Here is a 144,179-nt window from a genome sequence, read left to right as displayed (position 1 = left end):
ATTTCCAGAATTCATGCTTCCCATTCATTAATGTTACCTTTTTTTATGAATACTTACCACCACCATAAAATTCTAAGTATTCATTATGACTGAAAAAATTGCACTTTTCTTACATGAAAAGGGGGATCTTCTCCATGGTCCGCCATTTTTAATTTCCAAAAATAGCCATTTTTAGCTGCAAAAATGACTCTACTTGGATCATACTAGGAAATATTTGTTTATTACTTAGTAAACTTTCCTGTAAAGATCAAATTTGGCAATAGGAAGCCAAGGTTCAATGAGCAGCATAGTTGCAGTACCTTTTTTGACCATTTCCTGCAGAGTGTCCATTTAAAGACCTAGTGAGAACCCTACACATGCACCTTATAAGATTGGATAAGAGGCGGACAAAAGTAAAAGCATGCATCTCTTCATGTGGTCCCAAGCTGATGTGCTTGGGGATCAACTTGGTGTTAATTTGCTGGAAAGAAAATGCGTGACTGCTGATTTTGCCCATCTCTGCTTAGCCCCTTATTGCAGAGCCTATAACCTTATTGTTGTCACCAAAATGGTAATGGCCAAGTCTTAATCAGTTACTTAAGACCAGGGCTTTGAACCGGTTCAAGGACGTAAACGAAAACCGGGAACTTTTTGTATTTTACAGGGAACAGAAATGAAACCGGAAACGTTATTATTTTTTATGTTCTGGAACGGAAACAATTATTTTAAAATAATGGTAACCGGTTAATGCCGGTTAATACCGTTCCTCAAAAAAAAAAAAAAAAAGTAATTATTTTCCTGAGCACGTAACCATGACGGCTGAGGTTCACGTCCTGTGTGACATCTGACATTCTCTGACTGAATGGAGAGAGACTACAAAGTCTCCACTCCACATTTTAAATAAGAGAAACCACTGTCATACAAAAGGGCAAAGTTTCCATTGCATCATTGTAAGACATTGCAGAGAAGCGTGTGTAAAGTGCACCGAGAATGTTTGACGTTATTGGGCATCCATTTAAATATGCACAAACTCACAATGTCCATTATAGCGCTCACCGTGACCCAAGTCAGCGCGGAGCGTGCATTTTCATCATTGAGGTTTATTCTCAGGTTCTCCGCTTAGGTCGTCCCTGAATGACAACATTCTGGAGGATATTCTTTTCATCTGCTTGAATAAACAGTTTGGAATGTAGGCTGACTCATTTGCACTTCCGTCTTCCTTGGTTAATTAACTTCAGTTAGGCCTATGGGAGTAATCAGCTGACAGGAACGAAATTAACCGTTCCGGGAACAGTATTTTTTTGTTCTAACCGGTTCGGGAACTCATAACCGGAAACGTTATAATTCTGTTTCTGTTCGGAACGGAACGTTTGGAAAAAAATAACGGTTGAAAGCCCTGCTTAAGACACTCTGCATTGTAATAGCAAAGTTGTTATGATCTAGATCAGTGGTTCCCAAACTTTTTCCCTTGCGCACCCCCATGTACAGTACATTTCAATGTGGTTCCCGACCCCCAAAGCGAATGTTTTGGTGTGCTGATGGCCACTCAAATATGGGTTCACTGCACAAATCATCGCACATTATGCAGAGTCATTTGGGGAATCCTCATTTCCAATAGACTTGATGTTTCTTCAAGCATATACAATTCACCATGCAATTAAAAACTATTTAATTTTCATTAATGCTGTTATAAAAATACACATATCCACCATTGCTCAATTCAGCTCGCGCACCCCCTTGTGGCAGGCCATGCACCCCCAGGGGTGCACACACCCCAGTTTGGGAAACACTGATCTAGATGATTGTGTTTTCAGCAAAGAGTGACTAGAGCTGTCGATGGGCCTATCTCCAGTAATAGAATTGTATAATCCATGCATCAACAGTAGAGATGTCTACCTCTAGTTTATATCAGAGGATAGCCTTGGCCTAATGGTTAATGGACTTTAGAACAGAGGGTTGCAGGTTCAAATCCCCCTTTCCCACTCCCTGCCACAGCCGTGAGGTGCCATTGAGCAAGGCACGTAACCCCATTCTGCTCCTGGGACTGTAACCAATACAGAGGTCACCTCTGGTCTTCTTATTGTTTCTTACAAGGTGCATGACTTACAGACATTTTGATGTTAATAAGGAACCTCTTCTTCTGAGTCAGGGTTTGAGTGTTACATCTATACTCTAAGACAGGGGTGGGGAACCCTTTTTCATTTGAGGGGCCACTTCAAATTCATCCGGGGGCCGTAAAAGTCCTCCGAGGGCCGTACTAACACAAACCAGGATTTCCCCCTGCACTTTAGGCCTACATTGAAGGCAGACACCTTTAAAACAGACCCCATCTTCTCTAGGTCCCCTGAATGTAACTTAATTGTATTGCAAATGTATTCCATTACAAAATATGTCATATTTCGTGTGAAGCTGCATAACATTAAAATTACATCGGGGGCCGGATAAAACGGCATCAAGGGCCAAAAACCGCCCTCGAGACCTGGGTTCCCCACCCCCTGCTCTAAGAGAAGGGGAAAAAAGAAAACTTAATCTACCTGTAAATCAGTGACTCAGCATCCTTTCACCACATCAATGAACCTCGTGACATCCTGTGAGTGTGAGCAGGCACGGAGGCTTCTGTACCCCAAGATTAAGAAACAACCTCTCTTCGCCCATTAGTGCCTTTGCCCAGTGTGCCTCTCGTAAATTTCACACCGGCACACTGACATGTTTTTTTACGAGCAGTGCCTGCATTTGAGAGCCCAACGGTCAGCGCTCAATAAATGTCTTTTTTTTCCCGCCTCATGCATATAGTACAAGCAAAGCGTTGTGGGATTTGTAAGAATTTATGATACCGGGCTACCCTGCTTAAAGCGATCATCAGTAATGAAGCCTGTTTCGGGGGTTCATATATGACTGGAGCAGGTCTAGCTACTGCTCGTTCAGTCATGATACCATGTACTTCACTTGTTTATTTATTTATTTTGCATAGTCATCATTTGGAAAGTAGAGCAAACTGGGATTTAGATATGGGATATGTAAGTTATTGAAATGTGAGCTATGATTAAAATGTAATTTTCTTCTTCTTCTTCTTCTGGTTATTGTTATTATTTATATTATTATTTTTATTATTTAGGGGGTCAGAAAAGAAAACAACATTAGACTGCAGTGGTCTTAAAATAGTGCCCGTCTGCTCCAGTGCCCTTTCTCTAAGATGGTTTCCGAGGTAACTAGGCCTAGACCAGATTGAAATTAAATTTGTGTCCTCGTAAATGAAACGCATCGCTCATGTCGTGGTGGCCTACATACAGCCTTAGAGCCAGCCAGCCTGCACAGGAAGGGCAAACTATGTGCCTACAATTATCTGAAACCACCACCTCTCAATCATTTTACCATAAAGGCAAACATATTTGGAAGCATTAGCAAGAGAGTGTTTTAAAGTAATGTGAAATGATGTCAACATTAATTGCTAAGTAATGTAGTTACTGAGCAACCAAGTGTGGTTCATTTGAAAGACAGCACTCTGGTCCATGGTCGTAACTGCCCTAGAGGACAAAGGGATCATGTCCTCTGTATTTTTGTCAGAAATGTAAAATTTATCTATGATGGAAATCGATCTATGATCAACAATGGTAAATTCCGTCTGTATGGTACCCCATATTCCCATTTATTTACCCTCAAACACAGCCCATATTTTTGAAATCATTAGTTGAAATATTCCAATTGTAGACTATTATCAGAATATTAGGAAGCCTCACAAGAGTCAGTGCACGAATCATGGATACACATGGCAAGGCAGGGAAAGTGTTCTCGTCAAATACTCTGGAGAGCATCCTCAAGGCAGTGAGTAATGAAGACGAACTTAACCCTCTGGTTGTGTTAGAAACATGGTACGTTCATAGTGTTAACGGTCATTATTATATGGTTGTGACGTCATCGGTCGAATGCTCCATTCATTTCAACGGGGCTCCCCAACGTTCGCACGTCTGTTATTTTTCGATAACGGACGGGTTGGTCTATAACAGACCGCTGTCAATGGCAACAAGACTTTTCACTGCTAAAGCGACTTTTCAACAAGACTCTAATCAGCTGCTGTGATAGACAACACCTGTTGTCCTGGCTAGCTGTTGCCTATAGCGGTGTTCCACAACGGCACTGTTTTGTTTTGCGCAGCAACAATCTTAACATTAAATAGGCCTAAAGAAATGTCCCCGCCATGTGTGAGTCATTTAAGTATATCCATATAATAAGCGGGTTAACTTTCGGCGAGTCGGTCGCTTTGTGGAATAGCAGCACTTCAGAGAGAACAAGACCCCTCCGCTCCGCGTCGGGGTCTAAAGATTCTCTCTGTCGTGCTGCTATTCCACGGTAGCGACCTTCTCGCCGAACGTTAACCCTTACATATTGACCGCCAACACAAAAAAGGTAATAATACATTGATTAACAAACTGATTTGCATATTTTGTGATTAATACATTTTAGACACATTTCCAATGTGATTTTTTTTTTTTATTAACCCTCTGGAGTCTAGGGCCTCTCAGAGGCTTTCAGGCCGTTTGGAACACCTTTACTTTTTTCAAGTATTTCAACTAACTGTAAACATCTATACTAATGTGGCACCTATGGTTGTATTCTGAAAAGCCTAACAAAAAAGAATATGGGAGTAAAGTGAATGTAATAAAGCTGTATATGACTTTGGCAGATGTAATTAATGGTCCGGTCATTTTTGACCGAAACACCATGAATGTGACAAGTTGGTGTATCTTCCACAATTTTTTAGGAATTTCATTATATTTCATTTTGACCATTTGAATAGGTAAGCTGGGGGATATTATGAAGTGTCATTTGTGTATGATGAAAAATAGAGAAGTTATTTAAGACTGAAGTTTCAAAACGGTCATTTTTGACTGTAACACAACCAAAGGGTTAAGAGTTTGACTGAAGAAATTAACAGTATGCTGTACAAAGCGCAGTATTTGACCTCGGTATTTGAAAATGTCTTGTTACGGCCCTGCTCTGGTCTGTTTTTAGAAATGTAAAAGCATGGCCATGCTGTCAGACAAATTGCGGTGCACCTCAGGTGCGGCACATTTTGCACGGCATGCAAGACGTAGTTCCAAGTCGATACCATAAAAGATTTCTGCAATTATGTTACTGCTGTTTCAATGCCATTCTGGGTGCTTAGTTTTTCTTTCAGGGCACATCCCAGTTTTCACTATAGACATTGCTGTCTGAATTATCCTGAATATGTCCTGAAAAGAGTAATGCTCGATTGCCCTAGAAGCTTAGATGAACATCTGTTTGACATCTGCAAATGGTACCAGTTATGGTTATTTTGGATGTGACCCAGTTGCCATCTTCTACGGGCAGCCTTACCCAGGTGAAAAACCCATATACTTAAAGTGTACTTTTTTTGACCGTACTTAGTACAAAGTGTACTATTTTCGGCGATTTAAAGTGCGCTTCATTGCACTATTAGTGCGCTGAAGCACTACTAAAGCAGTACTTCAGCACACTTGCAGCACACTGAGGATGCTAAATTGGCACCGCTTTTGGACAACTTTAAGTGCACTACAAGCATACTTTTGAAAGTATGCTCCAAACACGCTTTTCATGCATTCGTATGGCATTAATAGTGTGCTTGAGTACACTTCTATAACATTTTACTGTTACTAGAAGTACAATAAAAGTATATTAACTTCATGCTTCTTTGGACTACATTGGAACATTTTAAGTCTGTAAAAAGTATATCATATTAAGTATTGTAAATATATAACAGGTATGCTTGAAGTATATTTACAGTACACTCCCAAGTACATGAAATAATATAAATGTAATAGTACAATCCATGCTGGACCTCAGAGCTTGTACATTACACACAGCCACATGTCACAGTAGTGATACAGTATGCATGCCAAGCACGATTGACATTTACAATCATTGCATTGTTACAGAGATTTCAGATACACATTTCACTTTATTTCATTCTTGTTCCACGCAATTGATCATTTGAATTGATCACTAATGGTGACCCTTGATTCTTTGTTTGAACAACTAGTTCCAACTTACCTCTCACCATGATGTCATGGGAAGTGTGAGCCTATATATACCAGAACATATACGTGACCATCATAATGACGGTGGGAACATGGTCATTTTTTGTGTACCACTTTAAAATTTTAAAACTCCTACAATAAACGCAGAATATAACAATGAGTAATATTTTCATGCAAACCAAAGATATTCCTTAGAGGTCAATGGCTTTCTGTTTGAGAAATTGAGCTCCAAGAAGTGCATTACATGATGGTACATGCATGATGATGCATGATGGGTAAATGCACTTTGTGTAAGCACACTTTGAATATATTTGGATGAAGCACAATCATGGTGCACTTAGAAAAAGTATACTTCCAATATGTTAAAGTGATTTACTTTAAAGCGCACTATAGAAAATCACACTTCGAAGTCACTTGGGTGAAGTATAATCAAAGTGCACTTAAAAAAAGTGCAATTGCAATGTGTTATTAAAAAATACACTTTTTAATTAATTATTAAAAGTTCACTATTAGAACACTATTAGTATATTCCTCTAAATACACTTTAGCCAAACATCTTCTAAGTGCACTTTATGTATGGTTCGCAAAGTGTACTTTCTTTGAGAGCAACTTAATTACATCTAATTTTAAGTACACTTTAAATAAGCATATTGTAAACATACTTTTTCTTAGCACAAAAAGTGTGAGTGCGCTTTTAACATGCTAAGTACACTTCAGTTGTGCTTTTATTGTACTAAATTGAACCACTTTTTCACCTGGGTAGTGAGGAGAAATGGAGTGGACCAAACGAGTGTACGTGTGCAAAAAGCTTCCTCTAGATCAGTATTTCTCAACCAAATTTTCAGATTTCTCAGCAGTCAGACCAAAGTAGACCGCCATCTTGACTCCCGTAACTACAAACTTTTACGTAATGACGTCATCAGTCCATAAGCAAAGTTCTTCCTGTATGTGAAATGAACTTCTAAAAGTATCAAAAATAATGTGATGCTTCGTTTGCCGTATGTGTTGTGTATCTATAATAATATACAACATCATATAATGCAACACAATACAAGACAGCATAATGTTGTACAATGCCATTACATGCGGCTAAGACGAGGGTCTGAATATCTTTTTGTCTGGGATCGTGATTACTCGCTAGGTTACCATCAGCGTCTTCTGGGAAGCTTGCACAGTCAGCTTTACTGAACGTACGGGTTATATACACACCTATGTACATAGTTGTCAATAACTCAGAGTAAATTATACCAAATAAGTTGCATACACACAAGCATGACCGATTCAGTATCACAAAATATCCTCAAACCGTAACCTGCATTGCTGCAACGAATAGAGTCTCGGCAGGGTTGCCAGATGAGATGATGATCGTGTGCCCTTTTCTACCCGAAGACTGCCTTCCTAAACGGCCCGATTTGGCGAGAAACCGTCCGATCTGGCAAGACCGCTCAACTTCTGGGTCTATTATAAAACGTTTGGTGGTAGTGAGGGTGATTCCTTTCCTGGAGTGACAATATAGATGTTACGATGTGTCAAAATCTTACAGAAAATTATTGAAACCCACTTTGAAAACGTTGTAGTCACAGTTTAAAATCGTATGCATTCCTATGGCTCACAGCTCTGATAGTCTTCACTAGGAGGAGCTATGTCTGTGGGAGGAGCCGATGGGGCGCGAAAATCGCAAAGATGTCTGCGCCCGGTCAATCCAAAATTCTGCTAGTGCCTTGAACCACCGATTGCCAGTCTAGGTTAATCTAGGTCTATGGGCTGTAATGCCTCCGTCAACAAACACTACTCTAGATTCTATATCAAGGCCTGTTGCCACAACTGCCAATGCAATCAAATGAACACAATGTTGCAGAGCATTGTGAAGACTTCATGCCACTTGTATTGGTCGCATTGCTTTTTGTGAGGGCTGTCATCTTTTAGATTTTACATTTATTGGATGAATATGTTGCCATCCCCTTACAAGCCCCATCCTCCAAACCCTGTTTCTTTAATTGCATGCAGTGACTCTACAGTATACACCCTTACCATATGTAGGCCTACCTCATATGTGGGTCAATCGGAAACCAGTTTGGGAGGGTTTGCACGCGACTTACTCTAGGTCTGTGGACCTCATCACACTCACATCCTTAGTTACCACCCATGCCCTGTAACTTGAACTATGGTTTGCACATAACGAACCCAAAAAGAAAGACACTAGCATACTGCATGGTATGTTTCAGACCTAGACATCACAGGAGACTTGCTCCACCCAGAACCGTTGGCAGCTTTGGCTGGGCCCAGGACAAATTTATCTGAATGGTCTCCCAACTCAGTACGTAAAATGTAATTGGGACCCAATTCCCAATTGGTTGGTTTCCCTGGCTCCATCCATATCATGTGTTGACTGTATCCACACCGTACCCATTAGCCCATTCGCTCAGCTGCTCAGTGTTCCAGTATGACACTGCATAAGCCCCCCGAGGAAATGGATTGCACGGTGGCATAAAGCCCTTGGGGGGCACCTTTTCTGTGTTAAAGTTCATTTTAAACAGTCCCGCCTGCTGGGACTGTGAACCAGGGGCGAATCTAGCCATTTTGGGGCCCTAGGCGAAATATGAACATGGGGCCCTAAAAAGTCATTCTCTAAACACGTCACCAATTGGCATGAAAGGAGCGAGGGTATACATATTTTATATTTTCGATTAGTTTACATCAAATTTAGATCAGGCCTACTTTTTTGTGCATTTATCGTGACTGGTGTGACAGTTGGGGGCCCCTATGCAGGGCAGATATGGTTGAGGCCCTAGGCACTTGCCTAGGTTTGCCTTATGTTAAGTCTGCCTCTGCTGTGAACCAACACAGACATTAAAGCGGGGCAGATTGACAGTAATGTGCTGGGCTAAGATAAAACAACATGGCGTGTTGTGTTGTCCCAGAGAGACCAGCCTGCATTTTGGCACACAACACGCGCCTCATTGATGCCTTATGCGTCGGGGGCATATTTGCAATTCCTTTCCAATGAAATGTGTCTGAAGAGATCAGAGGTAATTACACAGGCTTTTGCCCTCTCACTCCCACCCACGCATCTACACACGCCCAAAACATTCATATGCATACAGATGCGCACAAGCACACACACACGCACACGAACACGCACACGCACACGCACACGCACACACACACACACACACACACACAAATCAAGATTGGAACAAAACTTTTGATTGCTGATTGTGTGTCTGGTTGTGGCAACAGAGGCAAAGTTTTGAAACTGCTGACACTACTGTAGCATCTCTATGAAGATATGGATATGACTATGGGTATGGATATGACAATCACCGTTAATGCACTGCTGGGCAGTGGATGCATGGCTAAAAAGGAGGGCACATAAATCAAGGGAAATTGGAAACAGGTGGGGGCACGTGGGGTCAAGGCGGGTGGGGGTAGACGCAGGGGTGGGCAATTGTTTTGGCCCGAGTGCCGCATTGGCTTTAGAATATTGACCAAAGGCCCGGATGCCACAGACAACTTGTCCATGTCAATAATAAAACATGATGTACGTTGACATAACTTGCAGCAATGATATTTCTGCACATTTTACTGTAATTAAATGTACTTAGATGAATCTTAAATTCGCAATACTCTTGTTTTAGGTAGAATTTTAAGAATGTTGAGTAACCGTTTGAATTTGGATTTAAAAGTTGTCTTTCTTGTAAAGGCTCTGGGGGCCACATGAAATGGCTCAGTGGGCCGCATGTGGCCTCCGAGCCTGAGTTTGCCCACGTCTGGGGTAGAGGGATGTCATGGGGCGGGCAGTGGGTCGCTGTCAACTTTGGCTGGGCCCAGGACAGAGTCTTCTGAAAGGCCCCCTCATGTTACACATACAATCGCCATTTTACACTGAAGAAGGGTGTAAGCCCGAAGCGTCTGTGATGTAAAGCGATTAAAAAAGAAAAAAGAAATCTGATGAGTGCTTCTTTATTCATTTTTTTTTAGATTTGAGTTCACACATACAATGTAGTAATTCTGGGCCCCCTTTCTCCCTGGGCCTGGTACAACTGACCTCTTTGTTACCCAAGCCCCTTTCCCTCCCAGCCCTTCCTGCTGTCCTGGGCGGGCAGAAGAGCCGTGTCATTACTTAGGCTATCTCATCTACTCAGCTGTGAATAATCCCCCGTGCAATTGGTTTCTGTTACACTGAAGAACAGATGGTGTGACTGATACTGTACGCATCTCGGGGGTGATATGGCCCAAAGTTGTGAAGGTGAAGACTCCCTACTGTGTATTAAAAGTCCTCAGGAAGATGTATTTCCTATTAATAAAAGAGATACGCTGTCTGCTATGAGTATGAATCAGAGATAGGCTGCATGCCCTATATGCAATAACTAGAGCTTATCTGCTAAGCAGCAAAAAAATATTTTTTTATGCCAGTCATTCATCATATGTTCATGGCAAGGGCATCTACATCGTACATCATATTCACACACATTTGGAAGAAACTGGGCTGCAGCCGTTGCAGAACTGTGTTTGCTTGCCTTACTCATGAAAGAGGAATGAAGCCAGCGAGACTTAATGGAGCATAGCAAGCCAAACTTTGCTACCTAACATGTGGTTTACTCTGCAATTAATTTCATTGTTTCTTTTTGTGTGCGCCTTGTGGCCTTGTGTGTTAGTGAGCTCATGTTCTTATGCAAGCATGCTTCCTCGAGTTATTTGGCCCCCGAGTCCCCTTTTGTTCTTGTTTGATTCCCGCTCTTGTTTGGAAACCCCATTTTTTTCTGTGTTTGTTCATAACTGCTCTTCTCTTCACTCTCTTTAAACAAACAAATGAACGTCTCCGCTCAACTGCTAGGTGCAGGATTACTAGGTAGGACAGTGTATACACAAAAGGAAAGAAATCTGGAGCATTTTGCATTGTGAATTTTGTATGTGCCAGACTTTTGGTCTATAGGCCTACCTTCTTCAGGCAAAATATTAATCATATAGGCCTATATAACTACCGGAACTGCATACCCTGTTCCTTTCCCGGAACAAATATGTTTTTATTTATTGTTAATTTATTAATTTATTTTATTTTATTTTTATTCCCAGAAATACAAAATCTTTTTTCCCTCTGTAGACCCTCAAAGTAGACAAGAGTAGACCATTTAACCGTCTGAACTCTGTATCCTGCTCCTGGCAAAGGTCCTTACCCCCTGTTGGTTACACAACTGATTTTTGACAGGTCTCCTCCAGCCTCCACTTATCCAGTTGGTTATATTTAGTGGCGTCTGAGGGAACACACTGTATCAAAAACACTGGGATACTGCCACTCTAAACATGTCTAACACGGGGGTGCGTTTGCAGAAAGGTGACCATCCATCAGACTTGGCCTACATCAGTGATTCTCAAACTGTGGACTGGGACCCACTGCTGGTATCCGGGCTGCTGACAGCTTTGGCTGGGCCCAGGACAAAGTAATTTGAAAGACCCCCCCACTTAATACATACAATGTATTGAGAACCCAATTATGGGCCCCCTTTCTCCCTGCACCTGGGATAACAGACCCCTTTGTCCCCTCCTGTCAGCTCCCCTGGGTGGTATCGGGAGGTATTCCGCGGAGGTATTCCAAGTGGGCCCCGGAACCGCTTTCTAAAAATTGAAGTAGTATTTCTGTATCTACAGCTGTTGACTAATTGTTTGGGTTGTATTGTTTATTGTGTCAGAGGTGGGCCACGCGCAAACATTTGTGAACATTTCTTTTTTTGTGGTCTTTTGTGTCGACTTTGTTTGACAGGACAGTGTGAGAGGTGGACAGGAACCGACTTGGGAGAGAGGCGGGGAGGGGTCGGCAAAGGACCCAAGCCGGGAATCGAACCCGGGTCAGCCACATGGCAGGCTAGTGCCCTACCGGTTGGCCACGGCAGGGCCCATTTGTGAACATTTCAAGTGGGCCCCAATTTGGAAAAGGTTGGGAGCCCCTGGTATACATCAATTCCCTGCGGCGGCTCCATCCATCTTCTGGGTGCTCAGTAGAAAATCAGCCGTAATCTAAGGAATGTCTTAGTGCCACAGTGCAGAAGCAACATTATAAAACCAACTTTCCCAGGAGCGAAACATACTAGAAATACTTGGGGACAACCAGAAGAGCGTTATGGTTGTGCTAGAATATGAAATGTCAGCACACAATTTGTCGCTGTCATGTCTATTTAGTTTGTCAATTATTTTTTGTTGTGGGTCAGTGTGACCAGCAAACCTATCTGAACATTCAGTTCATTCCTCATTCATGTTTTATGCAGAAAGTTTGAATTCTTGCTCTGGTATTTAGTGGCATAAATGAATCTCAGACCACCGTTGAAGAGTGTATAATTTTAGTTGATATTTTAGAGATATACATTGCCCATTCATAAATGTCATCCTTTCATTAAAGTAATCAACTACACTGACCAAAGTACGGCAAGTTTTGGCAGTGTGAAGAAAGAAAACATTTGTGAATATGCAGCATTAAGTCTGGAAATAAATGGCTAAAAGTTACATACTGCACCTTTAAAGCAATCCAAACTGTATTTCATGAAGGCTTCATGAAGATTCCTCTGTTGTGTAGATGTGTAGATTTGTTTTCTTGTCTTGATTTACTTTGCACACCAGTTTGCACATTTCTGCTATTTGTCTTTCGTTGTGTGACAAAAAGATACAATGTGAAATTTGCTTCACTACAATAGCACAACCAATAATAAATAGGAATAAATAAATATTCACACCACAAGTACAAGAAATCATGGCCAACTTCTAGGTGCTGGTATAAAACCCCAGAAACAATTGCTTGTGCACTGTAAACCATTTTTTTCTTTGAAATTGATAAATTTGCATCGCATTCTGAAAAAAAAGAGATGTTTATGACATCTGTGTCTGGACTGTGTCTGTGCGTGCATTTCACCTGCTAACGTAAACACTCCCGCTGAAGAGCTCCCCAGCCCAGTGACCTTTTCACCAGGGCCAACCGTGAAGCGTGTCCCTCTCTGCTGAGCCTCTCACACACACGCACGCAGAGAGACCACCATCAAGCAGAATAGAGAAGATCAAATGTGTGTGTGTGTGTGTGTGTGTGTGTGTGTGTGTGTGTGTGTGTGTGTGTGTGTGTGTGTGTGTGTGTGTGCGTGCGTGCGTGCGTGCGTGTGTGTGTGTGTGCATGCGTGGCCCACTTTTAGGCTCATATCTATCCGCCACTCCACTACTTCCAGCCAGCACAGCCCACACACAACAAACCCCATCAGACCCCAGACAAGAGCATGATCCCTCTCTATGTGACTGATGAAAAGTGGAAATCATAGAAAGATTGGGGTCATGTATTGTGAATGAACAATTTTTTGTCTTGCGTCATGCTGGTTAAAGTTATAAACTGGATTATGTTATGTTGGAATAACAAATTAGGCGACGTGAATTTTATCCCCTTACACACTATTACATGCACTGCTGTATACAATATATTTGCTGTAAAAAAAATTGCATCTTTGATTTACTCACACTGGTTTACTAATTTACTCACATGGAAAGTTGTCAAGGACAAAATATATATATAAAAAAAGATTTTCAGTGGCTGCATTGCAGCAATGAAAGATTTGAAAGTGAAAGATTTTTTCCCTTTACACACACTAATTAATGCAATCTTCAAATTTCATTTAGTGTAAAATAAGTAACATGTTTTACTTCACTTCTCAGTGTGGCATTTATTCTTTTACATGGAAAGTTGACTTGACCTTCACAGGAAGGGCGATATTAAAGTTACTGTATAATATTATGAAAAAGTAAGTTAATAAAAAAGCATAATAAAAATGATTTTCAGTGTCCTGAGGGCATTCAAAGGGCTTTAATAGTCTGAAAGGCAGAGCCTGAGAATCGTGCATGGAAACAGAGCACGAGACAGACAGAGATGGAGAGAGAGAGAGAGAGAGAGAGAGAGAGAGAGAGAGAGAGAGAGAGAGAAAGAGAAAGAGAAAGGGAAGCATGCATTGCATGCATGTGTGAGAAATATATTGTGCTATTAAGAGTGTGGGCATCAGTGCTCTAGATGGATAATGGAGAAGGGAGTATGGGACAGTTTGGGAGTCTTGTTTGGACTTGCCTTGATAAATCTTTTTAAAAGTAGGTCTCACTGGCAGACACTAGACAGTTTTAATTCTTTTTTCTTTCTTTTTTATTTAAAAAAGGGATCACTGGGTTGCAGAGTCAGTTGGGGTTAAGATGACGGACTTCAGTCTTCTATTCTCCTTCACTTTCTTTTTATTTGTTTTTCTCTTCTCTTCTCTTCTCTTCTCTTCTCTTCTCTTCTCTTCTCTTCTCTTCTCTTCTCTTCTCTTCTCTTCTCTTCTGCAGTCTTTCCCCTTCTTATTCCCCGCCCCCTCTCTTGTCTTCTCCTCTTTCCATATTCCCATCCCTTCGTTCCACTCTGCTCTGTTTTTCAGCCATTGGATTGCGGTTTAGGCCCACTAACCCCTGGCTCTGTTGGTATAACCTTTGTCGGGGATTCACATGAAAAGCAGACCGTGTAAGTGGGCCAACCTCCCCATTCTGTGGCAATAGAAAAACAACAGAGGGGGCAAGACGAGGGGACACATAGCCTACATAAATAGGCTACATTGGCTGTATTATGGGTTTACAGTAATAAGATGAGGGGAGGATGGCTGCTGCATGGCATGCACCTGGAACTGATGGATCAGACAGTGTTTGTGGAGCACTGTGGCTGAAAAGTTGTTTTTTTTTTAATTAAAAAGAATAACAACATTTTATAAATGTAGGTCAGCTGGGTAAAAGCTGTAAAAACCCACATGGTTCATTGGGGTTAGTGTAGGCCTGCGTATACTTGATGATGATAATGACGATGATGATGACGATGATGATGATGATGATGATGATGATGATGATGATGATGATGATTACAATGGTGACAATGTTGTTGTTGTTGTTGTTGTCGTCGTCGTCGTCGTCCTTCTTCTTCTTCTTCTTCTTCTTCTTCTTCTTCTTCTTCTTCTTCTTCTTCTTCTTCTTCTTCTTCTTCTTCTTCTTCTTCTTCTTCTTCTTCTTCTTCTTCTTCTTCTTCTTCTCCTCCCATCTTCCAGAACCGCCTTGCAGTTCGTCTTAAGTAGAGAGTAAATTGCATTTAACACAGGCTGCCAGACAACCATCCATAATTCCATAATAAAGTATTTGGGCTTTACGTAGCTTGAGAAATTTCACGTCTGCAGAAGTTGCTTGCTCTCGTCTTGTAGATAAAAAGCAGAAAGAATACATATCAAGGGTGTCTGGGCGAAACAATTCATCTTGTCAGCCATGTCTAGCCCAAACACTTACAGATGGTGCCTGGATAAATCCCCCTCTGTTGCTAAATCCCTGCCGTTCTGTATCAGCGTGTCAGTTTTAAGTGCTGAGTCTTAAGGACAGAGAGAGTGCGGCAACCTCAGATAACCGCAAACACTCACCCCAAAACAAATTACAGACTACATGCGATGATGTCAAACAGAGTTCAGTGGGCTAGACAAAGAGCTATTTTTGAGATAAGGTGCAACTGTTCTTTAGGTGAAAAACAAGCTGTGCAATACAAGTGTTTAATTTTAACCTTACCACCAGTAAACACGGTGGAGACAAAATAGGTCATCAAGGTTATCGAGGTCTGCGTCGAACATTTGTGGTTTCCAAGTGACCAATGTCTTGCAACAACCAAATACAAAAACAACATTGTGTATATAATTATGGATTGGGAAATCCATTTGCAGTTTGTTTTTCTGCCAAACATCCTTTCACAGAGAATTTCACGAAACTTGAATTGAGAATTGAATTAGGCTACCATCATACTTGCAAATTCATATCATCGGGTTCTGCATACAGTATACTCCAAAGATAATGGCAAAGATGTTCTTAGTTCTAACAATAGACCGTCTCTGATATTGGCAGTGCTACCAGTGGTTGTTTTCATTTCACAAACCAGACTCCACACAACGTCCATCTCCCTCTCAACCACAAGGCCATAGACTGTGATTATCTGGCTCATAAATAGTTCTAAATCATTAATAAATCATTCTCCTCTCCACAGATGGGTATCAAGCGGACGGAGCACCCTTGAATATGAATGAGTCCTGCACTAATGGAGGTGGAGGTCCAAAAATCAAAGGCTGACATTGACATTTCAGCTAGATGGGCTTGGAGTGTTGTTAAGTGTGAGCCCCAATAGCAAAGCAACAGAATCATGTCTGTGAGAAACAGACCTGATGGTGTAAAGTGCAAATTCTCTGCTCAGCTTTGCTCTTCTCTTTCTCTCTCTCTCTCTGTATCTGTATCTGTGTCTGTCTGTCTGTCTGTCTGTCTGTTACGGATAGGCCTGCATACACACATGCACATACAGGTATGCACAATCTCTCTCTCTCTCTCTCTCTCTCTCTCTCTCTCTCTCTCTCTCTCTCTCTCTCTCTCTCTCTCTCTCTCTCTCTATCCCCATGGATCACTCTGGAACATGTTACAGCAGCTTGAGGGCTTTATTCGTAAGCCCCAGCAAATATTGTAATGATTAGCCAGAAATGTCACCCTGCTGGAGAGTTGTTTGTTGTCACTCCCATTGTGAGGTGCAATCATAAGCGCCAACATGGGGAAACATGTACACAAAAAATACACACACACTCACACGCTCTGTCTTTCTCTCTATCACTTGTCCGTCTGTTTATCTGCCTGTCTGTCTGTCTGTCTGTCTCTCTCTCCCTCACACATGCACGCACGCGTGCACGCACGCACGCACACACACACACACACACACACACACACACACACACACACACACACACACACACACACACACACACACACACGCGCGCAAACATGGCCATCACCCCACCTCCCATCACACAAACATGTGCATGCGGTACATTACCTAACCTGACCAAACTATCACGTAATCATCACATCGCTGGGTTTGCAGGCCCATGTATACACACACACCCAGACAAACATGTGCATAGCTCACCTAAACTCACACCAGCGAAAAACCCTATTGGTCAAAACTACAGCATGACGTAAGACACACACCATGCTGAGATGAAAACTGCCCCCCAATCACACTGCCATTGTCAGGGTGCTTTGTGCGAACTGTGTTCACTTTGGGATTTTGTCCTTTTCTTTGTCAATCCATCACTACTTTACTAACCTTGTGTGGCCTATATAGAAATACTTTCATAATATCTGAGATGTAATCTTTAAAGGCAGAGTATGCCATTTTCAGTTGTTTATGTTTAATGTTACTTTAGTCTTGTCATACTACTATGGATTTCTCAGTATTCACTGTGACTTGGAAATGTACACTTCTCATGCTTTTGGTCAGACCAATAAATGTTTGTTTATTAGTGAATAACTATTCATGAAAAGATCTCATTTCTTAATGGATTGCATACATTTTGATCATAAAATAAATACATGAATAATATCATGCAAATTACTTATTCTACCTTTACAAAAAACATTTGAAGAACCATGTGACAATATGATGAATGTAAAAAAATAATTTCAGAAGAATAGGAATGTTTAGACTAGAGGAGCATATAGCTACATACACCACCACATACAGTATATGGAGTGCGTTTATATGCAGGTCAGTATCCCAAATATGATCGGGATATTAAGAATCTCGAGTTTGTTTTTGAACATGTAAACACCTTTTCCCAACTTCAGTATCCGGAATAAGCTAGGTGTATGCTTGGTGGACAGACACAGGGAAGCTACTGAGACATGGAAACTCCGTATCCCAAATAGAACACTGTTGCTGGTATCCAGGCTACATTTGAAGAGAATTCCATTACGGCTAAGAATGTACACTGGAATATAACCAGGGTGCGATTTGTAGGGGGGGATGGGGGGGGGGTCCCCTCTTCTGGTTTTAATATTGTCACTTTTTCTACATGATTTTATTCATAGTTTAATGTAAGTCCATTGATATTGCTTGAAATCTGAAACATATCCCCCCTTCTGGTTTTCTGACAAATCGCACCCTGGATATAACACTCTGTAGGCCTACTCACATAAACACCGTATCCCGAATTTGATCATAACTAAACCGGGATAAGCCTAATTTTCGAGATATTGAACTGCATATAAACACACTCCTTGAGTCATGAGCACTTAGTTTTGACCATTAAATAAATGAACATTAGGACAGAGAGTTCTCATTCCTATTCGAACAGACCTAGAGATTGACGTGAATGCAGTTTGAAAGCATTCTCAGCAAAGGTTTTCAGCTCTTCCTTTTGTTGAATGTCAAAATGATGCCATGGTCACAAAGATAGATTTATTGAATCCACTTTGTCTCTCACTGCAATGCATGAAACTATAATCATGGCCTTGCTCTTTCAGGTATCTCAACATCATTGTGTGACAGTAAACAATGTTCAAATAAGGGAAACAGATTTTAAAATAAGCGTATTAAAATATCTCTGTGTATAAATTGTCTGCCCAGGATGTGCCTTCTCAGGTTTTGTTGACTTTCTATCATAAATATTTATGAAACTAACATGAGCCAAAAATTATATGATGTGAGTTTGTATGGGCCAGAGCTTTTTCTGTCACTTTTCCACACAGTTATCAAAGGACGGTGTTTAATTTGTTCATACAGTTTCAGTGATAATACAAATGTGACCTAATGGAGGAAGTCAATGGATCAGAGGGGGTGCAGATTTAAATCCCACACAGGGATGGATTATGACTCCATGGGCCCCTGAGCCAGACATCAAGAAAGGCCCCCCTCCATGGGTGTTGCTAGTTTTAGGCCAGCTGTTAGAGACCCTATGCTGTTGAGGGGTTCAGGGATTTGTCCCCTGGGAAAGTTTGAAAATACAGTTCTTAGAAGTGCAATATTAAAGGGACACTGTGTGAGATTTTTAGTTGTTTATTTCCAGAATTCATACTATCCATTCACTAATGTTACCTTTTTCATGAATACTTACCACCACCATAAAATTCTAAGTATTCATTATGACTGAAAAAAAAACACTTTTCTTACATGAAAAGGGGGATCTTCCCCATGGTCCGCCATTTTGAATTTCCAGAAATAGCCATTTTTAGCTACAAAAATGACTGTACTTGGGCCATACTAGAAAATATTACTTTAATTAGTAAACTTTCATGCAAAGATCAAATGTGGCAATAGGCAGCCCAATTTCAATGAGCAGCATAGTTGCAGTACCTTTTTTGACCATTTCCTGCACAGTGTCCCTTTAACAAAATATGAGAATTGGAATATGGAGGCTTGGGCTTCAGGCCCCTTTGGCTCTTGGGCCCCTGGGCCTGGGCCCACTAGGCCCACGCAGTAGTCCTTCCTTGATCCTACCCTTGCCTACCCTTTACTGCCATAAAAGGTTGAAGAGAAGATATTTACTTTAACTGAAGTTGCTTGAGATGAAATGGTCAGTTAAATGTAATAGGTCTAATATATAATACACGGTTTAAACAGTCTTGCATGGTTGCTATGGACAAAGCAGCCCAAACATTTGCTAAGGGACTCGAGGACAGAGCTGCGTACTTAATTGATTTTAACAACCAAAACGTTATTCTTTAATTTGTCATGACGATGTGGTCATTGGTGTGTATCTTTTTCTGGCTGCACCCTTGGGTGTGTGTGTGTGTGTGTGTGTGTGTAAGTGTGGGGTGGGGGGTGGCTGGGTGTTTGTGTGTGTGTGTGTGTCTGTGTGTGGGTGTGTGTGTGTGGGGGGGTCAGGCAGGCAGACTGACCTACCGACTGATGAACAGACAGAACACACGACTTACAGGTCTTGGCTGTCCGGAAGTGAAGGTAATTAGTAGTTCACATGTCTGTCACTGAGGAATGTCTTCCCCCAATGGGACCGTCTCCTTCGTCTCAGGCCCAATAGCCACAGCAGCCTTTAGCAGACTTGGTAGGTCAGGCTGTCCTCCAAACATGGTCATGAGCTGAATGATTTTCTGCACGCAGAGAAATTAAATGACAGGTCAAGATGACAGGCCTGTTCATTACAGCCTTTTCATGGGCCGGGGAATAAAGACATACATATATTTGTCCAGCTTTGCAATTACAGCGACGTCAGAGAACAATATTAGAGATCATGTGCTATTATCCTTTCATACCGACAATGTTGTGTATATAATGTCCAAATCCACCCCAAACATACGGCATGAATCACAGTCCCAACAAACAAATTAAATCAAACAAGGTTGTTCAATAGGCATGCAGCGTATGCTAAGTGCAGAGGTAAACATCTTGACATGTTCACTGAAGGAGGGAGACAATAACATGACTATTTTTTGGACATGTTGCGTAAATAAATAAATAAATTAATTAATCGTCAAGGTTTTGTGTCAACCGCGTGTTGATGTGTTGGCAATAGATGAAGTGGGCGAAGTTTCTTCAAATAGATGAGATAAGATGATAAGCCTTTATTGTCTCTCCAAGAGAGAAATTTTGTTTGGACATGAGAGTGTGCTGTAACATCAAAAAACAGCACAGCAGACAGACAAATGACACTCCTTTATGCACAAGAAGGAAACATGTAACATGTAAGCAGACAGCTGCTGTTAGTTCTTCCTCTAGGCCCTAACAACCATCAAACATTTGCCCAAAATAAAAAAAAACATATCGCACACACCCCTATCAAGGAAAAAAATATGTATTACGTACATGAATGAATATTAGGCCTTGCACATGAGGTGAATCGTGACCAGAAAGATGGACCGTGCTGTTCCAGAAGGGAGTGATGTCATGGCTTGTCCTGCTAATGGACTCCATGATTTGGAATAACTAAGTAGTACTATTTGGCCAACTTTGAACATTTCCTGGACATGGCATGTAAAATGCCAGCACTCGGCTATGTTGCATGTTGCGTTCCACTTTGTTTTAGAATTTCAATATTGCTGAATGCCAAGGATTTATTCATCATTGTCATCATTGTCGTCGTCGTCATCATCATCGTCATCGTCGTCGTCGTCATCATCATCATCATCATCATCATCATCTACATAGTAGGCCTATGAATTGTTGTTTAGTATTTTATGGTTTTATGGTATTCTAATGCATTACATTACATTACCCTTAGGCCTTAGCTGATGCTTTCATCCAAAGCGCCTTACATATGTTGCAGGATATTGGTTGCAGTCCCTTGAGCAATGTGGGGTTAGGTGCTCATGGGCACTTTAGCCAAGGAGGGAGGAAATAGGAAAAGTTTGGTAAGGGTGGGAATTGAACCTGCAACCTTGTGATCTACAGTCCGACTCCCTGACAATTACACAACGGCTTCCCTGTTACATTTCAGCAGCCTTGCACAGATGGTTTTAATACATGGCTTTGTTGTCCGTGCTTCATTATGTGTGTAGATGTCATGTAGGTATCTCATCAGGCCTGATATCCCGGTGATTCATTCATTCATATATTTTTTTTGTTTCTTTTCTCAACACACTTTTTTCACATCTCTGTTTGTTTATTTGTCCAAATAAAGGCTGCCTCTTTTGATAACACCTCGTTCTGTAAGAAATCCCATCCAAACACAGAAAAGATTCCTGTTGGGAATATTCAGTGTGTATCCACTGTTTGATGTTTTGCACGAATGGCAGACTAATAGCCGTACTCGCATGCGGAGCACCCAGAGGGTCTGTCACAGTGGCTTAGCCCACTCTGCTCATCACCAGTCCAGTTTTAGTCGTTATCGCTGCCTGTAACGCTGACATATATAGATCGGGGCACATTGATTGCTAACCATGGGGCTAATCTGATGCCCTCCTCTAACCCACATAATAGCAGGGATTGAATTCTATTTTTTTCGAAAAACAAACAGAAACTGCCCTCCTGTGTGTGCAAAGTGAGTGATTGGCGTATTCAGGACAATAGAATCCTAACTCTGCCTGCACAGTACAGTGTTCTAGCATTTACTTAGCTTGTTTTTTCACGTGACACAGAGCACTTAAAACCCTCAATAAAGACGGCAATAAATCGCACAAACATGGACAGGCTTCTGGAATAACAGGTGCAGTCCAAGAAATACTCGGTCCACTTTAGTTCTCAGCATGCCTCACATCTCAGCCAACTGATTGTGTAGTTGGATTTTGTGTGTTGTGAAGTCTGTCAGGCTCACATATTCAGGTGCAGCCGCTGGGATATAAACTGTACCACATGTGCCTTTCAACTTGTTGATTAAAACTGCAAGCTGAGGGGAATGAAAGCAATGCATTCAGGCAGGCAGGCAGGCACGCACACAAGTACGCATGCACGCACGCAAACACACACACACACACACACACACACACACACACACACACACACACACACACACACACACACACACACACACACACACACACACACACACACACACACACACACACACACACACACACACACACACACACTGTGTAGCAGTCCATTTGTGGGTCCAGATGCAATGAAAAGATTGAGTACTATTTGGGGTGGGAGGTGATAGCTGGGGTGGGGACTAGAGTAGTTTTGGATCAGTGATGTGATTGATATCATCTGCTGCGAGAGGAAGAGGGGCCTCCGTCATCAGTAACCCCCATCTGATGAAGGGCAAGAACAGAAGGCTTTAAGATCCTTCTCTTTTGACCCCTAAGCAATATATCTGAGTGCGCCGCCACCAACCTACGCCCTTGTTGTCTGCAATGAAGATCAATCTAATATTACTTGCACATAAGTGAGGTGAAGAGAGGGATCCACCCAGGGTTGCCAGATGTGACTGACAATTTCCACCCCCCCAAAAACAAAACAAACCAAAAGAAAACAAAACCCTGCACTAAGTCCCATCCATTTAATCGGCGGGAAACTACCCAACAGGGCAACCCTGGCACCACCACCAGCGAGTCCCACCTGAAGAAGGGCAAAAGTAGGCTTCCTCTCTTCTGACCCCTGTGTACTCATGTATAGTAATGTAATACATCTATACTGTAGGTAAGCTACATCTCCTAGGACAGTGATTCCCAACCTATGGGTCGGGACCCAACCTATGGGTTGCCAAAGATCCACAGGGGGTCGCGGAGCCCTCTTGATTTTAAGGGGTTTAACTTTAATACCATATAGTCCATGTTGAATAAATGACAAATCATTTAAACTAATACATGCATAGAAGCAACAAAATGTAAGTGCTACATTTAACATTTATACTATATTTCACCGAAGACAAATTGAGGAATAAAATGATAACTAAAATGAGTTTTAGCAGGAAACAGAGTATCATGTGACTCCCTCTCGTGCAGGCACTCGCGCAGTTGGGTCACCTAAGCTTGCAATGGTAAAAGTATGGGTCCCTGAAAAAAAAGGTTGGGAACCACTGTCCTAGCATGCTCCCCATACCCACCTGCCCATGCCCCGTGCATGTCCCCTCCAATGAAGAACATAACAGTCTCAGGAAACCAGGGGTGCGTTTCCCAAAAACACATAATTTTTAGCCAGTTAGCATCTTGGGTAGTTGCCAGTGGGAAATTGCATTGCAAACAACAAAGTAGCGACTATGGTTTCAAGAAATGCACCGCTGGTCTACTGGAACTATTACTTACTGTTAGTTTCTATTTTTAGCTGAGTAAATGGTTTACCTGTGGCGGTTATGTAATAGACAGAGGACATGGGGGAAAATATATGTTTACAGCCTCCAGCCAAACAGATGGGGTTGGTATCCCCCCGATGTGCTCCATGGATCGTCCAGAGAAGAGGGCACTACTACTGTATGTCAGAGTGGCAATTGCTGAATAAATCATTGCATTATGCACAATATACAACAACTTGGGGTGCCTTGTTTTTTCGTAAAACACACACACAAGCACGCACGCACGCACGCACGCAAACACACACACAAGCACGCACGCACGCACGCACGCACGCACGCACGCACGCACGCACGCAAACACACACACACACACACACACACACACACACACACACACACACACACACACACACACACACACACACACACACACACATACACACACACACACACACACAAATACACGGGAGTACAATAACAAGCCTCTAATTTTGCACTGTCCTGTATCCGGTCAGAATTTTTAACATCGGCCTCTGGCTTATCTTATCTGATATCTGAAAAACGGCATGGGAACGACTTCATTAAGGGAGCCTTCATCCTTAAAGGGCGAGGAGAAACACATGCTCACTGAATACACAGTTTACCATCTGGTTACGTAAGAAAACACTAAACACGAAAAATGAAACCTGCTTCCCATCATAATTACACAGCGCTCCAGAAATAGATGACTATAACGGGAAACAGGAGATCAGAATCATATTTTTTTGTATAATGGCCTTGTTGGTTATTATGAAAAGGAAGTTGCAATCTGACTATCTTAATAACCTGGTGAAATCAATTCATTGCATCGGGCTGTATGATGAGTATGAATGAGTTGATTGGTAAATGGTGGCTAACGACTTGTTTACGAGTAATAAGTTGGAGTGAGTATAGACAATTATAGTTAGTCAAGTGTGCAGAATTGTGTTAATATTCTGTATGTCTGACCATATTAACTGCATCTTGGCTGTTGGCTTAGCTTGAAAAAGAGTGATCTCAATTGTATTCCCAACAATTAGAATGACGGTTTCCATTCCATTACTGTAATGAGTGATATGGTGGAGTCATGTACAATATTATGTGCTGCTGCAGGACACCTTGTTTCCCTCTGGGGATAATAACGTTTCCCTGCTCTACTGAACACTAGCTATTGGATTTGTGCAATGTGTATTGTAGGCCTACTGTTTGTATGCAACTCTGTATGTGTGTGTGTGTGTGTGTGTGTGTGTGTGTGTGTGTGTGTGTGTGTGTGTGTGTGTGTGTGTGTGTGTGTGTGTGTGTGTGTGTGTGTGTGTGTGTGTGTGAGATATTTTGTTGCATCGGTGAATTGGGTCCTGCCGGACACCTGAATTTCCCTCTTGGGTTAACCAAGTTCATCTACTGTACTCTCTACTCAACAAAAGCTGACAGACTGCAGGCCCCAGGGTAGAGCATGACAGCTATAAAATACAGCATGGCGGTAGCACTATTAGTCCAGTGGAACATCAAGATAGTCAATGAGGTATGGCCAGGGAAGCCGACAAGGCCAGACAAAGGGGTCACCTGTTCCGGGCCCAGGGAAATGGGGGGGCCCATAATTGGATCCTCATTACTTGAAATGTCTTGGGTGGGTGGGCCTTTCAGATGACTTTGTCGTGGGCCCAGCAAAAGCTGTCAACGGCCCTGAGTGTGGCACTAGTGCAATGTTTCGAAAAATATTGATGGTTTATGGGGAGGTGCTCGGGCACCCTCCAGCCAAATTTGTACAAATTACATCATAAACCACGCCATGGGAAATCAGCTAAACTGCACTTGACGCTGTCCTTATCTGAATCCTCATCTGTTTACCCCGAAGCTAAACTTTTGTACTTTTGGATTGACAGTTGTGCACTGCCGGCTACTTTCAACTAGTGTTGGGTGGTGCACAGGGCCCTGACGAACATCTGCATAAATACTTCTGGAAGAATGTATAGGCACTGACTGACTTTAAAATGATGTAGGTGCACACTTATTTGTATTGCCATAAACTAGCACTCAGATATTAAATCATTTGTTGTTCAAACAGGAATACTTTGAAATGGGTGGGTGGGACACTAGTAGTTGAGAAGAGCTCTTTTGAAAATGTACGTCTGATGTGCTCTGCTTTTTACTCCCCTCTATGTAATGTTGATTGGCTATTTGGTTTGTTTATCTTTCTCTCTTTGAAATTCCATTTCACCAGGGTTGGATTATGACTCCATGGGCACCTGGGTCAGACAACAAGAAATGCCCCCTTTCCTTGGAATCACAGGGTTCCAAAACTCATGGGTGTTTTAGCAGAGATGTTAGATCTTTTTGTGAGTTCGGGGATGTCTCCCCTAAGAAATTTTGAAAATATGGTAGTTAAAACTGCAATTTTAACACCATATGAGAACATTAATACTAATAATTATTAGGTGTTTTTAGGGGCTTCAGGGCCCCCTTGGCTGTTGGGCCACAGGACTGGGTCTGATAGGCATGTGCATTAATCCGTCCTTGCTTTTTGACATAGACTACAGTATATTTCTGTGGTTGTGTTTTCCATTTTGGAACTACAAGCCTAATAATACACAACTTTCTGTCAAGAAATCCATAAAAGCAAAGTGTTCGACGTCCATGCTAAAATCAGCAGACGCATTGCACCATGACCTGCGAGCTGTTGTCTGGATGCAACAGTGTGTCACAGCCATATGGCAAAAAGAAAGCATGAGCAATCAATTTGATGATGAACTTTGAGTTCTATTTGACGACAACTATACAGTAGGCCTACCTAACTGTGAGAACAGCAATCAATATGGCAATTTTCAATATATCAATTTTCCTGTCCATTCTCTTGTATGGGCAGATGGTTAGATGCCTCGGTGTCCTGCAGTGCAAGCACGTCATCGAGATGAGATGTTACCGATAAAACGGTCTTCCAAGAATTTATGCAGCAGATTCCATCAAACATGCATCTCAAGTTCTCTTTTTTGAGCAGAGCTGTAGGCCAATGAGTTGCCCTTCCAATCAATCCCTGTTTAATTGGTGAATACAGGATACTATCGAAAATTCCTGGAGAGGAAAAAAAACTTAATTTGATTCAAACAGAATTACAAAAAAGAACATTTATGTCCTTTTTTGAACAGTTATAGAGTCCTACTGGACATAAAGATTCTCAGGCTTAAAGGTGAATTGAAATTCAAAGGTGAATTTAGTAGGAGAGGGGGTTAGATCATTTAGTGGCATGTGGCATGTGCCACAGTGGCATGTCCATTGATTTTATATTAATCACAGACCTATACTAATTATTATTAATAAATGTAATCATATTTATTGATAATAAGTATTATTTTTAATTATTTATGTATTCTAGGTCTGTAACTACAACAGTTAACGGGCATGTCAAGCGCCGTCACGGTTGAACTTGGCATGCCACGGTTGGTTACTATGGTTACAGTGGCTACTACGATGTCAAACTGTGCCTAACCCTAAACTTTTCCTAAACCTAACCTGTCAGTGAAAAAATGTGTGTAATCCAACCGAACTGTGCCTAAACCAAAACTCATTCCTAAACCTAACCTGTCAGTGGAAAAATGTGTTTTATAAGCATGCCAGATGCCACTTCCGCATGTCGATGTCGAACTGTTATTAGACAGGTCATCAGCTGGGAAAATTAGGCCTTTCGTCCTACCGCACTTTTCTCTGTGGATTATTGACCAGAAGGCCTATTGGAAGAAATTAAAACATGGGGCCACGCCAATTTTTGCTCAGAATTCAATATGGCCGCCATTTTCCAAAATGACTTGTTTTCATGCATTATTACATTGTACTATAAGGTGATATTCATGAAAGATGAACTACTTTCAGCACTATTCTGTCCTATTTCCTTACATACATGTTTACAAAGGTTGACTAAACTAAAACAAATGAAAATAAAGTTGGACACCTTGCAATATCCAAAGGAAAGTGCTGAAAATAATGATTGAAATGCACATATGACTCTATGGCTGGGAAAATTAGGCCTAATGTCCTGTCAGGGTTTTGACAGAGGATTACAGACCAGAAGGCCTATTGAAAAAGATTCACCAGCTGGTNGCCATTAGCCTGATAAACCAGACTAAATGTGGATGTCTAATTTAGTCTGGCCTCGATGCATAATACATCCGAAGATTGTTGATGAGAACAACCTTCCCTCAAAACCCTGCCCGCTTTGATTCAAAACACATCTTTGCGTTGTAATTGGTTTGCCAGATTCATGGCATTCTGGCTTCATTGAATCATTATGCGAGGCCAGACCCACCCGTAGACAAAACATTTTGCCGTCCAGCGGGTGGCGCTGGTTCACCAGGCTAGGTTGCCATCTCAAATGTGCTCCAAAATTCAAAATATTCTCTGTTTTTCAGAATGGCAGACTTTCATCTCCTATCTACAGACGTGAGTACAAAGGTTGGCAACAGAAATATGTAAATATATATCCTGCCCCTTTGAAATATCCAGTGGTGTAGTCTACGTAGAACGCGGGTATACAGAGCATACCCACTTCTAAATTTCAGGGATTTCAGTATACCCACTTAAAATTGATTGATCAATTGTTTTGAATAGCACAAATATATACAGTATACCCACTTAAAAAAATGCTCAAATATACAGTATACCCACCATAAAAAAGTAGACTACACCACTGGAAATATGGGTTGTTGTCAGAAAATGATTGAATTACACATACACAGTTGACTGCTGAAAAAAGGCTATTGACCTGCCAGACTTTTCACATTAGATTACTGACCAAAAGTTTTTCATGCCACATGTTTTTGTATAAAGCAAGGGTGAGTGTGCGTGCATGTGTGCGCGTGTATCCCCTGCTCATCTTTCCCCTGCTCTACAGTCTCTTTCCCTCACACACACTATTCTGCCTCCCCCACCCCCTCACTCATCTCCCCCCCACACACTATTCTGCCTCCCCCACCCCCTCACTCATCCCCCCCCACACACACTATTCTGCCTCCCCCACCCCCTCACTCATCTCCCCCCACACACTATTCTGTCCCCCAACCCCCTCACTCATCCCCCATGCTACTCTGCACCCCCCCCCACCCCTCACTCACTTCCAACACTATTCTGCCCCCCACTCTCGCCCTCCCTGACTCATTCTCCCCCCACCCCCCCACAAAATTCTCCCCCACCCCCCACCCAATGTGAAAAAGTTTGGCAGGTCAACAACCCCCCCCAACCCCCCCCCCCCGACTGAACTTACCCAACACACACACAGACACACACTATTCTGCCCCCTGAACCCCACACACTATTCTGTCCCGCCCAACCCCTAATTCAACCCCGACTCATTCCCCCCACCCCCACTCTGGCCCCCTACCCCCGCTCACCCCCTCATTCATCCCCCCTGCTCCTCCACATTATTCGGTCCCCCCTACCCCCCCACCTTAACCTCCCCCCCCCCCCAGCCCCCCACACTGGAAACATCAACCTGCAGCCACTACCCCCCCCCCCCCTTCCCGATTCTTTTCTCTACTGAACAGTTACATTTCATCCCACCCCCACCCCCCGGAGCAAGAACAATAACCCACTACACCCCACCTCAGCTACCTCACCCCCTGGAATAGCTGCCGTGAACTACTCAGAATTTGCATGGACAATAATTAGAACTTCTTTGGCTCTTGTATGTGTACTTAACATGGTTATTTTGTTTTTCTGTGAGTGTGAATGTATGCAACATGACACCCTATCAGACCTTGTGTCTGTGCAGGGATGTGTGTGTGTGTGTGTGTGTGTGTGTGTGTGTGTGTGTGGGGGGGGTGGGGGTTGTGGGTGGGTTTGTGTGTGTGTGTGTGTGGGTGGGAAAATGTGTGTGTGAGTGTGTGTGTGTGAGAGACAGAACATGTGTGTATGTGAGATAATGTGTGGTGGTAGTACTCAAGATATATATTTTTCCTGTAATGTTCAATTATGTGTATAATGTCTTGTGTATGTTTTGTATTTGTGTATTTATGTAAGCTGACAGACACCTTAATTTCCTTCGGGATTAATAAAAGTACTCTACTCTACTCTACTCTACACCCGGTCTGTGTCTATGTCAGTGTATGTAAAGACGCACACTGGCCACACAAACTTGAGAAAAGCGCACTCAGTCACACACACACATACAAAAATTGGCGTGGCCCCATGTTTTAATTGCTTCCAATAGGCCTTCTGGTCAATAATCCACAGAGAAAAGTGCGGTAGGACGAAAGGCCTAATTTTCCCAGCTGATGACCTGTCTATGTGCCTATAAGCCAAAACTCATTCCGAACCTAACCTGTCAGTGAAAAATGTGTGTACACCAACCTATAAACATGCCGAACTGTGCCTAAACCAAAACCTATTCCTAAACCTAACCTGTCAGTGGAAAAATGTGTTTTATAATAGCATGCCAATGATACCACTTCCGCATGTCACTGGCACATGCCACATGCCACTAAAGGATCTAACTCATACTGTTTAGTAGCCTAAAGGTGAATTCAAAACCATTGCTACATTACTACTTGATTACTGAAGTGCTGCTTTGATATGTAAATAGCCTATGTAGTCCGTCTTCAAACAGGGTAGGCCTAATTATAGTCCTACTGGACATAAAGATTCTCAATGGAAGTGGATTTTTAGGCTCTAGTAGGCCTATGTGTGTAGATGGGGCCTCTGTGAATGGTTGTTACCCACAAAAAATAACACCTCATCACTTTACTCTGTATCCATGAGGTTTGTTTTGACAAGCACAATTACAGGGTGCTTATATCAAATGACATACAAAGCCCTTGGTAGTGGTAGTCCTTTATGTCAGGCACCACGCAATGACTTTAATTTGGGTTCATTTTAAGCCTGAGAGAGGAGAGAGAGAGAGAGAGAGAGAGAGAGAGAGAGAGAGAGAGAGAGAGAGAGAGAGAGATGGTTAGAAAATATCTTTTTACACGAGAGGAGAAGGCTCAATTGTTTTGTATGAGGCACTTTGAAATTACATCTCATTCAACATCCCTGTTGTTGTCACAACAAATGACTAGGCTGACAAAGTGAAGAAGGAACACAGATTTGCGCGCGCTCAGTCATTTAGGAGGAAATGGTACGCATTTTTCAACTGGAGAGGTTGCCAATCCAAAAATAGAACCATGGTATTCATGAGCTTGGCAAAACGACACATTCACCTACTTGTGTTATGTCACATGAAATGGAACAGCTGACTTTAATAAGAAAGATAATTAGCCTACATAGCCTTCTGGACATGCACACTTGATTGAATCCATAATGCTGCCGTCGAAAATGAATGTTAGCTATTAAAAACATCTGCGACAGAAAAAAACGACCACTAAAAACATTGCCAACCCGTCATGGTGACGACATTGGTCAGCTTCTCTCAGTTCAAAAGCCCACCCTCTGTGCATGTAGCCTATTCTTGCCTCGCGCAGTCAGAGCAGATAAAGCGCAGCAGAAGCATCGCTCTCAGACATAGTTTGTTTGTTCTCAAGTTGGCTTGAGGGAAAATGATGTCTTACTGATCTCCGGTAAACACGTTTCATATTTGTATTGCGTGATTACTAAGAGGGTTGTGAGGATGAATGACATTAAAGTTGCTGTTCTTGGAAGCGAGGGGGTCGGGAAATCAGGTAGGCTATGCGCTGTCATCTTTGCACCGTATGTCTTGGATTTATATTTATAAATAGGCTATGCTTATGCTGGATTTATGCTTATTGTGACAAAAGTGATTTTGTGGGCTAATCCAAAATATAACATATTCCTTCAACAGCCCTTATTGTCAGATTTCTGACGAAGCGATTTATTGGTGAATATGCATCAACCTCAGGTGAGTGAATCCTAATGCGTCCGATAGCTGATTCTGCATGAACTTGTTTTGCTGGGCAGTGTTGTGTCTGTTTGCCCGCGCCGCATAGGCTACTCCCCGGAGGTCTGTTTGATTACTGTTTGATTCTCCCTTCTTATAATGCTGAATTATGTAACCAATGAAACTGCCGTTGCTGTACTTCAGTCATAACTTTATCTTTTAAAAAAATATTTCTAGCTGAATGCGTTATGAATATGCATGGCGTCGAAGATGTCGAAACTGGCAAAAAAATAAATACAGAATGTCTTGTCATAATTTGAAGCGGATCTAGGCTACTTCACAATTTCCTCAGCACTTTTCCCCAGCTCTGGCTTTGGCTGAAACCCACACCTGTATTTTAAAGTAGCCTGAAGTAGCCTGTGTTTGGCTCCCTGCCAGTAAGCACTTCAGATGTGACAGCCACCAAATGTCAGAAGGACAACAGAGCCCCTCGTTGATCAAATTTGCACAGTGCCAACTGGGCTTTGTTTATATTAACACACATACTCACCCTCTCTTTTGCAGAGTGCATATACAGGAAGCGCTTATCTATTGATGGAAGGCAGCAGAATCTGGAACTGCATGATCCTTGTTCTCAGGTATGTGGAGGGAACTGACAAACACTGCCTTACAGCAAGAGAATGATGTTTCAGTGGCATAGGCTACTATGTTGGCTACTGTGAAGGTTACATATGTTTCCACCTAGCTACACCATGAAGACTGGCCACAGCATCTACTGTATACTGTATAAAAATATCAACCGAATAACTTTTAAGGCTATTACACATGTGTAATAATAACCTTAACAACATTCTGTTGATTTTTTTAGACCCATAAGGATCAGGTCTTGATTGGCTAGTTCTTGCAGGTCTTATGTAGCCTGGGAACTCCCATACTGCCTTTAGTTCTTCACAATCTTTTCGATCTGACATCTCACTTGTGATTAGGTCTGGTGGTAACCAGGCAAGGTCTTATGCACTGTGTGCAATAAGTGTGCAAAATAGCGTACTTTCTCTGTCAGGAGGACGTTTCAGTTGCATGCGTGTAGATATTCTAACTTCACCCAGTTCCTGCAGGTCTCAGAGCCAGTGACTTACATCAAATACACTAACAAAGTCCACTACTTTAGGCCACACATCCTGTTTATACAAAGTGGTCAAATGGCCAAAACCTGAGGTAGGCCTATGAGTACTGAGCAATCTGTCTCACTTAGTGTACTTAGCCTGCCTCAACTGTCTCCTTCCGTGCCATTATATAGCCGGAAGTGTAGGTCAGAGACTGCCTTCCCTCAACTGCTTCCTTCTCTTATGTGTGTTAGTGTCTCATAGACCTCCAGAAACAAGACATTCATTCTGTGAAATCAAACTTCAAAGATCATAATTTCCTGTAGAGACTAAGGCATAGGCCTCAGCCTTAAATGTTTACAGCGTTATCAGTAGGCCTGTGTTTGAGAAATAGCATAGACAGGCATAACATGCATACAAAAACGTGAAGGGACAAAAAAGATAAAAGGAAAATAAACACAAAAAAACATCATTATTCTTCTCTGCCTCCCCAAACAAACAAAAGACGTTATCAGTATTTGGGCCTCACTAATGCCCATCATCTGCCTTCAATTGTCGTTGTGCTTGCTTTCTCGCCTGGCAGCCCTGCGAGGGGAAATCCTCCCTGAGCGAGCAGATTCACTGGGCGGACGGCTTCGTTGTGGTCTATGACATCAGCGACAGATCGTCTTTCCTCACAGCCAAAGCCATCCTGCACCTTATCAGGGAGCTGAACTTCGGAGCCACCAAAAGGTACACAACCAAGACAGACAGACAGACAGACTTTACTGTGTCCTAGGGGGATTTTTTTTCCTCACCATCATAATGTGTCACAGCCAACATGACTCAAACAACAGCCAACCGAATGACATACCCAAAAACACACACACACACACACACACACACACACACACACACACACACACACACACACACACACACACACACACACACACACACACACACACACACACACACACACACACACACACACACTTGGCCAGGGTGGTAGCCCTGCCAACCCTGCCCTGGTTGCAGAGGGGATCGCCCAGTAATCCAACTCAGTTTTTGCTGATTATACTACAGCATAACAACTTTGCTATGACGTTACAGAGAGTCTGACAACAATACATTGCCATTACAATTTTGTTAACAGCAAGTTGAGATGAAGGGCTTAATTACTCCATTATTTTGGGTCTGCCATCTTTTACATGGTTGGGTGCTTATCTCATTATGTGTTATATTTATTGTTATTTTTTCATACACCACAGCCCTGATATTTTTGTGGTTTTGGGTGGTACTGGGGGTTTTCCACCCAACACCATAATGCAGGGGATTACTGCCTTTTCTATGGAATAATACCTTGTTTTAAATTCATTATGTTGTATTTTTGGATCCCTCTTGCCCTGCTATATGAGTCTTTTTTGGGCAGGGTAAAGAACTGGGTGTACAGGTAGATCAGGAAAAATAAAGCCCCTCGGCCCCACTCCCTGTAGTGTAAACTAGTATGTAGCGGGGCCCCAGTATGACTAACCCACCCACACACCCACAGTGGAGATCAGGACGGCAGAGCTTCTATTTCTGATTGCAACTCATTCACCTTAACCCTCTGAGGTCCGAGTGCCCTTCAGAGGGCAATTGGTCTCCAAAAACAAATCTGCAACTCTGTGAGTTTTTGTCATTGGAACATATAAGTCACACCATTAGAAACCTCAGACCTTCCAGGTTCCAAATATATATGTATGAAATTAAAATACTTGAAAATGTCAGGGTGGTGCAAGCAGCCTAAAAGCCTCTGAAAAGCCTTAGACCTCAGAGGGTTAACACCCCCTCTCAGTCTTGTTTGTCCCTCAACCGATGTGTTGACGTGTGGTAGGTCTTCTTCCTGATTCTCTTGCCCAGCGTGATTCAGTGCCAGCATTTTGTTTACCCGATCACCAGAATAAAAAATATGTGCGCTGTGGGTGGTGGCGTTGGTGGGTGCCAATTTTCGTCACAGACTGTCAGTGAATGATGACAACTGCCCACTCATATATTCACAGTCAGTGCTGTCATCTGGACCGGATATATTGCAGCAAATGGATATACATCAATTATTATCATCGTAGCCCCCAGTACCTTTATTGGATTGTATAAATTAGGAGATAAAATAAGGATATAAAAATGAAAAACTGCCAATGTCTGAAGGGGCCCGTAATAATGGTTAAATTTATGGAATTTACATTTATTATCTCATTTGAGTTGATACGGTTCATGATCATGGCACACTTCTTTTTTTATTACATTATACATTGCACTTACAAAGGCCAATTATCCAAAGTAACTTACTATCATGTAGAGAGTGTTGGTTGTAGTCCCTTGAGCAATGTGGGGTAAGGTGCCTTGTTCAAGGGCACTTCAGCCATGGATGGAGGTATGGGGAGAGGTAAGATGGGATTCAAACCTGCAACCCTCCTAACCATTAGGCCATGGGTCCCCCTTATTCATTTGATCCTGACATTAAGAAATATGACTGATGGACAGCCTGGCCTTGGAAATACCATACACTACCGGATAGTTGGTCGACCTAATTAATAAATGCGGCCACTCTAATCAGCAAAGCTCTTGTTGTCTGGTGAAAGATTTATTTAGTGTCATTATGAGACAGTTTGCCCGGTCTGCCCACCCCTAGGACCGTCCCTGGATATGAAGCAAAGGAAAGGAAGCTAATATTTTTGTGTTGTGTCTGTTCCCTCGTAGGGAGTTGGAGTCGGTGGTGTTCCTGGTTGGCAACAAACAGGACCTGTGCCACGTGCGGGAGGTGGGCCGCGAGGAGGGCCAGCAGCTAGCCGCCGAGACCACGCCGCGTTGCCAGTTCTACGAGCTGTCCGCCGCCGAGCACTGCCAGGAGGTGGCGCTCATGTTCACCAAGATGGTGCGCAACGCCGGGGCCCACGCGCACGGCAAGGCCAAGGAACGGCGGCGGCGGCCCAGCGGCTCTAAGTCCATGGCCAAACTCATCAACAACGTCTTTGGAAAGCGCCGGAAATCCGTGTGAGAGAAAAGAAAGGAAGACAGACAGAGAGAGAAAGAGAGAGGGACACAGGTGAATGTACGTACAAGGGCAAGTGGGTCGGATGGACAGGGACGCACAAGGGACAAATGCAGCCACACAACCAACCAAGCAACCAATTACCTTGTTGTGAGCAGCGTTGTCTGTTATCAGTGTATATGGTGATGTTGGATTGTGGGTTGTAGAATGTGGACATTAGTCAGTATACAGTAGGGACACAGGGGAGAGCTGCAACCAATCAACCATCAATCAACCAGAAAAAAATCCTAACAAACAACCAACACATAGACTGTACATCTACGTATACACTTGTGTACAATGTTATTGGATTGAGTTGTTTATTACATATTGGATGGATTGTGCCAGGTGGACATACTACACTACAACAGAAGGGACAAAGGAGATGCATATAACCAATCAAACGATACGTACCCTATTGTACTGTACACAATAATGTTGTTGTCATTGTATGAATAAGTCTACTGGATTGGTTGTACTGTAACAGGTTAACGTGTTCCGTCACAGGACTGTTTTTTTGTCTCAACTCTTGAAGCCTGACACTACAGTACAGACTCTATTACCGTAACACATTTAATCTACTCTATATATGGAGGCCATACCAAGGACCTTTTCATAGACCTCCTAAGCAAGAAAAGCATGTCTGTAGCAAAAACATTCCATATTTGTTATTGTAGTAAAAAAATGGCAGGAAGAATGTGAGTTACCTTAGCAGCTGTGGGAGGAAACACGAGATATTTTACACAGCATAAAAGGCATTCCTTCTCGAGTGGAGATTAAGAAGTTACATAATCTTGGGTAAACAACTCATTGATTGCACTTAAAGGGACTGTAAGTGTACTGTGTGTTAACGGGACAAAATAGCAGTACGTTCTCTATAGTAAAGAGGTGTGGTGTGCAGTCACACAGTATATGGTTACAGCGACGGGCCTTGTGGTGGCAAGTGTCTGTGGGCTTTAGTTTCCGAGCATGCTACCCAGCATGCTCTGCCCTCTTTGTGCGTCTGTAAACGTTGCGTAAGAACGGCCAAGCAATTAAGATGTATTCCCCTCCTGTCATTTTCCACATTTTTCCCAAGCGTTCAAGTGTGAAATTGACCAGAATTGCTGAGATTGTCAAACACACTCAGAATCTCTCTCACTTTAAAATCAAATAAAGTGTTATCAGTTCAACGCATGTGGGGGGTGATGAGGGGGGGTGATGTAATGTCTGGAATGTGAATGGTGTATGGAAGTGTGAAAGTAAAAGTCATGTTGTATCAGACATGGTTGAAAGAATGAATTAATTGATGATGACAATGGTGATGGTTCATGGTAAGTAATGATTTGTGAGCAGTGTATGTGTATAACACAATGCTCAATGTATAGGCTTACTGCTTAGAGTTGTCTTTGAACGTACAGTATGTAATATTTTTCGTGGTATATTTCCAGAATTCATGCTGCTCGTTCACAACTGTTACCTTTTTCATGAATACTCGCCACCACCATCAAATTTTAAGTCTGACTGGGAAAATTGCACTTTTCATACATGAAAAGGTGGATCTTCTCCATGTCTGTCATTTTGAATATGTCCAGAAATGGTCAATTTCAGCCTCAAAACTTACTGTATTTACTGCACTGGTCATACTAGTGAATATTAGTTAATTACAAGTAAATATTCATGAAGCAATCAAATTTTGGAATAGGCAGCCCAGTTGCAACGAGCAGCATAGCTACTCTGGCCACAATCCTACATACTGTACTTTTAAGTGTAGTGGGGAATAGAAATCCACCTGTCTGTGTGATGTAACAGCTTTTCTGCCCTCATATAATCGATTGCATTATCTGTCAGGTCATGAAATGTCAGTGCGAGCCTTAGGCCATGAATGTAATGACTGATGTTTAAAATGTGGGGGAAAGGGCTTGTGGTGGAAACAAACTGGTGCTTTATATGTGCTTTATCTAGTGACTCGTTGCCATTTTTTGTATCAGTGTTGAAGCATGTACTTTCAAGGACGCCAATGTATACTTTCTGAGGCTGGTGCAAGACCAATAAAGAGCACTTAAGTGATACAATGTACAGTATGCGTGATTCGTGACTGACAACAACATTCATTTCAGTGATAAGTCTTGCTGGTATGCTTTTAAAACTGATCTGTGTTTTTTTTCTGACTGGGTGGCCTTGTGTTAAAGTTTGTTCAGCTGCTTAGGCCTACACACCTTTTTCACAATCAATCTGTTTTTCTTTTTTTTCTTTCTCTCAAAAATCTGCGTGCCTACTGCTCAGACTACTGCTCATACAAAATGTAAAACATGTTACCACCAAAATGAAACAAAGTTTTGAAAACCTTAAGCAATTTGGAAAGAGATTCGGAAAGACAAATAGAACATTTGGACAGGCAAACAGTTGCAAGAAACTGTTATGGCATGTCCATAGCTTAAAACCTTCACAAACTGTATATTCAAAAGACATTATTGATACTAAAACCACGTCTTGGTTGAAAGTAATACTTTTATTCCAATTTTAGTTCTTACAAAGGCCAACAAAGAGAAGCTAGTGTGTGTGTGTGTGTGTGTGTGTGTGTGTGTGTGTGTGTGTGTGTGTGTGTCTGTGTGTGTGTGTGTGTGTGTGTGTGTGTGTGTGTGTGTGTGTGTGTGTGTGTGCGCGCGCGTGCGCACATGGGTGTTGCTCCCCTTCGAGATGCTCGAGGAGATCTCTCTCTCTCCCTCTCTCTCCCTCTCTCTCTCTCTCTCTCTCTCTCTCTCTCTCTCTCTCTCTCTCTCTCTCTCTCTCTCTCTCCCCTCATAGGGGTTTTCTGTCAACATTCCTCACATGAGCGATAACACCGCTGGTAAACAGCCTGTTCAAACGTTTTTGGAACAGGTACACACAGCGGCTTTGGGCTTTCCATAATCACCTGGTTTTCCACAAAAGATCCCCCCTACCCACCACACCCCACCTTTCCACCTTTTGGGGTGTTTCATGTTTTCATTGAGTCTGGAACTCAAGAAGAGATTCTGCTTTTGTCCTCCATGTCTCCCCACGCCCACGATCTCTTGACTGTAAGCATGTACTGTATGCGTTATTGTTGTTGTTGGAGTTGATAATGCCTGATTGTGCTTCTGGGTTAAGTGTGTCATGTGGGAACTACGGGAACTTAAGGAAGAAAAATCCGCACTCACAAACTGCGTCTCATTATTTATTTATATTACCACCATGTCCAAAAACGTTTTGGACATGGTGGTAATATAAATAAGTAATGAGACGCAGTTTGTGAGTGCGGATTTCTTCTTCCTTAAGTTGACGCTTTTTATCTCGCACCCAAAAGCTTTTCGGTTTTCCTAGAAGTTGAGCGCGTCCTCTGCCAATACTTGAAAACTACGGGAACTGACACCTGATGACCAAGACCTTGCAGGTCAAAACAATGTGCCATTGCTTTTGTGGTGTGCGGATATTTCTTGCTTTTTACCTCCGCCAAGGAGGTTATGTTTTCGGTTGTGTTGGTTTATCTGTCTGCCTGTTTGTCTGTCTGTCACCAGGATAACTCAAAAAGTTATGGACGGATTTTGATGAAACTTTGTGGAGCTGTTGGAAATGACAAAAGGAAAGAGTGATTGAATTTTGGGGGTGATACGGATTTTCTCCATTGCGGGATAGGGTGAATTTTGACATTCCAGTTTCTAACTCCACAAAAACAAGGCAGAAAGACTGGAAAAAAAATGAGGGTGTAACATAGTCGAATGTTCTATCAAACAGATTCCTTGGCGGAGGTCTGCACTCTCTGAGTGCTTTTCTAGTTTCTGGTGTATTCCTTTATATCCTGCACCCACGGCAATTGATATTGGTAACACTTTACAATAAGGTTACATGAGTAATGACGGAATAATGTTTGCTTTTTTTGGGATGTGCGTGCACCACACACTTTTAGGCTAACTATGGGAACTCCATGTTCTGACAAAGCACTGTGTTTCACACGTCGTCCACCCCTGTCTGTGTGGAGGAGTGCACCAGGCTGTCAACTGCAGAATTTACAGGTTAACTGATTTATTTTTTTTGCTCTCATGAGCAGACTGATAGTATATAGAGTTTTTAAATCATCATCATAGTCTATTGAATAACAAGTCCTCAGATAAATAATAAAGAAAAGGTCTATTTTGTTGGGTTGGATCTTTTGGTTGCCACATGCAGGATGGGATGTCTATAGCAAAAAAGGCTGACATTAAAAAAAAATGGAACGTAAATTGGGATTTGTTTTATTGGATGTGTTGTGTCTTTCACACCATCTTGTTGTTTTTTGTTCGTTTGTCGTAGCCATGTTTCCTCAAAAGGCTTAACAAAACTTTAAAAACCAAACCAAAGGTTTTCAGAAGGCACCAGGCAGTCTTTTATGACCCAGGGGCTCAGTCAGCCATCACATGCCCAGGAAGGCCTCACTAATCCAGGCATCCGATGCCCACGGACTCTCTCCCTAATCCAAGGCTATAGCCTGAATGATATTGTTTACCACCACCTCAGCGGTGTCATTTGGAAACGTTACAGGGGATTGGAAAAAAAGACATTAGACAAAGGAGAGGAGGGAGACAGATTAGTGAGTGTGATTATAGAAGCAGGGGAAGAAGGGAGAGAGAGAAAGAGGGAAGGGGGGGCAAGACAAGAGAGATTCAGAGAGAAAAAAGTGAGAGGGACAGAAGGAGGGAGGGAGTGAGGGAGAGATTGTGGAAGAGAATAGAGAGACACCTAGAGAGAGAGAGAAAGAGAGAGAGATAGAGAGAGATAGACACAGAGAGAGAGAGAGAGAGAGAGAGAGAGAGAGAGAGAGAGAGAGAGAGAGAGAGAGAGAGAGAGAGATGGGCAAGACGAGGGCAAGATAGGAAGAGACAAACACAGAAAGTGCAGAAATATAAAATGAAAACAGAAGGTATGACTCAGACAGTCCGGCGGGGGCAAGAAAACAATAAGCCAGCCGAGATTCAGAAAAGCAATATAGCAAAATTGAGAGAGAGGAAAGGAAATCAATACATAGCCTGGAATCAAGATGGAAAAGCAAAGCAACACATGATGAATAACAACGGAGGGAAAGTGGGAGAATGAAAGAGACGGGTAACATTGCTGTGTGTGTGTGTGTGTGTGTGTGTGTGTGTGTGTGTGTGTGTGTGTGTGTGTGTGTGTGTGTGTGTGTGTGTGTGTGTGTGTGTGTGTGTGTGTGTGTGTGTGTGTTTGCTTCCAATGTTTGTTTCCTTAGAAAGGCAGAAAGAGAGAGAGAGAGAGAGAGAGAGAGAGAGAGAGAGAGAGAGAGAGAGAGAGAGAGAGAGAGAGAGAGAGAGAGAGAGAGAGAATACAGCATACTGTATGTGTGTTTGAATGCATGTGTAGGTGCACGTGTCTATGACGTGTGGATGCATTGTTTTCTTAGCATTAAGGGTGTCAGTGGGAGTGTGTGTGTGTGTGTGTGTGTGTGTGTGTGTGTGTGTGTGTGTGTGTGTGTGTGTGTGTGTGTGTGTGTGTGTGTGTGTGTGTGTGTGTGTGTGTCCTGCACTGCATGTGGTGTTGGGTGATGGATGGTGATGGTGCTGTAGTGTGATGCAGACACGTTGTACTTGAGGCTTGGGCACAATCTGTTGTGTTCACACACACACACACACAGACACACAGACACAGACACAGACACAGACACACACACACACACACACACACACACACACACAGTACGGCTAAAGTGACATGCAGAGCATGACGTGTTTATAGAGAGCTTCAGAGGGCTGTCTTTTATCATGAGCACACTGAGCTGGCAGATACTGGTAGACCAGGTGCGATCAACATGCACATGCAGTGTTGAAAAGTCGGCCCTTTTGATATGCCGTCTGTGATGGACAGGGGCGGAGTGGCCCACCTTTTCCCACCGGGAGAATTTTCCCCTTGGCGGCCCTCTTTAAAAAAAATAAAATAATAAAATAAAAAACAAAAACAAAAACAAAGCTTCGGTTTCCTAACCAAAAAGACAAAAGCCACGAAATCTGCAGTCGTACTACATGTGAACATTAGTGTAGTCAAAATATCAACCTGAATTGGAGAATTTAGCCTACACCTTGATGAAATGCACAGCCAGTGGTGTAGTCTAGGCCTATGTAAAACGCAGGTATACGCACTCATTTCAAAATTTCAGGGATTGCAGTATAGCCTACCCACTTAAAATGGATTGATCCATTATTTACAATAGCACAAATATATACAGTACACATAAAAAAATGCTCAAATATACAGTATACCCACTTCAAAAAGTAGACTACACCACTGGAGCCATCATCACAGTCCAAAGCATTCATAGGCCTACTAGGTTAGGCTACATCACGCTACTGTTCCATGCAAATGTGCACTCCACTGTCATTTTGACAGTTTGAAATTGAAATATCGTTTAAGGAAGACGGATGAGCATGGGCACAAAGTTTTGAGTGTGGGGATTTTTAGAAGAGTAGGCTCACAAAATATAGTATAGTAGCCTATAGCTTACAAAAAGTCTGTCTACATTGTGCAATAAACCCACCATGCAGCAAATAAGCCAAACCTAGCTACTTCAAAGCACAACTATAAGTCAACAAAATGTATAACCAAACGGTGTAGGCCTACCTTAAAACGCTGTCTTCGTCGCAGCAAATGTCTTTGTTTCTTGCAATTACATTTTAATCCACAGTTTAGGCTACACACCCAACAGTGCCAACACTGCTCACATCAGAATCTTGTGTGGTAATTATTTTGTTCCATTTCTTCAGACATTACATAGGCTACATCCTAAATGTGCCATATATAAATATATGTATGATATAACATTATTTCGACTGTAAGGAGATATACCTCTAGTTCTAACAAACCAATGCCATCAAAACATGTACAACGTGTTTTCCTGCTTAGCTGCAGTTCACTTCCTTACCACTTGGTGGAGTATGTTCGTAACCCAAGTCAATAACCACAGAACAAGTGAATCTGCAGTGGCAGACTGTAAACTGTAACAGTCATGTGGAAATCGGAAAATAAATCACAACTGACTAATATTTCCGTTCCTTGGTAACCAATCTAAATATCACAGGTTCTTGAAATACTGAAAACGAAACTATGTTACTAAGATCTAGTAAACTTCCGCGATCTACGGTGTATGAACATTATCAGTAGAGAAGGGGTGTGGCCAATTTAGTGTTTGACACCGTCACTGAGGTATTGCGGTCGGGTAAACGGTATATAAACTCTTGAGTCAACCTCCAGTCTAGTAAGACTTGATTTGTAGCAAGTTCACAGTAGCTTTGACACTGGAATACTTTGGGGTTAGTTGAGAATGTAATGCGGCCAGAGGCTTTGGGGCCGGCAGAGAACATAACACGGCCTTTACAATATATTTCGCGGCCGCGGCCCACCGGGACAAGTCCCCGATTTCCAGATGGCCACTCCGCGCCTGGTGATGGACGTAGATTTACCGTCTGCGATAACGAGACGTTGTTATTGCCATGAGGTGTGAAGTGACTGCCGAATGTACCTGTCATTCATTTCACACACATTTACACGGTCTGACTGAAAATTTGGCACAGAACTCGTGCTTTTAAAAAAGATATGTTTTCTGGGCTTTTAGTGCCTTTATCCTGACAGGATTATGAAGATGTGACAGGAAAGAGAGAAATAGGGAAGAGTAGGGAAGTGACCCAGGCCGGATTCAAACTTGGGTCTCCATGACTATGGTACGGGTGCTCTGACTATGCCAATGGTTCTTAACCTGGGGTGCGGGCACCCACTGAGGGTGCGCCAATGATTTCAGGGGGTGCCCAGAATTTTGTTTGTGTCGAGGTTTTGACCAAAATTCTGCTTGGGAACATTATAATTAGGCCAAATCAAAACCAAATTAAAACATGTTTTGGTCCCCATTTGTAGTCATAGATATTGATTGATGTCTCATTTAGTCCTGGACCAGCCCTGTAGACCCGTTCGCAATTTTGAGTTGAGGGCGTTTCTCACTGGAATTGACTTAGTGGGTTCCTAGACATTAAAAATCACGGAGGTGCTCGTCCCCCATAGTGCCAGATTTTTCAAAATATGGCCGCCAAATATGGCCGCCATTGCCTATGTCTTTTTTACTTTTAAACTGTTTATACACATGTCATACATCAATTCTGACCAATATTTTGAGAGGAATTCATTTCTGACAAATACATGAGGAGAATGTGTGATTGTGACCTTAAAAGGTCATTGCCAAGGTCAAATTTGCTATTCTGAAGAATGTTCATAGACTTCCATTGTAAAAATGAGAAACAAATTCTCAATTATGGCATGGAGTTATTTGCTGATATTGCTATGATTATTTTGTGTCAGTATAGTGTCAGTATAGTCCTTAAAAGGTCAAGGTCAATGTCATGTTCAAGGTCTTTTTCCTAATCTGAAGAACTCGGCCATGTGCTTGCCCATTAGGTCATTATTGAGAATAAGGAACAGCCACTATAAATGTAAATCTAACATTTCATATTTTTCAACACTTTAGGGACCATCATACTGTAGCATAAACAATGAATGAATACATGTGATGAGAAAGGCCTAGGCTTAAATTAAGCTCAAATCACAATGAATTAACCAAGGTGGAACATTACACATAGTACACACAGTATTTTCAGTTTTTTCACTGAATTTGTGTATGCATGCAATTTAGTGGGATGTGGTTTTATAATGACAATTATCATTTTTTAATCAAAATCATTTTTCCATGGCAAAATATAGTGCGTGAAACTCCAGCAGCATGACTGTCACATTTGCGATTTTCACACCGTCCTGTACATTTACATAATTGAAGCACACCATGTGATAACGGCTTCAGGCATTTTAATGGAAGGAGTATGCCAGGTGTGTGCACCATGGCTGCATCTTTAGTCCCAACCTCATGCAAACCCCCTACTCATGCAATCGTCTCTTGACAGGATATGTTCTTTGATCACAGTTTTCGTCAGTGACGCTTCAAGATGAGACTAATTGATGGAGGGGAAGCATTCTCCGCATCTCATCTGTGCCATACTGCAAGCAAATCTCCTTCATACCGAGTTCTTGGAAATATGGGCTGTAGTTAAGAATCAATGCAAATGTGTCTGTATCATTTGAAACAATGTCAACTTTTCTGCACTGCTTCACACGAACAGCCCACTCAACATGCACCAACAACCTGGCATCAGGCTCCTCAATGCAGTTCAAGAGCTCTCTTCACCATCAACTGACTTTGCTGGTAGCACTTCATCACCACCAAAAACAGGGCTGACAATGATAGTAGTATTGCTATTGCTCCTATGGTTTGATAACAAATCATGTCTAGAACTGCATGCATCCTCCTTCCTTCAATGACATCTCAATGTAGGAGTCACAAGAAAGATGAGATCTGGATGTCGGCAGAAGGATGCTGCAGAGTTGATGATGGTATTGATGACAGCGCCTAAATTAGGAAATTCTGCCAGAGGAATGTGATGGATTTTTGACATGAAGTCTACCAGAACATAAATGCAATAAGTAGACTCAGAGCTCCATTGGGTGAGATCAAGGTGAGGCTCAATTTCACTGACAAGCTTTGACATGTTAACAACCAATGGAAGGTAACCATCAAACAGGGGTGATGCTGAAAGGACATCATGAGAAAGTATCTGCTGAATTCTCATGCCCTGTTCCTTAGCAATGTCCATGCTCTTCTGCTCCTTCAGCAACTTCTGCTCCTTTATGATGATTGCTGGTGTCTTCTTTGGTTGATCTTTTAACTGTGGAAGATTCCTTTCTGAACCAGTCCCACTAATGTTTTGTTCTTGTTAACTAACCTATCCTGCCTGAATGAGCTGTAGACAAGCTTGCCATTTTGGAGACAGTTGCATAGGCGACGTGCGACACTCCTGTTAACAACTGAAGCAGATTATTCTGTCCGCTTCAAAGTGGCGTTGTTGATGAGAACTTTGAGGACATCACTGATCAAAGAAAGAGCTCAAAACTCTGCTACAACATTAACATTGTGTGTGGCTCCTAATGCACAGTGTCCTCCAGGATCCTTGCATACTCTCTGAATGGTCTGCTCAACCTTTATGTCACCTCCCACAGCACAGAACTAGCAATGGCGATCCTGCACAACCCACTGACCTACAGAAAAGCAACGGTACAGCTCAGAATGTGTAAACACTAGAACCTTGATTTGTTCAAGATACCATGATCCATAGCTTAATGCAGTCATATTCTGCGAAGACTGGCATGGAATCGTCTATGGTAGCAACATATAGTTTTCTTTTCAACAACAGCATTATTAATGATGGCCGCCAAATCCAGCCAAACTCCAAAGAATTGGCAGAGCTCTGACTTCACTTCACATTCTTTCACAAAATCCAGAAAGTCTTGATTCAGGCTCTCCACTTGCTCAATCAAGGCCTCCGACTCTTTTGGGCAATGTGATTTGAAGCCAGTGAAGTGTGCCATGCCTGCACCTGTGCAAGCACTGGATAGTCTGCTTTGTCCTTGTGAGGCCAGAATACCTCCCAATGGAGAGTCCTGATCACATCCTCCACAATCAGCATACCAGTGAGAGCTCAGACATAATGACTGCCATTTAACAACAACTCTAACATGGCAGGTTCAAAGACTTCACACTCTATCAATGCATCATCCAGGCCAGAACCTCAAAGCAATTTCTCCTGATAAATGAGGATAACACGGGTCCAATGGAAAGGGCCAATACAGTGGAAGAGATCCTTGAAGTGCTCGGTCTCATACAGGTTTCGTCACACCAAATGGCCATTGATGCCTGGTTCATCTGTCTGCAAACACTGGATGTTGGATAGGCAGTGTCTGACAGTGAAATACTCAGTAATGGGTCTTGGTATTATAGGAAGGAAGCCAACACATGTCATTGGCACCACAGCAGATGAGACAAGTATGTGTACAGCAGCCCGTATCAAAGGGTCTCCTCCTGTCGCACCACAGCGAATCAGGCTGATCAAGAATTTCCTGATAAACCTTTTGCAGTTGCAACATGCAGTAATGTTGCTTACTTGTTTTCAGGATGCAGCAGCATGTCTGGTGGTAGGACAGGTTGAACCACTGGCTTTGCATGATCAGGTACCTCTTGGTATGGCAACTTCTTCTGCAATATATCATCAGCCTGGCTCAATTCTGTGTCCGACACCGGAGACTTTTGAAGGTGTCTGTTCACTGAGGCATCTTGAAACAGTAATAAGGCTGCATAGTGTGAACCCTTGGTATCAGAAAGTGATGATTTGTCAGCATAATCAGAGTTGTCCATACCCATTGTATAATTTTCCCTTGTAAAAGTGCTAGGTATGGGTTTCTGTCCATTTTTCGAGCATTCCACGGCATAGCTAGCAGGTAGACTATGGTCAGATCTGATTGTCTGGTAGGTTGAACATGAACCGATCCTGTGGAAAGTTGTGAGAAGGTTCTTGATGTGAAGGCTCTTGCTGTGGGAAGCATCATATGCAATGGTGTTTGCTTTATTCCACTCTGAATGTTATGCAAAAGCATTTGACAGAGGCAATGAAGTTATGTACTCTTGTGATCTCTGACCCACTTCTCCTCTTCTACTTTATGTGTTGACTGTTGCTGTGCATGTGATGTGCTGTCCTCTGGCTATGTGGAAATGTTAGATTTACATTTATAGTGGCTGTTCCCTATTCTTCATAATGACCTAATAGGTAAGCACATGGCTAAGTTCCTCAGAATAGGAAAAAGACCTTGAACATGACCTTGACCTTGACATTGACCTTGACCTTTTATGGACTATACTGACACTATACTGTCACAAAATAATCATAGCAATATTAGCAAATAACTCGTCATGCCATATTTGAGAATTTGTTTCTCATTTTTACAATGAAAGTCTATTGACATTCTTCAGAATAGCAAATTTGACCTTGGCAATGACCTTTTAAGGTCACAATCACACATTCTCCTCATGTATTTGTCAAAAATGAATTCCTCTCAAAAAATGGGTCAGAATTGATGTATGACATGTGTATAAACAGTTTAAAAGTAAAAAAAGACATAGGCAATGGCGGCCATATTTGGCGGCCATATTGTGAAAAATCTGGCACTATGGTGGACGAGCACCTCCGTGATTTTTAATGTCTAGGAACCCACTAACTCAATTCCAGTGAGAAACGCCCTCAACTCCAAATTGCGAACGGGTCTACAGGGCTGGTCCTGGACTAATTGCAATTAAGAATGAATCACTTGAATTCACTTGAATCATTTTTAGTGCCTTTACACATGTAGAAGTTTGGGTTGGGGGGTGTGTGTGGCTTGTCTTGGACACAGGTAAGGGAAAAAGAAATTAAGAACCACTGCTCTATGCCAGTGTTTCCCAACCAGGGGTACGTGTACCACTGGGGGTACGCGAGCACACCTCAGGGGGTACTTGGAAAAAATTAATAATAACAAATATATGGAGTGTAGTCACATGGGGATATAGGAACAGATATAGAGCATGAGTGAGGAGGGGTACTCATCATGTGACAAAATTGCTCAGGGGGTACGCAGGACAAAAAAGGTTGGGAAACACTGCTCTATGCAATGCAGCACAGCATCCTTAGGAGTTCTTTTTAAAAAATCTGCCATACTTTTGGCATTTCACTTTGTTCTCATTGTTTTATTTCCATTGGAGTGGGATCGCAGAAAAGCTGCTCTCTGGGTATGAGCTCGTCATGTTGATTATACAGAGTGACTGCACAGAATGCAGAGAACGTCCAAAACATGTTCCCGAGAGGTGAAACAATGTTCTATTCTCTCTCCTTTTGTCAAGGCTAAAGCAATTAATCGCAACCGCCGTTACGCAATCCCATCATGCGCAGAGATGCAGATGAGGCCTTGGACCATCAGTGTTGCCAGATTGGGCTGTTTCCCGCCCAATTGGGCTGCTTAGGATGGCCGTGTGCGGGTAAAAATGGCATTTAGCAAAAAAAAGCCCAATTTTTGCCACAGAAATCAATAGAATTGTGCGGGATTTTGTGCTTCTAGGCGGGTTTTGAGCATTTTTTGGGCTGGAAATCATCAGCCTCATCTGGCAACCCCTTGGACGACACGGAGGAGAAGGTGCGATGAAACACAATGGGCGCTTAACAACAAATGAGTCATCTGTATGCTGTTAGGCGCCGCTAATTTGTTCCTTAATTGAGTTTTTCTCTTTTTTGTTTTGCTTTATCCAGATGTAAATGAGGTCCTATTACAAATTCTTGGTCTTCTTTGGCCTAGTTGAAATTCACAAACTCTAATGATACCACCGTCATTCATTTTAATAGGAAGAACACATTGGATGGCATACATATTATAATTGACAACAGGGCAGCCTGTTCAGATGACTGCAACAGCACAGATTTAGAGAAGTGCTTATACAGTAAACAAACACTTTCTTTTTTGTTCATACGTATCATGTCGGTTGACTTTCCTAGTTACACGCATGTCAGAGATGACTCTCTATGCTGCCCTACAAAGGCAAAGTGTAGTAACTATGCCAACATTAAAACTGAGTAATATGCCTTCAAAGGTTGGAGTTGAATATTGTAGTTACTGCAAATTTGACATAGCAACTCTGGAACGGGAAACACTTGGACCATGAGGATTTGTCACAAGAGAAAGGAGGTGAACTGAAGACCATTTTCAGTCTAATCTCAATTTTCTCTAAATATGTTGTTGCTACACTTTACCTTTGTAAGGCAGTATGGGACAGCACCAAACTCAAAAAAATGCAATTGTGCTCTAGCAACATCATTAAACTATAGCCTATATAACTATAGTCAAGTGTTTCCAGAGTATGAAGCTTGCATAGAGGACACGAATGATGTGACAACATAGTACAGTATACAGTATATCTTATATATTTTCTTTCTCAAACACACTCCCCTCCACACACACACAGATACCCACACTCATACGAACACATGCATGCACGCATGCACGAATGCATGCACGCACACACACACACACACACACACACACACACACACACACACACACACACACACACACACACACACACACACACACACACACACACACACACACACACACACACACACACACACACACACCCCACACACACACACACACACACACACACACACACACACACACACACACAGCACTGACCTTACAACAGGTCTGATCTTTTGACCAACTTTGGTAGAGATGTAGAGATTGTGGAGATGTAGATTACCCTGCTGGAGCCATGACACTTAACGCTTAAGAGAGGCCGTATTATACTTGGTGGTGGCGTACTGTATAGTTGCTGTTGTGGGGGACCATAACCCCCCCCAGCTTCGTCCATAATAGGGTCAAGGTGCTAGTTAGCCTGCAGCCAGTGGCTGGAATCCCTTTGAAGTCACCCACCACATCAGTGTCCCCCTGCATCTGGTCCTGATTAGCAGCGGAGAGAGGGCTAGACACACACACACATGCACGCATGCACGCCCGCACACACACACACACACACTCTCTCTCTCTCTCTCTCACACACACACACACACACACACACACATATGCGCACACACAGGCACATGCACGCGCGCCGCCGCGCACACACACACATATGCACACACACATGCCCATGCACATGCATGCACAACGCACACACACACACATGCACCTTTTGTTATGACAGTGATGTTATCATTCATCTTCACGGTAGGTTAGTCTTAAATCCATCTCATCTATTACGAATCCCATCTTTGTCTTTTATCGTCTCCTGCTAAAGTATTTTTTTTTATTTTTTATTTTTTATTTTTTTATTTTTTTTTTATCCCAAACCACCACCCCCCCTTATGGGGGACCTATATTGTCTTCCTTTTTTTTTCTTTTTTTTTAAATTTCTCTTCATTTTTCTTTTAAAAAGCAAAATGTAATATACAATTAAGGATAATAAAAGGATACAGAAAAAAGGATAAAGACAGGAGAAAAAAAATATATACAAAACCAATCTGAGTGTCCCCCAACACGTCAAACTATATATTAATTAAACAACACTACTACCCCCCCCCCCCCCCCAAAACCCCCGCCCCCATCCCAGGAAGGAATTATAATTCACTTTTGCGCTGATATGCTTAGAAATTATACCTTAGACATTTATGAACTAAACAGAAAGGGAAAAAAGAAGGTACCTAAAGCCATCCTTCTCCATGTTTTATCTTAGACCACCTATCTGCATATATTGTTTTACCTGTTTCACAAGCCATTATACACTCTATTTTACAATAATATCTGACATAATTTTTAAAGACTCTTAATTTCAACTTTTTTAAATCCATCGTTTTATGTATAAATACTTTACCCAACAAAATAATTATATTTTGTATTGCTTGGCTTTTCATTTGCTACATCGCCCAGGAGCACTGTAGGGAGATCCAAGCATAGACTGATGTTGTATTTTAACAGCCAACGTTCTATTTCAAACCAAAGTGTAACAGTTAAAGGACAATACCAAAATAAGTGTTCTGGAGTTTCCTCTTCTTCTAAACAGAAGCGACACAATGGATTTGTTTTTTCTATACCCCAAATGTGAAGCATTTTCTTGTGTTTAAGTATTTAAAAATTAATTTGGTATTGAAAAAAAACTTATTTTTATATCTAATGATGATTCATACAAATTATTGAAGATTTCCTTCCATAAGAGAGGAGAATCAATCATTTTTTCCCAGCTATCAAACATATTACATGGGATCTCAACCAATTTATCTGTATGTAAATAAAACTTATATATTTTCCCTTGTTTATTTTGTTTGATTTAGCCATTTGTTCTACTTTTATATTTAGTCTACACACTAAATTACTGTCACTGCTCATTTTAATTTTTTGCTTCCACCTTGATGATAGAGAAGAGGTCAACTGATTGTATTGTTGAGTTGTACATACCTCCCCATACCTGTCTCTAACTGTTTATATGAGAGGATTTGATGTTTCTCGTTTACAATGTCATTCACAAAAGTAATTCCTTTAATGAACATTTGTTTAAAGAAAATAACTTTGCCTCCACTCAAAATGTTAGAGTTAAGCCACAAGATTTGTTGCAATATATCTTCAGCTTTTTCTGGCGGATAATACTGAAAGTGAAGCCAACTTTGCAGTGCCTCCATCAAGAAGCTAGAAGCTTTCTGTATAATGCTTTCCATCTTATTAAAGTGTGTTGGACTAATCTGTAAAAATGGGTACATTTTTTTCTCAAACAACGGATGGATGTTTCTGAGCAATTTGCTTGAAAACCAGTCTGGATTAAAATAAAATTTTTGTATGAGAGATGCTTTTAATGATTTATTCATTGCTCTCAGGTTTAACAGTTGCGTACCACCTACCTCATAATCATTATATAGATATGCTCGTCTAACTTTATCTTTTTTTGCCATTCCAGATAAACTTAAATATTTGTTGTTCATATTCTTTAAAAAAGATTTCAGGAGGTGAAGGGAGTGCTAACATTAAATACGTAAATTGAGACACAACTAAGGAATTTATAAGTGTTACTTTACAGTCAGATGATTACCTTGCCATGGCTGTAAAATGGAATTTAATTTACTCAACTTGCATTTATAATTAATTAAGGATATTTCTTCAATATTGTGGGGTATATGGATGCCAAGAATGTTGACGGCTCCATCTACCCATTCCACCGGAAGATCACATGGAAGACAGAAATCACTATTCTTCAAATAACCAAGTCGCAATATCCTACATTTCTCATAATTGGGTTTAAGCCCTGATATTTTTGAAAAGTTATTCAGGTCACTAATCAGATTATAAAGCGATTCATTGTCTGGTTTTATCATGAAACTGGAGTCATCTGCATACATACATACTTTATTATTAATACCATTTAATTCTAAACCTTTTATTCCTCTGTTAGATCTTACTTTCATTGCCAAGATCTCAATTGCAATGATAAAAAGATAGGGAGACAAAGGACAGCCTTGCTTGACTCCCCTTCGTATTGCTATTGACTTGGATAAATGCCCATTATTTAGAACTTTGCAGATAGCGCCTTCATACATCACTTTGACCCACTCTATTAAAGAGTCTCCAAAGTTAAAGTGTTTTAAACATTTGTTAATGAAGCCCCAACTGATTTTATCGAAGGCCTTCTCAAAATCAGCAATAAATATTAATCCAGCTTTGTTTTTGTTATCATAGTGTTCAATTATTTCAATTATTTGTCTGATACTATTTGATATGTTCCGTCCTTGTATGAAACCTGTTTGGTCATTATGTATTATTGATGGTAGTACTTTTTTAATTCTTGTTGCAATACATTTTGCCAGTATTTTGGAGTCATACCCCTGTAAGGTGAGAGGTCTCCAGTTTTTAAGTTGAGTGGGGTCTTTATATTTTCCATTAGGGTCTTGTTTGAGGAGCAAAGAGATTACGCTTTGCTTTTGTGTATCTGAAAGTGTACCTTTTTCATAAGAGAAATTAAAACACTCCAGTAAAGGGTTTTTAATCAAGTCATAAAAAGTCTGGTAAACTTCAATGGGGATCCCATCTAGTCCTGGTGTTTTTCCTTTTTTAAATGAAAAAATTGCTTCTTTGAGTTCCTCCTCTGTGATGGGACCTTCACATGATTGTTTTGATTCTTCATCAATTTGAACTTTCTTTTGAAAAAAGGTGTCATCATGTTCATCTATATGATCTGGTGTAAATATGTCAGTAAAATAATTCTCAATGTCTTCCATGATTTCTTCTGTTGTGGTTTTTATAATATTTTTACTATCTATTAGTCGATGGATATTTTTCTTGGATACATTATTTCGTTGTAAGCTCAAGAATAATTTATTACATTTTTCTCCTTTTTCCATCCATTCAGCTTTTTTTGAATAATATGTATTATTTATTTTCTCTTGCATTAATTGTTCGTATTCTTGTTGTTTCTGTTCCAGTCTATCAAACATACTTTGTGTAGCATTGACTTTGTCCGCAAGTGCGGTTAACGTGTCAATCTCATTTTTTATGTTCAATTCTTTTAATTCATTTTGTTTTTTTGTAAATGATGCCATTTTTATTGTGTGTCCTCTGAAAACACACTTAAATGTATCCCATACAATTTGAGGGTCTGCTGAGCCTACATTATCTAAGAAAAAGTTCTTGATGAAAATGTTAGTTTTGTCTATGAAGACAGAATCCTCCAGCAGTTTCTGGTTAAATTTCCAATAGGATTTACCTCTAGGATGATCTGCTATATCTAAGTGCAAAGAAATTAATTGATGGTCTGATCTTATTTTATCTTCATTGCTTTTTTAACCTTTGAAACCAGAGAAAAGGAAATTAAAAAATAGTCAATACGGCTTGCTTGATTTTGTCTTCTCCATGTATAGTTCCGTAATTTAGGATTCTTTAATCTCCAAATATCCACCATGTCTTTACCATTCATTATTGCTTTAATTTCTTTCTGACTTTGGGGATGGTACTCGGTTCTAATACCCCCTTTACGGTCAATTTCCCCATTTTGGACCACATTGTGATCTCCGACCATGATATAATAATCACACTTATAAGAATCTTCATTCATTTCATCATGTATGCTTCCAAAAAAAGTTGGATCATCAGAATTTGGCCCATATACATTAACTAAGCAGATACATTTTTCCTCTACAGCCATTCTTAGGATTAACCATCTCCCTTGAGGGTCAGAGTCATATCCATGTATTTTAATTGTTAAGTGTTTTCCAAGTAATACCATCACCCCCCGTTTGTTTTTGGAACCATGTGAAAATATTACTGGCCCTCCCCATTCCTCTCTCCAGAGATGTTCATCAGCTGATTCTGAGTGAGTCTCTTGTAAGCAAATTAAACTAAAGTGTTTTTCTTTGAGCCAAGTAAAAACTTGATTACGCTTTTTCTTGTCAGCTAGCCCATTTGTATTATAGCTTGCTATTCTATATTCTCCACTTGACATTTTGTTTTACTTTTCTTATTCTATAGCCTAAAAGGTGGTTCAATATCATTATCCATAGGCTTAAACCTAGGAAAAAAGTAAAAATATATCCAACTAAAGCTATCAGTCCATTCCTTTCTCAAATATTTCCTGTCGGGTATTTCCCTCCTCCCCTCCCCCCAATCCTTCCCTCCCCCATTTAGAAACAAAAATCCCCACCCAAAAACAAAACAAATCAACATAAAACACAAAAGTGAGTCTCCAATCCCTATTGCTACCCCTTACGTATTCTTTTTTTGGAGTGCATGAGGAAAAAAAAAGAAAAAAAAACAAACGAAAAATAATTAATTAATTAATCATCATCATCATCATCATCATCATCATCATCATCATCATCATCAATCATCATCATCATCATCATCATCTCCTGCTAAAGTATTAAGTGTCATGGCTCCAGGACAATTCTTTTAAAAAGATGGTCAAAAATATGAAGTGGTGTGCGTGCGTTTGTGTGTGCATGTGTGCACCCTCATGTATGTGCATGTGTGCATTTGTTTGTGTGTCTGTGTAACCAACCTTTAAAGTCAATGAAAAAATGTGGACAATGGTTTGTCACCCTCACCTAGCCACATATCACAGATGTGAACGGCAGATGAAGAATGAGAGAAGTTTCTTGTGTGTGAAATATGTCATTACACCAGAACGACCATGCAGAAAGGTGACAAGGTTGATTACAACAGAATGAGGTTATGTGGAAGCCAATTACCCCTTTACACACACACACGCGCACACACACACACATGCACGCACACACAAACATGCACGCACGCACGCAGGCACGCGCACACACACACACACACACACACACACACACACACACACACACACACACACACACACACACACACACACACACACACACACACACACACACACACACACACACACACACACACACACACACAGTAGAGGCCTCAGGGAAGTGGTGACCATGTTGTGACATCATCCGACCTGGTTCAGAAGTGACCTTTTTTGCCATTTACGCACTGTGAGGCGAGATTTATGGATTGACTCCTTTGTTTTGTTCAAAGAGCATGGAGAACGGCTTTGGGTTTTTGCTCTGGCACATAACCTTCTCTCTAGTCACGATAAAAGCAAAGTGGAAAATTGATTCTTATCAATATGATTTCTGTTTTTGTTAGAAAAAAAGACTGAACTGCTAAAAACGTTCACAGGGAATAAAAAAAAAGCAGAGCGGGAGTAAGTGTATGGACCTTCCATTTTATTTTTAGCTTTTCAAGTCGTTTAACTTTCTTGTCCTGCCCACCACTCTTCACTTCAATTCGTGATCATAATTTAAGTCCCTATGTGTTCCTTTGTCACATATAATTGATAAATACACAAAACATGGCCAGAAGCCAGACATGTTGCCATGTCATCCGTAAATGTGCAAGAGAAAACTTCATGTTATTCCTCCTGCAATCATTTTGTTGTGCTGAAAGTTTTTCAAACTCCGCCCGCAAAGGATGAAAACACAGGAAATATCAAAATCCCCATCTTTGGCCTCCTCATAAGCCACAACAAGTCTTCATACCTCTATTTACAGTCCTAACTATCTGCTCAACCGACCCCATCCACCCCTGCTCCTGCACCGATCATCTAACTCTTATACCCTTCATCTCCTCCTCCGCCCCATCACTTCTCTTCCCCACCGCTCCACTTTGCCAGGGCTGGGGTACAGGGCAATTTCCAGGTGGCCTGACAGCCGACAGTTTCTTAGTTTGTTTTCTCTGCAATTGGCCTACAGTTTAGAGGGGGTTGGCCCATGGTGGGTCCATCTTCAATGAAAGGAAGAAGAAATCCGCACTCACAAACTGCGTCTCATTATTTATTTATATTACCACCATGTCCAAAAAGCAAACGCGTTTCGGCTAACAAGCCTTCATCAGTGCGTGGTACCATCTTCAATGAAGACAGTATACGGAGTCAAGCATAGTACGAAAAAATGGGTTGTATGTGATGGAGGCTAAATTAAGACAAAAAAGCCCGGGTGTTTTTCTTTTCCGTCCCCGCCCAGCCCAGCCCGGCACGTTGCTATCCCAACCTCATCACCCTCATCAACCCCTCTACCCATCCCTCGCCCTCTCGGGAGCGCACCACCTGTGTGATTCCTTTGCCCTTGGCATGCATGCCAACGAACGCTGTCCCACTGAGGAGAACCCAGCTATGCGATGGGAGTCGGAGATAACAGCCGTGCCATTCATTCGGCTGGGGCTTGCTTGCTGAACTGAGCTGAGCAAGAGCTGAGAGCAGGGCTGGACTGGCCATCTGGCATAGCGGGCATGTCCCGGTGGGCCCCACTACCCTGGTGGGCCCCTATTTTCAGAAATGTAAAAAAAATATTTAAAAAAATGTGCAGGGCCCACCCGTGAGTCAGTTCTGCACCGGTAATTATGAGGGGCCCTTTAAGGCAAAAGTGCCCGGGCCCTATTTCTTGCCCAGTCCAGCCCTGGCTGAGAGGAGCGCCCAGACCCGGGGCCGGCAGTCCAGATGGGCTTCAGGTATTTTGTAGAGAGAGGCGATAGATAAGGAACCCTCCGTTGGTTGTGACACGCTTCGTTTGTCCTCCTCCCTCTGCGTTGCAACCGTGGCTAGAACTTGGCCCAGGTATGCCTGGAATGTATTATTTGGGGTCACCTGCGAAATTAAAAGTGAAGCGCAGCACGGCATGGAAATGAGGAAGGAGAATGGCCTCAAAAAAAAAAAAACAAGGAACACCCACAAATCAACAGCTGTTCAGTTTTAAAAACTTAACGGGGCAAAGCAACAGGCCACCGGCATCCTCAGTGAAAGCTCTGGCAGGTGAGTGAGGCGTGGAGAGAGATGGGTGTTTTATCAGGACAGATTATGCTGCTGCTGCTGCTGCTGCTGCTGCTGCTACTGCGGCTGAAGCTGCATTGTTGTTGGAAACATGTAGGCATATCAGTTAAGAGAGGCGACCTAAACTAGAGCACCATGCACATGCACGTGAATCTCTTTAGCAGTCAAATCTCTTTTTTCTTTTTCATAAAAAAATCTGTGTAATCTGTGTAATCACCAGGCCCAGAGTGAACCCCCTTGTCAGGTCAGGAGTTTCATGCCCAAATCCAGGCCACTTTTCAGATGAGGTAGCCTGGCTATCGCAACCTTATCTCAGATGAGACATACCCGTGATTTGAAAAAGTGGAAAAGCAGCCTGGTAGGCAGCACCTACAATGTTTTTTTTTTTTGGTTCGCTTACAGTAGGTTGGAAACTTGTATCATTTAAAAAATGCAATCAGCATTTTTCTGTTCATTTTATGCCATCTACTGTAGCTGACATATGGCCTGGCCTAACATGTGTTCACCAAACAGCAGCATCACACTGGCTAAATGTCATTAGCCTACATGTCTTTGTTGCTTAAGAACATATTATGATTGATCTATTATTACAATTTAACTAATTGAGTGAAACACTGATGTTGGGCGTTTTAATTTATGTAGAATTTGCAATCTGAATGCCTGATTTGAACAATTTAACATGTAGAATTTGCAATCTGAATGCCTGATTTGAACAATTTAGCATGGGTCTATACCCTAACATGTATTTTTATTTTGGGTATATTTTACACCGCTCCTCATGGGCAATGCCTGTGATATGGCCTGTTAGCACACTGCACCCCATTACATACTAGTCTATGGGGGCTTAGACTCAAAAAGGTGCTGAAAGCATGGTGCCTCATGTCAAATTCATTCGCCTGTAGGGCTGATCCATCAAGGTTAAAGAGGTTTCCCCCTAGCTACTCTGTGTCTTGGTAAGCACGATCCATAGGGCTGAGATATACAGCGTCTAGGCATGTCACAATGGCTTGGCCTATAATCTCCATTGCCTCTGGAAAGGTAAAAAAAAAATTTGGCCAGTGGTTGGACGATTGTAAAAAATGTTTTGGCCATGTACTCCTTCAGGCTGTGCCCTTTGCAAATGCGACTTTTCTTTTCTTTTCTTTTCTTTTTCTTCTTCTTCTTCTTCTTCTTCTTCTTCTTCTTCTTCTTCTTCTTCTTCTTCTTCTTCTTCTTCTTCTTCTTCTTCTTCTTCTTCTTCTTCTATCTCTACCTGGATCAATACTCAATCTAATTAGAATATCCTGTTTCCATGAACTTATTGGAATTTGTTAAAAGAGTCTGGTTGAAGGCAATTAACAAGTCAAGTCAAGTCAAGTAGGTTTTATTGTCAATTTCTTTACATGCACTGGTCATACAAAGAATTTGAAATTACATTTCTTGCTTTCCCATACAGACATAGACTAATCTAGGTAAGGACATAGACAGTATAGACATAGACAGTACTTATACATGGACTTAAGAGAGTATGGACATAGACAGTGCTCATACAGACATTTAAAGTGGACAACAGATGACTTGTAGAGGACATACATTAAGAGGTAATTGTTGTGCTTTTGTGCTTTTCCTAAAAAGTCCTTTATAGCGTTCTGACATAGTAATAGTAGCATTTTGAAGAAAAATAAATATTAACCCCTTAAGTCACGGCTTTATAACTTAGCCGTTACCAGAATGGCAATGACCAAGTCGTAATGTATTACTAAAGGCCCTGTGGGCTGTCATAGTAGTGTAGTACTATAGTAGTTAACTTTCAATGTCTATTACAGCGTGCCTCAGGAAGTACGGCACGCATTAAGGGGCTATACTTCTTATAGGTTGAAGTACAAGCTACGAGCCTTGTTCCCTCCAATTTATCTCTTCTGATTGAGATTAGTATAGTTTAGTTTATTGAGTTTATTTCAATAGGGACCATGTGCAAAGTAGCCTACATGAGTTACAAAAGTAAAAAGATGACCTGCACTAGATCATAGTTTACAAATTTTACTTCTGGCCTTGTCAGAGGGCTTACTGGAGAGTTAAGGCATTATATGACAGCAACATACGCATGTCACAATCACCCAAATGCCCGAGACGCAGCCAGAGCAAGACATGGATCTATCTACTGAAATCCTGTCATCCAATGCTTTTTCTTTTTTTTGTCATCAGTCTTTGCTGTGTGCTCTCCAACAGCATTAAAGTCGGGTGTAATAATGCCTTTTTGGGGCCCACAGTGTACCTTAGTTTGTGGAAGGGTAATTGTGACCATCTGGATGTTATCCTTCCTCCAATGGAAGCCCTACATTATTACCTTTAACTACATAACCACCACAGACAAAATCATTTGTCTCTGACTGTCTCAGTTGCTTCAGCTCTCTCTCTCTCCCTCTCTCTCTCTGCCTCTGTCTCGAGTACACATCTATTTGATTTCAAGATGAAAGATTCGGACCCTGTCAACAAGAAATCCATCTCACCTAATAAAATTGGACCATGCAGCCCGTGTAGAGTCAAGTTGACCTCTCTCCATCCTAGCTGTTATTATTGAAAAGCTATAGTAACTTATTTTCTCTTTCTTGTGTGCGAGTGGGGGCCCCCATTTACAAACCATCTCTTGGGGCTTTTTGAAACCACCAGAGGATCAGGTATCATGGAGTGGAGAGTGGGATAGGGAGTACTGCAATCAAGGCCAGGTTATGTAAGGTGTGAGGGGACAATCTTTTAGCTGTGGAAGCGAGAAGCCGTATCCATTTCTGCCTCCGCCGCCACTGCCAAGACTCCCTTAACAGACAAAGTTTACTTTTTGGGCTGTGGGAGAGATGGGGAGAGCTAAACTCCAATCTTCCTCCATCCAGGTTCAGATTAGGGCTCCCTTTCAAGGGAGAAACTATGCAGCAGTCCTCATTTTCTTTTTCGCCTTTGGAGCAACTAAATGCAGAGGTTTGGAACTGCGAGGCAGGACACAGAACAGATGTATAAAATATATTGAATATCATTTCTACTGAAATATTCAGCTCTCACATAGAAAAGGCATGCCATTAGATCACATTACTGGCTGGCTTTTACCCTAGAGGGTTTACAGTGGGATATCTCCTGAGGGATTTTTGCACAGCAGTCAATGGTAGCTCCATAAATCACCATGGTTACAGGGAGCCAACTCTTGTGGGATGCTGAGAGAATGGGCTCCCGTCCCCCCTTGTCACGCAAGCAAGTGGCACCTTCTTGTCTGGAACTGTTGCTGTTCCTCAGGACCTCGCCTGACTCTCTCTCTCTCTCTCTCTCTCTCTCTCTCTCTCTCTCTCTCTCTCTCTCTCTCTCCCTCTCGCAATGTGACAGCGGTTATGTAACTTTACAGTGGTTGGGGAGGGAAGAATGCTTTTTGTTGGGTCTTTGTTCGTTCCCAGCCTGTTCATCAGCCATTATCTGGCATCCGCCTTGCCCTGCCCTCCCCACGGTCTGTTTCACCTCCCTCAGATTAAACAACGTAGAAAATAACGGGGCCTTCTCAAAAACAGTGGCCATTGCCAGAGTAATCAAACAGTGACCTTTCGTTTTCTTTTCTTTCTTGGGAGCCTGGTGGTGGGGGTGGACCAAAGCTCAATTACTGTACACTGAAATATGTTGGGCAGAGGCATTACTGTAAGATCAATTTCCATCGTGTATGAGCTGCATTTTCACCTTTTGTTTCAGGGCAGGATATGTGATTTTGTTCTGTAATGAAATGCATTGTCTGGTATGTTAACCTTTTGAGGGTGGGTGGGAGCTGTTTGAGATTGTATGAAAAGAATGCATCATACAACATTGTAAACAGCCTGTAGATTAGAACTTCACATTATGTTCTCAAGAACTAAACATTCCTTTCAACATTCACCCCACCAGATAGATATCAGCCACACACTCATTACGAATAAAAAAAAATGAAAATAAAAATAACGTTTAATCAAAAATATATAATTAAATATAGTATATACATAGTACATTTACATATAGACTAGATACAAGGTGGGAGTACACTAACCCACTTTCCCAGTTTACATCACTCTCCTAAAATTACTGTAATCCAAGCTAGGCCTACTTTGCAAGATGAAAGTAGGCCTTGATGGCGCAATACAGTGGGAATAGTGTGTATATTAGTGTGTGTGTGTGTGTGTGTGTGTGTGTGTGTGTGTGTGTGTGTGTGTGTGTGTGTGTGTGTGTGTGTGTGTGTGTGTGTGTGTGTGTTTGTGTGTGTGTGTGTGTGCGTGCGTGCGCGCTTAGCCATAAGTCACTACCCAGTGATTTTGCACGGCAGTCTAAGTGTTCTCTTGGCACAGTTTGAAGTGGTCTAAATGTGTCTTTGCATAACAAATGCTTTCCCACTTCACCCTTTATTTAAATATCAAGCTTCCATCCATTTACAGAATGATTCATATGAATCTGAAGTGAATATTTCAGGTAAAATTGTATGGAAATTACTCATGAAATGGCATCACTCTGGACTTATTTGTGAGTTCAGTTGCATTTCATTTTATGTAGCCTAGATACACAAAAGTGAATGTCCTCAGATGTTTCAACACATTTTGTTTTACTGTACTCAACACTTCAAATCTCCACAGTAATTAAAAATTATGCACATTATGGGCTTTGGTCCCTCTTTCTATTTGTTTGGTAGATCTTCAAAAGCGAGTCACATGAAGCTAAAATAATTTAAAGAATATGTCAGGTTCCATTTAATTTAATAAACAAAGCAAACAATTCTGAATGCAATTTTTATATTGAAAAGTTATGAATTGGATTTGGTGGTATTGCTCTTCTCAGAGGAGTCTCCTGGTTTTCCATGAGCACCATGAAAAGCAAAAATAGCAGGGCATAGCAGTAGCATAGGGAATGCTCACCTAATTTAAGTGTAGGAGAAAAAATAATTCCCCCATGAGCAGGCAACATGAAAAAGAGTAGCCTAAGCCAGGGGTTCCCAAACATAACCAATGCAAGGCCCTCCATATACTGGTAAACCTCAGCTAAGGCCCCCCTAATATGGAAAGTGGGTTACACCCCGCCATTCCGACGCACCCCAATCCTGACATTGACGTTTTATTGCAAGGAACCGTTTTTCCTACCCAGGCTCCGCCCTCGCAGTGACGCAACACATTCGGCTCATCTACACTATCAGGCCAGAAGCTTGTTTATGAAGATTCCCTTCCCTCCACAGCGGGAAACTCCACCCACTTTGCCGGGAACTAGTCAACTTTGAGCATTTACAACCGTCCTGGGTAGAGGCGTGTTCAAGGCGGTGACGTTGTTCAAGCAGAGACGTTTTATTGGGACTAAAAAATGTTTGGTTTAAACTTAGGCTCAGCCTGTTCTGCCCTCGACCAATAGCAAATGAAGGGAGGTGGGTCAACCATGCAGTTATTAATGCCATTAACAATGTTCGCTGTTATGCTCCTGCAAATGTCAATAGAGTTAGGACGTTGTTCACGCGCCTCTAAGCACTTGCAACAATGTTTAAATGACTCGGAATGGCTCGGAATGACAATCAAATACTGTCGGAATGGCGGTGTGTCGGAATGGCGATTGCCCCCTGGAAAGGGTATAAACACCCTGCCAATAAAAAAATTCTGCACACCATTTACATCATGTAAATCTATCGAAGTAGAACAGGCAACATACTGTAGCCTATAGCAGTGGCCATGCAAAGCAAGAATGTATACAAATCCAGGGCATTCGAATGTGTCTTGAAGTAAACAAATTTGCATATTTTAAGTAACAGACCCTTAAAGTGGTAGTTCGCTATTTTAGACATTAAGCCCTGTTTCTGTGACTTCTGGGGTGAAGTAGAGATGTTCTCATCACAATTTTGACATTTGGTGCTGAACGGAGCATTTGGGTATCCAAGACTTCAGCCCCCCCACCTTTACATTGACTCCAATAGAGCACTCAAGCAATCGATTATAAAATGGCATTAAACTTTTGTTTGAGAAGACATGGAACTCACCGTGTGGTCAGTGGTAGACAGCGATAAATTGACCCGAAAATTGCAGCGAAATATGCCTTCTAACTGTTGTTTAGCATTTGGCGGACCTATTTTTCCCCAGACGCCGTTGAATAGCAGTAGACATCCAGCCAGTAGGTAGCGATAGTGTGTTGTTTATGTAGACATCAAGGAGCGAGGTAGAACGGCTATCTTTGAGTGGGACTGGCTACAAAAACTACAGCTTGCATACAAACCATAGATAGTAACGTAAACAAACGCACCCCCATTTCCGGTCGCGCGGAGTAATACTAGTCAAACCAATACAATCAATGAAGACGGACAATAATGAATATATCTTCTCTGGAAGCGTATTTCGCGGTGATTTTCGAGCCAACGTATCGCTGCCCACCTCTGACCACTCGGTGAGTTTCATGTCTCTGCAAACGAAAGTTTAATGCCATTTTATGATCGATTGCTTGAGTGCTTCATTGGAGTCAATGTAAAGGTGGGGGGGGCTGCAGTCTTGAATACCCAAATGCTCCGTTCAGCACCAAATGTCAAAATTGTGATGAGAACATCTCTACTTCACCCCAGAAGTCACACAAACAAGGCTTAATGTCTAAAATAGCGAACTACCACTTTAAGCATCTCCTTGCAGGTCCCCAGGGCTCCCTGACCCCCACTTTGAAAACCACTGGCCCATGTCATACACAACATGGTGGAGCTGTGGGTGGGTGTGAGCTGGGTGGGGAAGAATGAAGCAGGAAAGAGTTTGGAACAAAACGCGGAACTTTTAAAAGGCGCCAAATTTGAAACTGACAAATGAGGAGTGAGGAGAGTTGATTCGCTGATCCAGAGCCCCTGAGACGAATTAGAAGCGGCAAAGTCTTGACTATCACTTGCTAGAAATAATGCTGACAAGATTTTTGATACCAGTGATAGAAAAGATACATGATTTTTTTTTCAAAAAAATGTGTTTGTTCTTTTTATTAGTTTATTAACGACAGGACAGTGAGAGAGCAGGGAGCGATGGGGAAGGTACGGCAAAGGACCTGGTCCGGAATCGAACATGGGTCGCCGGTGTAACTGCCTATGCTCTACTGTTAGAGCCATGGTAGGGCCAGAAAGATGAATTTTCAAAATGTCTTGCTTACTTGCAAAGATGAACCATTTCAAATATGAAATATCCGAACATGTCAGTCTATATCACATTTATATTTAACAATTGTACATTTCAAACACAACATTCATACATAACAGAGGGTTTTCATTTAACTTCTAGTATACCCACGCAGGCAACCCCTGACAGGGTCATCCTACATGTGCGTTCCCCGGGTCCTATGTTCCCCGCAACCAGAGAACTTAGGAACCTTTTTTTCAAAAAAGACTTCCAAGTAGACTGCTGCCGCATGGCAAAGTGCAGGTTGTTGTTGAACCTGTGACAGGTTAGGTTTAGGGATAGTTTTGGTCAGGGCACACATTTACAACTCAGAAACATTGCCTTACTGACAGGTTAGGTTTAGGGATGATTTTGGGAAGGGTTAGATACAATGCGGGGAACATAGAACCCTTTAAAAAAAAAAGGGCCCTAAGGTCCTCAGTCTCATTTAAAGACCGGGGAACATATAGGACCCGGGGAACATGTCAATGTATGATAACTCACTGCATGATATCTTTTCTTTAGCTTGGTTTAAATTATATTTTAAAATGAAGATGTCTTATTTATTCCTTCAAGACATTGGTTGCTTTTAGCAGTGATGTTAACGCAATGTTCATTCGACTCCTCTCCACCCCAAAACTGTCAAGGACAATCAGCTCCTTTTGTGGTTTCCATGCCGACTTTCCCAATGCAGTTACTGTTCCTTTGCTTTCCACATCTCCTCCCAAAGTAAACATTTAAAGTCATCACTGACAAACACAACTTAAATACAGGGCCGTTTCATGGCATTTGGGAGCCCTTGGAAGAGAGCAACCTCCCCTCACATCACGTGAATAGTCAACAGCAACACTGGGGCCCCAGGGCCCAGCCAAAGCTGTCAGCTGCCCTGTCCCAGGTGTGCATGTATTCATGATTGTGCACACTCTCACTTAGCCATGTCCTGTGTGTCTCTGCACTCCAAACTGTTGAGGATCGGAGCCCCCCTTTGAGAGAGATTTTGATAGCAGTGCCATTGCACTTTTTTTCTATCATTGAATTTAGGGAGATGCTGCCACACTAACTAAGTTGTCATTACCCACCATTTGAATACAAGTACATAACCAGTCATTACCTACAAGGGCCCCCCTTTCATCTGGGGGGCCCCTAGGCAATTACCTAGTTTGTGTGACTGGTTGTGACGGGCTGGCTTACAAAACAAGTCCAGGAAGTCTAAGGAGTGCTAGCATTTGACACTAGAGATGTTGTAATCAGGACTTCACGTAAGGGCCGCCACCTAAGATAGTGTAAATACTCAAGGCTTTAGTTTCCAGGGATGTGAAAGAGGATCCTAAATTACAAATGACTTTCGAAAGTAGTCGTCGCTCGGAATGACCGTCAAATACGAGCCTTTGCCAAGACTTCAAAGTGCACTCAGCTGCAGCCCCCAAAACAGACACTCTGAATAAGTTTCAATTCCGGATAAGTATAATGCTTTGAATGTATCTGGAGTGCTCTTGTTTTATTTCTTTGACCGCAAGATAACTTCATCAACAGACCACCACCAGAGAAGATGATGGATGAGACAAGGGGACCCCCTCTTGTGTGTGTGTGTGTGTGTGTGTGTGTGTGTGTGTGTGTGTGTGTGTGTGTGTGTGTGTGTGTGTGTGTGTGTGTGTGTGTGTGTGTGTGCAGGGCCGCTGACAGCTTAGATCATCTGAAAGCCCCCCCCCCCCCCCCCCCCCCCCCCCCCCCCCCCCCCCCCCCCCACCCCCCCCCCCCACCCCCCCCCCCCCCCCAATACATAAAATGCAATGAGGACCCAATTCTGGGCCCTCCATCTCTTTGGGCCATCTCCTTGGGAACCCCCCGTCAGCTACCCTGTGTGTTTGCGGGTACACTGAAAAAAGAGGGAATGGCGGGTCTTTGAATTAACCTATATAAAGTAAATAGATGCAAAACAATTCATTAACATTCCTTGAGTAAACATGATTTCATCAAATAAGGATAATGTGTTCTTGGAGACTGCTGAATTGGCATGTTTCTAATGCTTTGAATGAACATGATTAAGTTGTGTCTGGGGTGGCCTCCAGTCCTGAGGTGGCGCTAGTGCACCACTTTCTAAGACAAGAAGAAGCCGGAAAGTTCCAAAGCCAGAGAGCCGTTCGCCTCTCAGTCAGCTCGGTCCTACTCTTCAGTCTCATCTCGCTGGAATAGTGTTGTCATGTGTGAAGATATACACGAAATTGAGTAAGTAACTGAAGTACTTTCATTTATGGTGGGCGATGTAGTACTGCTCTTGTGTCTTTTGTGTGTGGAAGCTGAGCTTAGACTCTACTACATTTACCCGCGCAGTGCTCTTTGCTTAGTAACAGGTGCTCTGCAAACACATGCAGTTGGCTATGCATCATGTCATTTTCGAAAAGAATGGAAGATATGTAGGCTACATTTAGGATATTCAAAGGATGTAGTAAAATTTGCTACTGTACAACAATCTAGCTGGTCATCTTCAGTTAATAGCTATATTTGCGCGGGAGGGTCTGATCCGTTAATGGGGGAGGGGTGGTGTGGTGGGGGTTATGCACAAGGAACTAGAACTTGATCGAACACGTTGCATGCTCACGAGAACAGAGGGCTGGCGTCGTTTCGGTGTGTTCATTTTAAGCCAAGTAGAACTATTCTATTTTTAAAGTTTTCTTTTTTGACCCAACCCAGGTGTTTAATGCACACATGCACTTGTGGTCTTAACCGAAGGTTAATCAAATGTAAGCTTTCCTGCACACGAAGTCAAAGAACAACCGACCTAGATAGAGTGCATATAACCTGAATTTAAACTTTGCACAGGGAATTGGATGAAACATGTGGGAATAGTATCCTATTTATTGAAGTGCATAGCACTTTTTTTTTTACTTGCACTTATGGTGCAATGCAAAGCATGCACTGCCTTGTTATCTCGTTTTACTTAGCCTGTATCTTCCTCTTTTAAGTGGAGCATTGTTTACAAGTAGCCTAGTTTACAGAATGCATGCTCCTCATTCACGAATCCTGTGCTGTTTATTAATGCTTCACCTCACCAATTCCTCCTTTCTTTCTTTCTTTCTTTCTTTCTTTCTTTCTTTCTTTCTTTCTTTCTTTCTTTCTTTAAGGACTTCTGGCACAGCGGCCTGCACTGTTCGAAGTCTGTAAGGTAAGACATTCAATGCTGATTGTCTTTAAGGTTTTTAGTGTGTGTGTGTGTGTGTGTGTGTGTGTGTGTGGTGTGTATGTGTGTGTGTGTGTGTGTGTGTGTGTGTGTGTGTGTGTGTGTGTGTGTTTTCCCTAATGTTTATGATTTGTCAATCCTTTGGGCTGTTTATGTCTTTTCAGATCAGTGCTGAATTCAAAAGAATCACCACAGTTCCCCTGCAATCCAACTGTTGCTGAATTGGCTGATGTAAGTTTCTGTATTTTTTGCCTGTCTACTTGATGGTTCCTGAGCAGAAAGCCTTTTTTTTACTATTAAGTTACACCCCTGCATGTTAAAACCCCATAGAGAGGATCATGATCTGCCTTAGTAGTCATGGTACCAGTACATTCATATGCCATGTTTCTTTTGGTGGCAGTCAGCTTCCCAATGTTGATGCCATTCATAGAATCTCAAAAAAAACAAATCAGTCCCACCACCATTTTTGACCGTAAACATGGGACTATTTTCTTTATACTTCTCCCTTGGCTACTACCACACATGCTTGAAACCATCAAAAAGCAAATGTGTTCATCGTGGTTTCATCAGAGACAACCAGACTTCAGATATGGATTGCTGGAACCATGTCCTCTGGTCTGATGACGCCAACATGAACACATTTTTTAGGATGGTGTCAAGCATGTGTGATCTTAACCAAGTGAGTAGTACAAAGTAAACTGTCCCATGCTCATGGTCAAGAAGTGGTAGTGAGGACAGACATGGTTTTAGGCTGGATGCATGGCGTCAATATTGGACATCTGAATTTCACCAACATGTACCATGACAATTGAAGCAGATCATGATGCAGTCTGCGATTTTAAAGGTGCAGAGTAAGTAGTGTATTTCCAGAACTCATGGTGCACAGGTTACAAATGTTCTCCTTTTTTATTCTTTCTTTCTTTCTTTCTTTCTTTCTTTCTTTCTTTCTTTCTTTCTTTCTTCATTTCATTAAGTTGTACAAGATGCACCATTTCTGAGGACTTCTGGCACAGTGGCCTGCACTGTTTAAAGTTCGCAAGGTAAGACATTCAATTTGGATTGTCTTTAATGTTTTTTTGTGAATTACAGCGTTTTATCTCCTTTCTTGAATGTGTGTGTGGCTTTCTCCTAATGTTAATGATTTGATTGTTAAATCCTTTGGGCTCTTTATGTCTTTTCAGATCAGTGCTGAATTGAAAAGAATCACCACAGTCCCACTGCAATGGCCTGCACTGTTCCAAGTCCACAAGGTAAAGCATTCACTTTGGCCACAACCCTACCCAGTGCACCTTAACAACTTGACTCCTGCTTTAAATTAGCTGTTACCTGAAAGGGGGTGACTAAATATTCCAGTGGTATAAGGAGCTGCTTCTCGAATTTTTATATTTAAATTTTGTTGTACTCTGACCAGTGAATATTAGATTATTGCTTAGTACTAGAATTGGAGTTATCTGAGACGAGATGATCTGATCTGAGAAGTGTTGATGACTACCTGATGACTAGTTGATGACACTAGTTAGTTTGTATGCATTGTGCTATGCTCAACATGACATTGAGAGGCTTCAGTTGAAAGTGAGCAAGCTATCCCACGCTTTCCTTATTCCAATACACTTACTACACAATGCATGTGCAGCTAAACAAAAATAAATATTAATATCTTCTATGTAGAAACAAAATGAGCACTACAATGAAGGGTATAATATCTGAGAGCACTTTGTTGACACATGCTTTTCACTCTGATGGGGGGAGGGGGTAGAAATCAAAGTCGACAGAGTGCACCAGCTGTGTTACGCTTTTCATTATATTGTCCATTGTATGTCTGCCTAGAATATTGCACGTTTATATTGCACGTTTTATTTTTAATCATCTTAAGTTATCAGGGAAACTTATTGAGATGGGGAAAACTGTAAGAACTTCTTATTTCAGCCCCTTGACAGACAAGCCCTGCATGCCATATTACTGCACGCATGCACAAACGCCAGAGAGGTTCTCAATTCATCTCAGATCAGAGAGCAGAGAAATGCAGTAGACTTTTCCTTCAAAGTCTCCTCGCAAGGAACAGTATATACCGTACCTGTATATGCATAATGAAACTTGTTCTCTTAATTGAGACGAACTGATCCTTACATCTCTGTGCTCTGAAACACCTTAAACAGAGGATTGGCATCACTGGTTGTCTACTACAAGCTCCTTGTAGATCCCAGCGAAGGACACAGTAGACCTGGGGTGTTGTTCCATATGAGAGTGAACTTTTTCATTGGCCTGGGCCCACTGGTATTCCTGTGACACACCAAGTTTCATGTCAAAGTCTTGTCATGCTATGCAATGATCTTGCAGGCCACATAAAATTACTTCATGTGTCACAATTGGCCCTGGGTTTGAGTTTGACATCCCTGCAGAATGAAGGCAACTACACAGCTTTGGCTCAGGTATTTGACGACCTCAGGCCAATTCACACCAGCGTTAAATCATCATCCAGGTCCCACATCAGAATTAGAACTGAGAATCTTGACAGTGAAACAGAGGACATGCTTTGGACTTTGCAGTAACCTACTGCCCAGCTTAATGTTGATTTATTTGTTAATTCAAATGGCTTGGTTAATTTGTGTTCATTTACTTTTGTCTGTTGAATAGGTCATGGATGAAGTTGCCGTAGACGAAGCAAATGAAGACATCACTATTGGATTCTGCTCCGACAGAAGATTGGGCATACCACCCTTAGGACATTGTCAGTTTTAGTGTATGTCTGTCACACATGTGACACCCAATCGGAAAGGACTCTTTTTTTTCAGAAACTAAAAAACAGCAGTTATTTTTGTTTCTTTAAGTGAAATGTACCTTTTTTCTAGAGCTCTATTTGCTTGTATGCACTTCCAGCTCCTTGCTGGTTTAAGAGTAGCACTTGAGTGTGCATATGTTTTGTACATACTGAGTTGATTTTGACCCAAACTAAAGACAAACAAAATACCAAGACTAGACTTAAATAAGACTGGGTAATAACACAAATGTGGTCACCAAAGAGGACAACCAAATGAATGGTGGACTGCCAGATGCACGCGCACATGCATACATTATACGTGCACATGCATACAGTATACGCGCATGAACGCACACACGCACACCTACTAGTGTGGACTAATGCACTTAGTCAATGAGCTAAAAGAACTGTATGTAGAGTGAATTTGATGTGTGTCCGATGTGTTCACATGAATGCTAATCCAGCCAGAGAGCACTTTTTCACAGCAACCAAACAAATCATTTTCTTAAAGGTGCACTGTGTAGGATGGTGACCAGAGTAGGCAACTATGCTGCACATTGAAACGGTGCTGCCTTTTACCAACTTTGTCCTTTTCATGAATATTTACTTAGTAATAAACGAAAATGTATTAGTATGACCAAAGTTCAGTAAGTTTACTAAAAATCTTCATTTCTAGAAATTCAAAATGACAGCCAGTGGAGAAGATTCCTCTCTTTCCTCCTCCCCCTTTCATGTATGGAAAGAGCAATTTCCCCAGTCATAACGACAACTTAAAGTTTGGTGGTGGTGGTAAATATTCATGAAAAATGCAACATTTGTGCATGGGCAGCATGAAATCTCAAAATAAACTACTGAAAATAATACACAGTGCACCTTTAAAGCGAATTGGACTTTCTTTTTGTTCACAGACTCTGCTTGTTGTATTTCCTGCTCGTTGATTGGTCTAAGAGTAGCAGTTATTTGTGACTGTCCTTATGTTTTGTATATCTGTGCAATTTACATGCGTACAGTGAAAGTCAATACATTTAATCACAGAATTCTGACTCCTTTTTTTGTTTTTGTTTGCACATGCCTGTACATCAAATTGTGATCTGCAATGCATTTGTATAGCCTAGACCTAATATGTTTACCATACCATATTTTTTTTTTGTTTGGGGGGGGGGGTGGATTGAGACTAAAGAATCATGTTACTGAAATGTAGCTGTATGCATGATTCCATCACCTTCAATAAACATGAAAAAAATACTTTCAAACTATGTCAAAGTTTTGTGTTTTTCCAACATATTTTCTGGTTAATGGAATACCAATTAATTGTTTAGGATTAAAGTGATTTCATCACCTCTGATTTAGGTGAAAAAAACATTTTGTGACTATTTAAAAAAATCACATTGTTCCAACACATTTTTATGATGCTGGAACATCAATAAGTTGTGTTAGGTTGAGGTGATCCAATCACCTCCGTTTAAGGTGATAAAATCACTTAAACCTTACACAATAAAAATAGGGGAAGAAATCATGTTGACCTTACACAATTGGATTGTGTGGGACCGATGTACACATTAAAATCATGTAGATCCAACGAATATTTTCTTTCAGTGTACGACCCCACGCGCGCGCGCGCGTGTGTGTGTGTGTGTGTGTGTGTGTGTGTGTGTGTGTGTGTGTGTGTGTGCATCTGCATGGCATGTGTATGTGCCCATGTGTGTTTTAAAAATAATGGCATAAGACAGTGTTTCTCAACCTTTTTTTAGGCGAGGCACCCTTTCAATTCATGAAAAATCTCAAGGCACCCCAAACCAACAAGCCGTAATATGGCGTCACATCCAATTCCACACAAGCTTAGAAAAGTAACACATATGGAGACGTCATATAATCTACGTTTGAAGTTGCAGATTTATCTCTGCCAGGCTATGTGTCGGCGATACTGGGGCAACCTAAATTTACTTTATTGCGGGTAAATGGTAGATGAAAGACTCCACTGACTAAGCATTAATTTAGACAATATTACATAGGCCTATTTCATTCATTTATTTAGATAAATTTCACATACCGTCAGCCACGTTTCCGTGGCTGCCGCAGCACCATACAGTATATAAAGCTTTGCTCTCTGGAAGAGACAAGGGTGATGCTGCTATGGTTTCATGGCATCCTCTGTGCAGCTGTCAAGTCAAAAGGGATTTCACCAGACGGAACACCTGCAGATGGTGTGGGTAGCCCCCATAATCACTGTCAGCCTAACATTCGATTTTCGTTGTGTACCGAATGACCTGCCTTCTTTAAATGACGCAATGCATACCTTTTCTCTTCCAAGCTGACCTTTTTGCCGTATTGACAAGTTTCCTTTGAATTTCATTTGAAGCATTTTATTTCAACTTGTAAGCTATATAGTGAAGGGGGACCACTGAATGCTGTAGAATCATTCAACTCTCTTGCAATGTTGCACCAGTGGTTAATAGGGGAGGGTCTGAGAATATTGATAACTGCTATGTGACACCTTTGATATGCCTGGTGTCTTTCTGCTTACGTTGCTGACGTCTTAGCAAAGCAATCAGACAAGTCTCAATGTCTGACTGTGGCTGCATTTGTTTCTTTTGTGTATCTTTATTCTCTCAGTAAAACAACACATCATTCGACTGCACTGTTGTAAATTCAACACAGACTAAGGTACATTTCAATGGACTATGAATACATAATAACATAACATGATGGGATGCTTAATACCAACATGATCTCCAAAAATTCCGTGCTCCTGGACACGGATGTTAAGGACACAAAATCCGTGTCCAGGAGCACGGATTTTGCCAAAATTCCGTGCTCCTGGACACAGAATTATTTTCCGTGATGGACACACAGAAGTGCTCTCTCTATACTCCCACAGCTCTGTTTCCACAGTCTTGTGTTTTCTCAGGATTTTTCTAATTTCAAATATTTTTTCTCAAAAAAACATTTCTTACTGACAGGTTAGGGTTAGGGATTGTTTTGGGCTGGGCACAGCTATTTTTCTTTCATTTATTATATGAATTTGATAGCCTAGCAACCAACTGGAAAAGGTATTTCTCAAAAATATGTCTTTAATTACAGGTTAAGCTTAGGGAATGTTTTGGTCAGGGCACAACTTAAATAATTATAGCATTATTTTGTTTAGGATTAGCATTTGGTATGTATTTTCTAATGATAGAGTTAACACAGTGTTGTGGTAATAGCCTTTAGAAAGCACTTCCGTGTGCCCATCACGGAAATAAAATCTGTGTCCTGGAGCACGGAAAACAATTCCGTGTCCAGGAGCACGGAATTTTGGCAAAATCCGTGCTCCTGGACACGGATTTCGTGTCCTTAACATCCGTGTCCAGGAGCACGGAATTTTTGGAGATCAGGCTGCTGAATACAGTATATTCTCCATGTATGTGATTTTTTTGTTGGCAATTGTGAATTAGCATAAAACAAATTAAGATTCACACACACACACACACACACACACACACACACACACACACACACACACACACACACACACACACACACACACACACACACACACACACACACACACACACACGCTGACGAAAATACTAAATACATGTGAAGGTATGCATTGTAACTTACAGCAACTAATGGCATATTAAATGTATGCATGTTTAAGTAAAACGGTTTCTCATTCTTTCAGTGAACTATAAAGCATGTATTGTACAGCATGAACAACTACAGTGATCCTTACATGCATCAAATAAAGTCAGGATCTTACATTTTTCAATTAACTATGGACACCTCCTAAAAACTCAGTAGTTTTTCCCTGCCACCAGTTTGTCCCACAGCAAGTCCCAGAAAGCCTGTTGCTGTGCCGGGTCCTGTGGCCATTCCATGTAAGTTCTGGTCTTGACCAGTCGGGCCAACCTGTGGTGAGCGGAGAGCAGGTTAGAGGGGATCTTCTCCAGAAACACCAGGATGAGCACGTCTCTGTGTTCAGCCTGCAGTCGATAAGTGCCCAGCCGCATCTCAAGGGAACACCAGTTGCTGCGCAGGAAGTGGCGACTGACAAGGCAGAGGGTGCGGCGGCTTCGGTAAAGACCATCCGTGATGTTCTCCACGATGTCCTTCCCCAGCTGAAAGTCCCTCCTGGGCAGGCAGAGTCGCAAAAACGGAGGCCCTTGCTGTGTCATGAATGGAAGTAGGCTGTTCATGACCCAGCTCTCGTCCCGGTCACTGTGAGACACGTACACATCATAGCGGTAGTGCCATCTGGTGTTCATGTTTAGGTGGTACATGAGCGCAGGCAAGAGGAGGAGCAGGACTAGAGCTGCAGTGCTGAGAAACAGCTCCAGTTCCAACTGTACACTGCAGCTGGCGAGGCCATACATGTCCAAGTCCTGCCAGTGTCCATTCTCTATACACTGCAGTGTCTTGTGCTGTTTGGAAGCAAATGACACTCCTGCCTGTGTCTCCCACTTTGCCCATCTACTGAACCTGAAGTTGTCACAGTTGCAATACAGTTGTGGTTGAATTACAAGGGCCGACCTTAAACACTTTAAAAGTTCAAGGTCAAGCTTGGTGAGGGTGGTCGACGGTGGGATCCAGAGATACAAAAACTTCAGAGATTTCATGTTGACAGTGACAGAGCTCTCAAAAGAACTAATTAAGCAGTTGTAGAGGCTTAGATTCTCAAGGTTGGCTAGGCCATGGAACATGACTGGGAGACCAGGTTGGTTGTACAAATCAACATTTGAGAGTTCAAGTCTATTTAAGTGTGCAAGTCTGTTCAAACCTGACAGATCTTGAAAAGTGTTAGTATACCACTGCAAAAACTCCAAATGTACCACAGATGTGAAGTACTGAAGCGGGACCCTGAGGTCAGGTGAACACAGAACAGTTTGACTGGCAATGTATAATTTTGTGACTGACCTCAGGAAAGGCCTTTCACAGCCCCACAGCACAATATTCTCGCCCGTGAGAGAAAGACTAAGGCCCATCTCTGGGGTGCTGTCATCAGCGATGACCAGAGTCATGGGGAGGAGGCCAGATGTGAGCTTGAAATCAGACAAATGACGAGGGAATCCTACGAAAATTGAAGTGAGATTGAGGAGTTGCATGCCAGAGTGCCAAGGTTGCTCAAGGCTGGACAACATGAGATGTCCGAGATGGAGAGTCTTGAGGGAACGCAGATGAGAAAAGGAAAATTGTTCAAGATGCTTCAAAGGATTGTCTGTAATTATCAAGGTGTCCAAATGTTTCAGTCCTTTGAAAGTGTTTGTACTGATTACTGATATTCTGTTGAATGAAAGGTCCAGTTCTTTTAACTGTACAAGATTTGCAAAGGTAGAGTCGTCAATCACATGAATCGAACACATCTGCAGTTTTAATATGAATAGCTCCTCAAGGCCTGAAAAAAACGAAGCCTTCAATTGAAAAATAGGTGTCTTAAAATATAAATCACGAAGCTTAGAGAGTTCTTTAAAAGCAAACTGCTCTACTGTTGCATTATAAACACCACCTGTGGTTTGCATCTCAAGGACATGCAAGCTGTTCAGTCCTTCAAATGCAGAGGTCTCTATCTTTGTAATATTTCCCTCAAGTCTCAGATTTTCTAGGTCGCTTAGACAGACCAAGTGTTTGGACTTGAGTGACAGGTACTGCAAAGTCTCGAACTGAAAACGCTTTAACCATGGCAAAGAAATATGTCTTGAACAAAGAGTGGCCAGAGATCTGTCTTGGACAGATCTTTCCAACGCCGTTGCAACGCTGAATTCAGATAAATGTTTTAAAGTGGAAACAAACCCTAGATCGATGTTGGTAAAATTCCCAGTCAGCGTGATGCTTCTCAGCTTGTAGCATTTCCCCCATGATAGCAGTGAGCTCTCCTGTAGTTTATCGAAGTTCAAAACAATGTCGGTGATGGAGAGGGAAAACACGACTTCACAGAGGTGTGGGAGGTTTAGCGCATCATCGAAACGGAAGCTCACCTTATCAATTCGTTCGATCCCAGAGTGCATTAGCTGAGTCAGGAGCATGTCATTCATTGGCATGTACAAAAATGATACCTTCTTAAAATTTCTCAAAGCATTTTGACTAATTGTCTCAATATGTGGAAAGGAAAACACAACATTGTCCAGAGCAGGGAAATGAATCATGTCACATGTGCAATTTGCTGTTGATATGTTCTGAATGCCTTCAATATAGATGATCAAGTTTTCAATAGGGCCTGGCAAATATTGCAGTTTACACAGGGACTCAGAGAAGGCCTCACTGTTGCGAACACTAAGCATCTTCATGCTTCTTAGTCCGTGAAACACATCTGGAGCCATCTCTGACAGAGAATACTTTGTAAGTTTCAGATCCTCTAAAGCTTGCAGGTCACTGAATACCTCAGATGTGACAGATGTATTACAGAGATTTGAAGAATGCATTGAAAGCACCTGCAGATTGGTTAGTCCCTTGAAACCCTTTGGTAGGATTGCAGATAGGCAGCCATAGATTTCCAAAGACTTGAGGCTTTGAAATTTGTTGAATGTCGCCGGCTGAATCATTGTGCCTTGCTTTACCGAAATGCAGAGGACTTGAATGTCACCTGGGATCACGGATAGTTCTTTCTTTACGTCACTGACCTCCTCACAGCTGACAGTGGCGTTGGTTAGTGGACAAGGAAGTGTCCAAGTGTGTTTGGAGTCTGCACCTTCAAACAACAGCAGGCATTTTTGCGATGTCCATGCCATGGTGCCAAACACATGCATGTGGTATATCACCAAAAAAATGCAGCGCAAATCCATCCTCACCATCATTCATCCACTCTAGACAGAGAAAAACATGAAAACATGCGTATCTCCAGAGAACTGACTGTGGCTGCTTGTGGTGTACCAGCTAAATAGGACCATTTTTTTAATCATATACCTCATCAGCAAACAGAAGTTACTGTAGTGCATTGTGTGAAATGCACTCATGTACATCTTTCACTTCCTCAATTACATCTTGCCTGTCCTTCGCAAAAAAATGACTGATTATAATTACTGTACAGTTGAATGCACTCTCAACCAGTAGAACTGTCTTGTACAGTACACCCGTATGCTCTTTGTTGCAAACAGCACTAAAGTAGAAGGCCTGAAAACAGGAAAATACTTTTATGATTTTATGTAGCCTTGTTTTGATTGAAATAACTCAATCCTAAATTACATTTTATGCAAATCCAGTGCTGGAAGGGATACAACCAGGCATACCGTGATTGATAAAAGAAGACCTACTGTATCTGCCACAGCATAAATAAACTCTGCTTATTGTTAGTGAATGTATTTTTTACTTTAAATGTTTAAAATGGAGTGGTTTGGTTGAGGTGAAAGCGGGTTAAGATGTCTAAACCCATATCGGAGCATGCATAAACTTCAGTATTCAAGGTTAACTCCATCAGAGTAGCAAATATCTAATATCTGTATCGAATGTCCAGAAGACTGATGGAATGTTTTAGCTTCAGCAGCAAAAACAACATCTTCATGCTTCATCACCACTCAACAAACAGAAATATCTTTCACAGGTTTCACTTCCTCAATTGCATCTTCCCCGGTCTATAGAAATATAGACATTTTTAATTACTTCAAACGGAACGATAGAGAAAATAAATGTCTTTTTAATAGGCATTTGTTGCACCAAACACCAGAGGTGTCAAATGTAAAAGTTAAAGTAAAAAAAGAAACACAGTTTTCTTCCAGCACAAGTAACATATCTGAGTAACCAATAGACCTGTGTACTTGTTTTACTATCAGCTAACTCTGCAGTGGTTGGATCACGTTTGGAGGTTCCTTGTTAGGTTTTCAGTGTTTTTCAGTAACAACAAAGTCTATCTATCTCATTAGGTACAGTGGGATAAATGGTGTAACAGCTATGTAATGCCATGTGCTAGTGTTGTAATTACAATACAAAAGTACTTTTACTTTTACTTTTGACACCTCTGCCTAACACTATGTCTGAGGTGTGGAGTGATATTCCTTTTATTATTTAATCCTTTTTATTTTTCAGCACCTTATTTCAAAATTGTATAAAGGAAAAGTCTACTTTTTACTTTGTATTTATTAATATTTTAGACAGAATCATCACAGAGCACAAACTTCAAAAAAACTATTTCTCCATGATCATGATCACACTTTTGTTTTCTACAAAGAGCTTGATGAAATTCAACTCATTGCACCCTGCCTTCCAACAGTTTTTTCCATAGTCTGTCCCAGAAAGCCTGTTGTTGAGCAGGGTCCTGTGGCCATTCCATGTAGGTTCTGGTCTTGACCAGTCGTGCCAACCTGTGGTGAGCGGACAGCAGGTTAGAGGGGATCTTCTCCAGAAACACCAGGATGAGCACGTCTCTGTGTTCAGCCTGCAGTCGATAAGTGCCCAGCCGCATCTCCAGGGAGCACCAGTTGCTGCGCAGGAAGTGGCGACTGACCAGGCAGAGGGTGCGGCGGCTTTGGTAAAGACCATCCGTGATGTTCTCCACGATGTCCTTCCCCAGCTGAAAGTCCCTGGTGTGCAGGCAGAGTCGCAGGAACGGGGGCCCCCTTTGTTCCAGGTTGGGTAGGAGACTCTCCACCACCCAGCGCTCATCTCTGCCACTGTACGACACGAAGGCATCGTACTGGTAGCGTGGTCCTGCGTTTCTGCCACGCAATGCCTCATTCATCCAGCCGTGGGCAATGTGGTAGAAGGCCAGCAGGTACTCTCTGGCCATCTGATGCAACACTACAGTTGTCATGAAGAGCAGTATAAGGCATGACGTGCTGGTGAACATCAGGAAGCCCACGTCTAGACTGCAGTGGGCCTGGCCATACTGGTGAATGTCTTGTGGGCCACCTCCTGAAAGGCACTGCAAGGGTTTGTCCAGGATAGACCAGAAGTACACCTCCGCTTGCTGCTGCTGCTCTGCCCACCAAACAAATCTGGTGTTGTCACATGTGCAGCGAAGTTGAATATTTAAGATTAGTGCAAACCTCAGGCTGGTTAGATACTCAAAGAAATCTGGAGATATGTTGACCTCTGTTGATATTATGTCCAGATACAAGTATTTCAGAGAGGTCATGTCCTGAATAAGTTCTACCTCCAAAGCATCTGCCTGACACTCAAAAAGACTTAATTGCTCAAGTTTGGTCAAGTTTTTGAACATTAGACCAATGTCGGACAGATTAATGAAGTTGATGTTTTTGAGGTCTAGATGCTTTAAATGCACTAGTCTGTTTAGAGCAGCAAGTTTGTGGACTGTACTTGCATACCACTGAGTTAAACGTAACTGTACCACAGATGTCAAGTAATAGAAAGGTTAAGTATCATTGGGTGCGCAAACAAAAACGTCTGTAGAAATGTCGAGTTTTGTGACTGAGTTTAAGAAAGGCTTGTCACAACCCCACAACACAATCTTCTGTCCTTGAAGAGAGAGACTCAGGCCCACCTCTGGGCTGCTGTCATCAGCAATGACCAGAGTCATGGGGCGAGATCCGGATGCGAGGGTGAGATCAGACAAATGGCGAGGGAACCCACCAAAGAGTGAGGTCAGATTCAGGGGCTCCATACCTGAGTGCTCAGGGCTGGAGAACCTCAGGAACTCAATATGAAGAACCCTGAGGGAAAGCAGATGGGTAAAGCAGGATGCCTCAAGACGTGTTATGTTTTGGGATGATATAGTCAAGTTTTCCAGGTTCTGTAGACCAAAAAAGGTGTTGGTCTTAATTTCTGAAATACAATTCGCACTGAGCCATAGATATTTTAACTGTGGAATGTTTGAAAAAGAAAAAGATTGTATGGTGTGTGTTGAGGATAGTGAGAGGTATAAGAGTTCCAGATTTTCTAGACCAAAAAACAAACCAGGCTTTAAGCTATGTATTTTTCCAAAAGCTCTGAAAGTAAGTAATCCAGCTAGCCCTTTAAAAGCTGTGCTTTCAATTGTCATATAGCCTGAAGTTTCAAAAGAAAGGTCTTTCAGATTAATAAGCCCTTCAAATGCAGACTCCTCTACTTCCATATTTTGCCCCACAAGACTCAGGTGCTCTAAGTTACTTGAACAGAAAAACTGTTTGGCACTAACGGTCAAATTCTCTGGAGAGTTATAACTGAAATCCTTCAGTGATGGAAGGGAAATGTTTGTTTTGCAGAGAGAGTCTAAGGATTTTCCTTTGTCAATAGTTGTGCCCATCCCAGATTCACTGAAAGTAACTCTAAATGCTTTTAGCTTTTTAAGAGAGGACATGAAACTGAGGTCGGTTGCCAATAGGTTGCTTTGAAGAGAGATTTCCTCCAGTGTGGCACAGTTTTCCCAAGATGAATCAGAATATTCTTGAAATGACTGAACATTTAAATAGAGTTTTTTGACAGACAGAAGAGGTACAATTTCACAGATATACTTCATATGTATCTCTGTTATATGTAATTCCACCTGATCAATTTGTTGAATCCCGGAGTTTAAAATTTGACTCTGCAATACATAATCCATTGGCATACTTAAGAAGGTTATGTTCTTAAAACATTTAAAAGCATTGTTTTCTATTGTGTCAATGTTCCTAAATAAAATCCTTACACCCTTCAAAGAAGGAAACTTGTATTGTTCATGTGTGCAAATTGGAGGTTTCAAAACTCCAGCATCCTCCATTTCGATATTCAGATATTCTAAGGTGGTTGAAAAACAAGACACTTTACAGAACAGGTCAGTGAAGTTGACACTGCCCTTTATATCAAGTCTTTTCATTCGACTTAGGCCAGTCAAATCACACATCTCCATCTGTGGTAGTTCATAGTTGTTAAGTTTCACATCCTCCAAATTGTTCAAGTCACTAAATACCTGAGATGGTAGTGATGCATTACACTGTTTTGAGGAGTCAATGAAGAGCATTTGTAGATGTGCTAGTCCCCTGAAGGCCTCTGGGTCAATTGCAGACAGACATCCATAAATATACAGACTCTGGAGATGGCTGAATTTGCGAAGTCCATTGTGGGGAATTTTCATCCCAGAGCTATCCCACAAACATAGAACTTGAATGGTAGTGGGGATTGTGGAAAGTTCCAATGCTAAGTTTGAAACTTCCATACAGTTGCATGTAGCTGTAAGCTGACTACGAGGGCAGGTCATTTTGTTAAAGGCAAAATTTGGGTACGGGTTGTCTTCATCCAGCACCAGGCATTTCCTTGATATCCAAGCGGAGACACACAGCCCTTCCACAATCAAAAAGAAGAAGAATAGATCCATTCTGCACTGTTCCAAATGCTAAATCATATCGTAACGTAAAAAAAAAATGCAGTCCATTGCCAAGCTTGTAATTACTATGTGGATATTTCCATCTGTCTGACAGTGGTGGTTCAGACATTGACGTATCACTGAAGTCAATGGTGATTGTACCGGTAAGTGTCTATGTTTGTGGACTGGCCAACCCTGTATGACCAATGAATGTCACAGGAGGAAGCTCTGTCCGAAGTGGTTAGTCTCACGCATTGATGCACATGTTTGAGCATGTGTAAATTCAAACAGTGGAAAGCTTTCAGTTCCAAGTGTTCAAATTCAGGACTTGCTTTTATGTAGTTTGTCAACCTGTAATTGTTGAATATGGTGAAACATGTCTGTGAGATACCATGTTAACAATAGAGGTAATGGAAGTAAATATGAAGACATTGTAATGTGAAGTCAGGCAGCGATGACCATTGCCACGCTGATTGTCATTTTCAGTACTAGGCCTCAGATTTAACACATGATATTATCTCTTTTAGCCATTCTAACTTTAGGCGTCAGTGTTCTCAGAACTGTGTAAAAAGGTAGATGTTTACTGTATGTGCTATTTTGTTTGAGGATGTGATAAGTTCGAAAATAGCTGTATCTACCGACGAGTGACATGGCCCTTTAGGAGCCCTTAAGTGAAAGAATGAAAGCCCACCTAGGACACCCCATTCCAAAGCACACAGTGCTAACTGCATACACAATGAAGTTATATTTCATGTTTAATAAGGGGAACTGAAAAACGGCGAAACGCGTCTGTGTAATAAAGAAACCTATGCATGGTGCGACCTTTTTTCATTTTTCATTTTTACAATATTTTGGTCAGCACCCTTAAAAGGAAGAGAAAAACTGTTGGGTGACGCCTGCTCCAACCTTTATGATGTTTACGTAATAAGGAGACAATGTGTCAGGATGGATCATGCTCAGGGTAAGGGCCTCCGCACATCGGTTCCGACAGCATTGCGGAGCACTTTCGCTTCCAACACAATTCCGACCCCCAAACCCAATTTCACACAAACATAGCATGGATAGTCAATGGGCGCCTCAGACAAAATAGAACTTGTCTCTAATCATTCCACGGAGATCGGAGCCAGTGTGCGGGGTTCTATTGAAAACAATGGAATCAAACTTTTGCTGAGCAGTGCTCTTCGCTTTGTCGGAGCTGGTGTGCGGAGGCCCTAACTCAGTCAAAGTGGAGGATAGGGCAGAGCATTGCTCAACGACCTCCACCCCCACTCTCACTAAGAAAGCTGTATTTTTAGACGGAGATATTTAATATTCGGTAGCTGACAAGAGCATATTGTTTTTCCGGTTGTATCTTTTTAATACATGCCATTAAAACAAGCCTTGATGAACGATTGATCACTGCCCTGATCAGGCCCAGGGCAAAACCATGTCAAAGGCCCCCCTTTCTAATGCATACACTGTAATGGGGTCCCAACTGTGCCCCCACCTCCCCTGCATCAACTACAGTATTCCAGGTGAACTTCAACACAGTGAGCACATTTCCAATGATTAGAAGACTGACGGAATGTTTAAGTTTCAGACATAGCAGCAAACATGCAGATCAAAACATGGAGAGTCAAGATAGTATTGGATTGGTATCTTAACTCTCCGTGTTTTGATCTGATCTTTTATGTGTCTTGTTCTTACATCCTCTTATTTCATATGTGTTTTTGTTTTTATTCTGTGTATTGATCTTAGCCTATGTGAAATTTCATTGTGCTGTGTTGACCTGTGTCCCTGTCTTTATGTTATATTTATTATTTGGTGTCTGCCCTGTGCGTTTTAAAACCTGCTACTACCTAATTTTCCCCTTGGGGACAAATAAACTTGGACTTGAACTTGAACTTGAAGCAGGCCAACTTCATGCTCCATCAACACTCAACAAACAGAAATATCCTGCACAAGTTTCACTTCCTCAATTGCATCTTCCGTGATGGCGGTAGAAAAATAAAGGTGCTTTTAATGACCTCAAACAGAATGATAAAAAAGAAAATAAATTGTATTTTTCCATAGAGACGTGTTGAACCTGACACTATGTCCGAGGTGTGGTATAATTTTTCATTCCAAGACTCTGACAATCCTTTTTATTTTTCAATACCTTATTTGAAAATCATGTGAAGGAGAGGCCTATCTTCACTTTTAATTAATTCCAATTTTAGACAGAATCATCACAGAGCAGGAGCTAGATACCAGTTCAAAAATGTCCAGAGTTTTAGCGACAACCTTATTTATTTTTCTATCACACTGCAGTACATTCACCAAGGGTATTATTCAACTAAAGGTTAGCTGCACATAAAAAAGTTAGCAAAGAAAAAAATTAAATATGCAATATGAGTCAACAAGCTGATTTATTTTTCTGTCACACTCCATTACATTCACAAAGGGTATTATTCATCTTAAGGTTAGCTGCATATATGTAACCAGTGGTCCTATTTGGACGGAGGCAACAGGTGCAGAGGTTTCCATTCATTTGGCATGATGCCTGTGGGTTGACAGGGCAGGCACTAGGACCCAGTGGAAACCTGAGTGATGAAGGCACATCCCTTTCTGGTGTATAAATGTCATTAAGCAATTGCACCTGCGAGACGCCAGGCCCTGACTCACCTGGGCTTGCTGGAGCCTTCTGGCTGGTATTTTGTGTGGCTGCTGTGGGTTTGCGTGTGGACCCCTTGGTCGTTGCTGGTGCTGGGCACCTGATAAGTGAAGCTTCCTCCTGTGTCTGACTTCAACGTGGGGATGTGCCTTACTCCTGACCAGCTTTGCCATGCCCTTGGAGGTCTAAGGCACGTTTAGCAGCGTGCTGGGCATGTCATTGAGGGCGGGGGGATGCCACAGTCTTTCCTGGGTTTTTGTTTTGTTTGTGTTTGGTTTCTTGTTTACGAGCTCTGTTAAGGTTGAGGGTTGTAGTGAGTGACCGAGGCATTGGCCTATCGTGAGATACTGTGATCTGGAGTTGCGGGCCCACCTGGCATGGTTCAATTGTCTGAGACGGCATAGTGATTTGTACAGCATAATTGAGGCACCTCTGCATTGTGAACACCCTTTACTAACCATGGTGTGCAGTGATCTTCCTTATTGATTTGCTTTGATTTATTTTAGTTGCCTTTCCACATTTTGTTATTTTGTTTGCTGTGTCAAACCTTGCTTTCACAAAGTAGAGTGTGTTTCTCCAATAATATAACTAGCTCATCGGCCACCCAGTACCATTGTTCCTCAGCTGTACCTGGCTTGCACCTTGCTTCTCAGCTTGATTAACGAACGTTGTCTGTATGCCAATGGAACTGTGAGGTGTATCCACACCTGTCTGTCCTAACACAAGTTTTATATATTGAAGTATCAGATATCAAAAGAGAAGAATAAAATAAATGAATGTATTGCAACAACTGTGTCCTCAAGCTCATTCCGAACCTGTCGGGGAAAGAGTGTGATTTTATAATTCCTAGGTTGTCTCGCCTTATAATGAGACTGGCGTAGTCACTTTTCAATATATCTAATCAAATGGCTTGATCAGTGTACCTCCACTAGGTTACATATAAAAAAACATTAACAAAGAACATTGTTAAAAATACAGTATAAATGACATGGAACCAACATCAAAGGCTTGACTTACATTGTAATAGATTAAAGGGACACTGTGTGAGATTTTTAGTTAGAATTCATGCTTCCCATTCATTAATGTTACCTTTTTTATGAATACTTACCACCACCATAAAATTCTGAGCATTCATTATGACTGAACAAATTGCACTTGAAAAGGGGGATCTTCTCCATGGTCCGCCATTTTTAATTTCAAGAAATAGCAATTTTTTGCAGCAAAAATGACTTTTTTTGGACCATACTAGAAAATATTAGTTTATTACTTTGGAAACTTTCATGAAAAGTTCAAATTTGGCAATAGGCAGCCCATTTTCAATTCGCAGCATAGTTGCAGTACCCTTTTTGACCATTTCCTGCACAGTGTCCCTTTAAGCTCTTATTGTACACTGTACACATGTTTAAATTCAGCAAGCATTATCACACTCTTATGAAGTTTAAAGCAATTAAATGTTTACATCTACATCTAAGGCACTTGTCCACTTCAATACCGTTGCTCTTTTTAAAATTCACCATTTGAAACTGTCTGCTTTCACTGATGTGCTAGCACATGTCATATCCTAAAAAAATTCTCCATGATCATGATCACACTTTTGTTTTCTACAGAGAGCTTGATGAAATTCAACTCATTGCACCCTGCCTTCCAACAGTTTTTTCCATAGTCTGTCCCAGAAAGCCTGTTGTTGTGCAGGGTCCTGTGGCCATTCCATGTAAGTTCTGGTCTTGACCAGTCGGGCCAACCTGTGGTGAGCGGAGAGCAGGTTAGAGGGGATCTTCTCCAGAAACACCAGGATGAGCACGTCTCTGTGTTCAGCCTGCAGTCGATAAGTGCCCAGCCGCATCTCAAGGGAGCACCAGTTGCTGCGCAGGAAGTGGCGACTGACCAGGCAGAGGGTGCGGCGGCTTCGGTAAAGACCGTCCGTGATGTTCTCCACAATGTCCTTCCCCAGCTGAAAGTATGGTGTGCAGGCAGAGTCGCAGGAACGGGGGCCCCCTTTGTTCCAGGTTGGGAAGGAATCTCTCCACCACCCAGCGCTCGTCTCTGCCACTGTACGACACGAAGGCATCGTACTGGTAGCGTGGTCCTGTGTTTCTCCCGCGCAAAGCCTCATTCATCCAGCCGTGAGCAATGTGGTAGAAGGCCAGCAGGTACTCTCTGGCCATCTGATGCAACACTACAGTTGTCATGAAGAGCAGTATAAGGCATGACGTGCTGGTGAACATCAGGAAGCCCACGTCTAGACTGCAGTGGGCCTGGCCATACTGGTGAATGTCTTGTGGGCCACCTCCTGAAAGGCACTGCAAGGGTTTGTCCAGGATAGACCAGAAGTACACCTCCGCTTGCTGCTGCTGCTCTGCCCACCAAACAAATCTGGTGTTGTCACATGTGCAGCGAAGTTGAATATTTAAGATTAGTGCAAACCTCAGGCTGGTTAGATACTCAAAGAAATCTGGAGATATGTTGACCTCTGTTGATATTATGTCCAGATACAAGTATTTCAGAGAGGTCATGTCCTGAATAAGTTCTACCTCCAAAGCATCTGCCTGACACTCAAAAAGACTTAATTGCTCAAGTTTGGTCAAGTTTTTGAACATTAGACCAATGTCGGACAGATTAATGAAGTTGATGTTTTTGAGGTCTAGATGCTTTAAATGCACTAGTCTGTTTAGAGCAGCAAGTTTGTGGACTGTACTTGCATACCACTGAGTTAAACGTAACTGTACCACAGATGTCAAGTAATAGAAAGGAGAAGTATCATTGGGTGCGCAAACAAAAACGTCTGTAGAAATGTCGAGTTTTGTGACTGAGTTTAAGAAAGGCTTGTCACAACCCCACAACACAATCTTCTGTCCTTGAAGAGAGAGACTCAGGCCCACCTCTGGGCTGCTGTCATCAGCAATGACCAGAGTCATGGGGCGAGATCCGGATGCGAGGGTGAGATCAGACAAATGGCGAGGGAACCCACCAAAGAGTGAGGTCAGATTCAGGGGCTCCATACCTGAGTGCTCAGGGCTGGAGAACCTCAGGAACTCAATATGAAGAACCCTGAGGGAAAGCAGATGGGTAAAGCAGGATGCCTCAAGACGTGTTATGTTTTGGGATGATATAGTCAAGTTTTCCAGGTTCTGTAGACCAAAAAAGGTGTTGGTCTTAATTTCTGAAATACAATTCGCACTGAGCCATAGATATTTTAACTGTGGAATGTTTGAAAAAGAAAAAGATTGTATGGTGTGTGTTGAGGATAGTGAGAGGTATAAGAGTTCCAGATTTTCTAGACCAAAAAACAAACCAGGCTTTAAGCTATGTATTTTTCCAAAAGCTCTGAAAGTACGTAATCCAGCTAGCCCTTTAAAAGCTGTGCTTTCAATTGTCATATAGCCTGAAGTTTCAAAAGAAAGGTCTTTCAGATTAATAAGCCCTTCAAATGCAGACTCCTCTACTTCCATATTTTGCCCCACAAGACTCAGGTGCTCTAAGTTACTTGAACAGAAAAACTGTTTGGCACTAACGGTCAAATTCTCTGGAGAGTTATAACTGAAATCCTTCAGTGATGGAAGGGAAATGTTTGTTTTGCAGAGAGAGTCTAAGGATTTTCCTTTGTCAATAGTTGTGCCCTTCCCAGATTCACTGAAAGTAACTCTAAATGCTTTTAGCTTTTTAAGAGAGGACATGAAACTGAGGTCGGTTGCCAGTAGGTTGCTTTGAAGAGAGATTTCCTCCAGTGTGGCACAGTTTTCCCAAGATGAATCAGAATATTCTTGAAATGACTGAACATTTAAATAGAGTTTTTTGACAGACAGAAGAGGTACAATTTCACAGATATACTTCATATGTATCTCTGTTATATGTAATTCCACCTGATCAATTTGTTGAATCCCGGAGTTTAAAATTTGACTCTGCAATACATAATCCATTGGCATACTTAAGAAGGTTATGTTCTTAAAACATTTAAAAGCATTGTTTTCTATTGTGTCAATGTTCCTAAATAAAATCCTTACACCCTTCAAAGAAGGAAACTTGTATTGTTCATGTGTGCAAATTGGAGGTTTCAAAACTCCAGCATCCTCCATTTCGATATTCAGATATTCTAAGGTGGTTGAAAAACAAGACACTTTACAGAAAAGGTCAGTGAAGTTGACACTGCCCTTTATATCAAGTCTTTTCATTCGACTTAGGCCAGTCAAATCACACATCTCCATCTGTGGTAGTTCATAGTTGTTAAGTTTCACATCCTCCAAATTGTTCAAGTCACTAAATACCTGAGATGGTAGTGATGCATTACACTGTTTTGAGGAGTCAATGAAGAGCATTTGTAGATGTGCTAGTCCCCTGAAGGCCTCTGGGTCAATTGCAGACAGACATCCATAAATATACAGACTCTGGAGATGGCTGAATTTGCGAAGTCCATTGTGGGGAATTTTCATCCCAGAGCTATCCCACAAACATAGAACTTGAATGGTAGTGGGGATTGTGGAAAGTTCCAATGCTAAGTTTGAAACTTCCATACAGTTGCATGTAGCTGTAAGCTGACTACGAGGGCAGGTCATTTTGTTAAAGGCAAAATTTGGGTACGGGTTGTCTTCATCCAGCACCAGGCATTTCCTTGATATCCAAGCGGAGACACACAGCCCTTCCACAATCAAAAAGAAGAAGAATAGATCCATTCTGCACTGTTCCAAATGCTAAATCATATCGTAACGTAAAAAAAAATGCAGTCCATTGCCAAGCTTGTAATTACTATGTGGATATTTCCATCTGTCTGACAGTGGTGGTTCAGACATTGACGTATCACTGAAGTCAATGGTGATTGTACCGGTAAGTGTCTATGTTTGTGGACTGGCCAACCCTGTATGACCAATGATGGTCACAGGAGGAAGCTCTGTCCGAAGTGGTTAGTCTCACGCATTGATGCACATGTTTGAGCATGTGTAAATTCAAACAGTGGAAAGCTTTCAGTTCCAAGTGTTCAAATTCAGGGCTTGCTTTTATGTAGTTTGTCAACCTGTAATTGTTGAATATGGTGAAACATGTCTGTGAGATACCATGTTAACAATAGAGGTAATGGAAGTAAATATGAAGACATTGTAATGTGAAGTCAGGCAGCGATGACCATTGCCACGCTGATTGTCATTTTCAGTACTAGGCCTCAGATTTAACACATGATATTATCTCTTTTAGCCATTCTAACTTTAGGCGTCAGTGTTCTCAGAACTGTGTAAAAAGGTAGATGTTTACTGTATGTGCTATTTTGTTTGAGGATGTGATAAGTTCGAAAATAGCTGTATCTACCGACGAGTGACATGGCCCTTTAGGAGCCCTTAAGTGAAAGAATGAAAGCCCACCTAGGACACCCCATTCCAAAGCACACAGTGCTAACTGCATACACAATGAAGTTATATTTCATGTTTAATAAGGGGAACTGAAAAACGGCGAAACGCGTCTGTGTAATAAAGAAACCTATGCATGGTGCGACCTTTTTTCATTTTTCATTTTTACAATATTTTGGTCAGCACCCTTAAAAGGAAGAGAAAAACTGTTGGGTGACGCCTGCGCCAACCTTTATGATGTTTACGTAATAAGGAGACAATGTGTCAGGATGGATCATGCTCAGGGTAAGGGCCTCCGCACTTCGGTTCCGACAGCATTGCGGAGCACTTTCGCTTCCGACACAATTCCGACCCCCAAACACAATTTCACGCAAACATAGCATGGATGGTCAGTGTGCGGCTCCGACAAAATAGAACTTGTCTCTAATCGCTAGCCGATGTCCGCGGGGTTCTATTGAAAACAATGGAATCAAACTTTTGCGGAGCAGTGCTCTGCACTTTGTAGGAGCTGGTGTGCGGTGGCCCTAACTCAGTCAAAGTGGAGGATAGGGCAGAGCATTGCTCAACGACCTCCACCCCCACTCTCACTAAGAAAGCTGTATTTTTAGACGGAAATATTTAATATTCGGTAGCTGACAAGAGCATATGGTTTTTCCGGTTTTATCTTTTTAATACATGCCATTAAAACAAGCCTTGATGAACGATTGATCACTGCCCTGATCAGGCCCAGGGCAAAACCATGTCAAAGGCCCCCCTTTCTAATGCATACACTGTAATGGGGTCCCAACTGTGCCCCCACCTCCCCTGCATCAACTACAGTATTCCAGGTGAACTTCAACACAGTGAGCACATTTCCAATGATTAGAAGACTGACGGAATGTTTAAGTTTCAGACATAGCAGCAAACATGCAGATCAAAACATGGAGAGTCAAGATAGTATAGGATTGGTATCTTAACTCTCCGTGTTTTGATCTGATCTTTTATGTGTCTTGTTCTTACATCCTCTTATTTCATATGTGTTTTTGTTTTTATTCTGTGTATTGATCTTAGCCTATGTGAAATTTCATTGTGCTGTGTTGACCTGTGTCCCTGTCTTTATGTTATATTTATTATTTGGTGTCTGCCCTGTGCGTTTTAAAAACTGCTACTACCTAATTTTCCCCTTGGGGACAAATAAACTTGGACTTGAACTTGAACTTGAAGCAGGCCAACTTCATGCTCCATCAACACTCAACAAACAGAAATATCCTGCACAAGTTTCACTTCCTCAATTGCATCTTCCGTGATGGCGGTAGAAAAATAAAGGTGCTTTTAATGACCTCAAACAGAATGATAAAAAAGAAAATAAATTGTATTTTTCCATAGAGACATGTGTTGAACCTGACACTATGTCCGAGGTGTGGTATAATTTTTCATTCCAAGACTCTGACAATCCTTTTTATTTTTCAATACCTTATTTGAAAATCATGTGAAGGAGAGGCCTATCTTCACTTTTAATTAATTACAATTTTAGACAGAATCATCACAGAGCAGGAGCTAGATACCAGTTCAAAAATGTCCAGAGTTTTAGCGACAACCTTATTTATTTTTCTATCACACTGCATTACATTCACAAAGGGTATTATTCATCTTAAAGTTAGCTGCATATAAAAAACATTAATAAAGAACATTGTTAAAAATACAGTATAAATGACATGGAACCAACATCAAAGGCTTGACTTACATTGTAATAGAATAAGCTCTTACTGTACACTGTACACATGTTTAAATTCAGCAAGCATTATCACACTCTTATGAAGTTTAAAGCAATTAAATGTTTACATCTACATCTAAGGCACTTGTCCACTTCAATACCGTTGCTCTTTTTAAAATTCACCATTTGAAACTGTCTGCTTTCACTGATGTGCTAACACATGTCATATCCTAAAAAAACTATTTCTCCATGATCATGATCACACTTTTGTTTTCTACAGAGAGCTTGATGAAATTCAACTCATTGCACCCTGCCTTCCAACAGTTTTTTCCATAGTCTGTCCCAGAAAGCCTGTTGTTGTGCAGGGTCCTGTGGCCATTCCATGTAAGTTCTGGTCTTGACCAGTCGGGCCAACCTGTGGTGAGCGGAGAGCAGGTTAGAGGGGATCTTCTCCAGAAACACCAGGATGAGCACGTCTCTGTGTTCAGCCTGCAGTCGATAAGTGCCCAGCCGCATCTCAAGGGAGCACCAGTTGCTGCGCAGGAAGTGGCGACTGACCAGGCAGAGGGTGCGGCGGCTTCGGTAAAGACCGTCCGTGATGTTCTCAACAATGTCCCTACCCAGCTGAAAGTCCCTGGTGTGCAGGCAGAGTCGCAGGAACGGGGGGCCCCTTTGTTCCAGGTTGGGAAGGAATCTCTCCACCACCCAGCGCTCGTCTCTGCCACTGTACGACACGAAGGCATTGTACTGGTAGCGTGGTCCTGTGTTTCTCCCGCGCAAAGCCTCATTCATCCAGCCGTGAGCAATGTGGTAGAAGGCCAGCAGGTACTCTCTGGCCATCTGATGCAACACTACAGTTGTCATGAAGAGCAGGACGAGGCATGACGTGCTGGCGAACATCAGGAAGCCCACGTCTAGACTGCAGTGGGCCTGGCCATACTGGTGAATGTCTTGTGGGCCACCTCCTGAAAGGCACTGCAAGGGTTTGTCCAGGATAGGCCAGAAGTACACCTCCGCTTGCTGCTGCTGCTCTGCCCACCAAACAAATCTGGTGTTGTCACATGTGCAGCGGAGTTGAATCTTGATTAGTGTAAACCTTAGGTTGGTTAGATGCCCAAAGAAATCTGGAGATATGTTGACTTCTGTTGATACTATGTGCAGGTACAAGTACTTCAGAGAGGTCATGTCCTGAATAAGGTCTACCTCCAAAGCATCTGCCTGACACTCAAAAAGACTTAATTGCTCCAGTTTGGTCAAGTTTTTGAACATTAGACCCATGTCTGGCAGATTAATGAAGTTAACCTTTCTGAGGAGAAGATGCTTTAAATCAACTAGTCTGTTTAGAACAGCAAGTTTGTGAACTGTACTTGCAAACCACTGACATAAACTTAACTCTACCACAGATGTCAAGAAATAGAAAGGAGCAGTATCATTGGGTGCGCAAACAAAGACCTCAGTTGAAATGTCCAGTTTTGTGACTGACTTTAGGAAAGGCTTGTCACAACCCCATAACACAATCTTCTGGCCTTGAAGAGAGAGGCTCAGGTCCACCTCTGGGCTGCTGTCATCAGCAATGACCAGAGTCATGGGGCGAGATCTGGATGCAAGGGTGAGTTCAGACAAATGGCGAGGGAACCCACCAAAGATTGAGGTCAGATTCAGGAGCTCCATACCAGAGTGCCCGGGGCTGGAGAACATCAGGTATTGAAGATTGAGAACCCTGAGGGAAGGCAGATGGGCAAAGCAGGATGCCTCAAGACGTGTCAGGTTTTGGGATGATATAGTCAAGTTTTCCAGGTTCTGTAGTCCAGAAAAGGCGTTGGTCCTTATTTCTGAAATACAATCCCCACTGAGGTACAAATATTTCAACTGTGGAAGGTTTGAAAAAACAAAAGGTTGTAGGGTGTATATTGAGCATGGGCTTAGTCTGAGGCTTAAGTATTCCACATTTTCTACACCAAAAAACAAATCTGGCTTTAATCTATCAAGACATCCAAAAGCACTGAAAGTATGTAATCCAGTTAGTCCTTTAAAAGCTGTGCTTTCAATTGTTAAATGGCCTGAAATTCTTGATCTGTAAACAGAAAGGTCCTTCAAATGAATAAGCCCTTCAAATGCAGACTCTTGTACTTCCACGCTTTGCCCCGCAACATTCAGGCGCTCTAAGTTACTTGAACAAAGAAACTGTTTGGTACTAACAGTCAAATTCTCTGGAGAGTTATAACTGAAATCCTTCAGTAATGGAAGGGAAATATTTGTTTTGCAGAGAGAGTCTAAGGATTTTCCATTTTTGAAAGTTGTGCCCGTCCCAGATTCACTGAAAGTAACTCTAAATGTTTTTAGCTTTTTAAGAGTGGGCATGAAACTGAGATCAGCTGCCAATAGCTCGCTGTGAAGAGAAATTTCTTCCAGTGTGGCACAGTTTTCCCATGATGAATCAGAATATTCTTGAAATGACTGAACATCTAAATAGAGTTTTTTGACAGACAGAAGACGTACAATTTCACAAATATACTTCATATGTATCTCTGTTATATGCAAGTCCATCTGATTAATTTGTTGAATCCCAGAGTTTAAAATTTGACTCTGCAATACATAATCCATTGGCATACTTAGGAATGTTATGTTCTTTAAACATATAAAAGCATTGTTTTCAATTTGCTCAATGTGCCTAAATAAAACCCTTACGTCCTTCAAAGCAGGAAACTTGTATTGGTCATGTGAGCAATTTGAAGCTTTCAAAACTCCAGCATCCTCTATTTCAACATTCAGATATTCTAGGGTAGTTGAAAAACAAGACACTTTGCAGAAAAGATCAGTGAAGTTGACACTGCCCTTGATATCAAGTCTTTTCATTCGACTTAGGCCATTCAAATCACACATTGCCATCTGTGGTAGTTCATAGTTTTTAAGTTGCAGATCCTCCAAATTGTACAAGTCACTAAATACCTGAGATGGTAGTGATGCATTACACTGCTGTGAGGAATAAATGGAGAGCACTTGTAGATGTGTTAGTCCCCCGAAGGCCTCTGGGTCAATTGCAGACAGACATCCATAAATATACAGACTGTGGAGATGGCGGAATTTCTGAAGTCCATTGTGGGGAATTTTTATGCCAGAGCTATCCCACAAACATAGAACTTGAATGGTAGTGGGGATTGTGGAAAGTTCCAATGCCAAGTTCGAAACTTCCATACAGTTGCATGTAGCTGTAAGCTGACTTCGAGGGCAGGTCATTTTGTTAATGGCAAAATCTGGATACGGGTTGTCTTCATCCAACACCAGGCATTTCCTTGACAGCCAAGCGGAGACACACAGTCCTTCCACAACCAAAAAGAAGAAGAATATATCCATTCTGCGCTGTTCCAAAGGCTAAATCATATTATCATGTAAAACATGCAGTCCATTGCCAAGCTTGTAATTACAAGGTGGATAGATCTGTCTATCTGTCTGTCTGGTGGTTCAAAGATTGACGAATCACATAAGTCAATGGTGACTGTACCGGTAAGTGGTTGCGTTTGTGGACCTGGAAACACATCACTGTTGTAAACACTTAGCCTCTTCATGCTTCTTAGTCAGTGTAACACATCCGGAGCCATCTCTTACAGATAATACTTGGAAGTTTCAGATCCTTTAAAGAAGACGCTTTCAAAGTGGGGGCCAGGGACCTCTTAGGGGTCGCAAGGGAGTGCTAGGGGGGTCGTGGCAGCTTTGCAGGAAAAGTAGAGAACAAAATAATTACGTGAATAAATTGATTAATTGATGTAAACCAACATATACTAAAATAAGCTTCAGAAACAATGTTGTTATGAATTAAGAACTGTGTTATTGCAAGTCCTAACCTTACTACTGTTATTGTTATTATTGTAGATATTCCAGTGGGGCACTGACTCACAGAGGGGGTACACAGAAGAGAAGAGAAAATAGTTTAGCAAGACTCATGCAGGGGGGGCACTTGGCTGGAATCTACATGTATATGGGGGGGCTTGTCATGGTTTGGGAACGTTGGGAACTCCTGCTCTAAAGCATTCAGATAACTAAATACCTCAGATGTGACAGATGTATTACAGAAATTTGGAGAATGTATTGAGAGCACCTGCACTGCAGATTGGTTAGTCCCTGGAAGGAAGTGTCCAGATGTGTTTGGAGTCTGCATCTTCAAACAACAGCAGGCATTTTTGCGATGTCCATGCCATGGTGCCAAACACATGCATGTGGTATATCAGAAAAAAAATGCAGCGCAAATCCATCCTCACCAACATTCGTCCACTCTAGACAAAGAAAAACATGAAAAACAAGCGTATCTCCAGAGAACTGACTGTGGCTGCTTGGGGCGTGCCAGCTATTTTTTTTCATACCTCCTGAGCAGAAATTACTGTAGTGCAATGTGTGAAATGCACTCATGTACATCTTTCGCTTCCTCAATTACATCTTGCCTGTCCTTCGCAAAAAAAATGCTCGATTATAATTACTGTACAGTTGAATGCACTCTTAACCAGCAGAACTATCTTGTACAGTACAGCCGTATGCTCTTTGCTGCAAATAGCACTAAAGTAGAAGGCCTGAAAACAGGAAAATACTTTTTATGATTTCATGTAGCTTTGGTTTTGATTAAAATAATTTAATCCTAAAGGACATTTTATGCAAAATATATACTGGAAGAGATACAACCATGCATACTGTTATTGATAAAAGAAGATTTTTCTGCCACAGCTAAAATAATCTCTGCTTATTGTTAGTGAATGTATTTTTAATTAATTTTTTTTATTTAAATTTAAATGTTCAAAATGGAGTAGTTTGGTGGAGGTGAAGTGGGTCAATATGTCGAAACCCATATCAGAGCATGCATAAACTTCCCTATTCAAGGTGAACTCCATCGCAGTAGCACATATCAAGCATATCATTTCGGGGCGTCGCTAGACCTATTTTATAGGGGCACGTGCCTGGGTATTGATTTGCTGTGCTCCGTTATGAGTTTCACAAAAAACAACCTTGCTACCTTGGAATTTAGCTAAAGTTTAGTATACGGAGTAATCTACAGAATGTGCACAAAATAGTGCACATGCACTACTTGCAATAATATAATTAATGTACAAGCTTTTAAAATTGCAAATACAAAATATCTGATTTTTTTTTTCACACGCTCGCATTATCTTTCAGTGCCCTTTTTTTGCCCCTATATGGCATTGGGCCAGCTGACACCCCTGTATCATATACACAATCACGCAATTCACCTAACATTAGTGTATCAACACTAGATGGCACTGAAATGGAAGGAGTATCATCTTACAAGATTTTAGGGATCTGGTTGGATGATAAGAATGATGTCTCTTGGTGTTCATATTGAGAGCCTCTGTAAGAAACTTAGACCAAAGCTGGATTTTTCTTTAGAATGAGGAAGTGCTTTTCTTATCTGGCAAGGAGAGGGTTAGTTCAGAGCATGTTCCTGTCAGTGCTTGACTGTGGGGAATGATGCACTGTATGCACTCCAGTATATTCTTACTTCAAAAACTGGATGTGTTGTACCATTCAGCCTTATGTTTCATCACAGGTGCATCAGCCAGGACTCACCACTGCACACTTTATGAAACTCTACAATGGTCTTCTCTCCATACGAAGAAAAATCCATGCACTGCTTTTTATTGCTAATCCCCTAATGGGTAAACTACCTTTACACATTTTTAATTTGCTTTTGTTTCAAAATAGTGTTTACAGGACTAGGTCATCAGAAAAAAAACAGCCCTCTCATCATATGGACCAAAAGCTTAAACCACTCTTGAAGTTCTTCTATCCATACATTATTTTAAAGACCTCTTTTAAAATTGCATTCCTTGTTTGCTGTCTGCTTCTTAGTTATCTGTGTATACTCTGTTTTATTGTGTTTATTTCTGCTGAGATGTCATGTAGCTGTGGTTTGTCTTGTCTCTTCTGTTTTTTATTCTGACATAACTTTTTAACCCATTGTGTCCTGGAGCGACATATACACTGCATTCAAGTTCTTGAGATTTGAGCTGTTTTATTAAAATGTGAGAGATGTGTGAATGAACACTTGTGAGAGCTGAATGAACACTTTCCTAGTGCAAAATGAAGGTTCTAGATTTTAAATGCAACCTATTTCATGTCTGTATGTGTTTCAGAGGCTGAGCTAGGATTTAATAGGCAGAGGGCGCCCTTTACCAAAAAGGGCTTAGGACAAAATGGGTTAAGCTACCTTCTTGGCCGGGACTCCACCTGCCAGAAGAGTTGTTGTAACTCAATGGGACTTTCCTGGTTAAATAGAAAGGTTAAATAAAAACTAAAATTAAAAAAATGTCTAATGTCCAGAAGACAAATGGAATGTTTTAGCTTCAGCAGCAAAAACGGCAACTTCATGCTTCATCACCCCTCAACAAACACAGGTTCACAGGTTTCACTTCCTCAATTGCATCTTCCCTGATATATAAAGATGTTTTAACCCTAAAGCGACCGAGCGGGGTCATTTATGATCCTGGGCACATATTTTTGTGCACCATTTCTGTAATTTTCATCTGAAAAACTTTTCCTTTTAGGAGTTTGTCAATATATAGTANAGAGAGGATGCACGAGATACTCAGCATTATAATTTCCATTTCTGCTCTAGTTTTAATATTTTGTGTCTTGGGGCCGGCCATAGTCAGCAGAACTAAAATATCTATAATGTAAATATTGATAATATTAAAATATAATTGATGGTATAAATAATTAGGGCACCCCCGCGATAGCCAATGAAGCACATTGTGAGGATACCTTTTCACAGCTACAATGTCTAGAAAAAGGTTCAGAGAATTTTTGAGTATACACTATAAATACACTCATTCTGTATGTTTGAGACATAGTTTCGTCTATGTAAATCACCAAATTCAGTTATGTGTATGTACAGTAAGCTTGACTACTTTTGGCAAAACAATAAAATGTACAATGGTGAAAGGAAAAGGACAACATGCGCTCAAAGTCTTTTCTCCAGATAGAATCGTTGCATCTGGTTAATCCTGTTGAGGCTTCATAGAAAGATGACTGAATCCAAAGCACTCCTTCGAGTCGAGGTTGAAGTTATAATAAAAACCCTTTATTCTATATTGGGGTAAACAAACTTAAAAACGCCACCGGTTTCAGCCGTCTGGCCTTCGTCAGGGCGTGGTCCTGATGACCACCTCATACTCAAGTACTGTAGGCTTAAGTACTACTTAAGAGTTTTCGAGAAACGCAGCCCTGATTAGTCACAAAAACAGCCCGGTCACTTGAGGGTTATGTCTTCAAATGATAGAGAATGATAGAGAAAACGCGTGGTCTTTTTTATAGGCATTTGTTGCACCTAACATTATGTCCAAGGTGTGGAATGATTGCCTTTTATTATCTCCTTTTCCCCCTCACCTTATTTTAAAATTGTGTAAAGGAAGAGTCTACTTTTACTATGAATTGATAAATATTTTAGACAGAATCATCACAGAGCACAAACTAGATCAGTACAAAAATGTCCAGTGGCTGAAGAGTTTTAGCAACAAGCTGATTTATTTTTCTATCACACTGGCATTACATTCACCAAGGGTGTAATTCATCTAAAGGTTAGCTGCACACTACACTTAAACATGTTTGAATTCAGTGAGCAACGTGTTTAAAGCAATCGATCCTTTCACATCCAAGACACTCTTTGTCCACTTCAACACAGTTGCTCTTTTTCAAATTAATTTGACACTGGTTGCATACAGTGATCTGCTAGCACATGAACAATTCATATCCGTAGCCTCTTACTGCAGATGGGGTCGCTGGCAGGTCTATAGACTATTTGCTGGAAATACTCAACTACCACATGGACGTGGTCATCATCACATTTTTGTTTTCTATAGAGCTTGATGATATTGAATTCATATGAAAAAAACATTTGCATTTAACAGTATGTCTTAAAAATGGGCAACTCATTGCACCCTGCCTTCCAACAGTTTTTTCCATAGTCTGTCCCAGAAAGCCTGTTGTTGTGCTGGGTCCTGGGGCCATTCCATGTAAGTTCTGGTCTTGACCAGTCGGGCCAACCTGTGGTGAGCGGACAGCAGGTTAGAGGGGATCTTCTCCAGAAACACCAGGATGAGCACGTCTCTGTGTTCAGCCTGCAGTCGATAAGTGCCCAGCCGCATCTCAAGGGAGCACCAGTTGCTGCGCAGGAAGTGGCGACTGACCAGGCAGAGGGTGCGGCGGCTTCGGTAAAGACCGTCCGTGATGTTCTCCACAATGTCCCTACCCAGCTGAAAGTCCCTGGTGTGCAGGCAGAGTCGCAGGAACGGGGGCCCCCTTTGTTCCAGGTTGGGAAGGAATCTCTCCACCACCCAGCGCTCGTCTCTGCCACTGTACGACACGAAGGCATCGTACTGGTAGCGTGGTCCTGTGTTTCTCCCGCGCAAAGCCTCATTCATCCAGCCGTGAGCAATGTGGTAGAAGGCCAGCAGGTACTCTCTGGCCATCTGATGCAACACTACAGTTGTCATGAAGAGCAGTATAAGGCATGACGTGCTGGCGAACATCAGGAAGCCCACGTCTAGACTGCAGTGGGCCTGGCCATACTGGTGAATGTCTTGTGGGCCACCTCCTGAAAGGCACTGTAATGGTTTGTCCAGGATAGACCAGAAGTACACCTCCGCTTGCTGCTGCTGCTCTGCCCACCAAACAAATCTGGTGTTGTCACATGTGCAGCGGAGTTGAATCTTGATTAGTGTAAACCTTAGGTTGGTTAGATGCCCAAAGAAATCTGGAGATATGTTGACTTCTGTTGATACTATGTGCAGGTACAAGTACTTCAGAGAGGTCATGTCCTGAATAAGGTCTACCTCCAAAGCATCTGCCTGACACTCAAAAAGACTTAATTGCTCCAGTTTGGTCAAGTTTTTGAACATTAGACCCATGTCTGGCAGATTAATGAAATTAACCTTTCTGAGGAGAAGATGCTTTAAATCAACTAGTCTGTTTAGAACAGCAAGTTTGTGAACTGTACTTGCAAACCACTGACATAAACTTAACTCTACCACAGATGTCAAGAAATAGAAAGGAGCAGTATCATTGGGTGCGCAAACAAAGACCTCAGTTGAAATGTCCAGTTTTGTGACTGACTTTAGGAAAGGCTTGTCACAACCCCATAACACAATCTTCTGGCCTTGAAGAGAGAGGCTCAGGTCCACCTCTGGGCTGCTGTCATCAGCAATGACCAGAGTCATGGGGCGAGATCTGGATGCAAGGGTGAGTTCAGACAAATGGCGAGGGAACCCACCAAAGATTGAGGTCAGATTCAGGAGCTCCATACCAGAGTGCTCAGGGCTGGAGAACATCAGGTATTGAAGATTGAGAACCCTGAGGGAAGGCAGATGGGCAAAGCAGGATGCCTCAAGACGTGTCAGGTTTTGGGATGATATAGTCAAGTTTTCCAGGTTCTGTAGTCCAGAAAAGGCGTTGGTCCTTATTTCTGAAATACAATCCCCACTGAGGTACAAATATTTCAACTGTGGAAGGTTTGAAAAAACAAAAGGTTGTAGGGTGTATATTGAGCATGGGCTTAGTCTGAGGCTTAAGTATTCCACATTTTCTACACCAAAAAACAAATCTGGCTTTAATCTATCAAGACATCCAAAAGCACTGAAAGTATGTAATCCAGTTAGTCCTTTAAAAGCTGTGCTTTCAATTGTTAAATGGCCTGAAATTCTTGATCTGTAAACAGAAAGGTCCTTCAAATGAATAAGCCCTTCAAATGCAGACTCTTGTACTTCCACGCTTTGCCCCGCAACATTCAGGCGCTCTAAGTTACTTGAACAAAGAAACTGTTTGGTACTAACAGTCAAATTCTCTGGAGAGTTGTAACTGAAATCCTTCAGTAATGGAAGGGAAATATTTGTTTTGCAGAGAGAGTCTAAGGATTTTCCATTTTTGAAAGTTGTGCCCGTCCCAGATTCACTGAAAGTAACTCTAAATGTTTTTAGCTTTTTAAGAGTGGGCATGAAACTGAGATCAGCTGCCAATAGCTCGCTGTGAAGAGAAATTTCTTCCAGTGTGGCACAGTTTTCCCATGATGAATCAGAATATTCTTGAAATGACTGAACATCTAAATAGAGTTTTTTGACAGACAGAAGACGTACAATTTCACAAATATACTTCATATGTATCTCTGTTATATGCAAGTCCATCTGATCAATTTGTTGAATCCCAGAGTTTAAAATTTGACTCTGCAATACATAATCCATTGGCATACTTAGGAATGTTATGTTCTTTAAACATATAAAAGCATTGTTTTCAATTTGCTCAATGTGCCTAAATAAAACCCTTACGTCCTTCAAAGCAGGAAACTTGTATTGGTCATGTGAGCAATTTGAAGCTTTCAAAACTCCAGCATCCTCTATTTCAACATTCAGATATTCTAGGGTAGTTGAAAAACAAGACACTTTGCAGAAAAGATCAGTGAAGTTGACACTGCCCTTGATATCAAGTCTTTTCATTCGACTTAGGCCATTCAAATCACACATTGCCATCTGTGGTAGTTCATAGTTTTTAAGTTGCAGATCCTCCAAATTGTACAAGTCACTAAATACCTGAGATGGTAGTGATGCATTACACTGCTGTGAGGAATAAATGGAGAGCACTTGTAGATGTGTTAGTCCCCCGAAGGCCTCTGGGTCAATTGCAGACAGACATCCATAAATATACAGACTGTGGAGATGGCGGAATTTGTGAAGTCCATTGCGGGGAATTTTTATGCCAGAGCTATCCCACAAACATAGAACTTGAATGGTAGTGGGGATTGTGGAAAGTTCCAATGCCAAGTTCGAAACTTCCATACAGTTGCATGTAGCTGTAAGCTGACTTCGAGGGCAGGTCATTTTGTTAATGGCAAAATCTGGATACGGGTTGTCTTCATCCAACACCAGGCATTTCCTTGACAGCCAAGCGGAGACACACAGTCCTTCCACAACCAAAAAGAAGAAGAATATATCCATTCTGCGCTGTTCCAAAGGCTAAATCATATTATCATGTAAAACATGCAGTCCATTGCCAAGCTTGTAATTACAAGGTGGATAGATCTGTCTATCTGTCTGTCTGGTGGTTCAAAGATTGACGAATCACATAAGTCAATGGTGACTGTACCGGTAAGTGGTTGCGTTTGTGGACCTGCAAACACATCACTGTTGTAAACACTTAGCCTCTTCATGCTTCTTAGTCAGTGTAACACATCCGGAGCCATCTCTTACAGATAATACTCGGAAGTTTCAGATCCTTTAAAGAAGACGCTTTCAAAGTGGGGGCCAGGGACCTCTTAGGGGTCGCAAGGGAGTGCTAGGGGGGTCGTGGCAGCTTTGCAGGAAAAGTAGAGAACAAAATAATTAAGTGAATAAATTGATTAATTGATGTAAACCAAAATATACTAAAATAAGCTTCAGAAACAATGTTGTTATGAATTAAGAACTGTGTTATTGCAAGTCCTAACCTTACTACTGTTATTGTTATTATTGTAGATATTCCAGTGGGGCACTGACTCACAGAGGGGGTACACAGAAGAGAAGAGAAAATAGTGTGGCAAGACTCATGCAGGGGGGCACTTGGCTGGAATCTACATGTAAATGGGGGGCCTTGTCATGGTTTGGGAACGTTGGGAACTCCTGCTCTAAAGCATTCAGATAACTAAATACCTCAGATGTGACAGATGTATTACAGAGATTTGGAGAATGCATTGAGAGCACCGGCACTGCAGATTGGTTAGTCCCTGGAAGGAAGTGTCCAGATGTGTTTGGAGTCTGCATCTTCAAACAACAGCAGGCATTTTTGCGATGTCCATGCCATGGTGCCAAACACATGCATGTGGTATATCAGAAAAAAAATGCAGCGCAAATCCATCCTCACCAACATTCGTCCACTCTAGACAAAGAAAAACATGAAAAACAAGCGTATCTCCAGAGAACTGACTGTGGCTGCTTGGGGCGTGCAAGCTATTTTTTTTCATACCTCCTGAGCAGAAGTTACTGTAGTGCAATGTGTGAAATGCACTCATGTACATCTTTCGCTTCCTCAATTACATCTTGCCTGTCCTTCACAAAAAAAATGCTCGATTATAATTACTGTACAGTTGAATGCACTCTTAACCAGCAGAACTATCTTGTACAGTACAGCCGTATGCTCTTTGTTGCAAATAGCACTAAAGTAGAAGGCCTGAAAACAGGAAAATACTTTTTATGATTTCATGTAGCCTTGGTTTTGATTAAAATAATTTAATCCTAAAGGACATTTTATGCAAAATATATACTGGAAGAGATACAACCATGCATACTGTTATTGATAAAAGAAGATTTTTCTGCCACAGCTAAAATAATCTCTGCTTATTGTTAGTGAATGTATTTTTAATTTATTTTTTTTATTTAAATTTATATGTTCAAAATGGAGTAGTTTGGTGGAGGTGAAGTGGGTCAATATGTCGAAACCCATATCAGAGCATGCATAAACTTCCCTATTCAAGGTGAACTCCATCGCAGTAGCACATATCAAGCATATCATTTCGGGGGCGTCGCTAGACCTATTTTATAGGGGCACGTGCCTGGGTATTGATTTGCTGTGCTCCGTTATGAGTTTCACAAAAAACAACCTTGCTACCTTGGAATTTAGCTAAAGTTTAGTATACGGAGTAATCTACAGAATGTGCACAAAATAGTGCACATGCACTACTTGCAATAATATAATTAATGTACAAGCTTTTTAAATTGCAAATTCAAAATATCTGCATTTTTTTTCACACGCTCGCATTATCTTTCAGTGCCCTTTTTTTGCCCCTATATGGCATTGGGCCAGCTGACACCCCTGTATCATATACACAATCACGCAATTCACCTAACATTAGTGTATCAACACTAGATGGCACTGAAATGGAAGGAGTATCATCTTACAAGTTTTTAGGGATCTGGTTGGATGATAAGAATGATTTCTCTTGGTGTCCATATTGAGAGCCTCTGTAAGAAACTTAGACCAAAGTTGGATTTTTCTTTAGAATGAGGAAGTGCTTTTCTTATGTGGCAAGGAGAGGGTTAGTTCAGAGCATGTTCCTGTCAGTGCTTAACTGTGGGTAATGATGCACTGTATATGCACTCCAGTATATTCTTACTTCAAAAACTGGATGTGTTGTACCACTCAGCCTTATGTTTCATCACAGGTGCATCTGCCATGACTCCCCACTGCACTCTTTATGAAACCCTACATGGTCTTCTCCCTCCGAAGAAAAGTCCATGCACTGCTTTTTATTGCTAATCCCCTTATGGGTAAACTACCTTTACACATTTTTAATTTGCTTTTGTTTCAAAATAGTGTTTACAGGACTAGGTCCTCAGAAAAAAATACTTTTACATACTCCACTTACAAGAACTGAGCTTGGAAAAACAGCCTTCTCATCATATGGACCAAAAGCTTAAACCACTCTTGAAGTTCTTCTATCCATACATTATTTTAAAGACCTCTTTTTAAATTGCATTCCTTGTTTGCTGTCTGCTTCTTAGTTATCTGTGTATACTCTGTTTTATTGCGTTTATTTCTGCTAAGATGTCATGTAGCTGTGGTTTGTCTTGTCTCTTCTGTTTTTTATTCTGACATAACTTTTTAACCCATTGTGTCCTGGAGCGACATATACACTGCATTCAAGTTCTTGAGATTTGAGCTGTTTTATTAAAAATGTGAGAGATGTGTGAATGAACACTTGTGAGAGCTGAATGAACACTTTCCTAGTGCAAAATGAAGGTTCTAGATTTTAAATGCAACCTATTTCATGTCTGTATGTGTTTCAGAGGCTGAGCTAGGATTTAATAGGCAGAGGGCGCCCTTTACCAAAAAGGGCTTAGGACAAAATGGGTTAAGCTACCTTCTTGGCCGGGACTACACCTGTCAGAAGAGTTGTTGTAACTCAATGGGACTTTCCTGGTTAAATAGAAAGGTTAAATAAAAACTAAAATTAAAAAAAATGTCTAATGTCCAGAAGACAAATGGAATGTTTTAGCTTCAGCAGCAAAAACGGCAACTTCATGCTTCATCACCCCTCAACAAACACAGGTTCACAGGTTTCACTTCCTCAATTGCATCTTCCCTGATATATAAAGATGTTTTAACCCTAAAGCGACCGAGCGGGGTCATTTATGATCCTGGGCACATATTTTTGTGCACCATTTCTGTAATTTTCATCTGAAAAACTTTTCCTTTTAGGAGTTTGTCAATATATAGTATAGAGAGGATGCATGAGATACTCAGCATTATAATTTCCATTTCTGCTCTAGTTTTAATATTTTGTGTCTTGGGGCCGGCCATAGTCAGCAGAACTGAAATATCTATAATGTAAATATTGATAATATTAAAATATAATTGATGGTATAAATAATTAGGGCACCCCCGCGATAGCCAATGAAGCACATTGTGAGGATACCTTTTCACAGCTACAATGTCTAGAAAAAGGAAATTTTGAGTATACACTATAAATACACTCATTCTGTATGTTTGAGACATAGTTTCGTCTATGTAAATCACCAAATTCAGTTATGTGTATGTACAGTAAGCTTGACTACTTTTGGCAAAACAATAAAATGTACAATGGTGAAAGGAAAAGGACAACAAGCGCTCAAAGACTTTTCTCCAGATAGAATCGGTGCATCTGGTTAATCCTGTTGAGGCTTCATAGAAAGATGACTGAATCCAAAGCACTCCTTCGAGTCGAGGTTGAAGTTATAATAAAAATCCTTTATTCTACATTGGGGTAAACAAACTTAAAAACGCCAACCGGTTTCAGCCGTCTGGCCTTCGTCAGGGCGTGGTCCTGATGACCATCTCATACTCAAGTACTGTAGGCTTAAGTACTACTTAAGAGTTTTTGAGAAACGCAGCCTTGATTAGTCACAAAAACAGCCCGGTCACTTGAGGGTTATGTCTTCAAATGATAGAGAATGATAGAGAAAACGCATGGTCTTTTTTTTATAGGCATTTGTTGCACCTAACATTATGTCCAAGGTGTGGAATGATTGCCTTTTATTATCTCCTTTTCCCCCTCACCTTATTTTAAAATTGTGTAAAGGAAAAGTCTACTTTTACTATGAATTGATAAATATTTTAGACAGAATCATAACAGAGCACAAACTAGATCAGTACAAAAATGTCCAGTGGCTGAAGAGTTTTAGCAACAAGCTGATTTATTTTTCTATCACACTGGCATTACATTCACCAAGGGTGTAATTCATCTAAAGGTTAGCTGCACACTACACTTAAACATGTTTGAATTCAGTGAGCAACGTGTTTAAAGCAATCGATCCTTTACATCTACATCCAAGACACTCTTTGTCCACTTCAACACAGTTGCTCTTTTTCAAATTAATTTGACAATGGTTGCATACAGTGATCTGCTAGCACATGAACAATTCATATCCGTAGCCTCTTACTGCAGATGGGGTCGCTGGCAGGTCTATAGACTATTTGCTGGAAATACTCAACTACCACATGGACGTGGTCATCATCACATTTTTGTTTTCTATAGAGCTTGATGATATTGAATTCATATGAAAAAAACATTTGCATTTAACAGTATGTCTTAAAAATGGGCAACTCATTGCACCCTGCCTTCCAACAGTTTTTTCCATAGTCTGTCCCAGAAAGCCTGTTGTTGTGCTGGGTCCTGGGGCCATTCCATGTAAGTTCTGGTCTTGACCAGTCGGGCCAACCTGTGGTGAGCGGACAGCAGGTTAGAGGGGATCTTCTCCAGAAACACCAGGATGAGCACGTCTCTGTGTTCAGCCTGCAGTCGATAAGTGCCCAGCCGCATCTCAAGGGAACACCAGTTGCTGCGCAGGAAGTGGCGACTGACCAGGCAGAGGGTGCGGCGGCTTCGGTAAAGACCATCCGTGATGTTCTCCACAATGTCCTTCCCCAGCTGAAAGTCCCTGGTGTGCAGGCAGAGTCGCAGGAACGGGGCCCCCCTTTGTTCCAGGTTGGGAAGGAGACTCTCCACCACCCAGCGCTCGTCTCTGCCACTGTACGACACAAAGGCATCGTACTGGTAGCGTGGTCCTACGTTTCTGCTGCGCAATGCCTCATTCATCCAGCCGTGAGCAATGTGGCAGAAGGCGAGCAGGTACTCTCTGGCCATCTGATGCAAAAGCACAGTTGTCATGAAGAGCAGGACGAGGCATGACGTGCTGGTGAACATCAGGAAGCCCACGTCTAGACTGCAGTAGGCCTGGCCATACTGGTGAATGTCTTGTGGGACACCTCCTGAAAAGCACTGCATGGGTTTGTCCAGGATAGGCCAGAAGTACACCTCCGCTTGCTGCTGCTGCTCTGCCCACCAAACAAATCTGGTATTGTCACATGTGCAGCGAAGCTGAATCTTTGTGATGAATGCAAACCTCAGACTGGTCAGATGCTCGAAGAAACCTGGAGATATGTTGACCTCTGTTGATACTATTCCCAGATACAAGTACTTCAGAGAGGTCATGTCCTGAATGAGTTCTACCTCCAAAGCATCTGCCTGACACCGAAAAAGACTTAATTGCTCCAGTTTGGTCAAATTTTTGAACATTAGACCCATGTCTGGCAGATTAATGAAGTTGACATGTTTGAGATCTAGATGCTTTAAATTCACTAGTCTGTTTAGAGCAGTAAGTTTATGGACTGTACTTGTATACCACTGAGTTAAACATAACTCTACCACAGATGTCAAGTAATAGAAAGGAGAAGTATCATTGGGTGCGCAACCAAAGACATCTGTAGAAATGTGGAGTTTTGTGACTGACTCAAAGAAAGGCTTGTCACAACCCCATAACACAATCTTCTGGCCTGAGAGAGAGAGACTCAGGCCCACCTCTGGGCTGCTGTCATCAGCAATGACCAGAGTCATGGGGCGAGATCTGGATGCAAGGGTGAGATCAGACAAATGGCGAGGGAACCCACCAAAGATTGAGGTCAGATTCAGGAGCTCCATACCAGAGTGCCCGGGGCTGGAGAACATCAGGTATTGAAGATTGAGAACCCTGAGGGAAGGCAGATGGGCAAAGCAGGATGCCTCAAGATGTGTCAGGTTTTCGTATGATATACTCAAGGTTTCCAGATTCTGTAGGCCAAAAAACGTGTTGGTCTTTATTTCTGACACATCACCCCATTTGAGTTGTAGGTTTTTCAACCGTGGGAGGTTTGAAAAAGCAAAAGGTTGTATGGTGAGTATTGAGCATAGTCTGAGGCTTAAATATTCCAGATTTTCTACACCAAAAAATAAATCTGGGTTGAAGCTATAAAGACATCCAAATGCGCTGAAAGTACGTAATCCAGTTAGCCCTTTAAAAGCTGTGCTTTCAATTGTCATATAGCCTGAATTATCAAGAGAAAGGTCCTTCAAATGAATAAGCCCTTCAAATGCAGACTCTTCTACTTCCAGATTTTTCCCCTCAAGTCGCAGGTGCTCTAAATTACTTGAACAGAGAAACTGTTTGGCATTTACTGTCATATTCTCTGGTGTGCTGTAACTGAAACCCTGTAGTGATGGAAGGGAAATGTTTGTTTTGCAGAGAAAGTCTAAGGATTTTCCTTTTTCGATGATTGTGCCCATCCCAGATTCACTGAAAGTAACTCTAAATGTTTTTAGCTTTTTAAGAGTGGGCATGAAACTGAGATCAGCTGCCAATAGCTTGCTGTGAATAGAAATTTCTTCCAGTGTGGCACAGTTTTCCCATGATGAATCAGAATATTCTTGAAATGACTGAACATGTAAATATAGTTTCTTGACAGACAGAAGACGAACAATTTCACAAATATACTTCATATGTATCTCTGTTATATGCAAGTCCATCTGATCAATTTGTTGAATCCCAGAGTTTAAAATTTGACTCTGCAATACATAATCCATTGGCATTCTTAGGAATGTTATGTTCTTTAAACATATAAAGGCATTGTTTTCTATTTTCTCAATGTGTCTAAATGAAACCCTCACATCCTTCAAAGCAGAAAACTTGCATTGGTAATGTGAGCAATTTGAAGGTTTCAAAACTCCAGCATTGTCTGTTTCAATATTCAGAGATTCTAGAGTGTTTGAAAAACAAGACACTTTGCACAAAAGATCAGTGAAGTTGACGCTGTCCTTGATATCAAGTCTTCTCATTCGACGAAGGCCATTCAAATCACACATTGTCATCTGTGGTAGCTCATAGTTTTTAAGTTTCAGATCCTCCAAATTGTACAAATCACTAAATACCTGAGATGGTAGCGATGCATTACACTGTTTTGAGGAGTCAATGGAGAGCAATTGTAGATGTGTTAGTCCCCTGAAGGCGTCTGGGTCAATTGCAGACAGACATCCATAAATATACAGACTCTGGAGATGACGGAATTTGCGAAGTTCATTGCTGCAAAGTTGTATGCCAGAACTACCCCACAAACACAGAACCTGAATGGTAGTGGGGACTGTGGAAAGTTCCAATGCCAAGTTTGAAACTTCCATACAGTTAGCTGTAAGCTGACTACGAGGACAGGTCATTTTTTTATAGGCAAAATCTGGGTACGGGGAGTCCTCATCCAGCACCAGGCATTTCCTTGATATCCAAGCGGAGACACACAGCCCTTCCACAATCAAAAAGAAGAAGAGAAAATCCATCCTGTGGTGTTCCAAATGCTAAATAAAATGATCATATAAACAATTTGCAGTCCAGGCCAAGCTTGTAATTACTACGTAGGTGATTGTATTACTGGCAGTCCTTGCCGAACACACAGTTGACTGTTCTCATCTTAGAGGAGAGGGTGATGAGAAAATGAACCGCATGTTTGACAAGGGGGACCACCCACTGCACAGGATGTTCACTTAAAGTGGTAGGAGACAAAGGCTCCTCCTACGAAGATGCCCCACTGAAAGTTTTAGGAGGTCTTTTGTTCCTGCAGCAATTAGACTTTCTAAGAACAGCTGCTGAATGCTATTTTAATGTTGTGATAATTCCTTTGTTTTTTTATAATGGTTTTATAATGTTGTGGTGATTATTTGTGTGGGGGACTGTTTGTTATGTATTTCTATTTTAGTTTTTCTTTATGATGTGTTTGACTTGTGTCATTGTCTTGCTGTTATATATTGTGTGGATGGCCAGGTGTCATTCAGTTTTCCCTTTGGGGATTAATAAAGTCTCACTCGCTCACTCACTCTGTGTGTCTGTCGACAATGGTGGTTCACGTACCACGGAAGTTCATGGTCATTTTGAGCGGATGTGTTTGTGGACTTGCAAACCCTGTATGGCCAATGATGGTCATGGGAGGAAGCTAGGAATCTCACAAAGTGGCCAGTCTCAAACATTCATGCACATGTTTGAACATGTGAAGTGAAGCTTCCACTTGAAAGTGTTTACATTCAGGCCTTGCTTTTATGTGGTTTGTCAACCTGTATAATCATTGAGTGTGGTGAAATATGTCAGTGAGATAACATGTTAAAAATGAAGCTAATGAAAATAATAAACATAAAGACATGGTGCGCTGTGTATTGCTATGTGAGACAGCGTTGAACTTAGCATAATTGGCTGATTGTGGTTTTCAGTAGCAGCTTTGGGCCTCAGATCTAACACCTGATACATGTCTCTTTTAGTCTTTCTAACTTTAGTGCAAATGGCGTCAGTGTTCTCAGAACCAGGACTTTGAACCAACAATTTTATTTGTAATTGGTTGTCTTCATCCAACACCAGGCACTACCTAGACATCCAAGCAGAGACACAGCCCTTCCACAATCAAACAGAAGAATATATCCATTCTTCACTGTCCCAATTGCTGAACCATATCATCATTTAAAAAAACACGCAGTCCATTGCCAAGCTAGTATTAGTTACTAGGTGGATACATCTGTCTATCATCTATATCTGTCCGTCTGTTTGTCTAACGACAGTGGTGGTTCAAACATTGATTTATCACTGAAGTCAATGGTGATTGTATCGGTGAGTGTCTGTGTTTGTGGACTTGCAAACTCTGTATGACCAATGATGGTGACAGGAGGAAGCTAGGAATCTGTGCAAAGTGGTTTGTCTCATGCATTGATGCACATGTTTGAGCATGTGTAAATTGAATCGGGAGCGACGAGCGTGTCCATGTTCCCACAGCCGATTGGTCCCACAGCCCATTGGTCCCACATCACTAAGACTTTTAACATTCATTTTTAGGCCCATTGGTCCCACAGCTTATACCTGCTGGCCCATGTTCCCACATTTCTAAGAATTTATTCAAATTTAGGCCCTATGTCCCATGGCGGGGAGAAAGGCATGTTCTCTTAGTTTACTCTGAAATGTGGGAACATGGAGTTGTGGAACATAGGGACTATATTTGAATAATATCTTGAAAATGTGGGAACATGAAGCAGCAAGAATAAGCTGTGAGACCAATGGGCTGTGGAACCAACGGGCTGTGGGACCAATGTGCTGTGGGAACATAGAGCTGACCCCATTGAAACAGTCTTTCAGTGCCAAGTGCTCAAATTCAGGGCTTGCTTTTATGTGGTTTGTCAACCTATATAATTGTTGAATATGGTGAAACATGTCTGTGAGATACCATGTTAACAATAGAGCTAATGGAAGTAAATATAAAGACGTTGTAATGTGAAGTGAGGCAGCAATGACCATTGCCACACTGATCGTCGTTTTCAGTGCTAGGCCTCAGATTTAACACATGATAATGTCTCTTTTAGCCAATCTAACTTTAGTGCTAAAGGTGTCAGTGTTCTCAGAACTGTGTAAAAGCGCTGACATCTACTGCATATCCACTGTATCTTCTCTATTTTGTTTGAGGATGTGAGAAGCAAGAAAATAGCTGTATTGGCCGACAGATGGCATGGCCCGTTAGGAGCCCAGGAGCAGTCCAGCTCATTTCAGGAAATTACTCATATGGAGTTAAGCCCTGGAAAAATATGAGAAGATTTAGCATAGCATGGACAGTGATGGGTTTATCCTTGAGAAGAACTTTACTGTACCTGTACGATATAGTACAATGGTATTGTCACTGACCGCCTTGTAATGAAGTGCAGCCATTTGCACAAGCTGGCTACATTTGTGTGGTTATTTATATACCATAGCAACATGGCAGAGAGTGATGAGTCTGCACAGGTGTGTGTGTGTGTGTGTGTGTGTGTGTGTGTGTGTGTGTGAGAGAGAGAGAGAGAGAGAGAGAGAGAGAAAGAGAGAGAGAGAGAGAGAGAGAGAGAGAGAGAGAGAGAGAGATTGAGAGAGGAGAGGAAGGAAGAGGTTGAGTATGTTGATTTTCTTCCATCTTAAAATCATAAATCTATGGGCCACACTGGGTGAGGAGGTGGGTCAGTTGCACATCCTGCTGTAGCATATAGCACATCTGAAACTACCTCCATTTTGGGCATGTGTGCTTAAGGCAATCATGGAGTTATTCCATATACTAGGCTTGGACTGTTATCTGGGATGCAGGGAATTTCCCAGTGGGCCGACATCCTCAAGAGATAATGCTGTTTTCTTTTTTTGTATTTTACCCATAATTAAGAGTGGGGCTTGAACAAATGCAGTGATGAAATGCCTGCAAAAATGCCCTTTTGAGCCCAACCCAGCCTTGCATAACTGGAGAAAGTGAGAGTCCCACCCTCCATACAGCTCAGTGGCCAGGGCTATGCTAGGAAATTTAGCCAATCCATTGTAAACGCCATGTTGAACTCTGGGGATATGAAACAGGTTTTGAGCTGGTGACATGCAGCCTTGACCGTGCACAGCTGAAAATGAATCATGGGCCAACACTGATTTCATTGGACCTTATTTAAAACGAGATGCATCCTCCTAGTAGTTGAGATAAGGGCGACCTGTTGCTTGCTTGCCAGAAGTTGCCACACAGTAGCGTGTAGTGAACGCACGTTGCGATGTCAGAAATATTCTGGTTACCCACCAACATGAGCATAAGGGTTCCTGCCCAAACCACATTTGAGCATAAACATGGTTCCATTTCTGCTTATCTCTCCCCCATGTGGCGAAGTACTACAATAGTTCTGTTATTGACCCCATTCAGTTCAGTTCCGTTTCAGTTTATTAGGGACCATATACAGTTGCCAGTTTATGCATTGCACCAGAGTTAACCTCAAGCTAACTTACATTTGCAGTCTCTGGCAGGACATGAAACATCCATAAAACATTGGTAGCAAAATGAAAGGGGATCTGATTGATTTCTACAGTAGATTCAGCCAGTAACATTCAGGAACATCTCATGGACATGGGTTACACGTGACTTGCCCTCTGAGAAATGAAAGCTAAGGTTCTGCCAGGAGGACGAGGCAGTGAGAGGGTGGTCTGATTGATTGTGAATGTGTACTGTACACCATTGTATACTGCAGACCTGTTAATGTGCAGGGTATTGGAGTTACAAAAAACCTTAATTGCTATTTTGCAGAGTTGTATAATATCACTCTACTAGTGTTGTGATTACATAATTACTTCTACTTTTACTTTACACAATGCTGCTGCTTTGTCTGCTTTGTAGCTTCCACCAGTAACATTGAGAAACATCCCATGACGTGGATTACACCTGCCCTCTGAGCATCGTAACCCTGCGATGCCAAAAAGACTCAAGTGTCATGTGCGCCTTTTGCCAAGCCAACCAGTGGTTGAGGTTACCTTTATAATGATGTGTCAAACTCACCTGTCTTGTTGCCTCACCTTTCTTGGTGTTGTAAAACCCTAGGTTTATCATGGAATACCTCGCTGATTGATAAACCGAAACTCTGTTACTGTATCTTCGTAAAGATTGGCTTAGGGGCTCACTCCCAATGCCTCTAGGTGTGGTTTTCAAGCCCCCGTTGTCTCTGCGGGGTCAGCTCTATGTTCCCACAGCCCATTGGTCTCAAAGCTTATTTTTGCTGCTCCATGTTCCCACATTTTAAAGAAATTATTCAAATATAGGCCCTATTCTCCACAACTCCATGTTCCCACATTTCCGAGTAAACTAAGAGAACATGTCTTTCTCCCCTCAAGGGAGACCTAAATTTGATTAAATTCTTAAAAATGTGGGAACATGGGCCAGCAGGTATAAGCTGTGGGACCAATGGGCCTAAAAAATAATGATGAAAGTCTTAATGATGTGGGACCAATGGGCTGTGGGAACATAGACACACTTCTGTGTCTGCTGCCCTGGTGAGGACAAAAGGCCTTTTGGCCTCTCCACCAGTATTTAAGGATAAGGAATCAACTCCACTTTCACACACTACTGTGTGCCTCTCCTCCCATGCATGGGAGCGCTGTGCAGTAATAAGGGCAGAGAGAGCGTGGCCGAGTGTAGGAATAATGTTTGAGGTTCAGCCGCGTGGACCATGAGACACTCCAGCTCTGTGTACTTATGCCACTTAAAGTAAATGTCACACTATCTCTCTCTGGGTTTACAAGGCATGTTGGTCAGATGTGGCGTAACAAGTAAGTCATGGACCCTGGTGCGAGTATCCACCACAGGCCCTCAGATTGTTGACATAATTTTACATATTATACTGTATATGGTCAGGTTGACTTCCACTGAGAAGAAAATAAAGGTCCGCAACACTGTTAAATGCTCCCGTCCTTCATCAAAGTGCAAGGTTGCACTTTGATGAAGGACGGTTAGTCCGAAACGTCGTGCCATTAAATATTTGGGAGCATTTAACAGTGTTGCGGACCTTTATTTTATTTTCAGTTATCTTACGTTTGGTCCAGCACCTGTGCCACTGATGATTCTTTGACTTTCTGGATTTGACTCACTGGACTAGTGTTGAAACAGGCCATTTTTTTCACAACCAAACCTTAAAGGGACACTGTGTGAGATTTTCAGTTGTTTATTTCCAGAATTCATGCTGCCCATTCACTAATGTTACATTTTTTCATGAATACTTACCACCACCATCAAATTCTAAATATTCATTCAAATTGCACTTTTCATACATGAAAAGGGGGATCTTCTCCATGGTCCAGACATTTTTAGCTGCAAAAATGACTCTACTTGGACCATTCAAGGAAATATTTGTTTATTACTAAGTAAACTTTCATGTAAAGATCAAATTTGGCAATAGGCAGCCCAGTTTCAATGAGCAGCATACAGTAGTTGCAGTACCTTTTTTGACCATTTCCTGCACAGTGTACCTTTAATGAAGTTTTCATTTTATTTTCATTTTGGGGATGGTGGGGATGGTTGCACTTTGATGAAGGACGGTTAGTCCGAAACGTCGTGCCATTAAATATTTGGGAGCATTTAACAGTGTTGCGGACCTTTATTTTATTTTCAGTTATCTTACGTTTGGTCCAGCACCTGTGCCACTGATGATTCTTTGACTTTCTGGATTTGACTCACTGGACTAGTGTTGAAACAGGCCATTTTTTTCACAACCAAACCTTAAAGGGACACTGTGTGAGAGTTTTAGTTGTTTATTTCCAGAATTCATGCTGCCCATTCACTAATGTTACCTTTTTCATGAATACTTACCACCACCATCAAATTCTAAGTATTCATTCAAATTGCACTTTTCATACATGAAAAGGGGGATCTTCTCCATGGTCCAGCCATTTTTAGCTGCAAAAATGTCTCTAATTGGACCATACAAGGAAATATTTGTTTATTACTAAGTAAACGTTCATGTAAAGATCAAATTTGGCAATAGGCAGCCCAGTTTCAATGAGCAGCATACAGTAGATGCAGTACCTTTTTTGACCATTTCCTGCACAGTGTACCTTTAATGAAGTTTTCATTTTATTTTCATTTTGGGGATGGTGTTGAGCTCCTGGAGGTCATACAGTAGGCCCCGGTGCTATAGCTACACACATGGACCAGACCAATGCTCACAGAGAGTTGCAGTCATGATAGCCAGGCAAGTTATACTTGTACAAGCTATATTATATATTACAAGTCACACAATTTGACTGAATTTCACAATTTTGACAACTTTAATGTTCAACACATATGGTTGGTCATTATTTTTTATTTCAAAGGGCCTGAACATTGCTCTACTACTTATATCAGTCGATGTTAACTGACAATGACATTATGGGCAGAAAACATACCGGTATGCTTACTGCCTTCACTGTTCCCTTCAATGTACCAAGGATTAAAGAAAAGTCAAAACTGAGCAAATGTACCATTTATAGAAGTTTTTTTGTTTTGTTTTAGGCCCAACGACAGCCTCCTTAACCTTGTAGTGTTTGGAGCGATCACAGCAGCGCCACAATAGGCCAACAATCCATTTCATCATCATTTACAATGAAATAGTGTGCTGCTGCATTAAGGCTGTCCTGGAAAGCAGAGGCGTAATGGACATTTCAGACTTCCAGTACTGAAGTAAGGGAAAAGCTTCTCCTTGAACGCATGATTAAAGGTGTACAGAGTAACATCTGTGCTTGGGTCTGAAAATGTTAACGTCCCACGCTCAAAGTCCAGCTCAACTCGAATCATCTGAGGGCTCTTGGTCACCTTGATCTCCGTCTTTGCCTTCACACCCGCCCGATACTTCCCACTGATGTATCGAATGCTCCATATTCCACCCTCTGGCTGCATTTTCATCAGCTTCTTCCGAGAGACAGACTTTTTCACCACACCGAGCACCCAGAAGTCATTGTCACCAACCTTCACATACCAACTGTGATTCCCAGTAGTGAAGCCTTTGGACCCCAGCACACCTATGTGGAATCGCTCCGGGATTTCAGGAACCTTCTGCCTGTCTTCAGTGTATGTAAGTGAAGTGAGATCTTCAGAGATGATGAGTTTGGGAGCGGCCGTGTTTGGGTCCAGAACCATTGGATCTGCAGGGACAAGCCAAAGTATAGTGTAAATGGTGGGACATTTTTTTCTTTTTATTTACACAATGCACTCGATTGATGTAGGCTACTGAGTCCACTGATGACTTATGCCGCGATCACACAGCTGGCGTTGAAAGAGCTAAAACGCTGCTGACTCCTGCCTGGAAAGCACTGGTCAGGGGCGTTGAACGCGTCAAACGATTCAACCTGAAGCGTTCGGCCAGGAATCTCGATCAACCGAAGCTTGTGTTTAGAAAAATTTGAACATTCCATTGGCTGCCCCCTGCTGCCACCAAGCTCATTACATATTTTTAGATGAAGTTCAACTTCTGCCGCCCTCGGCTTTTGACGCTTCTGACACCCTCGGCTCTAGAAACGCTCCCGACTCGTTTGCCTCATTTGCCGCCTGCTCTCCCATACAAAGTCAATTACTTCCGCATCTTTCCACACGTTCAACGCCCGCAGTGTGTCCACACGGTTAGTCTGAAAACCTTGCATCACAACAGTTACTACTCACTGTGTGGCTGATAGGACTGTCTCCACAGCCGATGATTCAGAGCGCATTCATGTTGTGCCATGTTAATCAGGCTGCCTGACAAATTCTCTGGCTTTGCTGTTTCACACTGGAGCCTGTAAGACATTAATAGACACATTGTGAGTTCAAACAATAGACTGTTACCCCAGGGCAGTCAATAATTGGCACGAGAAGACAGAGCTACTAACATACCTGTGTGGACTTGAATAGTAGGACTAGAAATGGAAGAAAGTAAATGTTTGAGAATAGTTATTTCAAGAGTCATTACTTAATAATTGTAATAATAATAATAATACATTTTTGAGCGCCTTTCAAGAGATCCAAGGACAAAGATACCTGAAAAAGGAATGAAACATTCATGAACAATTTGGATTGCGGATCATAACTTGCTTATCGAAGCACTACAAAAACAACAACATTGAAGTTCTACCTGAAGAAACTTGATGTCGTCGGACTCCATTTCCTTTTTCATTGTCTCAATAGTTTCTTGCAAAGTACTGATCTCTCCCCGAAGTCTTCCCATTTTGTCCTCCATTGCCCTGCTTTTCCGCTCTCTCTCCTCTCTCAGGGCCTGAAGCTTGACTGCTTCTTTTACATTTAAGAATGTGTGAAGTTTTTCAAACTGCTTAGTTATATGAAGTTCTGCATATTCAGCTTGATTCTGGAAACATATTCACATGTGGACAGTGTTTTATTGCTATTATTCAGTGCAATTACAGTAAATGGCCATAGAGATATGTTTGTTGTGTTAATCAATACAGTATAGGCTACTGCATGTTATTCCTACCTGCATGTATGTGGCAATGTATTGAAGTTCATCTTCCCTTTGCTTCAGAGTATGCAGACTTTGATGGAATGTAGACAGACCCCCTTCTATTTCCTTCTGCACTCAGACAAATAAGAATGTCAAAAACATAGTGATTACCATATGCATTCACAAGAAACAAGGTTTAATGCCAACCTCTGTGGATATGGGCACTTTTACCTTTTTGCAAATTGTGAAATAGTTTTAGCTTTGTTGTGATAAGAAACTTCAATTCACCTTTAAGTCTTCCACAGCTTCTTCGATGGGAGAGCAGGTGTGGTTTTTATGTCTCTTGGATGTGTGGCAGATGACACAAATAGGCTGCTTGTCCTCGACACAAAACAATTTTACCCTTTCGCCATGCAGGGGACATAGCCGATCCAACTGAACAACAGGTAGGCCAATCTCTGTTCTTATTTTAACTGACTCACAAAGACCCTTAAAGGCCAGGCTTCTCGTGGGTTCCTCAGATGAACATTCCTTTCTGCAGACGGGACACAGCAACACATCCAGGTCTTTCCAGTACCGTCGCAGACACTCCAGGCAGAAGGTATGGCTACACTTCAAAGACACAGGGACAGTAAAAATGCCATGGCATATTGTACAGGTGAGATTCACGACAGGGAAAGACACGCTGCTGTCCATCCTGTCCCTCTCTTAGGTAACGTTACAGGTAACGTTCGGTCTAGGCAACTGATAGAAGAAGTGGTTCAGTTTTGTTTCCCAGCTGGTTATATGTGACAGAGGCCCCACCCTTTGGTGTCATAATGTTTGGTTTCTAGGCAACATCTTGGAAAGGTTTTTGCCAGATTCCTGCCATCGGTGACTCACACGGCTCTATATTTTGAAACCCAAACTCATGGGTTTATTTGTCATAGTTACAGGAGGACTGCCTTCAAGCCACAGTCCAGGAAACTGGCACAGGATATTTTTTTTTGTGTAATTTCTAAGCGCTGGAAAAAATATTTACAATATTTACATTCAATTATATAATGCAATGAAAAGTATTCTATTTTCTGCTGAAGTGTTCTAACAATAGGTCTAAAAAAACAATCCATTAGTCTATGGTTTTGTAGTGACCCCATCGGATTGACCTAGTCCTGTTTTAGCTAGCAGTTTTATCAGACAGGCACTTGGTTTACACTCCAGTTTGAACTTTTGCAAAGTTACGTGGCTGGTCCAAACTGATATTACATAATGGTTGATCGTAGTCCCAGGTCGAACAAATTATTATAACAGAAAGGTAAAACTCCATCCTTCTCTAGAATATGTTAATGATTTTTTCCTCCAGAAAATCACCAACTGAATTTCACAGACAGCTTAATGTTAATTGCCTTAATCACACCTCAGTGTCTGCAGGTGAACCGAGCACTTTCTAATCAAAGAACAATCATAACCAAAGCAATCGAGAAATCGCTAACAGTATTATAGCAGCACACATTTTTATCTGACATAGTTACGGGAGGACTGCCTTCAGGTCACAGTCGAGGGAATTGGCACAGGATAACTTTTTGTGTCTTTTAAGTGATTTAAAAATATGTAGGCTACAATATTTCTATTCAATTATATATTATAATAAATAAGTATGAAGTATGAAAAAACCTCTGAGTAGGCCTACTTCATTATGGTTGTGTAATTGACCCCATCTGATTGACCTAGTCCTGTTTTATCTAGCAGTTTTATCAGACAGGGCCTTGGACTTTTATTGAACTTTTGTGCAATTATGTGGCTGCTCTCAGGACAGATATTAATGATTGATTGCAGTCCCCAGGATGAACAATTTGTGATAGACGGAAGGTGAGACTTCATCTTACCCTGGCCATAACATGTTAATGATTTTTTTTCCATCCAGACAAACATCAACTGAATTTCACAGACAACTTCAAGTTAATTATCTTAAACACACTTAAGAGAGTCTGGAGGTGAATTGAGCACTTTTTAATCAAAGAGCAATCAGAGCCAAAGCAATCAGCAACAGTGGGATAGGCTTCTATTGCGGCACACATTTTGTGTTTTACCCAGTGATCTCCACCAGATGTCACCAGAGATCCGTCCACCATGCAAGGGCCTTGAGGGCTCTATGCACCTCCACCCTTTCGTGACACGTCAGAAAGGCAATCTGATTTTTCTTTCCTTGGCCTTACAAAGACGTTAAATATGCCCCTTGCAGTTCTTGACTGCCCTACTGTAGGTATATACACAGCAAATAGAAGATAACATTTAGTTTAGGCTGCATATTAGAATCTATACAATCACAGAAAGAAACCTGGTCCACTGGTCAATTCTAGATGGGTGCGTTCTGCAGACAATTAAAACCACTACAGCGTTCAGTTCACCTTCCCACCAGCAGTTCTCAATGTGCCCATTCCAGGACCTCTGTAAAAAATGAGTTAGTATGAGGGTATGGAAAGACTAGACTTGTCTACACTCCACCTTCACTTTTTATATACTCCTCCTGGTCCAGGTTCCCTGGCACCTAGCCGGCACTTTTATCTAGCGACTAGATACAGCATATCGGTTATTGTCTCCGAAGTAATGTTTAGATAAACATGTGTCTTGCTCAAGGGCACATCAACAATGGGACACAAACCTGAAAAGAGATGAGTGTTTGGATTCGAACCTGTGACCTTCTGATCCAAAGACTCCCTCCGTAACAGTTGTGGCCACAGTTGCCCAGAGTTGCTCATCTGAATCATAGGATCGGGGTTGCCGCCCTAACCTTCCACCACTGAATAGAACCGACTCAAAAGCAAACAATGGGCCTTATCCGCGCCTCAAAGGGCTAGGGCACTGGCTCTTACGCTGGAGACGGGTTCGATTCTGGCCCGAGGTTGTTTACCCATCCTCCCTTCTTCTCTCTCTCCCATTACTTTCCTGTCTCCTCTCAAACTGTTCTATCCAATAATTGCAAGGAAATGCCCTCAACAAAAGCAAATTGTGTGGCTCAATCTCAATGTTAAGTGTTCTAGCCTTGCTAGGACGTGAAACGCTTGGTGATTGGATACTCCGTGGAGTTCACCAAAGAGTATCCAATCACTGGACGTTTCACGTTCTAGCAAGGCTAGAACATTGGGCCTTGAGAAAGGGCCAATGTGTCTGATCAACAATCCACTGGAATGCACTTTCCTTGTCCATAATAAAGACTTGTGAATTGCAAGAGATGGCATTGTCTTTCGGTAAATTATGGACCTTGAGGAAGGAGGTTGTGTTTTTCACTTGTGTCTCAGTGCCACTGTCTTCATTTAACACTTCGAGAGTGGATTTAACATGCATATTACATTTGGGGCCAGAGTCCTGAGTCCTTAAGTGTTGAATCAACCCAGCATTGTCCTTTCACGGTGTGATCTCTGAGTGCATGTCTAGCTTGAGAATGTTTCTGTCATGTTGTTATATCGCTGAGACGATGCGTGGGAGCGCTGTGCAGTAATAAGGGCAGAGAGCGTGGCCGAGTGCAGGAATAATGTTTGAGGTTCAGCCGTGTGGACCATGAGACACTCCAGCTCTGTGTACTTATGCCACTTAAAGTAAATGTCACACCATCTCTCTCTCTCTCTCTCTCTCTCTCTCTCTCTCTCTCTCTCTCTCTCTCTCTCTCTCTCTCTCTCTCTCTCTCTCTCTCTCTCTCTCTCTCTCTCTCCAGTTAGTTGCTCCTCAGCTTCTCAAAGGTTACCATGGGTGCTTTATTATAGAGCCCAGCTGTCTCAACAGCCAAACATTTGAACTTCAGCTCATTGTGCATGTGTGCTTCAGGCTGATATTGAAATACCACAAGCACTAATATTTACATGCACGCTCACACACGCACACGCGCGTGCGTGCGCACACACACACGCACGCACGCACACACACACGCACGCACACACACACACACACACACACACACACACACACACACACACACACACACACACACACACACACACACACACACACACACACACACACACACACACACACACACACACACATCTACACACACACACATCTACTAGAATATGTGTGTAGGTGCCATTGCACTACTCATTTTTATTATCAGTATCAGACAGTCTGATTTGTCAGTGTAGAAGAAAATTTGGTAACACTGTCTATGAAGCCCATATCTATAGCGCATTATGAACGCATTTATAACAGCTTATAATGCGCATCATAATTAATCATAGTGCATCATGACAGTTATAATGTATTATAAGCCCCTTCACTGCCTATAGTTTATAACCATCCACGATCACTCAAAACACCCTAAGATGTATAATACATTATAAGCTAAATTTATAGTTATTCATGACTGTTGATATACTCCATCATGAAGCATTATGAGTGTAGTCGTAATACACTATGATTATGATGCACATTATAAGTTGTTATAAATGTGCTCATAATGCGCTATAGATATTGGCTTCATGGAAAGTGTTACCGAAAATTTTAATATTTTTGATTCATGCGTGCGATTTATAGCGCAATTAAAATAACATTACTATAATCATTATAATTATCAATATAATAAATATAGACGTCTACATACTGTGCAAAGCATAGCAGTAACAGGAAAAATGGTAGATGTACGCAAGACATGTGGCTGCACATTTGTGTGTTTGTGTGTCTACTGTATGTGTAGATGTACGTAAGACATGTGGCTGCACATTTGTGTGTGTTTGTGTGTCTATGTACCTCTATAGGCTACTTCACAAACAGCTCCCAAGGACAGACAATCACACTTTCGCTCACAGACAATGTCAGATACCGCGTACTTCAATTAAGGAGGACTGTGTACTGCTACACCTCTCCAGACACCTCTATATAAAAATCAATTTGCGAAGCCCCAGCAGTGGGTCGTCAACATGTCCGTCATCTCTCGCACACGTGTAGCTCATGTCCTCACCAAAACAAAGGAAGTCATAAATTACCTCGTCTACTTTGAGGTACGCAGTAAAAAATGCAGAGTTAATTTAACATTTAGAGATTCGATTTATTATCTTTTAGAGCGTATCTGGTCCCGGAGTACTCTCTTAGAGTTGAATTAACACTACTTTTTTTTTTTTTTTACTGTGTTGCAGTTGGGGACACAGTCGGTCGGGGGGAATGGAACGCAAGGAGAAACTGAAATGGGAAATGGGACCAACAACACAAAAGGAAGTGAACACATGGAAACCGACTCAACCACTCTAATAAAATACCATATAATTGGTGTCCACTGGTCAGCTATTATTTTCTGTTTTATGTTGTCTATTGAGGTAGCAGTTAGGGGACATGGTTGATCGAGGCAAGATTATAAACCTGGAACTCACCGAGAAACTGGAATGGAAAAAGGGAGCAGCACAAAAGGAAGTGAACGCGTGGAAACGTGTACGTTTCCAACTCGAACATTCTAATACTGTACATCCATATGTGTGTGTAATGGGGTTAGATAATAATTAAAGTAAAACAAGACACCCCTTATTTTCTTTCATTTACATTTTGATTGTGTTAGATTAATATTTGTGTGGGTCAGTACAGTTGCAACTCTTTATTTTCTTGGTGGCAACTTCTCCACAAGGGGGGGCACAGCGCTTGAACGGTAGGGAATAGCATTTAAACACACGCAGAGGGAGAATAAAAGTTCTTCCTGTGAAGCGAACATCTGAACAACGTGTGTGTTTTGTCTTTTCCTACCACAGGTCAGTAAACAAACCTACAACTTGGAATTAATGTGATATATTGCAGGTTAAGTGTGCAGATTTCGTGACTGTATGTATAATTTGTACTTTGAGTTTGTAATTGAGGAAATAGCCGATGTTGATGCAGTGTGATTGAGATTTTGGTGTAAGCTAGTTATGCTAGCCAGTGGCTGCCCTAGGTAATGCCATTGAATGTTAACCATGCTAACTTTGAGTAAAAAAACGGACTTTTATGTATCATCTACATGCACCTAAAGCTTAGGCTTCACTTGTTATGGAGTCTGTGGAATAATATGTTTATGCTTGGGTTTAAAGGACTTTATCTAAGCCATGTTTATTCTCATTTTGACAATGCATTTGGGAACATGTATATCCCTGGTAATTTCAGGATAACTGCAGGTTTCATGTATTTGGGTACTTATGATTTGGTCATTGTTGACATTCAATGTTGAAGATTTAATGAGTTCTATGTGACAGTGTCACAGTGACATGGTTAAATGAGTTTGTTGCAACATAAAATGATCATTTAAGGTAAATGATCTGTGTGAATACTTCATTAAGTCACTAAGTGTTACTAAATACATTTGAGGGAGAATAAAAGTTCTTCCTGTGAAGCGAACATCTGAACAACGTGTGTGTTTTGTCTTTTCCTACCACAGGGAGAATCGGTGCTCCCCTAACATATCAGTTAGGGAGGCAACAATTTTGGGGGCTACGTCCGGGATCATCGCCTCATCAACAGGTGTTGATCATCACAGAATTTCGGGATTTGCCATTCCTCGAGCCAGTATCCAGAGATGACAACGCTAAGAGAACTGCGATGGGAAATTCAACAACAAATTCATCAGCTGACCAGCACCTCCAGGACAGACATCCTGCATAGCCTTGCACAATCGTGTAAAGATGAGGTCACAGGAGAGGCACCAAGCAGGGACGCGACGGCAGTGGAATTCTTCGACTTTCTTCAGGACTTTTTGAGAAGTGAAGGACTGAGGGCTCTCGAGGACCAAGGGATGGCTGCCCTGCTCGTCTTTCGCGACCTCATCAATGATCTGCAAGGTGGACAGGAGCCTGTCAACGGAGGGGGCCAAGCATCTGAGAAGACAACTGCTGAGGCAGTAGCAGAGACTGAGCCGTTAAAGACAAACACCAACCCCAGCATGGACACAAACACCAGCACAACATCAACACCAGCAACACCAGCAGTTGCTGAGAAGGTACCTGGTCTAGTTAAACTGACAGAGGTGGCAGCAATGCTACCTCGTAGGGAGTACAAGATTCATGGAGGTCAAATTTCTGATTCTGATTCAGATTTCAATTTTAACCACCTGTCTAAACAAATTGATGAAGGTCTAGCTGAAGGGTTTACAGAGGCTGAGATCATTAGAACAGTGTTCAAGTTAATTAAACCTGGCACATTTAGAGACATGCTTACTACCAAACAAAGCCTAACAGTAGCTGAGCTCAAGAGTTTTCTCAGAGCGCACATTCGAGACAAAAGTAGTACTGAATTGTTTCAGGAGCTGAGTAATGCAAAACAGCTTGATAAAGAGGGTCCGCAGCAATTTATGTACAGATTAATGGGATTGAAGCAGCGCTTACTCTTTGCATCCAAGCAAACTGCAGGATTTCAGTACGATGGTATACTAGTGCAGGGAGTGTTTCTACACTCACTTTACCAGGGAATGAATGAGAGATATGCACATGTCAGACGAGATATCAGGCCACACATCTCAAATATGAAGGTCACTGATGATTTCATCTTAGACACCATAACACGCTCAGTGAGTGAAGACATAGAGAGGCAGAATCGCCTGGGTCATGCAAACAAACAAAGACAAGCCAACATCAATGCAGTACAACAAGATAGTGGGCAACAAAAAGATGATCAGATGCAGACAGAGCTCCAAGCGAATCGCACTGCCATACATGAGCTGACAGCACAAGTGTCATCTTTGACAAAGAGCCTAGAAAAGGCCTTCACCAAAACTCCAGAGAATATTGGCACTACCCCGACACGTGCAAAATCATCACCCAAATCAGATGTTAGGGGAAAATGTCAACAGTGTATAACACAGGGAAATGACCGCTGCACTCATTGCTTCCGCTGTGGCGGCGAAGGGCACAGAGCCATTGGGTGTCTCCGGAAAAATAGCCAGTCGGGAAACCAACAGCGGCCACTGGGGAGGGACCACCAGTGACCTTGGTGAATGAAGAGTCCCAGGTTAGCGTAAACCTATGTTGCCTTGAGGAAGCCCCACCAGCGATGCAATCACACAAACAAGACACCACAACAAAAGGAAAACTGGTGGCCAAGCTAATAGGTGGTAGGTGTATGTTAGATTGTCATTTGAATGGGGTCAAGGTACAGACATTACTTGATAGTGGTGCACAGGTGAGCATGGTAGCAAAGCAGTGGGTGAGCCAAGCGTTGCCAGATGCTGAAATTTTCCCCCTTGAAAGCTTACCATTGGATGGCCCACTTGAAGTCACAGCAGCCAATGGCACATATGTCCCATTTGATGGTTGGATGGACATTCTGGTGGAGATTACAAGTGAAAAACATGGAAGTGTAGCAATACATGTGCCAATGCTTGTGAGCAAACATTGTACGACTGGCCCACTGATTGGATTTAATGTCATTGAGACGGTTATAATGGAAAATGGGGGACAACCAAACTGCACAAGCCTATTAGACTTGCTGTCTGAGGCAATGAGTCTCCAAAAGCATACTGTTGAAACCCTAGTTTCAGCCCTTAACAACATGTCTTGCCCTGATGAACCAGAACACCCTGTAGTCAAAACTGGAAAGAAGGGCTTCACTATTTCCAGAGGCCAGATATGTGATGTGAAATGCCGCCTCAGAGCATTCCCAGGGGGAGGAGCCATGTTGTTTGAGCCAGAGTTGGAGAATGGTTTACCAGATGGACTGGAACTGTTTCCGGCTATTGTCAATATACCAGTCGGTTCCTCCAAAACAGTAAGGATCCCGATTCAGAATGTCTCACAGCATGATATTTTCTGCCCCCCGAGAACAGTGTTGGGTGTCATTGCTGAGTTCATCGAATACGAGCCCTGCAGTTTTCGACCAAGTAACCAATCACCTTCCACACAGGATGGTGATGTCCTTGTGTGTTCAACACAAACAAGTGCTAGTGACCACCAAGACAAAAGCAACAAACAGGCCAGTGAAGGAAAATGGCATCCCCCAGTAAATTTAGACCACCTTACTGAAAATGAGCAAGCTGTGGTACGTCAAATGCTGTATGACGAATCTGATGTATTCGCTTTTGATGAGGGAGATATAGGCTGCATTCCTGATTTAAAGCTGAAAATTAAGACGGTAGATGAAGTGCCAGTCCAGAAAAGTTACAATTCTATCCCAAAACCCCTGTACAAAGAAGTAAAGGAATATGTGCAAAATCTTCTAGATAGGGGGTGGATCAATAAGTCTGTGTCAGCTAATTCCTCACCTGTGGTCTGTGTCCGCAAGAAAGACCAAAGCTTGCGCTTATGTGTAGACTTCAGGGCCCTGAACCGAAAGACCATCCCTGATCGCCATCCCTTGCCCCGAATTCAGGATCTGTTAGATAGTCTGGGAGGCAACTCGTGGTTCTCAATCTTGGATCAGGGAAGCGCCTATCATCAGGGTTTTGTGAGTGAGGAGTCGCGGCACAGAACAGCCTTCAGCACCCCCTGGGGGCTGTATGAATGGGTGCGAATACCATTTGGACTAACAAATGCCCCCGCAGCATTTCAGCGATGTATGGAGGGAGTGCTAGAGGGGATTAGAGATGAATGCTGTGTACCATACTTAGATGATGTGCTTTGCTACTCAAAGACCTTCCATGAACATGTGGACCATGTTAGAGAAGTCCTCTGTAGGATGAGAAAACATGGGATTAAATTGCGGCCAGCAAAATGTGAACTGTTTAAGAGAAAAATTCGATACATTGGCCGAATCGTGTCAGGTGATGGGATTGAAATTGACCCGAAAGACGTGGAAGCAGTAATTGCCCTTCAACAGAACACTCCACGCACAGTGGGGCAGCTGAGGACCCTACTAGGATTTCTTACATACTACAGGTCATTCATTCAAGATTTTTCACGTCTGGCAAGGCCACTGTTCAACCTCCTACAAACCCCAGATAACATGAGTCACACTAACCAATCTCAGGCCAGGGGTGAGAAAGGCCAAGGGAGAAAGGGTCAGCTCCCTTCACGGACACCCATTATATGGACCAGCGAACACCAGAGTGTGTTGTCAAAATTCGTGGAGATGCTGACCAATCCTCCCATTCTTGCTTATCCCGATTTCAGCCTTCCATTTGTGTTGCACACTGACGCTTCAAACAAAGGCCTGGGGGCAGTGTTATATCAACACCAGAATAACAAGTTGCGTGTAATTGCTTATGGGTCCAGGACATTAACACCGGCTGAGAGGAATTACCACCTCCACTCTGGAAAACTTGAGTTTCTTGCCCTCAAATGGGCCGTCTGTGACAAATTTCGCGACTATCTCTATTATGCTCCCTCATTCACGGTCTATACCGATAACAATCCACTGACATACATTTTAACTACTGCCAGGTTAAATGCTGTGGGTCACAGATGGGTTGGGGAGTTGGCGGATTTTTGCTTTGACATTAAATACAGGCCAGGGAAAATGAATTCGGATGCAGACATGTTGTCCAGGCCAGTCAATCTTGAAGATGAAATGGGAGAACATACAGAGACAGTGTTGCCGGAGGTGGTGTCTGCAGTGTGGCAAGGATGCAGGGCTGTACAAGACAATGATGTGCCATGGGTTGCTGCCTTGCAACTGGCCGAGGACATTGACAGTACTGCCCCAACAGGTGGCGATACCAGTGTTAGCCCCGAAGATATTAGGGCTGCACAACAAGAAGATTCAGCCATTAAAGAAATTGTGTCCTTGAAACTGAATGGAGGGACTCCAGACAAAAGTGACAGGAAAACAATGGGGAGATGGACAAGGAGATTACTGTATGAGTGGAGCAAACTGGAGGTGGATAAGGGAATACTCTACCGCCAAACTGAACAGTACAAGCAACTGGTCCTTCCCGAACACCTGAAACCTCTGGTGTTGCAGAGCTTACATAACGACATGGGACATGTAGGTGCCGAAAAGGTAATTCAACTAGCTCGTGAAAGATTTTTTTGGCCCTACATGAAGCAAGACATTGAGGACTATGTGACAAAGAAATGTGCCTGCATCAAAACAAAACATCCCAGTGTCCCACAACGAGCTCCAATGGGGTCTATTACCACAAGTGCACCCTTTGAGCTGGTCTCCGTTGACTATTTACACCTGGAGCCAAGTAAAGGAGGGTACGAGTATATCCTTGTGCTTGTCGACCATTTCACACGCTTTGCTCAGGCATACCCAACGAGGAACAAATCAGGCAAGACAGCAGCTGAAAAGATATTTCAGGATTTCATTCCTCGCTTTGGATATCCAGAAAAACTTCATCATGACCAAGGACGTGAGTTCGAAAATCGGCTGTTCGAAAGATTGCAACAACGGGCCGGGATTTCTCATTCTCGAACGACTCCTTATCATCCACAATGCAACCCAGTGGAAAGGCTGAATCGTACTCTCCTCCAAATGTTGCGCACCCTGCAAGAAGAGAAGAAGAGTGAGTGGAAAGATCATCTACCCCACATTGTGCATGCCTACAACTGCACAAGGCATGATGCCACTGGATACTCTCCTTTTTTCCTACTATATGGCAGGAACCCCAGATTACCAATTGACTTAATCTTTAGTCCTAAACAAGACACAGAGACACAAAGTCACCAGTCATTTGCTCAAAAGTGGGCTGACAGGATGCGAGCAGCCTACCAGATTGCAGCTGACAACAGTCAGAAGTCTTCAACCAAAGGAAAGAACCAGTATGACAAAAAAGTGAGAGGGGTGTGTCTGCAACCTGGTGACAGAGTGCTAGTGAAAAACTGCTCAGAGAGAGGGGGCCCTGGCAAATTGCGTGCATACTGGGAAAATGTAGTGCATCGTGTTGTGGAACGGATAGGAGATGGACCAGTATACAAAGTACAGCCAGAGAGGGGTACTAAGCGCTTGCGTGTGCTCCATCGAAACCTGCTTTTGCCAGTAAATGACTTACCTCTTGAAGCTGACCTCCCCGCAATAGAACTGACAAAACAGAAAAGGCAGAAAAAAACAGAAAAATGCATTGACCTGCCAGTTACAGAGAGCTCTGATGAGGAAGAGGAGTATACTTACCACAGGTACGAACTCCGGAGCAGAAACCCTTGCTATGGACTGACAGGATTGCAGTCCCAAGCACCCGCCATTTCTCAAGCGCAACCAGAGCTGAATGAAACAGCCAATGAGTTTGAACCTAACAGACAAGAACCTGAGATCATTCAGGATGGATTGGAGGTACCAGAATACACAGAGATTGTTGAGGAGAGGATTGATCAAATGGGGGAGATTGAGAATGCAAATATAGAAGATGAAGTCGGGTTGAGGAGATCCCAGCGACAAGGCCGGCCGACTGAGAGGCTCACTTACGATTCTCTAGGACAACCATCATACTCACATTGGGGCGCAGCCGTGAACTCTCTCTTACCCAGTTACCCCTTCGTAGTGACCCCAAACTTTGTCCCTAACCCTTACACCCTCCTGCCACAGCTTTATTGCCCAAATTGTTTCACCTTAGTGCATTAACATAGGTAACTGTCAGGAGACATTCTTTTAAGGAGGGGAGAGTGTAATGGGGTTAAATAGTAATTAAAGTAAAACAAGACACCCCTTATTTTCTTTCATTTACATTTTATTTGTGTTACATTAATATTTGTGTGGGTCAGTACAAGAGCAATGTTTTATTTGCAACTCTTTATTTTCTTGGTGGCAACTTCCCCACAAGGGGGCGCACAGCGCTTGCATGGTAGGGAATAGCATTTAAACACACGCAGAGGGAGAATAAAAGTTCTTCCTGTGAAGCGAACATCTGAACAACGTGTGTGTTTTGTCTTTTCCTACCACAGGTCAGTAAACAAACCTACAACTTGGAATTAATGTGATATATTGCAGGTTAAGTGTGCAGATTTCGTGACTGTATGTATAATTTGTACTTTGAGTTTGTAATTGAGGAAATAGCCGATGTTGATGCAGTGTGATTGAGATTTTGGTGTAAGCTAGTTATGCTAGCCAGTGGCTGCCCTAGGTAATGCCATTGAATGTTAACCATGCTAACTTTGAGTAAAAAAACGGACTTTTATGTATCATCTACATGCACCTAAAGCTTAGGCTTCACTTGTTATGGAGTCTGTGGAATAATATGTTTATGCTTGGGTTTAAAGGACTTTATCTAAGCCATGTTTATTCTCATTTTGACAATGCATTTGGGAACATGTATATCCCTGGTAATTTCAGGATAACTGCAGGTTTCATGTATTTGGGTACTTATGATTTGGTCATTGTTGACATTCAATGTTGAAGATTTAATGAGTTCTATGTGACAGTGTCACAGTGACATGGTTAAATGAGTTTGTTGCAACATAAAATGATCATTTAAGGTAAATGATCTGTGTGAATACTTCATTAAGTCACTAAGTGTTACTAAATACATTTGAGGGAGAATAAAAGTTCTTCCTGTGAAGCGAACATCTGAACAACGTGTGTGTTTTGTCTTTTCCTACCACAGGGAGAATCGGTGCTCCCCTAACATATCAGTTAGGGAGGCAACATGTGCAGAGACTGTTGCCCACTTTTCTGTATTGCTCCTCTGGCTATTTTTTCCTCCATTTCTTTCTCTCCTTCTGCGAGCATGAGTCAGTGGAGACTCTCTCTCTCTCCCTCTCTCTCTCTCTCTTTCTCCCTTGTGTGTGTGCGTGTGGAGTTTAAAGGAGCAAGATAAACTCAATACCTCACGATTGACAAGACAATGCAATATCCAGTACTACATACCATTTGACACAAGCTTTCATTCTTTGTTTTGGTTTCATTATTCTTCAAAATCCTTCTGTGTGAGTGAGTGACTGATGAGAAAGACAGGGCCAACCCAGTCTCATTCTGAAAATGGAACAGCCAGAACAAGGTGCATGATGTTCTTCGGAGATGAGTTTGTGATCTCCAATGAACTTTCTTTTCAGCTGACTAGGAAGAGTACCAGAAAAAAATGAAACAAATAAATACTTGTTATCAGGTTGCTGAGCTTTGAGGTTTGAAGGCCCCTTAATAGCTTTTCTCTCTAAAAACTTGTGATTCTTTGGCGTCTTTTCTTTGTTCAGTTTAATGACACAAAAAAAGACAAAGAAAGTTTGCAAAAGTCTTTGCAGTAAGTTGTTTATTTAGAACTTTTTAAGGTGCTCTGCTGCTTTGTGGCATCCTTGCGAATTCTGTGGCCATAAGATAAGAGGAGCTAAAAGTCCTACAATTTAAACCTAAAATGTCTAGAGGGCTATAAACGTTGTTCACCTTAAATGCTTTTCAAGCAGAGATCAGTTGCCGCCAACCCCTCAAGTGTTTTTGAATTAGGTTTTATTATAGTGAAAGTAATGAAAAATAATGTGAAGTTATTCATTTTATCAAAAATAAGTGTTTTTGCATCCTTCATTTTCCAGACATTAACTCTAAAGCCATATTGTCCACTATAATGAAATACTTAATTTATTGTATTTATTCATTTTGTGGTGGAGAGTCATAATGAAAATACAGTATGTACAAAGTAAAAGGTATTAGGTAAAGTAGCCCCCCCTTCCTCTCTCTCTCTTCAGATATGGCACCAGTACTTGTTTGGCCCAATGGAATGTACACACAGTAAAGCCTAAAAGATGATGATACGCAGGGCATCTTTTTGATTAATTTATCTAGGCAGTGATACTATTACTACTATAATATTACTGTTGCTTTCATCACTTTTATCAAGAGAACTTGGATCTGGAGCAGACAACTTTTCTGGCAATCATGATGTTGGCTGAAAAGATTGCTCAACATTTGCCCTGTGTATTATCACCTTTAGATGTGACTAAGATGAGACCCACATCTACAATTCATAAAGTGCTGGAATGGTAATCTGGCATACAGGGCATTTTCTTGGTGAGCCACTAGTCCTCAGGGCCTGATACAGTTCTTGTTTTTTTTATTACAGCCCGGCCCACAATTTAGGGGTGGTGGTCCACTGGTCTAGCCTGGCGATGCCATTCTACGTACTTCCACCCAAATAGTTTGGCTCCGTATATAGTCTGGCCCAACCCTCCAAGCTCGGTTCGCTCACGGTACTGCCAATCAGCAAACAGTTGAGAGTGGTGGTGCAGAAATCACCCGTGGAGAACGTTACTGATTGATTAAGGTAACACTATTCACACTTTTGTCGTGTAATTCGTATGCTTTGGCAACACTGTATTGTAACAGTCATGCTCATAAACCACAATTTGAATTTGAATTTTAATTCTTAACTCCAATTAATTTAAATTGCAGAGTAAGGTCAGACCATCTCCCGCCCACCATGAAAACAGATTCCTCTTAGCTTGTTCCAGACTGTGTGATGGAGTCAACAGTTTTTTTGGTCCCACTCTAGCCCTGAAGTCCATTCCCAGCCCTCTTGACGTGTAGCTCAATGTCCTGGATGATCAAAGATTTTATTTAATATGCGTATTTATCAAAAAAAGCTCAGAAGTGCTCTTTTTTGCAATCGAAATGTTAAATGGGGAGACCAATGCCGAATCCTATTACTAATTTCTACCCCTACCCCTATGCCTTCCCCTTGCCCCTTGTGCTTTCAAACGAAGCAGTGAGGTGTAGGGCTTGAAACGCAACCCCTACGAATTGTGACACCCCTTCAACAATCACGGAATGACACTCACAGCTAATGACACTCACTAATTACATGCATTAGGTTGACATTAATAGCGATTTTTTTCATGTGCTTTTCACAGAGACAATGACCATGACACATTGGGACAATGTTAAACCTTGTACAATGCAACAATTATTACAACTGTAAAGCCGTAAATTACAGCGAAAATACCTTTCTTTTCAAGGCATTCGCAATGCACTCAGGGAATTCGGTCGTACCCCTCATTTGAAGTGTGCCGTCAGATAATCTCTGTTTGAAGGGGTTGAAAACCCTATCCTTTATCCCTTCTCCTCTGTCTGAACATGAATTGGGACGGCCCTAGCCCTTCACGTGAATGCGCCTAACGGAGAGGAAGGGTAAAGGCTTAGAGCTAAGGGGAGTAATGGGATTCAGCCTAAGAAGCTGCTCTGCACTGCTTGACAGTACAGAAACTATTGTTTTCTCCACAGAGGAGGGATACCTATGCAAGAGGTCAAGAGGCCCTAAAAAAGGTCAAAGTTCATGATTGCAACAGCACTCTGGAACATGAGCCTATTTTCTATTGACATTTAGGCCTATAGCCAATTCCTGAGAGTCAAACATTTCCCCCCTTTTTAATATCCCAAGTGAATACACACACACACTGCTTGCTTTCTCGCTCGCTCTCTCCCACGCAAAGCTATTTAAAAACTCCTACATTGTGTTTATCTTAATTTTCTTTTTTTTCCCTAAGCATCACCTCACATCTCATAATGGTGGTATGAAAAGGGACTGTGTGGGGGCACTGCAGACGGGGGATTAGCAGGGGGAACAGGCACAGGTCAGGCAGTCTGGAGTGACTTCTCAGTTCATCTGTTTGGTACAAACCGTGCTTTTTTCATGCCTGTGAATGGGAGTGTGTGTGTGTGTGTGTGTGTGTGTGTGTGTGTGTGTGTGTGTGTGTGTGTATGTGTGAGAGAGAGAGAGAGTGTGTGTGTGTGTGTGTGTGTGTGTGTGTGTGTGTGTGTGTGTGTGTGTGTGTGTGTGTGTGTGTGTGTGTGTGTGTGTGTGCGTGCGCGTGCGTGCATGTGTGTGTGTCTACTGTGGGGTGATGGTGGTGGTGGTGGTGGTGGAGAGGTCCGGATGGCGTCACTCTGGTAACACACTATTGTTGTCCACTCCCTTTCTCTCTCTCGACTAAGGAATAGAGCCGAGTCCTCACAGCCATGGAGAGAGGGCAAGAGGCCCGTAGCCAGGAGACCGGCTGAAAAATGTGGTTTCTCATCCTCCAATTAGAGGGCCATAATGACAGGAGGCTTTGTGCCTCTTTAGAATAAGACAGCCGAGAGGCATAGGAGAGGCACAGGAGACATTGCCTGACACCTATGACAGCTCCGAGGCTTTCGGCTGTGACGCTGGGAAGAAGTTCACAAAGGTTTAAGGCTCACTTGTGCTTTCAGTTGCTGACTGAGGAAGAAAGACGAAAGAAAGAAGGGAAGAAAGACAGACAGACAGACAGACAGACAGAAAGAAAGAAAGAAAGAAAGAAAGAAAGAAAGAAAGAAAGAAAGAAAGAAAGAAAGAAAGAAAGAAAGAAAGAAAGAATGAAAGAAAGAAAGAAGGAAGAAAACAACAACTTATCATATGTCATTGATGATAAATTTCTCCCCATAAGCCTATAAGCTTAGGTCTGTGAATGGCTTAAGACAGTGGTTCCCTAACCTTTTCTGTGGGGACCCCCCTTTTGGCCCTAAGAATGTTTCTGCTAATATTGATAGAAATGCACAGGGAAAGGCAAACCTTTATTAAACATACACATGAACACGGATACTAACCAATTTATGGAATTATATACTTAGATGGGTGACTAGACACGGAAAGAAAGAAAGAAAGAAAGAAAGAAAGAAAGAAAGAAAGAAAGAAAGAAAGAAAGAAAGAAAGAAAGAAAGAAAGAAAGAAAGAAAGAAAGAAGGAGAAAATGCAAGGTCCTATAAGAAAAGAACAAATGTTCCTTTGGTATTTAAATATCTCGACTCATCAAACACTGAGTAGAAAGGGTAATTTCACAGAAGAGAAGGTTACAATGGTGCTTAGGGACAGAGGCTTCTAGAGCTACATTGAAGTAGAAAACATCATGACTTTACAAACAACATTTTTGTCTACTACATGACAGAAAAATGAGTGTGAATGAAATTATACAGTCTTTTTAAACAGTTGGATCACAGTTGCAAAGAGCCTACCTGTGCGTAGTATGCTAAGTCTTCCTTGACCACCAATCCTGTTTCTTTGGCGGGAAATGCAGCCTTTGTTTGCTTCAACCAATTATTTTTTACTTAACCCCTTAGCGCAGAGCCTATGTTATAACCTTACTGTCACCAACGTTGTAATGGCTATGTCTTAGTCTGTACTGATTAATCTTAATGGTCTCGGCACTGTCATAGCGATGTTGTTATGATGTAGTTGAGTATTTTCAGCAAATAGTGAGTAGGCCCGCCGGTGGCCCCATCTGCACTAAGAGACTACTGTCAGTGACTGTAAGACGTATGTAACATTACAGGTGGTAGTTCAATGTATACATTGTGTTACAGTGATAACATTGGGATAAGACTCTTTCCTTTAAGCATAGGCCTAAACGTGCCCTATACATGTATCTTTTCACAGTTTATAAATCCTGCATGATGCATGTGACTCACAAAGAGGGCTCTTGTTATTCTAGCAGTCAGTGCAAAGGCACTCAGAAAAATACTACCATTTCACTTCAACATGATTATTCATAAATGACCTCCCCCATGCTTCAATGTAAAGGAAAACGAAAAGGCAGAACAATAATGTTCCTATTTCAAAGTACTCTGGTTCTTTGAGAAGGTAGCCTCATGTTATGTCACAAATAATAAGGCAGCTTTTTGGAAAGTTATGGAATGCTTTTTAAGAATAGAACCACAACTCTCAGTGATGAACTGTATGAAAGAGGAGAGATTCTTAAAAGAGGTTTTGCGTATGAGATGGTCTTGTTACACAATCCTATAGGTGCATTCAGGCCGACTGAGAACCGTTCCGGTGCCCGTTCCTGCACCTAATCGCGAACTGGCAGGCGTGTTCACGCCACAGATCTCAACACAGTGCGGTAGCGTTGGGCTATTGGACCGACCCTTTAGCTCAGTGGTCTCATACTGTGCCTCCCATTGCCGAGCCGATGCGATGACGAGGTGGTGAGTTCGCACCCTCGAGGGGGACGAACTGCACAGGAACACCTCTGTTAGACCTACATAGAAAAACTCAGTTACAATGTTGTATAGCGCATGCAGAGTACACATACACACACACTCAAACACATTACAATATTGGGTTGACAATCAAGAAGAAGGCTTGTGGATTTGATCTCTTGACTCTGTTCATGGTGTATGATGTCTTTGTCATGGCAATCCTCACATAGACTCCTTGGGCTGGCTGGGGTTGGAGTGGAGAAGAGGGGCATGGAGTAGGATGAGAATGGGTCAGAGAGGGAGAGAGAAGGGGGGGGAGAGAGAGAGAGAGAGAGAGAGAGAGAGAGAGAGAGAGAGAGAGAGAGAGAGAGAGAGAGAGAGAGAGAGAGAGAGAGAGAGAGGGAGAAAGGGGGGAAGATACAGAGAGAGCAAGATTAAGTAAGAGATAGAGAGACAGAAAAAAATAGACTGAATGAGAAAGCAAGCAAGACAAAAAAGATAGAGAAGGAGAGAGAGAGAGAGAGGTAAAGACAGAGGGATGAATGGATTAGAGTGGAGGAGGGAGGGAGGGATTTTAAAAGCAGAGCCCTAATCAGCCTTCGATCGGCTCCAGTGGGGGGCCTGGTCCCGCGGCCGGTCAATATAAAGTGCTGGTGCTCTTCGATTTTGATAAACAATGATGTATGGCCGGAGCGGAGCGCTGTGCGGGAAACGAGGCGGGATAATTGTTTTGTTGGTGGTCACAGCTCACACGATAGGGGGTCCTGCTGAAGGTCGTGCTTCCCCCCCCCCATTGAATGTTTGGGGCCGACGCTTTTATCAGCAGCCATGTCGTTGGGGCATAATAGCCTTATTGATTGTAGTGATTGCCATGATTGGATATTTTACGGAGTCCGCACAGTGTTGCGATTCAGTGGGGAGAGGTAAAGAGGTAACTTCGTATTTAAACGCATTCCAGCAGCAGCAGTCGGGTTGAAATAGGGAGCTTCTTGTTTTTTTCCGGCTTCCTCTTCATCGCTCTAGTGCACCCGAGACCATTATTGAGTAGTATATGTGGAGAAGAGAATATGGGCGCATACACACACACGCACACGCACACGCACACGCACACACACACACACACACACACACACACACACACACACACACACACACACACACACACACACACACAGACTTAAGCACACACAGACAATAACTCTGTTAAAATGTTGTATAGCACATGCAGAGGACACACGCAAACGCACACACGCGCGCGCACACACACACACACACACACACACACACACACACACACACACACACACACACACACACACACACACACACACACACACACACACACACACACACACCATAACTCCATTACCCTATTGTGTAAGAGCTCACACATGAAACACATACACACACACACACACACACACACACACACACACACACACACACACACACACACACACACACACACACACACACACACACACACACACACACACACACACACACACACACACACACCATAACTCCATTACCCTATTGTGTAAGAGCTCACACATGAAGCACACACACACACACACACACACACACACACACACACACACACACACACACACACACACACACACACACACACACACACACACACACACACACCACACACACACACACACACACACACACACACACACACACACACACACACCATAACTCCATTACCCTATTGTGTAAGAGCTCACACATGAAACACATACACACAAAAAGGCAGCGTCACATGCTGCTTTATCATGCTGTATTATGATTGGCACACATTTGACCTCCCATTGATAATACACATACACAAAATACAGAGAACGAGAATAATGTGTGTGTGTGTGTGTGTGGCGGGGAGGCGGGGGGGGGCTGGGGGGCCTTGGGGGGGTGATTAGAAGTTAGGGTTATGGTCAGGGCAATGTAAGTTTTTTTTCTTCTTGGAGCAGGCGTCACTCTTAATTATTTAATACATTTCTGAGGGTGCTGGCCCAAATTTCAAATTCAATGTTTCAAGAAGGAGGACGCACCTTGCATAGTAGTGTTTTTTATTGCACAGACGCGTTTCGGCGTGTGCCTTCTTCAGTGTGCAGGGCAATGTAAGCCCATCTGAGAAACTCTGAGAAACTCCCATTGTCATTGTGACACAGCACACAAGTGAACACTGCAAACTTGCATTTATGCCTCACCCGTGCAAGGGGGCAGCCCCCAATGGCGGGACGGTACCATGCTCAGGGTACCTCAGTCATGGAGGAGGATGGGGCAGAGCACTGTTACTTACTCCCCCCACCAACCTGGCGGGTCGGAAGTCAAACCGGCAACCTTTGAGCAACAAGTCTGACACCCTAACCGTTTAGCCATGACTGCCCATGACTGTGACCGCCTACTGGTAGCTCATCTCGATGAAATGACAGATTTCGACAGAACACCGGAAAACCATAATGGCCTTGCTGTTATATAAGCTTTACATGGATGGAGCCGAAAACAGATATCTCTCTTTCCTTCTCTCTCCCTCTCTTGCCCTCCATCCCACTCCTGTCATCTTACTTCTCCCTCTCTATTCCTCTGTATCCTCTATTCTGTCGACTGCTCTCTCTCTCTCTCTGTTTTTCTTCTCCTTTCATCTACCTCAGTCTCTCTCTTTCTCTCCCTCCATACATTCACACCATTCCTCTGTCTGTACCGCACTGTATTCTCTCCTGCTCCCATCCTAATTTCTTATCTTCAGACCAATGTCCTCTTTTCTTCCTTTCTCAACCCCTTTCTCCGTCCATCTGCATCAGACTCTTTTTCCAACCATCTCTCTCTCTCCGTTTATATTGCTTCATCTCTCTCCCTCTCCTCGTTTTCTCTCTCTCTCTCTCTCTCTCTCTCTCTCTCTCTCTCTCTCTCTCTCTCTCTCTCTCTCTCTCTCTCTCTCTCTCTCTCTTTCTCTCTCTCTCTCTCTCTCTCCCATACTACCGCCCCACTTCCCATTACATTACAGTGCATTTTCTCCCTATCTATCTCATGGCAGGGCCGCTGACAGCTTTTGCTGGGCCCGGGACAAAGTCATCAGAAAGGACCCCCTACCCAATACATACAATGTAATGGGGACCCAATTCTGGACCCCCTATCTCCCTGGGCCCGGGACAACATATCCCTTTGTCCCCCACTGTCGGCGGGCCCTGCTCATGGTAACACCAGCCGGGGCTGGACTGGGGCCGAAAACAAGCACGGGCAGTTTTTTGTGTGCCAAAGATCAGCCCCTCACACAGCCGCCCCTGCTTTACATTATTCAATGATCCATTCTGTCTACTACTATATTATAAAGATCATCAGCAAATGAAACAAACATACAAACAAACAAAAAAAGACCAGCATTGGCCCTTGAGGACCCTCAGCCCACTGGGAAAATGCCCTGCGTGTCAGATTATCAGTCCAGCCCCATGACACCAGCACCGACCAGGGCCAGTCTGCTTGCTTCATCTCTCCCTCTCCCTCTCCCTCTTTTCTCCCAATAAGAAATCTCTCTATCAGAAAGCTCTCTTTCTCTCTTTTCTCTCTCTCTCTCTCTCTCTCTCTCTCTCTCTCTCTCTCTCTCTCTCTCTCTCTCTCCCTCCTCAATATCTTTTGTTCTGTTTACTCATCTCCCATCTCTCCCCACGATTCATTATATGGATTACTGTACATTCCATCTGTGTCCGTCTGCCTGAGTGTGTGCTTGCGTGCAGTGTTAATTTCGTCAACCATGACTATGACTAAAATATTTCGTCAATGCCCTTTTTTGATTTTCGTCATTTAGACTAAGACTAAGACTAAATTGGTAAGGCAATGACTAAAATATGACTAAGACTAAAATTGATTTTCGTCATTGTGACTAAGACTAAGACTAAATTTTAAAAAGCTGACGAAATTAACACTGGTCTTAAATAAAATAGAGAAAAAGAGAACCAGTGTGTGAAGAAGTTTTATTCTGTACAGTGTGATTATGTTAAAAAGAGAAGCAGTGTGCGGAGAAGGTTTTTTCTGTACAGTCAATGATATATGTTAAAAGTGTGTGGAGAAGTTCTGTAATGTACATTGTTGACTAAAATGACGAAAATGACTAAAAAATGACTAAGACTAAAATTGATTTTCGTCATTTAGACTAAGACTAAGACTAAATTGGGAAGGCAATGACTAAAATATGACTAAGACTAAAATTGATTTTCGTCATTGTGACTAAGACTACGACTAAATAAAAAAAAGCTGACAAAATTAACACTGCTTGCGTGTGTGTGTCTGAGTGTGTGCTTGAGTGCTTGTGTGTGTGTGTGTGTGCGTGTGTGTGTGTGTCTGAGTGTGTGCTTGTGTGTGTGTGTGTGTGTGTGTTTCAGTGTCCTCTCAGTTGTTTGCTTGCTGGTATCCAGGGGTCTGATACGGAAGGTGAGAGGCCAGCTTGTTTTGTCCTCGCCACACCTGTGTGTGTGTGTGTGTGTGTGTGTGTGTGTGTGCGGTTGCGTGTGTGTGAGAAACAGAATGTCTGTGTGTGTGTGTGTGTGTGTGTGTGTGTGTGTGTGTGTGTGTGTGTGTGTGTGTGCCGCGCGGTTGTGTATGTGTGAGAAACAGAATGTGTGTGTGTGTGTGTGTGTCTGTGTGTGTGTGTGTCTCTGTTCTTATATTTGAGTTTGTGTGTTTGTTTGTATGCATGTGTGTGAGTGTTTGGGTGGGCAGAGGTCGAGCCATCTTGCCCTCACCTCGTCTGTCTGCTCGACTGCCCGACATGAGGGCACCACCGCACCTTATTAGTGCAGGCTTCAGGGGCCCGCAGTACCAGTGCTCCGGGCATCTGGACGCACCACCACATCCCAGCCAGCGCTAATGCAGTCAGGACCCCCAGCTTATGGCACACACACCCACTACACACTCAAACACACTCACGCAAACACCCACTACACACTCAAACACACTCACGCACACACCCACTACACACTCAAACACACTCACGCACACACCCACAGCACACTCAAACACACTCACGCACACACCCACAGCACACTCAAACACACTCACACACACACACGCATACACATAAAAAACATACTCATACTCTCACACAGACACACACACAGACACACACACACACACACACACACACACACGCACACACACACGCACACGCACACGCACACACACAGGAACAGTTATATAACTCGACAGACGTTAAAAAAAATCCCTGCCAAAGTATCTGATGAACATATGGTGAACAAACACAGCTTTGTTTGAAGTTTACTTTGAGTTCTATTTTAGCGCATGTAAGGCGTTAGTCTAAAGTGCCTTGAAGGTAGGATTAATGTTTTCTTGTTTATTTTGACATGCTGTAATTACTGTTGCTAAGCAGCTTAGAACTGTGATCACAGTATGTAGTGTGTAAGTAAACAACAACAAAATAGATAAACAAATAAATAAATAGGCTAACCAAACAGGAAAAAAGACATGTCTGAAATAAGGTCATTTCCATATGCATCCTCACAAATCTTAGGGGGATTTATAATTCATATAACACACACACACAGACACACAGACACAGATGCACGCACGCATGCATGCACGCACACACACACACAGACGACACAGGTGCCAAGATGAAATTTGGTGGATAAACTTTGCTTAGTTCCTTTCCTAATCAGGGGGGATATTCAGTTAATTCAGTCCATATTTTCTGAAGAATGAATCCATGTTTTTTGCCCTCCCTCTCCCTCCCACCATCAAAGTTGAATATCAAGCTTCGCGTTGCCATGGTAATTAATGCATGGTCTCTGCCAGACGCAATATTCAGATTTAGTATGGTGAATATAGTTTCATTAATCATGCATGTTCCTGAAAATGAGAGCTGAACATTGCGTTCAAACTTTAAACTCTCTCCTTTAGAGGTGGAGTTAACTTGTCTTATCCTCCATATTAACATCACATTACAGAGTCTTATGTGGGAAGTAGTTCTGATAGATTAGCCATAATACCAGTCTAATATTTCGAAATGCCATAATTTTACGCTGTGTCGCACGGAGAAAAGAGGCTCACGGTGGAGCCACAGGCTGTAGGCCTTGTCATTAAAATATGACTCACACTATGCATGTGGTGTGGTAATCAGTCTGTATTATTCTACTACGCTATAATTAGCAAGTGGTTTTGTACGAAACAACATACAGTTATTTATGTAGGTAAAAGTGCACAGTCGCTGGAACAACGTGGTATTTAATGACTTGTTCAAGACCACTTTAACTATCTCTTCTAATGCAGGATTCAAGTATTCCAAAGACGTCAGCCTGCGATTGCAAGACCTCCCTCCCTAACCGTTAGGGCACAACTGCTCACAAATACCATACCCTCTCAAGAGTCACTGCACTCATCGCTAAAGATCAGTCGGGAACCCTCAGAGCCTTCTACGCCTTCAGAGAACGCCTTAAAAATTTCAGAACAAAAAATATATTACATAATAGGCTATATGAATACATAAAAACTCCTCACTCTCATTTAATTTAATACAATACATTTATTACAAAATTTTCACTAATCTGTGTTCCAAAGTGAAGTTTACTGTCAAATTCACATCAGCAATGAAAGGGTTACTGCCCTGAAACATACTATCCAATCAGAATAGTCTATCTCTATCGAAGCAAGATTACAGTTTTTCTCGATTGCTTACACACTATTTCTGGTACTTCACACACAATTCTCGGAACATCTCACCCATTTCCCAACTCCCCTAACAAATGTCACTGAACACTAAACACAATTCCTTCTTTACACTCACATTTCAGTTTTAAAACACACTCTTTTCAAACCACTACACACAATTCTCTGGATTACACACAATTTTCATGAAGAAAAACCCTGGTTGTCGCATTGAACACACTGTCATTCAAAATACTAAAATCAACTGCCATACTAAGTTCACTTCCTCATCACATGGGCAAACTCTCTTCATACCGGTTTACAATCTGAAATCATCACCCCATAAGGACACACATTGTATGTCATATTGATGAAAAATGAGTGGATGCAAGGAGAAAACACATTTGTTTAGTTTTTGGACTCAAAAATATGTTATACAAGACATCACTTTCATGTGGTTACCCAATATTTTACAATAAATTAGTGCAATTTTTTAAATGTCAGAAAAATATGTAAAATATATACACATCTGTGTACTCCAAGTCTAAAAACAATATTTCAGTATTTTACT

General features: G+C 42.0%; 9 protein-coding genes and 1 pseudogene across 9 annotated transcripts; 1 reads left to right on the top strand and 9 right to left on the bottom strand.

The window, feature by feature from the left end:
- The first annotated feature begins 30,989 nt into the window (after positions 1 to 30,989).
- rergla (RERG/RAS-like a) lies at positions 30,990 to 38,006 on the top strand. The gene is made up of 5 exons (XM_063218016.1): positions 30,990 to 31,188; positions 31,329 to 31,385; positions 31,929 to 32,002; positions 33,051 to 33,199; positions 35,186 to 38,006. The coding sequence occupies exons 1-5, from the start codon at positions 31,137 to 31,139 to the stop codon at positions 35,481 to 35,483; spliced, it is 630 nt and encodes a 209-aa protein (XP_063074086.1). The 5' UTR covers positions 30,990 to 31,136; the 3' UTR covers positions 35,484 to 38,006.
- Positions 38,007 to 73,912: 35,906 nt separating this feature from the next.
- Positions 73,913 to 74,890, bottom strand: LOC134464614 (toll-like receptor 13). Its single transcript, XM_063218015.1, has one exon. The coding sequence runs from the start codon at positions 74,698 to 74,700 to the stop codon at positions 74,122 to 74,124; it is 579 nt and encodes a 192-aa protein (XP_063074085.1). The 5' UTR covers positions 74,701 to 74,890; the 3' UTR covers positions 73,913 to 74,121.
- Positions 74,798 to 75,720, bottom strand: LOC134464253 (leucine-rich repeat and immunoglobulin-like domain-containing nogo receptor-interacting protein 2). Its single transcript, XM_063217727.1, has 2 exons — positions 74,848 to 75,720; positions 74,798 to 74,806 (listed from the first exon to the last, which is right to left on the bottom strand). The coding sequence occupies exons 1-2, from the start codon at positions 75,685 to 75,687 to the stop codon at positions 74,798 to 74,800; spliced, it is 849 nt and encodes a 282-aa protein (XP_063073797.1). The 5' UTR covers positions 75,688 to 75,720.
- Positions 75,721 to 78,500: 2,780 nt separating this feature from the next.
- Positions 78,501 to 84,335, bottom strand: LOC134464252 (toll-like receptor 13). Its single transcript, XM_063217726.1, has 3 exons — positions 84,148 to 84,335; positions 79,755 to 79,923; positions 78,501 to 79,580 (listed from the first exon to the last, which is right to left on the bottom strand). The coding sequence occupies exons 1-3, from the start codon at positions 84,333 to 84,335 to the stop codon at positions 78,501 to 78,503; spliced, it is 1,437 nt and encodes a 478-aa protein (XP_063073796.1).
- Positions 84,336 to 85,755: 1,420 nt separating this feature from the next.
- Positions 85,756 to 86,675, bottom strand: LOC134464251 (toll-like receptor 13; annotated as a pseudogene).
- Positions 86,676 to 87,187: 512 nt separating this feature from the next.
- Positions 87,188 to 88,919, bottom strand: LOC134464250 (leucine-rich repeat-containing protein 15-like). The gene is made up of 2 exons (XM_063217724.1): positions 87,842 to 88,919; positions 87,188 to 87,210 (listed from the first exon to the last, which is right to left on the bottom strand). Exons 1-2 carry the CDS (start codon positions 88,827 to 88,829, stop codon positions 87,188 to 87,190), a joined length of 1,011 nt encoding a protein of 336 aa, XP_063073794.1. The 5' UTR covers positions 88,830 to 88,919.
- A 1,879-nt stretch (positions 88,920 to 90,798) lies between these two features.
- Positions 90,799 to 93,346, bottom strand: LOC134464612 (toll-like receptor 13). Its single transcript, XM_063218014.1, has one exon. The coding sequence runs from the start codon at positions 92,881 to 92,883 to the stop codon at positions 91,486 to 91,488; it is 1,398 nt and encodes a 465-aa protein (XP_063074084.1). The 5' UTR covers positions 92,884 to 93,346; the 3' UTR covers positions 90,799 to 91,485.
- Positions 93,347 to 98,964: 5,618 nt separating this feature from the next.
- Positions 98,965 to 102,718, bottom strand: LOC134464249 (toll-like receptor 13). Its single transcript, XM_063217723.1, has one exon. It carries the CDS (start codon positions 102,168 to 102,170, stop codon positions 99,117 to 99,119), a length of 3,054 nt encoding a protein of 1,017 aa, XP_063073793.1. The 5' UTR covers positions 102,171 to 102,718; the 3' UTR covers positions 98,965 to 99,116.
- A 3,533-nt stretch (positions 102,719 to 106,251) lies between these two features.
- Positions 106,252 to 112,027, bottom strand: LOC134464611 (toll-like receptor 13). Its single transcript, XM_063218013.1, has one exon. It carries the CDS (start codon positions 109,823 to 109,825, stop codon positions 106,790 to 106,792), a length of 3,036 nt encoding a protein of 1,011 aa, XP_063074083.1. The 5' UTR covers positions 109,826 to 112,027; the 3' UTR covers positions 106,252 to 106,789.
- A 2,751-nt stretch (positions 112,028 to 114,778) lies between these two features.
- Positions 114,779 to 117,955, bottom strand: LOC134464248 (zinc-binding protein A33-like). Its single transcript, XM_063217722.1, has 4 exons — positions 117,914 to 117,955; positions 117,676 to 117,698; positions 117,466 to 117,578; positions 114,779 to 116,951 (listed from the first exon to the last, which is right to left on the bottom strand). Exons 1-4 carry the CDS (start codon positions 117,953 to 117,955, stop codon positions 116,434 to 116,436), a joined length of 696 nt encoding a protein of 231 aa, XP_063073792.1. The 3' UTR covers positions 114,779 to 116,433.
- Between the last annotated feature and the right edge of the window lie 26,224 nt (positions 117,956 to 144,179).

This window comes from Engraulis encrasicolus, chromosome 15 (genome assembly GCF_034702125.1).
Source record: "Engraulis encrasicolus isolate BLACKSEA-1 chromosome 15, IST_EnEncr_1.0, whole genome shotgun sequence".
Lineage (NCBI taxonomy): Eukaryota > Metazoa > Chordata > Actinopteri > Clupeiformes > Engraulidae > Engraulis > Engraulis encrasicolus.
This window is presented reverse-complemented; position numbering and strand designations above follow the sequence as displayed.

What these genes read in the sequence shown, in the direction of transcription:
- LOC134464611 (XM_063218013.1), bottom strand. Translation starts at nt 109,825, where the DNA reads ATGGATTTTCTCTTCTTCTTTTTGATTGTGGAAGGGCTGTGTGTCTCC.
- LOC134464249 (XM_063217723.1), bottom strand. Translation starts at nt 102,170, where the DNA reads ATGGATATATTCTTCTTCTTTTTGGTTGTGGAAGGACTGTGTGTCTCC.
- LOC134464252 (XM_063217726.1), bottom strand. Translation starts at nt 84,335, where the DNA reads ATGGCAAAGCTGGTCAGGAGTAAGGCACATCCCCACGTTGAAGTCAGA. An exon ending in CAGGGCCTGGCGTCTCGCAG is followed by an intron (nt 79,924 to 84,147) that starts GTGCAATTGCTT and finishes GCTTTCCCTCAG; the next exon opens with GGTTCTTCATATTGAGTTCC. An exon ending in CTGATGACAGCAGCCCAGAG is followed by an intron (nt 79,581 to 79,754) that starts GTGGGCCTGAGT and finishes CGTTTAACTCAG; the next exon opens with TGGTATGCAAGTACAGTCCA.
- LOC134464612 (XM_063218014.1), bottom strand. Translation starts at nt 92,883, where the DNA reads ATGTTCTCCAGCCCCGGGCACTCTGGTATGGAGCTCCTGAATCTGACC.
- rergla (XM_063218016.1), top strand. Translation starts at nt 31,137, where the DNA reads ATGAATGACATTAAAGTTGCTGTTCTTGGAAGCGAGGGGGTCGGGAAA. An exon ending in TGCATGATCCTTGTTCTCAG is followed by an intron (nt 32,003 to 33,050) that starts GTATGTGGAGGG and finishes CTCGCCTGGCAG; the next exon opens with CCCTGCGAGGGGAAATCCTC. An exon ending in AACTTCGGAGCCACCAAAAG is followed by an intron (nt 33,200 to 35,185) that starts GTACACAACCAA and finishes GTTCCCTCGTAG; the next exon opens with GGAGTTGGAGTCGGTGGTGT.
- LOC134464253 (XM_063217727.1), bottom strand. Translation starts at nt 75,687, where the DNA reads ATGTGTTCGATTCATGTGATTGACGACTCTACCTTTGCAAATCTTGTA.
- LOC134464248 (XM_063217722.1), bottom strand. Translation starts at nt 117,955, where the DNA reads ATGAAAAAGGAAATGGAGTCCGACGACATCAAGTTTCTTCAG. An exon ending in TACTATTCAAGTCCACACAG is followed by an intron (nt 117,579 to 117,675) that starts GTATGTTAGTAG and finishes AATGTCTTACAG; the next exon opens with GCTCCAGTGTGAAACAGCAA. An exon ending in ACAGTCCTATCAGCCACACA is followed by an intron (nt 116,952 to 117,465) that starts GTGAGTAGTAAC and finishes TTGTCCCTGCAG; the next exon opens with ATCCAATGGTTCTGGACCCA.
- LOC134464250 (XM_063217724.1), bottom strand. Translation starts at nt 88,829, where the DNA reads ATGGATCTATTCTTCTTCTTTTTGATTGTGGAAGGGCTGTGTGTCTCC. An exon ending in CCTACTGGCAACCGACCTCA is followed by an intron (nt 87,211 to 87,841) that starts GTTTCATGTCCT and finishes GCTTTCCCTCAG; the next exon opens with GGTTCTTCATATTGAGTTCC.
- LOC134464614 (XM_063218015.1), bottom strand. Translation starts at nt 74,700, where the DNA reads ATGTATGGCCTCGCCAGCTGCAGTGTACAGTTGGAACTGGAGCTGTTT.